This window comes from Electrona antarctica, assembly GCF_951216825.1.
Source record: "Electrona antarctica genome assembly, chromosome: 12".
NCBI classification, from domain to species: Eukaryota; Metazoa; Chordata; class Actinopteri; order Myctophiformes; family Myctophidae; genus Electrona; species Electrona antarctica.
In genome coordinates this window covers 11,593,107-11,737,285 of record NC_136793.1, presented here as the reverse complement: position 1 = coordinate 11,737,285, position 144,179 = coordinate 11,593,107, and the positions used below count along the sequence as shown (strand labels likewise).

Here is a 144,179-nt window from a genome sequence, read left to right as displayed (position 1 = left end):
TATAGGGACACTCTAACCCTAACCCTATACCTCCCGAGCCCACTGCCACCCCTATAGGGACACTCTAACCCTAACCCTATACCTCCCGAGCCCACTGCCACCCCTATAGGGACACTCTCACCACTGCCACCCCTATAGGGACACTCTAACCCTAACCCTATACCTCCCGAGCCCACTGCCACCCCTATAGGGACACTCCCTATACCTCCCGAGCCCACTGCCACCCCTATAGGGACACTCTAACCCTAACCCTATACCTCCCGAGCCCACTGCCACCCCTATAGGGACACTCTAACCCTAACCCTATACCTCCCGAGCCCACTGCCACCCCTATAGGGACCACTGCCACCCTTATAGGGACCACTGCCACCCCTATAGGGACCACTGCCACCCCTATAGGGACACTCTCACCCTAACCCTATACCTCCCGAGCCCACTGCCACCCCTATAGGGACACTCTCACCCTAACCCTATAGCTCCCGAGCCCACTGCCACTAGCCTGGCTAATAAGCCAGACTAATATCACACAACACTGTCGCGGTATATCAGTCTGGGCTGGCTCCACTTGGATTTCATTTCCCGGGGAACATTTTCTCTTTGACGCAATTGGTCAGAGCTACTGTCAGTCAAAAGTCTCAAGCATTGAACGTCACTGTACCAAAGCCCGCCTATATTGCATACCGTGTCCCGATTGGTCCGACCTGTTCTCTGCTGTAGGAAAGAGGCGTGCTACTGAGCCTCGCCAGACCGTAATCCGCTGGTAGGCAACTTTTTTTTGCCAACGGCTGATTCGGTCTGGTTTATTAACCAGGCTACACTGCCACCCCTATAGGGACACTCTAACCCTATACCTCCCGAGCCCACTGCCACCCCTATAGGGACACTCTAACCCTATACCTCCCGAGCCCACTGCCACCCCTATAGGGACACTCTAACCCTATACCTCCCGAGCCCACTGCCACCCCTATAGGGACACTCTAACCCTATACCTCCCGAGCCCACTGCCACCCCTATAGGGACACTCTAACCCTATACCTCCCGAGCCCACTGCCACCCCTATAGGGACACTCTAACCCTATACCTCCCGAGCCCACTGCCACCCCTATAGGGACACTCTAACCCTATACCTCCCGAGCCCACTGCCACCCCTATAGGGACACTCTAACCCTATACCTCCCGAGCCCACTGCCACCCCTATAGGGACACTCTCACCCTAACCCTATACCTCCCGAGCCCACTGCCACCCCTATAGGGACACTCTAACCCTAACCCTATACCTCCCGAGCCCACTGCCACCCCTATAGGGACACTCTAACCCTAACCCTATACCTCCCGAGCCCACTGCCACCCCTATAGGGACACTCTAACCCTAACCCTATACCTCCCGAGCCCACTGCCACCCCTATAGGGACACTCTCACCACTGCCACCCCTATAGGGACACTCTCACGGAGATTGTTGTTATCCCCGCCAGGCCTGAACCGCCGAGGGCGAGGGATGTTGTTTTTGGAATAAATTTGAATTTTATTTATTTATTTTTGAAAATTGAAAATGTTTTTTTTGGGGGGAAAAACTATTTGTGGGTGAAAACAAACAAACAAACTAACAAACACTATACATGACTATACAGTTGCACCCTGTCTACTACAACCATATGGACTCTGAGTCTGAATGTAATCGGATCCAGCCACTGGCCAGATAGTGAAAAGCATGCAGAATCAGATATGTCATTAGAGAGAAGCAAACGAGCTTCAGTGGGGGCGCGCTTTACAAAGGCTTTACATCGCACCCCATAGCCCTGCTGCCCTCTGGTTTGTCGTCAGCCCATTGGCATTTGGAAGGCACCATGTATGTGAGAGTGTTCTTTGTCCCCGGCCCGCCCGGGGTCTGTGAAGCACATATTTGTATATGTTGACTGGTAATTGGCTGGCGGCCTCGTATGGTGGGGTTAGAGGATACGGTTACTTGACCTTACTGTGCAGGGTAGGAGACCAACGCATCGACAACTCACCATTTTATGATGCTCATTGGTTGGGTTTTGCTTTGTAAAATAAATAAATAACCGATCTTCAAGCTTGTAGATTGGCTACTTTCAGTAATATAAGCGACACCACCAAGTATAAATCTGACTTTGTTCTATTTGTGTCTCTTGACGTGTAACTGGCCCACAGCAAACCAAACGTGCACTATAGTGAATCCAGCTGCTGTCCTTATTATTTCCTAGTCAAGGGTCAGAGGTTAACTAGGGTCTTTGTAAAGGCCATGAGCGGTGGAAAGTAACTAAGTACTGCACTAAAGTGAAATTTCTAGGTGCACTTCTAGGTGCACTTTTACTCAAATAAAATGTTGAATATAGGACTTTCACTTGTAACAGTATGTTTTCATTGTAGTATTGCTGCTTTTACTTAAAGGTTAACACAATTACTGGCCACATTAACACGATAATCAAGAGTTGTTTACCTCGGACAGACGCCGTTCTCGTGCAGTTATACAGGATGGCCAGTTCGCCAAATGTGGTCCACACATTTATTGAAGTTAGCAGTTTGCAGTTCTGAAAGACGTCCAGCTTTCCATCTGTAAACATAAAAAGGACAATCAAGGTTCCCAAACCGGCTCCTCAATTAATATTCGATTAACCTACATGAGCTAAGGTTAAGCTAAGGTAAGTCACTTATTGCGTCAGTTCCAATATTTATTTTTGGTTAATTGCTCAGCCCTAACTGAGCAACAGATCTTTCAACGTATGGCATTGCAAATACGTTTGATAATCGCTACTCTGCTCAATATTGTTTTGAAAATGCCGCAAATTGCATTGCAGTGAACGAGCGCAAATCACAACTTCCCCAGGGGGTGGGCGGAGTCACAGTTTGAGGCGCTGATTACGCGCAGTGGTGTCAGTGTATTGTGTCATGTCATGAGCTTTCAGTTCGGCTATTTTCAGCCAAGACATTTGGGGCTCTATATTTTCGTCCATGCTAAACCCCTTATCCCTAAACTCCTTTGCCTTTTTTACTAAATTTATAAACATTTTTTAATAGTTAAAATAGCCGATCTACAAGCTCACAGCGTGACGATGTAGATCGGCTAGTTGAACTATTCAAAAATGTTTTTCAAAATAGTGACAAAAGGCAAATAAGTTGAGTGATAAGGGGTTTAGCATGGACGGAAATAGAGCCCTTGGTGTAGAGGAGAAAAGGAGGAGGCCAAGTACAGACAGGGACAAATTAGCCATTGGGCCAGCGGGGCCGTGGCCCAGGGGCCCTTGGCTCTCAGGGGCCCTTGGCTCTCAGGGGCCCTTGGCTCTCAGGGGCCCTTCGGGGAAATTTGACCGTGAGGTACTAGGTTTGACGCCCTGAAAAGGGCTCCTGGGACCCTCCATTGGCTGTTGATTTTGTTAAATTTAGGTTAAAAAGATGATAAAAACACGGAAAAACACGAAAATGTCGTGCGCACGCGCGCTATGGGGGCCCTGCAAATATTACCGGCCCAGGGGCCCTCGTGGGGGTTAATCCGTCCCTGAGTACAGAGAGTGATTATAAGTATATCGTTCTAAGTGGTCAATTCCCTCAAACTTTCAGGGTCTCCCCACGCATACATTCACTGCAGGGGTTCCTATGATTCTTAAGTGAGATTTCTTATAGACTTAGAATGCATTATAAAAGTATTTCTCAACCGCGAGACATATGGCCAAAGCATTTCCAGGGGTCCCCAGCCAAAAATGTTGAAAACCTCTGCACTATAAGTCACAGACCCCCATTGTTTGTAATTGCTTTTAGATCTGTTATTTTTGAGTGGTGTAAACCACTCCTACAACTGGCTTTGTTATTTTACGTGTCTGTCTATCTGTTCGTACCAAAAAATGAGCATGGTTGCTATGGTCACCCAGTTCACAAGGGTGTGATTTCATTACGTCAGACATTACGTCAGATGGCCTGGGCCATGGCTCAGTGGTCCAGGCACCTTGGCTGGTAATCCAGTCTGGCAGTGTGCCGCGGGTTCGACTCCCGATCCCGACGGCCTTTACTGCATGTCTTCCCCCCCATCTCTCTCTACCCAGGGGGCAAAGGGGGTTGACCTGCATTTGTCATAACATACAAAGTTGTCCACCAGAAATAATATCTATGACCCCATAGGATCACAACCTATATGGACAACTCGGTCAATTTTGTTGCGAAAGTCCAATATGGCCGCCCCCAATATTAGCCCCTATTAGTTATAATGGGGGGTGAATAGGGCAATTTTTTAAACTGAGAGATATTTCCACAAAACTTCTCAGGTTGATCAATGATATGAATACGATTTATTTTTGTATTGCAAGTTTCCATGAAATCCAATATGGCCGCCACAATATTAGCACCAAGAAAATAGGTTTTGGCTCTAACCAGATGAGCTAGAAATGCAAACTTGGTGTCTATTTCATGGTTTCTGACCATGAGAGACTCACCCTTATTGTGCATATTTACAAGATGGTGGCTACCCGAAATAGTGCTTTACCATGATTTCTACCATGATTGTTGACTTTTTTGGCAAACACAAGCAATATTAATCCATTGGCTAAGATTCATGGCACAGAAGGAACATATTTTCTTGAGCTTGCATATTGTCAAAATGGCTGCAAACATGAAAAAGAAAATACATTACATTTCCTGTCAGATCCTATTACCCAGGGGAGCAAACCACTCCTTTTTTGGATACCTGCATTTGCCATAACATCAAAGGTTGTCCACCAGAAATATCTATGACTCAATAGAATCACAACCTATATGGACACACCGGTCAATTTCTTTGCTGGAAATCCAATATGGCCACCACAATATTAGCCCCCATTAGCCTATAATGCGGGTGAATAGGGCAACATTTTTAACTGAGGGATATTTCCACGAAACTTCACAGGTTGATCAATGATATGAATACCATAATGGTTTGTATTGGAAGTTTCCATGATATCCAATATGGCCAAAACAATACTAGCACCCAGAAAATAGGTTTGGCTATAAATTCTGAACCAGATGAGCTATAAATACAAACTCATGGTTTCTAACCACGAGAGATATATAAATATTTTAGCCATAATTTCCCTCTATTAAGTATTATTGTTTTGGGGTGTTTCTTTGCAGAAAGACATCCCTCTGGCTGTATTTTGGTTTTGTTCTACTGTTTCTGTTGGCATTTCCTCTGTTTATGTTGACAATCATCCCTGGCAGGGACGTGCATCGCCAAGCCGGACATCCCTTCACTGAGTATGGATGGTCTCTCAGTGATGGGAATTCAGTCCCCTGTCCATCTAGAGCCAGCCTGGCCTATGCCAGAAAATCTGTTCATGTGCCAGGGACTGGAGACAAGATGCAGCAGGAGCTTCATTCCATTCCTGACTGGGGATGCATCACCATTATCTTGGACTCTGGCTGGCATCCTGTCATGAAAGGACGCGATGAGATGTCCCTGGACAGCCAAACTTGCCAGGGATCTGCCACAGGCCCTCACGATTGACTGTGTGAAAGGCCTTGGTGAGGTTGACAAACACCATATAGAGACCCTTCTGCTCTCTGCACTTTTCTTGCAGCTGGCAAATGGAAAAGATCATGTTACAGGTACCTCTGCCTCCATGGAAACCACATTGGGATCCAGGGACAACATTCTCAGCATGGCTGATTAGCCGGTTGAGGATGATTCTTGCTAAGATCTTTCCTGTGATGTTCAGGACTCAGGAGGGCTATACCATGATGGTTATCGCAGTATGCCCTGTCCCCTTTACTCTTGTAAACATGCACTATGGATGCGTCCTTGAAGTCTTGAGGGACTTCCCCCTATCCAGATTACCTGGTACAGGTGCCATGCCTCCATTCTTGTAGATGTCTGTGGGCAACCCATCACCTCCTGGTGCCTTTCCAGAAGTGGTTTGTTGGAGTGCTTTCACTGTCTCTGCACTGGTGGGTCAGCCAGATCAGCTTTGATTGGCAGCTGGGGTATCGTGGCAATATCCTCTTCGGAAATTGAGGACTCTCTCAATCTAAGACCTCACTGAAGTGCTCTTCCCAGTGTGCAGAGGAGAGGAGCGGACTGGAGTTGAGCCAGTGGTTTTGGGCCCATAAAGAGCACACAGAATGATGCATGCATCTGAGACATTCCCAGTCGGGAATGGAGTGAAGCATCTTGTCTCCAGTCCCTGGCACATGAACAGATTTTCTGGCAGCTTTTGATACAGCTACATGATATTGTCTTGTTCATTGACATAGGCCAGGCTGGCTCTGTAGATGGACAGGGGACTGCATTCCCGTCACTGAGAGACCATCGAGACTCAGTGAAGGAAGGGATGTCCGGCTTGGCGATGCACGTCCCTGCCAGGGATGATTGTCAACATAAACAGAGGAAATGCCAACAAACGGTAGAACAAAACCAAAATACAGCCAGAGGGATGTCTTTCTGCAAAGAAACACCCCAGAACAATAATATCTTTCGTGGTTAGAAACCATGAGTTTGTATTTCTAGCTCATCTGGTTCAGAATTTAGAGCCAAACCATTACTATAGTGTGGTTGTTTCTGTCAACCACACTAATGAATAATTACTATAGTGTGGTTGTTTCTGTCAACCACACTAATGAATAATTACTATAGTCTGGTTGTCTCTGTCAACCACACTAATGAATAATTACTATAGTCTGGTTGTCTCTGTCAACCACACTAATGAAGGTGAAATGTGTGTTCAGAGGAGCGCATATCTCCACCAGGAAGGGTTGAACTCCATATTTGGACAAGTCTGATGTCATCAAGATGACGTCATTACTTGTAGGTCTGTACCAATATATAAGTGGTGGTGTGAGCAACGTGACTGCATTCTGTTACAGAACAACGGTTGAGAAGTATAGATTTCCCAGCCTTGTCTTTGTGTGTAAAATGTTGAGGTGGACTGTGAATCTGAACGGACCAGGAGGATATTATGCAGCAGTGACCGTCGGACACAAGGTGTACGCGATTGGAGGGTGGAACATTAATGTGAGCAACAGTGACCAGGTTGAAGTTCACGTCTTGAACACAGTATCTTTGCGCTGGCGGAAGTTGCCTCTGATGACACCTGGAAGAGAACCTCACCTTGAGGATCCCTCCATGCGTTATGGCCACACAGCTGTGCTGATTGAAGATATTGTCTACCTCTGGGGAGGGTTGACTAACCCAGGTTACTGCAATGTGCTTCATGCGTTTGATGTCGACGCCCACAGATGGTTCAAACCACAGGTTTCTGGGACTGTTCCAACGGAGAGGTACCACCACTCAGCCTGTGTCTTGGGGAAGGTCATGTATATTCATGGAGGAAGGAACCAGACTTACACGAATGACAACTACAAGTTGGACACCACCACAATGGTCTGGTCGTTAATTAACACCAGAGGAACTCCACCTCCTGCTTCATTGTGTCACACTGCCACCATCATTGGGACAAAGATGTTTGTATTTGGAGGCTCTAAGGGTCAGTACCACAACACCATCAGAGTATTTGACACAGAGACCAACCACTGTGTGAACACACCTTCTGCACAGCTTCTTCCAGAAGGACGAAGCGGTCATTCAGCCTGTACCTACAATGAAGAGCTGTACATATTTGGTGGCTGGAACGGTAACCTGTTAAATGATGTGTGGAAATTCAGTCCAGAGACCTTCTCCTGGAAGAAGGTTAAACCCAAGGGGAAAGGACCGTCTCCGACGTCAAGGAATTGCTGTTGCATGATGGGAGATCGTATCATCCTCTTTAGAGGAGGAAACAAATCCACTGACCTGTATGTGTTAGACTTCAGTCCCAGCCTCAAGACATTATGTAAGCTAGCAGTTATTCAGTACGGTCTGGAGCAGTCGGACCTCACACATGACATCAGGTGGGAACTGGCAGCCATGACTACCAACAGCAACAACTGGAACAAATAACGTATTTTCTGGGTGCTAGTATTGTGGTGGCCATATTGGATATCATGGAAACTTCCAATACAAAAAATTATGGTATTCATATCATTGATCAACCTGTGAAGTTTTGTTGCCCTATTCACCCGCATTATAGGCTAATGGGGGCTAATGTTGTGGTGGCCATATAGGATTTCCAGCAAAGAAATTGACCGGTGTGTCCACATAGGTTGTGATTCTATTGGGTCATAGATATTTCTGGTGGACAACCTTTGATGTTATGGCAAATGCAGGTATCCAAAAAAGGAGTGGTTTGCCCCCCTGGGTAATAGGATCTGACAGGAAATGTAATGTCTTTTCTTTTTCATTTTTGCAGCCATTTTGACAATATACAAGCTCAAGAAAATATGTTCCTTCTGTGCCATGAATCTTAGCCAATGGATTAATATTGCTTGTGTTTGCCAAAACAGTCAACAATCATGGTAGAAATCATGGTAAAGCACTATTTCGGGTAGCCACCATCTTGTAAATATGCACAATAAGGGTCCAGACACACATGAAAATAGGTATTCCATTGAGTCTCTCATGGTCAGAAACCATGAAATAGACACCAAGTTTGCATTTCTAGCTTATCTGGTTAGAGCCAAAACCTATTTTGTTGGTGCTAATAATGTGGCGGCCATATTGTGGTGGCCATATTGGATTTCATGGAAACTTGCATTACAAAAAATGTCCGTATTCATATCATTGATCAACCTGAGAAGTTTCGTGGAAATATCAATCAGTTTAAATTGTTGCCCTATTCACCCCCCATTATAACTAATAGGGGCTAATATTGGGGGCGGCCATATTGGACTTTCGCAACAAAATTGACCGAGTTGTCCATATAGGTTGTGATCCTATGGGGTCATAGATATTATTTCTGGTGGACAACTTTGTATGTTATGACAAATGCAGGTTTCCTAAAAAAAGGGTGGTTTGCCCCCTGGGTACTCCCCATTTCCTGTCAGTCTACTGTCTGTCCCTCCATGAAAAAAAATATAAAATAAAGGCGAAAGCCACAAAAAAAACATTTTAAAGACATTACGTCAGACCACAGCTGATCAGTCTATATAAGACCTTACACCACTCAGTTCACACGGGTGTGATTTTTTAATGTAAAATAGGGCTCAAGTAGTTAATGGTCAATAAAAAAATTGCAAGTCATGGTTATTTAAAAAGTACTGTACATGCCCCATAGACATGTGTTATGATGAGTGGGCGAGCTACCTGTAGCAACATGGCCGCCATGTGGTGACGTCACTCTCCATTGGCCAGCAGCGCGGGCAAGCCATCTAGCCTTTCTTATATATATATATACACTGTACATCCATGTGCTCATATACCTGCCAGCACAAACAGATGGTTGCCAGGCTCTCCCTGCTTGGTGACGTAGTCTCCCTGCTGGTAGGTCCTCTCGTACATGCACTCCACCATGTCTTTGATCTGCTGCAGCTCCAGCCTCTTCAGGTACTGGTTCTTGTTCAGGGCGTCCGTCAGCAGCCTCTTCACACTGTCACGCACGCACACGCGTGCACGCGTGCACGCACACGCACACACACACGAATGACAACATTAGCACTCTGCATGAGAGGGTATCAGATTATAGATACAGTAGGTGTAGCAGAGTGCCTATAAATGACCTAAAAAAAGTGAGTGGCTCACGAACATTCGGTGAAAATACAAAATACTACAAGCTAAAGTGAGGGTATTGGATGCCAGCTTGTACATCTGCTATTTTTGAACAATCCTGAAAGTTTTTTGAATCATTTTGAATAAAGAAACAAACAAAAACGGATACAGAAACAGATACAGTTGGAGGCCATCGATATTGTCCTTTTCTTTTTGCTGAGGTTTGCGTGATCTGCGCAAAAGGACAGTTAACCCATTTTGGGCGGGAACCCCTTTTGGTGTTTTAAACATTATGTTATAATTTAGCTATTGAAAAATAGCAGATCTACAAGCTCATAGCGCGCCACCGAGTGGCGCGCTACGAGCTTGTAGGTCTGCTATTTTTGAAAAATCGTGAAAATATTTATTTCAGAAAACTGGAGGATTTAGAAGGATTTTTAAAAATTTTGAGGTCAGGCCTAAATGGGTCAAATGATAAGGGACAATATCGGTGGCACCCGACTGTACATATCAATGTGGGTGTCCTGGGCACGACAGCGTTGGATAACTACTGATTTAGAAGGCCTTTTGTGGAATCCCGTCTCTCACCTTGCGTCCTTGGGTACGCGTGCCTCCTCAAAGGAGAACCTGGGCAGGCAGCTGGAGTCGTAGGTCCTGGAGCTGGGCTCAGCCGACACGCCTGCCTTGGCCCCTTTCCTGCTGTTGAGGGTCTCCTTGACCGGACCGCCGAGGTTGGAGCCGTTCCTGACGATACCTTTCAGCGAGGGAGGCCGCACTGCCGCCGCCGCCGCCGCCGCTGCCTGGCCCGGTTCAAACCCCACCGCTGGGGCTGAGGGGTAGGGCTATCACCATCATGACATTTTACTTGACCAGTACTTGTCATATATGAATAAGTCGCGAGAGGGGGGGGGGGGGGGGGGTTGTATTGAACATAGCAACACAATTTAAACATTACATTTCTGTTTGGTATTTTAGGCTTTACAACCAGAAATTGCACACGACAGATATGAAAAATACATATCTTCGATATACAAAGAGAAATTACTGACAATAACTGGTACCAAAATAAAGAATGTAGGCCTACTATGGAGACAATAGGCCATTTAATAATGTTATAATTAAACATAATAATACAATATTAGTAAGTATGAAAAGGAAAATGATGCTGACAATCATGCAAATGCAAAATTGCGATTATATTTCCAATAACTAGGATGACAGGCTCCAGACCTACCGGTGGTGGTGGTGGTGGGGCCATGGTGGCCTGGCTCTTCAGCTGCTCCTGCAGCGCGTTGAGCTGGAGGCACTTGACCTGCAGCTCCTCGCTGAGCTCGGCCAGTGTCCGCGTCTGCCTGGCCAGCTGCTCCTGGAGACCCTTGATCTGGCGCTCCTTGGTGCGGAGCTCCTCGTCCCTCCTCCTGCCCTCCCTCTCCGTCTCCTCCAGTCTGGCTCTCAGGACGCCCAGGGGGGACGACGGCCGCGGGGGGCTCTTCTTGGGTCCGGCGGCTTGGTGTTGGGACGGCTCTTTGAGGGCCCTCCCGTTGGACGCGGCGCCGCCCTCCGCTCGTTTTAAACACTTGGACTTGACGGAGCCGTTCCCGTTCCCCATCTTGTCAACGTCGGGACCCCTGGCGGGGGGGAGAAAGGGCAGAGATTCTTCTCTTTTTTTCCTACGTCGTCGTTTACAGCAGGCGTTCCCAAACGCATCTCTCTGGCTCCCCGGGAGGACGTACTACTGACATGTGGCTCCTCGCCGGTCAATGTCACAGCTGTTTGAGAAACCCCTTGGTGTTTGATTTCAGACTAAAAAGGCTGACATGTCAATGAGGAACACTGGGAGAGAGAGAGAGAGAGAGAGAGAGAGAGAGAGAGAGAGAGAGAGAGAGAGAGAGGAGATTGAGTATGTAATGGTCTATGATTGTGTCTTGTCCATTTATTATTCAGAAGGCAGGAAGTATTGGGTTACATGAACAGTTACTTGTGCGAAATTGGAAGCAGTGCGCAAGTTAAACTCTCAATCTGAAATGTGTTGTGGGGGGGGGGGGGGGGGGGGTGAGAAGAAAAAATCAGTTTTATGTTAATCTAATTTTAAAGTATAGGCTACTGGCAACAGCACACGTTATTTAATTAAGGTGTGAATCATAGAAAAAAAAGTGACTCCCTATATAGTATGGCATGGTGTGTATGAGAAAAAATGTCAAAGGAACAATGCAGTCTTTGTTTGGGGACCACACCGCCAACTCACATACATACAGAAGACACCATTCATGAGATTCCTGTTGTGACAAAAGTGGAGGCTCAACTCGCCCATTATCCAATTCATTCATTTTATCAATTTTAAAAAGTGTGCAAAATGGAACCAAATGGGCATGTATAAGGGTCCATCCATTTGGTTCCATTTCGGACACAGAGTTCAAATTAGCTCAGGATTTGTACAGGGTATCATGATCACACAAATTGGTTAAACGAGAGTACTTTGTTACTTACAAGGTCTTCTTGGTCCGAGGATGGAAATAACGTCAACTCTGTGCGTCGGAGCATCAACGCGCGGCAGCACTGCAGCACCGTCTGGACGCGCTGCCTGCAGAAGACCACACACGCACTCCCCCGTCGGCAGTGGCAGGGCTCGACCCGCCATACGTGTTGTATTCCACTGGGATGCACCGACTATAACTGACTGCACTGCCTAAACAACAATGACCTTCCTTGGCCACTGGTCACACACTGTATACTGTGTGTATATACACACTACACAGAGACAAAGATGAAGATTTGTCAGTTTGCGGAGCTGCCTTTTACAGAGTGTTTATCATATATTGTTTAACAATTATGATTGTGGTTATGAGTATGATGTATATTTTGATAGTTTATGCCTCTCAACATATGTCATAATTGTACACAACACTTGCAGGGTGCAGGTCTCATGCCTGAGTGGAGAGTTCATCTGGGGCAAGTCACTAAAACACTTTAAGTTTGCAACAGCTGTGAGTTCATCCTGTCATATAGTACGGACAGTGACTTTTACCACTCAGGAATCCTTTTACAGATCAAGGACCCCTGTGGTAATTGCTGAGCCCTGTGGTAACTTGTTGACTGAGAGGCAACAGAGCCTTAAGGGCCAAAACACACACACACACACACACACACACACACACACACACACACACACACACACACACACACACACACACACACACACAAAGGAACAAGGTGACACCCACATGTTAGAAATGTATAAGATGGGACAGGGAATCAGTCAGGACTGAGAGAGTAAGTAAGAGACAGCAGAGAGATACAAGGGGGGAACCTAGGCGCGCTGCTTGGGACGAAGGCCTCAATATGCTGTAACTATGGAACGATGATATCTGTAACCTGTCTGTAAAACTGACCAATAAATGGAAAGAAGGATATGTGCATGCTTGGATCTCCTATTCATTTCAACAGCAACTTCAACAAAGGAATTAGGTAATCTCCACAGAACCCTGTAGAAAAGTGACATCAGTATGATTATTAATAATAACATCAAAGAAAATGCAGGTGTCATTTTGTTGTTGTGATGTGTTAATGCTTTAATGTTTTGTGTGTAAAGCACTTTGAATTGCCTTACTATATGGCTTACTATTTTAAAAGTCCTACACAGTCCATGGGTGGACAGGGGACCAAACTTGGCAATGGCACAAACATATAGTCAATGGCACAAACATATAGTCAATGGCACAAACATATAGTCAATGACACAAACATATAGTCAATGACACAAACATATAGTCAATGACACAAACATATAGTCAATGACACAAACATATAGTCAATGACACAAACATATAGTCAATGACACAAACATATAGTGCCAAAACGGCCTGGCCAATCAGCAGCAGCTATCCCGCCTCTAGCTGCTGCTGATTGGCCAGGCCGTTTTGTGGCCGGGCATCAAGTCTGCCTGAGAGTTCCCAGATGGGAGCAGGAGGGGGGAACCCAGTGTACTCTCTGCTGCCCCATCTGGCGGAGTCAGGTTACATAGAAATGCCAGTATACCAAGATGTACAGGCATGTACAGGTGCTGCAGTATGAAGTAGCAATGTAATTCTGGGGGGCCGTGGATGAAAAGGTTATTTATAATAATGAATTGCATTTTATAGCGTTTTTTTTCCCCAAGTGCTCAAAGCGCTTTACAATGGTTCATTCATTCATACATTGGGAGGTGAAGCGGCAAACAGTCGACGCCAGCATCCTCACTTCCCACATTCACACACCAATGGTGGCAAGCTCACACCGACCAACTCATTGGAGGCAATGTAGGGTTCAGTGTCTTGCCCAAGGACACTTCAACATGTGGACAGGAGGACCCACGATTCGAACCGCCGACCCAGGGATCATTGGACGACCTGCTCTACCTCCTGAGCCACAGCCACACGACAAGGGTGACCTGAGCCAAAGATGTTTGAGAACCACTGCCCAAGAGGCCTCAAGGGACCACGCAGGTTTCTCCAATCTGCTACTAACTTGGCACAAACACTGGTCAGGAATCTGGCGTGGTTAGCCCCTCTCGGGACCCCCGGTTGAGCTCTTTTCATCGTCCACCCGGAGGGTCCCTCTCCAGTTCGTGAGCACCCAATAGGACGCAGCTGTACATACGATCCGTTCAGGCCGTGCTGCGCTCAGCTTAAGTGGTCGTGAGATGTTTCAAAGAAGCATATATCTGCTATAGGAGACAACGGAAAACGCCAGAGAATTTTCATTTGGCGCAGAAGCCGTTAAGTATGACCGTTTTGGCAGCTCTGAAATTCTCTCTTCCTTCCTTCCCGACTTCCTTATTGACATCCCGAGAGCCACCGAGAGTGGCTACCTGCGCGTCCTTACGTTCCTGCCTCTGATCTGCTCTGTCTCAGCTAGCCAGCCACGGTGCTGGAGGCGGTACAATGGGGTGTCAATAAGGAAGTCAGGAAGGAAGGAAGAGATAATTTCAGAGCTGCCAAAACGGTCAAACAAAGTCACACACACACACACACACACACACACACACACACACACACACACACACACACACACACACACACACACACACACACTCATCAGCCCTGATGAAGACCGTATAGGTCGAAACATATCGGTTCAATAAAGTTTTCCTCCTTTTAACATTAAGTGTGCCCGGATCTCCTCTTTGTTCTATATCGATGTGTTATCCCGATTGATCCCAGGAGCACCTTTTTACTATTTTTACATTTTTTATACCTGCACACCTCCTGAGCACCTGGTTGCTTCCTTGCCTCTGCTAAGCATTACACTTGTTTACAAGAGGGTCCACCATGTTCATTTCATCAAAGATCTTGTAGCCTATATCAGCTGTTCGCTGTGCGCAATACTGTTGCGCTTTGAAGTATGAATGTCTCCTAGGGTGCACCTCACTAGCCAACTCACAAGAGGAGGTTGAATGAACTGAAACCAGCGCTCCCTAAAACAACAGGTTTGGAGATCTGTTGGGATTTGATTACATGAAACAGTCACCCGTGCAGTGGCGTGCACCCATGAGTCCTAAAGTTTGTAAACATTTAATTGGTCTATATAGTTAAAGGAGCATTCAGATTTTGGTGATTTGGAAAAAACCCTGGTCCGCCCCGGTAACAAGATGTGCACATGCACACGCTCTACAGTGGGGGAAGTACAACAGACCAACAGCACGTGCACCAAGGCCCCCCCCCCACTCGATCATGATTGGAGGAAGGCCCTTCTCATCCTGATTGGATGAAAGCTTTGCCACCCAAAGCCCAAACCAAAACTAGGGTTTTTTGACCCCAGGGGCTCACTGGGGACAGGGAGGAACTCCTTATATGGTCAGCACACTTTATAGTAGGGAGGATTATCCAAAAAATAAGTAAAAATAAGTGATATTTGAATTAAGTGAAATCACAGAATATACCTTTAATAATGTATTGTATTTTGGCTGTTGACCGATTTACCCTATTGTCCATTCCATTCTTATAATATAAACAAACATGACTAAATGAAGTCAATATTAATGAAGGTAAATTGTACCTGAGTGTCCCACATGTTCCACTTGCAGGATGCCTGCATCACTGCATGTCCTCTGAGGAAAAACGACTTTTATATTGCTATTTGCCAGAAATTACAATTCATGACATATGCAGGTGTTGTATCATTCTCTGACTGACTCACTGACTCCCCTACACGTGAACGCGCATGAATGCAAGCATGCTTTTTCTTTCTTTTTTCAGTTCCGCCAGCAGTTGGCGCCAGATAACCTATTTTATATCTATTTTATACCTCTGCGTGTGCGTAAGACTTTAGGCAGGCAGGCAGGCAGACAGGCAGGCAGGCAGGCAGGCAGGCATGCCTGCAGGCAGGCAGGCAGGCAGGCAGGCAGGCAGGCAGGCAGATAGATAGATGGTTGTCATAATTGTACCCCCTCCCAATCAGAGTGTAGAGTAGGACTCAGTAGGAGAGTAGCGACTGAGGTACCACGGTGCATATCACATAGCCAGGAGGGACAGTCGATCGTCATTGGCTGGCTGGTTGCCGAGCAACCTCTGGATTTAGCAGATAGTTTTCTGGCCTTTTTGATTGATTGATTTGTATGATGATTGATTTCATAGTATGCATATGGATACATTTCAAACGAAAGTTTTGGGGAAAAAATCCTGTTCGCAAAAACTACTAACTAAAGTTACTATAGTTACTGGATGGATGGTGGTCACTGGTTGGTCAACGCAACAGCGTGGCTTCACATAAAACAGTGATTATAACCTTTTTAATTTTACTATTGATCTTTCTTTTATGTGAGTAATAATGCATTAGGCCACGGACCCTCATTTGATGATATAGGCCTATTGTATCCATAGGACCCCAAACTAAGAACATATTATTGTTAGACATTAATTCCTATCTGTGTAACCGGGAAACTCTAAAATAGCCTGTACATTCTCTACTTGACTTGTGCAGTATTTATTTGTACATGCATAGTTAAATTAACTCATTTAGCTGCATGGGGACCCCAGACCCCAAGTTAACCTATTCTGGGCGGGAACCCCTTTTGGTGTTTTAAGCATTATGTTATGCTTTAGCTGTTGAAAAATAGCAGATCTAAAAGCTTGTAGGTCTGCCATTTTTGAAAAATCGTGAAAATGTGGCGCAAATCTTTGAATATATATTCTTTCAGAGCGAACGTTTTTAACTCAAATCTTTGCTTCTGCAGGGGGTCCCTGTAACAACATATTTAGAGATGGGGGTCCACAGCCAAATACAGATAATTCTGGGGGTCCTTGACATGGAAAAAGGTTGAGCACCACTGACATAGAAACATAGGATTTTCAGAAAACTGTCATGATTTAGAAGACATTTGTAGAATTGTCAAACCACTGTAGACATAGAAAATGGTCCACAGATAGACAACCAACTAGCCAATCGCTGCTTGGCTGTATCATACCTGCCTGACATCAGTGTCACAGGCTCCACCTTGAGGACTGGATGTTCAACACACCTGTCTGAGATGTTAAGAGTTACTTTATATGGCTGACATAATCACCCTTTCTTTTTCGGTTTCTTTTAACAGAAGTATGTCTCTCTTGCCAAGGACAAGGTCATCATTCATTGCATAGAAGAGATCAAGCTCTCCATACCGTCCAGGTGAGTGAAGAACCACATCTCATTTTATTGCTTGTGTTTTCAGGCCTGAAGTAAAACAAGTATAAACAAAGGGAAACAAACTTAGGAAATATGCAAGTATATCCTACATAGTACAGTTAGGTAGGTTGACATACAATTGAGTACGTTGGACCTATTTTCTTTGTTTTTAAATAAACAGTGTTTTCAGTGTATGCCAGGATTTCAGAGGTCACTATAGAGGCAATATAATTTTCCGTCTTCAGATAGTGTCTCTCTTGGTTTCTCTCCTCTGTGTGCATACAGTATGTAAGTTTATGGGTTTCTCAGCTCTTTCTGGGTCAGTGTGTCAAAATAAAAGTTAAGAGGCATATAATAGCAATGGATTAAACTTGTCTAACGTTAGACAAGTTTTATCTAATCATGGACGTACGAACATGATTGTGCTCACCTCTAACCTCTAAGCTAACCATTAACCGTCATGACTTTCTTAAACCCTATATAGCTCATTGACCAGGGTCCTCCAGGGGTCTCTAGTTGGCCCCCTCCTTTTTTCCCCTCTACACCAAGGGTCTTCATTCAACAGGGGCTCCCCGGGGCGAGCATAAGAATGAGTGCAATGCAAAATACATATTTTAGATTTACCACCTACTGTATATGTCTTAGCCCATATGTGGGAAACACATACAGAGACTGTCTGTGTCACTTGTTTTCCCTCCACAACAATTGTTTCAGGTAGCAACACCGAGCATAACACCTCATTAACACCAGTGGTGGAAGAAGTACTCAGATTTTGAAAGTAGCTATACCACAATATAGAAAAATACTCTGTTGGTTGCACAACAAATAATTACTTTGGTATACAAGTATTGGCATCAAAATATACTTAAAGTACCAACGGTAAAAGTAGGCCTACTCAATATCCAGGATGTCCCATTTCACAAGTTTTTGTCAAAACCGTTTATAAATAGCCTATAGTGTATATATTGTAATAACCAAATCAGCAAAGTAAATTGTAACTTCAAATAGTTTTAGTGGAAGATAAAGTAACTTTATCTTCCACTTCCACTACAATTATTTTACACTACAACTCGGAGACAGATTGTAGCCTACTTTATGTTTCTGAGTTGTAGTGTATAAGTGTAGTATAGAAGTAGCCTACCTAAAGAAAAGTAAAGCATTGAGTAAATGTACTTAGTTACTTTCCACCACTAACACATAATAGGCCTACCAACATTGTCACTTCCTTTTTCCCATTGCATATTACAGCATAGCTTTGTACAAGGATGAGAAGTACAAGGATGAGAAGCTCTAGGATGAGAAGAGACCTTGGTGTGAAACTGTTGTTGTGGCTTCTCTTCACAGCTCTAGGATGAGAAGAGACCTTGGTGTGAAACTGTTGTTGTGGCTTCTCTTCACAGCTCTAGGATGCCATTGTGAGTTGAAGTTTCAAGCAATTTATTCGCATTGTGGCCATTTTTTGTGACATAAACATAACATAGCATTTTTATCTGACACAAAATATCCACCATGTGAATATGGTTGGGCTAATTTTAAAATAAGTTGGCCACGCACGCACGCACGCACGCACGCACGCACGCACGCACGCACGCACGCACGCACGCACGCACGCACGCACGCACGCACGCACGCACACACACACACACACACACACACACACACACACACACACACACACACACACACACACACACACACACACACACACACACACACACACACACACACACACACACACACACACACACACACACACACACACACACACACACACACACACACACACACACACACACACACACACACACACACACACACACACACACACACACACACTCTCTCTCTTTAGTTTTCAAAGTGGGAAGGTTTTAGGGCTAATGCTTATTATTATTGGTGTGATTGGCAGGTGTATCTTCCCCGGAGAAACCAGTTCTCATTTGCCGGTCCCCTGACAAGGAGACTTTTACCTGCTGGTGGGAACCAGGCTCTGATGGGGGACTCCCCACCACACATCGCCTCTTCTACCAGAGAGATGAGTGAGGATGAAATTACCAAAAGTGCTTGATCCGTATAAATCAATGTATTCCTTTTGCTCTGCCATCTGATAAGTTGCAATCCAGCAGAAGTCAAAGTGAAACAAATTGTCAGTGGGAGACTGGGAGCTGTGAAGTTGAGAAATACTGACAGATTTGTATTCATACTCAGTCAACTGATCACACACACACACACACACACACACACACACACACACACACACACACACACACACACACACACACACACACACACACACACACACACACACACACACACACACACACACACACACACACACACACACACACACACACACACACACACACACAAAATAACTGAGCAGTTACAATGCCGACCTTGTGGTATACAAGCACACAAACACCCCGGTCAGCCTTTCTTTCGCCCGTATCAGTGTCGCTAAAGGTCTTGTTTTGTATATATTGCACAGTTTGGATGGAATACACGAGTGCCCAGATTACCAGTCGGCAGGGAGGAACTCGTGTTTCTTCAACAAGGGTCACACCAAGATATGGGTCAACTACAACCTGACGGTGGTGGCATCCAACGCCCTGGGGAGCGCCACCTCCGACCCGCTGGACCTGCTGGACGTCACATACATTGGTGAGCTGCTGCTCCTGCAGATCAGCAATCTGTAGATCAGTGCTTCTCCGCAGTGTTGATTTCGACAGCAGATTTTGATTTAGTTTAGTCTTTTGGAGAAGAAAAATCATTTGGTTTTAGTCAGGTCACCCCCATAGACGATTTGTGTTATTAAATGTTTTAAAACATATATTCAAATGTTGTCAATTAATTAATTTAATAAATAGAAATGTAGCATTTATGTAATTCATGGTTATTTATGATTTGTATGCTATATTAAACGGGACCCGCTGGAACTCCCTCAAGGGCACGAGGGATGACTGAGCATGCTAAATCTGAAATAAATGTAAATAAAGGTGACCTCATTTACCTCCCAAGTACACCCTGCATGTCTTAAAGCTTGCATCTGGTCAAGTTTAGTTTTAAGGTTTGGTGTGGTTTAATTAATTAATTAAATTAAAGGCGGTGTAAGCGATGTGTTTCTCTGTTAAAAAGAAAAGTTTAAGCTCTATATTCTGATAGTAAACATTGCTATTGTGTGTGTGTGTGTGTGTGTGTGTGTGTGTGTGCGCGTGCACGTGTGTGTGTGTGAGTGAGTGTTGGGTGGGCAACTTCATTTAAAATGAGACCAACCATATTCACATGGTGGCCTTTGGCTTTTTGTGTGCACACAGTGCAGCCCAGTGCTCCTGAGAATGTGACAATGATTGTGGAAGAGGAGAGCGGGGAAGGCCCACGTCTGCTGATCAAATGGGAGCCCCCTCGTGACACGGACCCCCGCTCTGGGTGGGTGACCATTATCTATGAGCTACGGGCCCAACGAGAGGATGACAAGGAGTGGGAGGTGCGTGAAACGCAATTAAAGAATGACCTCAGCCAATGGATCTCAAAGTAGGGTCCGGGGGTCCACAGGGGTCCTTGGGGGGTGCCCTCAAGTGAGGAACTGTTTAATTCCACTATTACATTATTTCGCTGGCTAGAAAAACCAAACATTAAATGTCCATAGACTTGGCTGCTATTCTGTTTGTTTAAAGTGCTCTAAACAAACGTCCATATTTAGCTGCCATATGACGTAACTCCGAAAGCCAGAAGACAACACAAATGGTCTCTTATACAGAATGTTTTCTGCAGCCCAAAACATCATTTTGTGTTTCCTTGACATGAAAATGTTTGAGAACCACATTGATCATCATCAGAACAACCACACCTCTTGCCAGATAGAAAGTGTATATTGTCTGCCATTTGATGCAGGTCTGGTATGTAAATACAATTCTGGATAAGCTGAATGAAGCCTGATTTATACTTATGTGGCATTTAAAAAATAGCCAATCTGCAAGCTTGTAGATTGGCTATTACTTGGAGGGAATTAAGGGAAACATCATTGTACGACAGTATATTAAGTATTAACCACTTGAGGAAAGAATGTTGAACGTCTGCCAAATCTTTTTGAAATGAGCAGATCTCCAAGCTAAAACGTTGGATCTATTAAATGTTTGCCTATAATAACATGCCCAAAATAGCTGAATGTTTTGTTCGTCTTTAGGAGTACACGTCAGGCAGGCAGACACATTTCAGTGTCTACAGCGTCCACCCCGGGTATGTGTACATGGTGCAGGTGCGCTGTAAACTAGACCACGGCTACTGGAGTGAGTGGAGTTTCACCACCTACACAGCAGTCCCTGAAGGTAAGCCTTACTCCTGTTGATCTTTGGTAGAACCTTGGGTTAATTTAAACTAAACTGCACGAGGAAGCTCGCTATGAAGATTGCGTCTTCTGACGTGATCACAGAAGCATTCTAATACACTCACAGGCAATCCATTGGCTGGGTCTGAGACTAAGGTGCACCTTGACCACCCCCCCAGGTAAAGGTGATAAAGGTGCCAATAAACCAATTAGTCTCCACTTCTGTGTAACTTCTCATGAAGATCACATGCATTGCTACAAAGTCTTGACTTCAGTGTGTTTGAGTTTACTAGGACAGGAGCGAATTCTGGTTCCACAAACTGCACCACTGGTGAGTTCCTGACTTTGAGGTTAAGAATTTCCTTGCACTATAAAATTCTATTCTGATAATCGGACGGCCAGCAAACGGCCCTGATTAAAAATCTAGCGAAAGCTACACTATATTCTAGTGACAGCTAAGCTAGCTACTAGCTACAGCTACGCTGGCTACTAGTTGGACGGCCAGCACACGGCCCTGACTAGCCACAAGCCTGCTAAAGCTAAGCTAATAACAACTTAGCTTGGTTCCTGCAAAAGGACGCCCGGTGCTAGCTATTGTTAGCATCCCGCTAAGCTACCCTCCCCTCGTACTACTCCTGCTAACGGCCTGCAGAACGCTAAAGCAGTGATGTCGGGGAAGAGCAGAAACCAACGTCGCAAGGCTAATGATAAGCCCGCGGTGCTGCAGAAGCACTGTGAGACATGCTCCAACTGGATGGCCGGCGAGGACAAACACGAGGACTGTGTCCGTTGTTTGGGCCTGCAGCACGCTTTCGACGCCGTTCATAACCCGGGTGCCTGCTCCCTGTGTGACGGCGTCGACGCACGCATCATAACCCGCAGGCTAGTGCGTGCTAAGCAGTTCTTCGACGGAGCCATCCGACAACCAGAACCGGCAGACGACCGAGAGGTGGCCGATCAATTGGCGGAGGAGAGACGGGACGCATTGGACCCCGCTCGTTACTCTGAGGGTGATTATGCCGACCTACCGTCTACTTCCCGCGCGAAGCGGGCGGTTAAGAAAGCCAAACAAGCAGCTAGGAAAGCTCTGGCTGACGAGGTTACGGCTCCAGCGGCTGCCGAAATCCCGCACTCCCCGCCTCGCCAACGTACGAGGCGCACAGATCGTCCTTCCCCTGTCGAGCAACACGCCGGCGATGAAGAACAGTCCTCGGAGGGAGACCGGAGCCAGAGCTCCAGCGGTAGCTCCTCTTCTTCCTACTCTGAGGGCTCTTCTGAGAGTGAGTCAGAATCGGAGTCTGAGGGACGCCTCAGAGCCACTCTCATCGCAGGAATGCCGCCTCAGACGGCGGCCCGGACTGAGCCCAAGCCCCGGGCTGGGACTGAGGCTCTGGCTACAACAGCTCCGGATGAAACCGAGCCACAGAGCACGGCGGTGCCTGACACGGCACCCCAGACCGATGCTCAGAACCGAGCCCCTGCTCGGTCCCGAGTCGTCCTCGAGATGGACAAGTCAGAGCTGATTGATGTCTTCAAGAAGGCTACTGAACGCAGCGGTCTAACGTGGCCAGCTGAAGCTACTCCAGCGGCGGCTGCGACGGACACGGCCTGGGATGATTTCGGTAAGGATCCGGACGCTCCCCGAGCCAAACAGATCCTACCCTTGGCTAAGGGTTTCACGGGGGCGCTCGGTGAATCCTGGGAGCACCCCTACACCCACTCCTTCCTACCCACACATAAGAAAGAGCTTGATTGTGTCGCCATGAAGAAAGTGGGTCTGGAATCTCTGCCCGAGATGGACAGATTCCTGGCTTCTCATCTCCTACATGTCCCCGAAGTCGCCCCACCAAAGGAGCCGAAATTCGCTCTCACACAGGAAAACGACATGTCCACAATGGTGAAGAAGGCATACGCGACGCTTACGGGCTCCGTGAAAGCCATCAACGCCATCACACTACTCCAGGGCTCTGTCTCCCACATTTTCAAAACATCAGGAGAGGCATTGAATCTGGAGCAGCTCTACGAGCTACGGAGGCTCCATAAAGAGGCGCTCGCGCTGACAAGGTACAACACGGAGATGACGGGAAAGGCAATGGCTACTCTAGTAGTACTAGAACGGGCTAGATGGCTAAACCACTCCGAAACCAAAGAGAGAGCCTCTCTCCTGGACCAACCCATCCTGCAAGACAATCTTTTCTCTGGCACGGTGGCCGATCTCACGGCCAGACACGAAGATAGAGAGAAAAAGAAGCAGGCGGCGCAGGCTTTCATGCCGACGGAGAAAAAGCCTCCGCCAGGTAACAAAAGAAATAGATCCTCGTATGGCCGCTCTATGAACCGGAGGGACAACGAGAGGGAGCGCGGCTCCAGGCCTCCTTTCAAGGCTCCAGCGGCTGCCAGAGCCCCCTCTGCTTCGGGAGGCCAGTACCAACACCAACACCGACAACAGTCACAGCAGGATCGCAAGAAGGACAACGGGCCTCACGGCCAGCCTCCTTCCGCGGCGGCGGGACGGAAGCGTCAACGCCACGTGCACAACAACAACAAGCAGCAGCGTAAATGACACTGCGCCGAGCCTCGGGGAGACGTTGATGGAATCCGTCTCCCTCCGCCCCCACGTTCTGGGAAGAGCTTACGCTGGCGGCGTAGTAGCCTCGGGCTTTACGCCACTAGCGCAGAGAGCACCGGACAGAATGAGCGTTGTTGCACCGATTTTTGCGAAAAAAATGTCGTTGCATACTGTACCTCCCCTGTCCCCCTCCCTGATTCAAATAAAAATGTTGTGTGGAACAAAATGTTTGAATCCTTGCCAGAACACACAGGGTATGAGCCCACTGCCACGCAGGTCAATGAAACGACCCGCGGCAGTCGGACGAAACGCAGATATTTTGACAGCGCATCAGAGCGCTGCAAAAAGGCACAAGCACCATGCCAGTTTGATGGCCCCGTCGCTAGGGGGCGCCGTTTTACCACGGCTGAACATGGTGCCAGTGTTAACCAAGGTAACACAATGCCTGCCGCGGGAGGCACCCACTCTAACTCAAAAAAGAGTAGGGCTGACAATAAATCCTCTGACGCGGTGCGTTTCAAAATGGATAGAGTGCGGCGCACACACCTGGGTGGTGGACACCGTGAGGAAAGGCTACAAGCTGCAGTTCTCCGCAGAACCACCCACATTCGAGAAGATAATATTCTCTCAGGCAAGCGGACAGGCAGCCGTCATTTTGCGAAACGAAATAATTTCCCTGCTGGCCAAGAATGCCATTCAGGAAGTACCTCCAGATCAGAGCCTAAACGGTTTCTACAGTCGGTATTTTCTGGTAAAGAAAAAAGGGGGGGGGATGCGTCCTATTCTGGACCTCCGAGCCCTCAACCGATATCTGAAGGATTTTCGTTTCAAGATGCTGACAAATGCGGCACTGTTACGCATGATACGCAAAGGGGATTGGTTCACGTCAGTGGACCTCAAGGACGCCTATTTTCATGTCCCGATTTACCCGCCGCACAGGAAGTTCCTGCGGTTCGGGTTCGGAGGACGGGTTTACGAATACCTAGTTCTCCCTTTCGGGATGTCCTTGAGCCCCCGAGTGTTTGTGAAGTGTACTCAAGCGGCCATAGCCCCTTTGAGACAACGGGGAGTTCGCATAGCGAGCTATATCGACGACTGGCTCCTGCTTGCGCAGTCGGAAAGCGAGGCACGACTCCACACCAGCTGGGTAGTGAGTCACCTGCAGTCTCTGGGTTTCAGTCTGAACTACGAAAAGAGCGTGCTCATACCAGCGAGGTCAACAGACTTCATAGGTTTAACACTGAACTCTGTCTCCCTCACGGCTCGGCTGTCACAGGACAGAATGACTTCCGTTCTGAAGTGCGCGAGCTCGTTCCAGGTGGGACGCAGGGTCCCTTTTCGTACGTGCCAGAAAATGGCGGGACTCATGGCTTCTGCTATAACCGTGTTACGGTTAGGCAGACTGTACATGAGACCTTTTCAGAGGTGGATGCTCTCACTCAGGGTGCCCAACGATCGCCGTCATCGCCTGGTTACAGTCCAAACGGAGTGTATATCGGCGCTGCATCCATGGAGAGACAGGTCATTTCTTTCCGAAGGGGTGTCCATGGGTCTGGTCGTGTCGAGGAAGATCATCACTACGGATGCCAGTATGACTGGGTGGGGCGCCACCCACGAGGGCAGAACTGCCAGGGGAGTGTGGGGCGACGAACTGAGGACCGCCCACATCAACTATCTAGAGCTGATGGCAGTATGGTTAGCCGTACGACACTTCGAACCCCTCATCAAGGATTGTCACGTCCTGGTCAGGACGGACAATACGACGACCATGTGCTACGTCAACAAGCAAGGGGGACTACGATCCCGCCTGCTGCATGCGCTAGCACAAGACCTGACTCTGTGGTGCGACACACATTTGAGGTCAATCAGAGCCTCCCACGTCCCGGGGATACTGAACAGGGGAGCGGATCTTCTGTCCAGAGGGAGGTGCCACTATGCGGACTGGTCCCTACACGACGCGGTGGCAGCTCAGCTCTGGGACAGGTTCGGCCGACCACAAGTGGACCTGTTCGCCTCGGGGGAGAACGCGAAATGCCCGGAGTTCTTCTCCATAGCGGGACAGGAGTCTCTGGGCCTAGACGCGCTAGCGCACGTCTGGCCCGGAAGTCTGCTGTACGCGTTCCCTCCCATTTCCCTGATATCTCCAGTCCTGGAGAGAGTGAGAACCCAGGGCCTAGCGGTAATACTGATAGCTCCAGGGTGGGGCTCTTGGAGGTCGGAGATATCACCTCTCCTCTACGACCATCCGTGGCAGCTCCCGCTGCGCAGGGATCTGCTGACGCAAGCGAAGGGGGAAATCTTCCATCCACGGCCGGAAGACCTGGATCTATGGGCTTGGCCCGTGAGAGGATGAACCTTGACGCGGAAGGCCTGCCGCAGAGTGTCATCAACACTATACAGAGTGCGAGAGCTCGGTCAACCAGGGAGGCCTACGACGGGAGGTGGCGTGCGTTTGAGAAATGGTGTCTACAGACGCAGGCGGTGCCTTTTCAGGCATCTGTGAAAGTGATTCTGTCTTTCCTTCAGAGTCTGATGGACAAGGGCCTGTCTTACAACTCCCTGAAGGTCTACCTGGCGGCTATTTCGGCCTGCCATGTTGGATTCGGGAATGGCACTGTCTGGGTGCACCCTCTAGTGCGTCGGTATATGGCCGGTGCGATGCGCCTCCTCCAGGTACCGAAGTCTATGGTTCCTTCGTGGGACCTCGCGCTGGTTTTGGACTCCTTGTCTCGACCGCCATTCGAGCCGTTGGCGTCAGTGGGGCTGCAGTTTTTGTCGTTGAAAACGGCGCTACTGCTGGCGTTGGTGACTGCTAAACGGGTCGGTGACATTCACGCTTTTTCAGTAAGCGAGGAGTGCACACGTTTTTCCGTGGACAGGACGAGGGTGGTCATTACGACCAACCCGGCTTTTGTGCCTAAGAACCAGTTGACCACCTGTATACCGGTGGACCTGGTGGAATTCTGTCCTCCTCCTTTTTCCTCGGCAGAGGATGAGAGGAGGCATACTCTGTGCCCTGTACGGGTTTTACGAACTTACATGGACAGGACGGCGGCACACAGGAAGACAACTCAGTTGTTTGTGTCCTGGGCCCCCAAGACCTTGGGGAAGGCAGTATCCAAGGTGAGGATCTCACAATGGATAGTGGAAGCCATAGAACGATCTTACTCGGCCAGGGGTTTGCAGCCTCCCATAAGGGTGAAGGCGCACTCCACGAGGGGTATGGCGACGTCCTGGGCTCTCTCCAGGGGAGTGTCTATCCAGGAGGTGTGTACGGCTGCGAGCTGGGCATCCTCCTCGACGTTTGCCAATTTTTACAGATTGGATGTGACGGCTGCGCCAGTGGCGCATGCTGTCCTCAGCGTGGCTTCAAAGTAAGGTTTGGATCTATCGGGCCTCTGAGTGGAGTGGCCCTGGGTCCGAGGTTCCTTCCTTTTTCCGCCGGCTTTTTGAGCCGGGTGGTTTTTCGCTCCCGTCACCCTACAGGCAGAGGTCGGGACCCGTGAGTCTAGACTTTGTGGTGGCAAGAAGGGAGTGTATCGGGTCTTCATAGCGAGCTTCCTCGTGCAGTTTAGTTTAAATTAACTATAGGTTACGAAGGTAACCCTGGTTAATTAAATAAACAAGCGAGGAAGCTCGCCAAAACGCCCTTCTTGTAGGCAATGCCTCATGAGAAGGTTCCACATGTTTGAAGTGGAGACTAATTGGTTTATTGGCACCTTTATCACCTTTACCTGGGGGGGTGGTCAAGGTGCACCTTAGTCTCAGACCCAGCCAATGGATTGCCTGTGAGTGTATTAGAATGCTTCTGTGATCACGTCAGAAGACGCAATCTTCATAGCGAGCTTCCTCGCTTGTTTATTTAATTAACCAGGGTTACCTTCGTAACCTATAGTTATACCTGGCCATATATTGTATATCATTATCGTCGTATCTGTTCCTTATGTGCTCTCGCCACTCTGATATAGAGAAACTAGTGATTCTATTCACATTTCACTCTCACTGTATGGTGAAACAGGTTTCATCAAATATTTGGACGAACGGAATTGTCAAGTTGTGAACTTGGAAGTGAAGCGTGTGTGTGCACATTCCAAATATGTAAGTCTACTATGGAGCTCTAAAACAAGCGTATGCTCCTTCTTTCTTATTGATGTTTGCCTTGACGTCCTAACCTGACTCCGCGGAGTGGTTATTGACGTCCAGCACCTGGCCTAAATACGGGCGAAAGATGTGCACACAATCCTCTCTGTGAATACATTCCAAAGTATATACAACTCATGGTCTCAGCTTTAAGTCCCTCTTCGGAGTAAAACAAGCAGATATTACATTGTTCTGATAAGATTTCATTATCATTATTATTATCATATTAGGCCTATTATTATTATTATTATTAAAATATTTTTCAGACACTGTCAAGGAGAGCCCAGAGAGGATTTTGCTGTCCATTTTTACATGTGTACTTTTGGCAGTGGCATGTACCTTGGTCATGAAGAGGAAGTGGTATGTACAGTATAAAAACATAATTCCGCTGTTTATCAAAAGCAAAAGTTTGGAGAAGAACGTCACTTGTGACTTTCCATTTCAGTGTGAAGCAATGTCTTCTGCCGCCTATCCCTGGTCCAAAGATAAAAGGATTTGATGCTGACCATCTGAAGGTAACGTCACATTACTATTTCTTGCAGATCAGAAAGGGGGAAAAAAGGGTTTCCCTGATATCAACAGTGAAGTAATTCTATATATTCTTTTCAGAGAGGACACTCAGAAGATGTTCTCAGTGCCTTGATCACCAACCAGATTTTCCCTCCTATGGTGGCCTGTATGGACCAGAATGAAGAGCATCTAATCGTGTTGGACAGCGAAGACAGAGGTCCGGGTTCCCACGAGAACCAGGAGATACGGAGAAGCCTGATCACTCCCAACTTGTACTCTGTCTCCGACGCCCACGGTCATATGCCAACCACTGTCCAGAGCAACATGGAAAAGGCTGTGGAGCAAAATGAGGCACACGTTCCAAAAAGCAACAAATGGCCGCCTGGGAAAACCTTGTCTGCATTAGAGCAACTGAAGCTATTCACGCCACAGACGTCAGCCAGTGAACGGTACACAGAGACCCTGTCAAATCATGGCAGTAACAGCATTGCCTGCGTTGCTGAGACAATTGTGGGCCCTTTTGCAGACAATGGTTACGTGGACGTTCGGACGAATGAGGAAAGCGGGAGACAGGAAGACTATAGTAGAGTCAGTGGAGTGAACAGTGACAATGCACTGTTCCTCCAGAGAGACCCTGCACCGCTCAACATCGCATGTAAAGAGAAATGCCACCACGCAGGCGGCGTCAATCTGATGCAGTGCAGTAGGCCTCCTTTGACTGTCAGTTCAAAAGAGGGAGTGTGCATTGGAGTAGATAATGGCTATGTGGAAACTATTCCCCAGTTGCCTACAATGTAACATAATATGTCTTTGTGAAATAGCCTCCGCAACACATTTTTCTTTTTGTTTATCAAAAACTTATATATAAAAACTTGTAACTTTTCATTTGACATTATGGAACAAAGCATGTTTGGTCACATCCTGATGCATGTAGTGGACATGTCCCAGTCAACAATCAGAAGCAAACTGTAGATTATTTGGAAGTAGAGAATGTAAAACCCCCTTACTGAGAGCAGCCAATACACTTGGGAACCAAATGGGACCAGAGTGGAATGTTCAGATATGACAATGTTTGAACTTTTTGGTAAGGTCTGGCATGGGCATATTTGACATAAAAATCTATAATAAAACAAGGGAAATTCCACCATTCCACCACCATGCTTGCTGCAGTTCTGCCTGTGTGCATAGTAGACACTAGAGCAGCCCTTACACGGCCTGGGGGCCAAATACGGCCCTTTGGCTGACCTGTGAAAGGTTACTTGATAATTAGAAAATAAAACGGCATTTCTAATTTTACCGTATGCGTGGACTAAAACGGTATTGCTTTTATTTTGAAGCCTGCTTATTCATGTACACGCAATCTGTTTCCTGCATGCCGTGAATTGTGTGTGATTGACAACCAAGCTGTTTCCTTAGTTGCCACCCCCCTCCAGGAATGCTCCGCTCATGCCAAAAAAAGAAAGGTGGATGCCGAATGCAGAGGTTTCAACAAAATATGGAAGTATTTTTTTCCCTGAAGTCAGAGGTAGTAATAATAACACACTTACCAGCTTGTCAAAACAATGCCATTTACTGCTTTTTATATAGAAATAAAAAAATCAGACCCATCTGAAGTGAGTGGTGCAACAGTGACACTTGATAACGATCACGCTACAGTGTCACACAAATGCATCAAAAGTAGCAGATCCACATTCCACAAGCTCTGCATTTTCAACTGGTGGAACTGCTACTTTTGCTATTTTTGAATTTGAATGCTGTCAAGTATGTCATGAGAGCAGGACATAGTGACTTTTGTCTCTTATTGTTGACTTGTTGATGTCCTAATGTATGTGTACAACCAATTGTCTTTACATCATTTTTTGTATAATGCTTTTAGAATGTAATTGAAATGATGGAAAAGTTATTTGGGGTCCTTAATTATGCCTTTAAATGATGTCAGCAAATTGATGATCATCACAAGCTGTACCTCTTTTCTAATCAGACTCTGTCTATAGAGCGTCGCCCCCTACCGAGGGCCCAGGAAATGATTCTCCGTTCATTTTCCTCATATACTTTTCAAAATGTATTTATTTAAAGACCTTTTAGGCGTCGTACAAAGCCAACTGAAACACCATTTTTGGGCAAAAAAAATAATTAGAAAGAAGAAGAAAAACGGCAGGTTACAACACTTACAACACAAGTTTGCCCGTTATCTCTCATATCATGGCACCGCATCAATACAGCATGATATTCTGTACAAAATCTCATCCAACAATAACAAAATGTTTTATGTTTAGGGTCTGAGAGGATAATCAATCTCATAAGATTTTGCCGAATAAATTAACCTTAATATGGAAAGGGTTGAAAACCACTTCTATTGACCATCATGCAGACTGCGTCCATCTTGCTAGCAAGGTGATGACTAGGTGAAATGTCTCATTGACAGCCCATTCATCCAAACAGAAAAATCTGATTGTATTAAACAATGTTAAACTCAGCTGTACGAAAAGCTTGAATTATCCACTTTCAATCTGCAAAGTACTTCCTGTCAAGAAATCTCCTTGTAGGTGATTTTTTCCTAAGTGTTGGAGTTTGGAAGTGCTTGTCGAAGTCACTGAACGGCCCTGCGTACCACCTGTTTCAAATTGGCTCTTAATGCAGGAGGCAGCAGGACGTTGCTTTACTGATAACGAGCGCTTCCAAACTATGACACTCATCTGCAAGGAATTTCTAGCTCATGAAATGTCTACGGTGGACTTTTATGAAACAAACATTTTGCAGATAGAAAGAGGATAATTCAATCTTTTCGTACAGCTGCAATGTTGGTGATTTTAATGTTGTTTAATACAATCAGATAGGCCTTTTCTGTTTTGGATGTATGGGCTGTCAATGGCAAATTTCACCTAGTTACCAGTTACCACCTTGCTGGCAAGATGGACGCAGTCTGCATATGGTCAATTGAGTGTTTGTTCGGTTACAGGGGTCTTCCTGTCTCTCTAGCTCTTTTTCAGGTAGGTGACAGAATTTCAGCCAATCAGGAGACAGTACCCATTTATAAGCTTAGTTATTGAGGGTCGCTAGCCCCTCCTATGCATAGTTTTGTGTGTATGTGTGTATGAGCACGGAATGCGTTTGTAGCACGGAATGTGATGATTTGATTGGCTGATGTCTGATGATAAGAGCGTCCCTCACTTCACACGAGTATGATTTTTTTGAGTGGTGCAAACCACTCCAACAACTGGCTTTGTACCCGTGTCCCGTGTACCCGTGTTTGTTCGTACCAAAAAAACGAGCATGGTTACTATGGTCACTGACATTACGTCAGACCACAGCTGATCAGGCTATATAAGACCTTGCACCACTCAGTTCACACGCGTGTGATTTTTTATATTTTGGCTGCTCATTTCTTTGTGTCATCACTTCCAATATTTACTTGTTTAATCAATGTTTAAATTGGTATCCCGACCTGAAAATACTCATCATGGAGTCTCTCAGCATGCTTACCTGAAGTTGACTTCATGAAACCAGCGCACCTGCAGAGTGCACACCTGTTTGCCAATGTAATTTAAAATGTTGCCGGTGAGGGTGCTCTGTAGACCTAGCTCTGTAGATCTATGTAGAGATGTCTGTGTGGTAAGTGGCTGGATGGAAAACAGCTCAGTGGCAACGTCTTCCGAGCCTGCAAACGCTACTAGGTCCTGTGGTGGGTGAGAAGATATTTTTTTGATTAGTTTTGTTTTTGATTTTGACTTTATTAGTGTGGAATGTAAACAGCTTGAGGTACAATAAGACATTTGAAGCTAAAAGGATAGCACAAAAAAGTCCTGGCGACTTGTTTCCATCGTGGTCCTATGTATTCAATTCATCAACATGGCATACAAAATTAACGCAATGATACATGTCAAACATCAACAAATACAAAGGAGATGGGAGATTGACCTCCCCTTGTGGTCTCCTTTTCAGGACAATTTTGAAAGAAACCAATCTTACACATCCTTTATGGATGTTGTCAGGGCATGCAACATTTTGGTAATTGCGTAACTTTAAATAATTATAAATAGGGATTGCCCCAAATGTGTGTATACCTTACCGCTCCAAGTCCAGATTTTAAAAGGAAGTCAACTAGCTTATTAGAAGTTAGTTCGACTAATTAAAATGTTATTACAATGTTTCGATCCCTTCCAGAAGTATCCAAAGGGATCGGAACATTGTTAAAATAAGGTTTTTTACTGCGGAGTGAAAAGTTGCAAGCCCTTCCTTTTAAAACTTACAAAAAACCAAAAACTTCTACGGTTGATCCGAAACCGATGTGCGTGAACTTTATTAGAAACAGACTACACAACATACCTGGAATGGTTGAGAGCGAAGAAATTTCCTCTTTTTCGTACTCCCATCTGGGTATTTCAGCACGAAATAGTGGCCGTTCTTAGGCTCCGTAAGGGATTCCAACTTCCGTCTTCTCTCAGCTACAATCTAGAACAGCATGAAGGGTCAAATATGACATGGTTCTCAAAGTGGGGTCCCCAAATTATTTTTGCATCAAAAGTAACTAAGACTGAGCTTATATAGATCTGCTGTTTTCACAATATTCAGTCTCGGTCACTCACAACTCAATGGAAACAAAGTCTGGGTCACTCACAACTCAATGGAAACAAAGTCTGGGTCACTCACAACTCAATGGAAACAAAGTCTGGGTCACTCACAACTCAATAGAAACAAAGTCTGGGTCACTCACAACTCAATGGAAACAAAGTCTCGGTCACTCACAACTCAATGGAAACAAAGTCTGGGTCACTCACAACTCAATGGAAACAAAGTCTGGGTCACTCACAACTCAATGGAAACAAAGTCTGGGTCACTCACAACTCAATGGAAACAAACGTTCAGACTCACCTCTCTTCTCCGTTCCTCGTGCGCCAGCATCTGACTTCGCCTCATCTCCTATAATGATTTAGAAATGTCCATAATGTTTAACACTGTAAAATATCATTAATTAAATATAAATCATTTATCAGCATGACTATGTACAGTGGTTTCCAAACCTTTTTGGCACTGGCTATGCAAAAATAGCAGATCACAAGCTCAGCTTGTGATCTGCTATTTTTGAAAAAAACACTCAAAAACACTTACAGTGCTAGCATTTATTGACAAATTATGATATAATTCACACTAGCATTTTTCCCTGTTCAGCTCTTTTTTTATTTTTATAATTTTTATCCCACGATTTTGTAACCCATTTTGCCGTGCCGCCCCGCCTCCCAGCGGATCTTGGATGGTTAGAGCGGCGCGATTGTATACACAGTCAATGCAAGACGAGAATTGCGCGAACGGGCGCGACCTGATGCGGCACGAACGGGACGAACCGAGGCGAATATATATTCAGGTCCAATTCCTCATGGGGGCCGAGATCCCTGGTCCAATTCCTCATGGGGGCCCATGGACCCCCGGCCCCCACAGACTCTACGTCACTGCCTTCATGCATGAGTGTCCAAGTCACTCCTTTACACCTGACAGGGGGGAGTTTCCCTGGTTGGACGTAGCGTGTGGAAGAAACACGGTTAAGCTCTTATTTTGAAGAGCCAAAAATCTAGACCGGATGTTGTGAACTTAAGTTGGGGTGTGTGACGAATCGATGCTGTATCGTTCCATGTTTGCCGCGGGTGCTGCTTTAACATGATGTAGAAGGATCTCATCATCAGCTCTGGGCCGTGGAATAAACCTTGTTTTGACCAAAAATGCCATCTGGGACAAGGAATAGGAGATACAGACGATTGAAAGAAACAGATAGAATGGGTGATTATCAATGATGGGAGATTAATCGGCAAACACATCGGTATCAGCCGATTTTAGTTGTTTTTAGATTAATCAGCATCGGTTCGATTAATCAATTAGACCGATTAATTAATCGTATAAACAAGCCCAAAGTAACAGCTTGAACAGATCTACAAGCTCACAATATTAAATATAAAAGGTATTTAAGTTAAATCTGACTTGCCTAAGCCTGCAGTGTTATATGTATTTTTCAGAATGGACAAAATTATTATCATTTTTCAATACAGAATGAGATCATATCGACATCGGTAATATCGGTTGTCGGACATAACAGCAATTAATTATATCGGATATCGATATCAGCCAAAATGTCTCATCGGCACATCCCTACTCACGGCCACGATGATTTTAATGCCGCGATCCTGTGTTATTGACAGCACCAGCTAGCAACCAGATGCTAATGTGAGTAGCATTATGACTTGATGGATCGGAAGCGCTATAAAAGCGCAATTGCCATGAATCTACGGCAATGGCGTTGAGGGTTTTATTAAATAATGAGCTTTAATTGACGTAGATCTAGGCTAATGGCGGCAAGTGAGTTAACGAGTTACACAAGTATGTTTTCATTGTTTAATTCACATTTTAAATACGTTTTAAGACTTACAGGGTTTCCATCAGACAGAGTGTGGTAGGTGACGTGTTCGGATTACGTCACCGGTCGGAAGAACACTAGTCGGACTGGCTTGCTAATAGTAAGAGAAATCTATGAAAATCTGGGAACTAAATCGTTACCAAGAAATTTCTTCACCAATGTGTTTCTAAAGGTGTCTAATAACATGTACTAAAAAGTTGGAAATTCAACTCCCGTGGGAAATTGAGTTATTAGCATAATATGTGACCATACCCATAACATCCTATATAAGGCAAAAAAGTACAAATTTCATCATTCTTTAAGTAGCATGTGACATATGAAACTAGGGGGTTTTCATGATTCTGAATCCATTCCAAGCATTAGTTTTGCACAAAAAACACTCCTTGGGAGGAAAACGACCTCACAAACGTGATGAGGTCAGCACATTTGGTCAAGTGGATATGGCCTAATTTAGCCCAAGGAGTGTTTTTTGTGCAAAACTAATGCTTGGAATGGATTCAGAATCATGAAAACCCCCTAGTTTCATATGTTACATGCTACTTAAAGAATGATGAAATTTGTACTTTTTTGCCTTATATAGGATGTTAAGGGTATGGTCACATATTATGCTAATAACTCAATTTCCCACAGGAGTTGAATTTCAAACTTTTAGTATATGTTATTAGACACCTTTAGAAACACATTGGTGAAGAAATTTCTTGGTAACGATTTAGTTCCCAGATTGGTCAAATACCTGATAAAATGCCCTTACTATTAAGGCTTCTGGAAAATTGAGACCCAAAGCATTCCAATGGCGGTGCGCAATGGGTGGCTCTGTCCTACGCTCTTTGCTATTGATCGGTAGTTTGGATTATTTTTCAACGTGACAACAAAGGAACGATGATGCTGGCAGGGTGGTTCTTCAAAAGGTTCGTGAAAAACTAGGCAGTCAAATGGGGATTGCGATGTTTTTATCCCACAGTCAAACTGTCTTAATCTTGAAAGTGTGAGAAGTGTGAAAGTGTGAGAACTACTGACTACTTTTGTAGAATCGGCCTTAGTTCTAAATGGGTTAACACAGAGTTCCATCCATCTTCTTTCAAACCTCCTCATGTGGGGTTATTAATTATTACCTTGATAGACAGGCTGATCACAGTGTCTTTGGCTGTTGGCAGAGCAGAGGTAAGCACCAGTGTTTGGCTTGTTACTAAAAAAAAAAAAAAAAGTAAAAGAAAATGAATATATTACTTGTTAATTGTTACTCTTTTCTAAAGTAATTGCGACCGATTATGAAAACCTGACAAACCTGTCAGTCCGTCACGCCACCATATATGGCCTAACCCTAACCCAAAGGTGGGCAAGAAATCAATCAATAATAATTATGCAAAAGAATCTGACCAGCCTGAAGTGAGTGGTGCTATACTGTACTCATGCTGTAGTACTGTACTGTACTGTACTGTACTGTACTGTACTGTACTGTACTGTACTGTACTGTACTGTACTGTACTGTACTGTACTGTACTGTACTGTACTGTACAAGCCCTCCTCCCTGGCTGTGTGTGTGTGTGTGTGTGTGTGTGTGTGCGACGCTGCTCAGCGCTGCCATCCAGTGGTATTAGCTACGTAGGTGTTTCAGCTTTTCATGCTCATACGGACTTTAACCAAATCAATAATGACCCAGCTCCACCAGAGGCACCAGAGACTTTAACCAAATCAATAATGACCCAGCTCCACCAGAGGCACCAGAGACTTTAACCAAATCAATAATGACCCAGCTCCACCAGAGGCACCAGAGACTTTAACCAAATCAATAATGACCCAGCTCCACCAGAGGCACCAGAGACTTTAACCAAATCAATAATGACCCAGCTCCACCAGAGGCACCAGAGACTTTAACCAAATCAATAATGACCCAGCTCCACCAGAGGCACCAGAGACTTTAACCAAATCAATAATGACCCAGCTCCACCAGAGGCACCAGAGACTTTAACCAAATCAATAATGACCCAGCTCCACCAGAGGCACCAGAGACTTTAACCAAATCAATAATGACCCAGCTCCACCAGAGGCACCAGAGACTTTAACCAAATCAATAATGACCCAGCTCCACCAGAGGCACCAGAGACTTTAACCAAATCAATAATGACCCAGCTCCACCAGAGGCACCAGAGACTTTAACCAAATCAATAATGACCCAGCTCCACCAGAGGCACCAGAGACTTTAACCAAATCAATAATGACCCAGCTCCACCAGAGGCACCAGAGACTTTAACCAAATCAATAATGACCAAGCTCCACCAGAGGCACCAGAGACTTTAACCAAATCAATAATGACCAAGCTCCACCAGAGGCACATTGGAGATGATCAATAATGACCAAGCTCCACCAGAGGCACATTGGAGATGATCAATAATGACCAAGCTCCACCAGAGGCACATTGGAGATGATCAATAATGACCAAGCTCCACCAGAGGCACATTGGAGATGATCAGGCAGGGTATTTAGTTCATGGCACATGAAACATAGAGAAGGAACAGCTATCCACTGTAAACCATATATTTACAGAAGAAGCAATACCATGATTAATCCTGAGGGTGTCGTTGTTGACTGACTCTCAAGGACAGGATGCATTCTGAGCCCCATGCACTGAAACAAAACACCTCTGGTCTCCGACCCCTCAAAAAAGTATTTGCTATTGTTAAATATTTTCGATTAATTAATAATTTCTAAGAGAAGAATGGATAGTTGCTTGCAGCCCTACTCACGGTTGAGGCCTTGTTGAGGCTGGTTGAAGGCAGCTTCACTGACGGGTTCACTGACAACTGATGACTCGGACTTGATGACTCGGACTGGGTTCCCTTCTTCTGAAGACACACCAAACGTCCATTTGTACACCTGGTTTTGGGGTGCAACATTAATCCATTTAAAAGGTAGCAGGTAAGTGATAATGTTTTTTGTTGTTGTTAAAAGTTTAAAGCATTATATATTGTGATAGTAGTCATTGCATAGTCAGTGTTTTATGGAGCCCACGATTGTGCAACCCATTTTTTCACCCAGTGGGGGGGGGGCAGACTCATGCTTCTTTCTATGCATGAGGAGTTCAAGGCTCAAGCTGCTTCTTTTCACCTGACAGGGGGGAATTTCCCCGGCCGGACGTAGTCGACTAGTCGTAGTGCGTGGAAGGAACACGTTATTCTGACCAGTTCCTTTCCCCTCCATCAGGCGCCCCGGATGGCCAGGGGGAGGTAGTTTACAGACCAAGATTACTGCATGTTTTTTGTGAGGGTACCTATCCTAGGGGACACGGGGAGAACATGCAAACTCCACACAGAAAGAATACGAGACTGCTCGCCCCTTTACCAACTCGCCCCGGGCGTACAGCCAGCAGAACAGCGCGGCCTGGTATTCCTAAAGTAATCTAAGTAAATTATGTTTAAACGGTTAAACCTAACCTTATTCCTAACCTCAACCTCAGTAAAACGATGCCTAAACCTAACCCTATTCCTAAACTTAACCCCAGTAAAACTATGCCTAGCCCTAGACTTATTTCTAACCTTATTCTCAGTAAAACAAAATAAAGAATACAAGAACCGCCGCACCGAGCTGTGGGCGAGATGACCTGGTACCCACAGAAAGGCCCTTTCGCCAACCCCGCCTCGGGTATGGGCTTTTTATGGACTTTTATGGAGAGCCTAATTATAAATTCCTAATTAAAAATAATCGATAGAATAATGGCTATGAAGATCATGGATATTTGCAGCTCCTACTAACCTGGTTCAACTGGTGGTCCAGTCTGTCTCGGTCGTATTCCTGGGCCCTCTCCGCGTACAACCCCTCTTCAAACGTCTTCAGGGTAGATTTGATGCACCTGACAGCAAATTTAGATTCAGTTTTAGTTGTCTTTTGAATAAAAATGTATGTAGTTTTAGTCAGATTTTAGCCATCTGAAAAGTTTTTGTTTTAGTCGACTAAATGTCTAGTTGATTTAGACAACAAAAATGTATTTGTGACGTAATGGCTGATTTTACACTCGGTTGCATGCTGAAAATACCTGACAAGAGTGCAACACCCGAGCACAACCAGACTGTTCTGGATCTCTTATCCACTAGTTTTTTATTTCTTGACAAAATAGTCAATATATTTTGTCTTAGTTTTAGTCATCATACCGGTAGCTTAGTTTTTATTTCGTTTTTGTCAGTGAAAAAAAGGTAGTCGACAAAAGTTTTCAAACTCGAGTTTTAGTCTGCGAAATGAACACTGGTACCTGTCGATAGTGGTGAAATCGTCTCCGAGCTTTTGCATCATCAGAGCTTCCTGGTTCACGATATCTCTGCTGACATCCTCTTTTTGGCGCAACAGCTCCTCGACGACGAGGCGCATCAGGTCCAGCGAGCTCTTATCCAGCGCGTCGCACCTAGGGATGGGACGATAATCCTTATTATTGTTTGTCGACTCCAGGATGAATTAGCTTCACCCCTTTTTCACCCCAATTTAGTCGTTGTGCCAATTGATTCCTCCCCACACGCTTGCTATGTCGTCACTGCTGTTATATCTTACTGAGATACAACAGCATATAGGTAGCTTTTGTTGAGCTGCGAATTCAGTACCACTTAAACCCTCTATAGTATTTTTTTATCGTATAGTCTATACGATAAAAAACAGACCTGTGAAGAGCGCATTTCATACGCCCTTATTTCACTCTGAATGAATCGACCGAAAACACATGAATCGATTCACCAAAAATAGCCTCCCCCGAACATGGATGCTGGTGGGTTCAAGTGATTAAACAAAGTTTTAAGCATATTTTGATTATGGCGATGATATCGTTAATCGCAATTATAATAATAATTATAATTTTCATATAATTTCATATAATTTTCCCATCCATAGGACTCGCACCATTTCTTGTTGAAGTCTTTGTTGTACGAGCCGATGGTGGGCGCCACCTGGATGCGGAGATCCAGGGGGATGACGCCGTTACGGCAGTATTCGTCCAGGACGTTGGCGTGGAGCAGCAGCCGGATCTGTGTCTGTTGGAGCTGAGTCAGCTTCATCATCTCCTCTTCCAAAATATAAGACATGACAACATGAAACGTCAAGCGCAGCGTGATGAAAGTGATAACAAAACAATGAATAGATGTATGTTGGTTTAATGTATATTGTCGCTGTCACTGTATACAGTAGCCTATATTCATCACATACCTTTCAGAATTGCTCCAGAGGTCTCTGTGGCTGAAGAGGATAATTGTTTTAGATTAGATCAGAAGTGCATGCTTTTCTAATATTGTTAGTGGACGTTACTGTTAGTTCAAGCATTGCTTTATGATTGTTGCATATCGTTGCTGTCGTGCAGTAAACCCCTTCTCTCCATATTCTAACTTTGTGTGTGTTTTGGTAAATGAACACCCTACTACCTACTACCTACTTGATCATACTGCGTCACACCCTACTACCTACTACCTACTTGATCATACTGCGTCACACAGAAGCATCAAAAGTAGCAGATCCACAAGCTCGAAACGCGGTGCGAACTGCAAAGCGTCGTGCTTTGAGCTAGTAGATCTGCTACTTTTGGAAAAAGAATTGTGAAAACAAAACAATAGCCCTCCCGAACTTAAATTCATGTATCTGTATGTGTAGTGTATATGCAGTTCAAGACAACGTCTCGGTTGTTTATACTCACTATAGTTGTGGTTTATACTCACTATACCAGGTCCTTGTGGAGATCCCACAATGATCTGGTAGTATGTAAAAAATAGTGGGGACGGCGTTTGGAAGGATCCGTTTCTTGCCACACTTGTATTCAAAACAGTCTTTTTCAAAGTGCCGTTCGCACAGCCTGGAGTGTTGCGTTGGTGTCCAGTTGATACGCCGGACATTAGTGACCCACTGTTGCAGTCTGTCCTTGTCACGAAATGGAAAACTGTGAAGATTAGAAGAAGTGGTTACTGTTATGATATTAGCCCATGCACAGTACATCTTAGTCTATGTACTTGAACCTGAGATACAGTGTACTTGATATGTATTGTGTACTGCCTGTACTGTAGCATACTTTATAGATAGGTTACGAGAGACATCTCGGTGGCAGAAAGGTCAGCCTTGCTGCAGTAGGCACGTTCTTCTGTCTCATATCTTATTGTCACGTCATTGTGATCCAGCACTATATATGTTCCTATTTGTGTAATAAACTTTGTGAACCTTAGCGTGATACTGTCTCGTGTCCGCTAATTTGTTCTCCCGGGCCCGCCGCCGCAGTCGCCGTACCAAAGGAATATTCAACTGGATTGTCACACACCACCCAGCCTGCACACACCTGTCTGTCAGAACCAGATGAGGGTCCAGTACTTACTGATTACAACAGTTACAATATACAATTTAGGCATTTAGCATTAATACAGACCGCCTTATAGTAAGTAGGTAAATACGAGGTAATACATCAAATGCACAGAAATAGCAATGGGTTAGTCAATAGTAATGGGTTAGTCAAGTGGGTTTGGTGTCTCTTACACTGAGTCAAACTGTGCTTGAAATGTAAAAGGTAGAGAATCACTGTATTTAGCATACAAGTCCTTACCCGTTCAAATATATGAACACCAAATGATGTACAGTGTCAGTCATAGTATTGATGTACGTATTTGAGGTGTAATCAGTCTGGTGTCAGAGGCACCTGCTTTCGAAGAAGACCGCAAAAGAACAAGCTCGATAGATAGATAGATAGATAGATAGATAGATAGATAGATATGAATATTTCCTAAATTACCCACGCCAAAACTGTTCCTGTGTGAGCACTGTGTCAAAGTGTAACAGAGTTTAGTGGGTTCCACTTGCTCCATCAGTAATGACATTTCTTATTGGTTAGTGGGCGGCACCTCCTTGAATAACACTGGTGTCCACGTTTAGAGTGGTGTCAGTCTAACATGAGACATGCCCATGGTAAGATGTGTCCTTAGTCTAACATGAGACATGCCCATGGTAAGATGTGTCCTTAGTCTAACATGAGACATGCCCATGGTAAGATGTGTTCCTCAGTCTAACATGAGACATGCCCATGGTAAGATGTGTTCCTCAGTCTAACATGAGACATGCCCATGGTAAGAGGTGTTCCTCAGTCTAACATGAGACATGCCCATGGTAAGAGGTGTTCCTCAGTCTAACATGAGACATGCCCCCATGTTAAGATGTGTCCTCAGTCTAACATGAGACATGCCCCATGGTAAGATGTGTTCCTCAGCACACTATATTTTCAACAAGTGTCTATGTTTACTGTGATGAATACTGGTTATTCTAAACATGCTAAATGTACCAACATGAAGTGGTGATGTTTTGTACATGTTTTCTTGCACAGACAGAAGCTGACCGTCTGTGTATTTTACCAGGTACATTGTGTTGTTATTGCCTTGAAATCTATCGTATGTTTATTGATTTATGGTGTCAGTCTGACATGAGACATGCCCATGACGTGCTGAGGATAGGGTGTGTTACACAGACAGAAGCTGACCAGATACGTCTGTGTATTTTACCAGAAAACTGTCAACAAAGAGATAAGTCGTCTGGAACTTCATTATTCCACAACACAACGCAGATCAAACATTACAAAAGCACCTCTAGTGCTTATATACACTGCTAACAAAATACCATTGATATTGCACCACTGTAATGCATTTGCATTGATTGAATACTTAATTAACAGTTTGCAAAAAAGCACAAAGTACAGTTCAATACAAGCTTAAAGTTTGCTAATGCTAAGAGGATTTAGTAGACGTTATGGCCAAACGGTATATGACAGAAGATGCAGTTGGATGTAAAGTAGCCTAATTAAATATTTTCAACATTATGGCCCCCTTTGGAAAAGCAATGTTTACTTTGGACACGCCATGCCATGCCACCATGCAGGGTATAGGCCTATTTGTGTTGCAGTATTATAACTAGCTTAAAGAATAGACTCAGGGTATATGCACACATGCATAAGTGAGTGGCAAAGTATAGTGAGTTGTTGTTTAATGTCGTTGAATGCAATCAGATTATAGGACTTTTTCTGTTCTGATATATGGGCTCAGGGCTGTCAACTTCCGTGTATGATGATGTCAAACTTCCCTGTTCTGACAAGTGACCGAGTTGTAGTCATTTTATAATAAGGTTATATCTTATAAGGTTGTAAAAAACATGCTAATATAATATTAATAACTCACTCTCTCTCTCACTCTCACTCTCTCTCTCTCTCTCTCACACACACACACACGCACGCACACACACACACACACACACACACACACACACACACACACACACACACACACACACACACACACACACACACACACACACACACTTTCCTTACCTCTTTAGCCCTGACTGGCTGGGACATTTGATAGCAACACATTTCGGCATGATGATGATGATGATGACCGCTCTCACTTTACACTCTAATCTAGACTACACGCGCACGCTGTTTTGCTCATGCACGAGTCGACACATCCTCTCTCTCTCTCTCTCTCTCTCTCTCTCTTCACGGATATTAGTAGATATACCGCCACCTACTGTACCGGAGTCAGTGTATGCCGGACAAGTTTTGGACTCGGAGTTATGGGGGTCCGTGGCCCTAATGGGACTAAACTGGGGGAGTGGGGGTTATATTGTTTCACAACCTGACACTCATGCTTTCTAAGGTGTGATTATCAACATCTTAATACTGTCCAATAATTTGATAGGGAGGGGGGTTAAATTATGACAGGCAGTTTCTGCTGTCAAAATATGACCCCCCCCCCCCCCCCCCCACCCAGTCAAAAACTGTCCACTGTCCACTCTTTAGATATGGAGCAAATGAAATGAAATGAAATGATTACTATATTTACCCAGGGTATCTGGGCTAAGCTCAAGAACTTGTTTCCAGCCAGGCTGGCCCTGCTCATAGAACATTTCATCGTAGTGGTTCAATGCCTTGTTCAAGGGCACTTCAGCGGTGGTAATTTTAACGTGTCGGACCGCTGATTCGAACTGGCGACCTTCCGGTATTAAGCCCGCTCCGCAATCCATTCGACCACCGCTGCCACCAGCAGAGTAATATAGTAATAGAGTGGCAATGGAATGCGGAAGTGCTCATTCTATCTCAATGGGATAGTTCCAGGCATAGCCCATAGCATTTGAAATGAAATGAAATGAAATCTATATTTACCCAGGGTATCTGGGCTAAGCTCAAGAACTTGTTTCCAGCCAGGCCCTGCTCATAGAACACATTTCATCGTAGTGGTTCAATGCCTTGTTCAAGGGCACTTCAGCGGTGGTAATTTTAACGTGTCGGACGGCTGATTCGAACTAGGAACCTTCCGGTATCAAGACCGCGCCGCTATCCGTTCGGCCTATAGCCATTGGAACTATAGCCCATAGGCACCCGCTTTGCGGCGAGATCAAAGCGTGTCGCTACTCTCCTACTGAGTCCTAGCCCAATCTCAATTGCCTCCCTCATAGCCCTGAGCCCTGAACCCTCATTGACTTTAGTGACGTCAGCTGTAAGTGCTTGAGGGTGAGAGGCTGCAAGGGCTCCAAATTGTTGTGAAAGGAATGGGACAGCACTTAGATAGAGAAGATATGAGTCCGCCATTCATGACACTTTGCATCACTTTATATATACCTTATTCACAGACAGTGCCTAGGCCTACTGTACATGCTTGGCCTATTTATGTCTATCATGTCTATTTTAGTATTTAAGCTGATTTTATTATTATTCATATATAATAATATTCATTATAAATTGCATTCCCATATTATTTTACTTTGCTCATTAGTCATTTCTCATCATGTTTCCCTTATTATTATTCTTGTTATTAAATATATAGCCTATCCTTCCATTCCGTCTCCCTTTGAGAACAGTGAGAAAGCACTATTGTGTTTGTTGACATTCTAACCGCGATACATAACTAATTTGCATACTTAAATGATTGACGTTCGGAGGATCACCTGGTAACGCTATGAACTGTGGGTAATTTCTTTGCCAAAGTCAGCATCGATGCTGACTTTGGCAAAGGGTGCATAAATGGGCGGGGCTGAGCCCTCACTGACTTACCGATTTCAAATGGGACATCCCTCAAGCCCTTGCAGACTTCACATGAACGCAGCTAAATCAGTGAGGGCTCATTGAGTCAGCAAGGGAGTGGATTGGGATTGGGCCTATGTCTATAGTGGTTTGACCTGAGGACAATTCTACAAATGTCTTCTAAATCATGACAGTTTTCTGAAAATCCTATGTTTCTATGTCAGTGGTGCTCAACCTTTTTCCATGTCAAGGACCCCCAGAATTATCTGTATTTGGCTGACCCCCATCTCTAAATATGTTGTTACAGGGACCCCCTGCAGAAGCAAAGATTTGAGTTAAAAACGTTCGCTCTGAAAGAATATATATTCATTATAAGATTTGCGCCCCATTTTCACGATTTTTCAAAAATAGCAGACCTACAAGTTCATTAGCGCGGCACTTGGTGCTATGAGCTTTTAGATGTGCTATTTTTCAAGAATACCGGACATCTCACCCCGGTGAGTTGTCTTCACTTTTTGACATGTCGGGGTGAGTTGTCTGTACTTTCCGCTGGGGCGAGTTGGGCGAAAAGTGAAGACATCACCCCGGAAAGTGAAGACATCTCACCCCGGTGAGATGTCTTCACTTTCCGGGGTGAGCTGTCCGTACTTTCTGACATTGCGGGGTGAGTTGTCTGTACTTTCCGTGGCACCCATTACAGTAGGCATAATTCAATTTCGGATCTAACTATCGGTTCCTACAGACGTGCGCAGTCACGGCTAATTATTTATTTATTTAACAGTAAAATCCGGTGAAACACTTGTAAGGAGTAGAGCGTCTCTCTCTCTCTCTCTCTCTCTCTCTCTATGAAGCATTGAGGGGGGGGGTCGTTTGTGGATAATGTTTGCGCTTCAAAGGCAGAGTCTCACGGCTGTACAAAGTTGCTAATTAGACGCACAACGGACGCATGATCAATCAATCACAGTTCTAATAGGCCTATACTGACTGAATTACATCTGAATAGCAAAGCAATATCGATGATGATCTGGCTACTGCTAGTTACATTAGCATGTGAGAAAAGTGACAGCCATCTGGAGTAACCAAATTGAGAGGGGTTCAGTTCACATTTCTTCAGAAGTTTGCACACACACACACACACACACACACACACACACACACACACACACACACACACACACACACACACACACACAAGCCTTGAATTCATGGTGATCTTTTTGTTTAAAGACATTTTCAACAATTTAAGATCTCCATTTTGGCAGGAATATGCTTGGAAGATGGAAACAATGTTGCACATTCATCTAATCATATGGGTAGGCTACAAATACAAACAATAATGTTTGTATTTGTAAGGTTTATTATGCATTTGACCTTGACATACTTAAAGGCGAATTCGACATTTTACTGTGTCATAAATATATTTACATCTGTAGCCTGTATTGTAAATGGGACAGCACACTGCACACTGCACTGCACACAGCACAACTTCTATCTTCTCTTCTCTTTCTCTTTCTTCTATCACTGAAACAGTGTTTTTGTAGATATGACAACTTTTTAGTGTTTTTGTAGCAAACTGATGTTTTTAGATATGACAACTTTTTACTATATTTTTTAGTTTACATTTTTTCTATACTTAACTTTTTTCTATATTTTTTTGTACAAACTGATGTTTCTAAACTTTTGATGTTTACCTTTTTTCTATATTGTTTGTACAAACTGCTGTTTGAACTTTGTTTACAATGTTTCTATATTTAAATAAACTACATTACATTTGACCGTACATTTGACTCTCTCTTGTGAAATATTCAGTAAAGTATAGCTCAAAGGCTACATATTCAGTACTCACCCCTAAACGTGAAGACATCTCACCCCGAAAGTGGCCAAAAGTGAAGACATCTCACCCCGGAAAGTGAAGACATCTCACCCCTGGAAAAGCAGGGGTGAGATGTCTTCACGTTTAGGGGTGAGTTGTCAGGACAACTCACCAAAAGTGGCAAAAGGGGTGAGTTGTCTTGTTACCTTTTTCAACAGCTAAAGCATAACATAATGCTTAAAACACCAAAAGGGGTTCCCGCCCAGAATGGGTTAACTTGGGGTCTGGGGTCCCCATGCAGCTAAATGAGTTAATTTAACTATGCATGTACAAATAAATACTGCACAAGTCAAGTAGAGAATGTACAGGCTATTTTAGAGTTTCCCGGTTACACAGATAGGAATTAATGTCTAACAATAATATGTTCTTAGTTTGGGGTCCTATGGATACAATAGGCCTATATCATCAAATGAGGGTCCGTGGCCTAATGCATTATTACTCACATAAAAGAAAGATCAATAGTAAAATTAAAAAGGTTATAATCACTGTTTTATGTGAAGCCACGCTGTTGCGTTGACCAACCAGTGACCACCATCCATCCCGGGCTAAACTATAGTAACTTTAGTTAGTAGTTTTTGCGAACGGGATTTTTTCCCCAAAACTTTCGTTTGAAATGTACCCATATGCATACTATTAAATCAATCATCATACAAATCAATCAATCAAAAAGGCCAGAAAACTATCAGCTAAATCCAGAGGTTGCTCGGCAACCAGCCAGCCAATGACGATCGACTGTCCCTCCTGGCTATGTGATATGCACCGTGGTACCTGCACGTCCCACTGGTGAGCGTCGAAGCTATGCGCAGAAACGGCTGCTGCTGGTGAAAAATAACTGATCTACACGCTGACAACCCTTCGAAGTGCGACGCGGTGTTAGCTAGTAGATCAGGTTTTTTTTTCACCAGCCGAAACAACTCGTGTGGGCGTGTTGTCATTATTTCTTTTTCAGGAAGTAAATGAATGTGTTTGTACTTGAAGTATGGTTGTTTTTAGTACCGGTCAGTTTATTGATGATGGTGGTCAGTGAACGATAGATTAAAGCCGAGATGACGGACTCGTGCGACCGCTCTGCGAACCTCAGCCTCCTGAAGGAGCCCGTTCTGCGGAGGCTCTGTGAAATCCTGGACCAAACTACTACCGACAAAGGATGGCGTAAACTCGGAGAGATAGTGGGCGGTGATAGACGCTTTAGAGTCAGGTAAAACTTTTACTTAATATATGTTTAACTTATTGTATTTATTCGTTTTTTTTCTTCCCTTTTTTGTAGCACGGCATGACCTGTCGTTTTAGACTTACAGTTAAATAAAGATGTGTAGGGTGCTGTAAGCATAGAGTGTGTATTCCAGGAGGCAGGTTTACAGGTAAGGGAGGAAAAAAGTTTAGAATGTTTTCCTGGCCTGGATGGCATAAGTGAATGACAACTAAAGAAAAGGCAACTCAAACAACATAATAGAGAGCTACAGCCTCTCTCGATTCCCCATGTCATTGCTCACGCAACTGAACTGGTCCTGGACCGGTGGACCCTTTATATACAGTATATAGTCTACAGACTCCACCCGTAAGTAATCAACAAACCCCAATGTACTAGCAATCCACGCAAGATGTTCCCCAATATGTAATCAGCTCTTCAGGCACCACCACAACCCACTACACGCTGACACTACAGGCTTATCCCCCAATAACAGCTGTGCAGATAAACACAAGCATTTGATTCCATGTCACAGCGGAATGTGCACCTTCTGTGGGACTGAGAATCTATGTCACAAGCATACAATACAACATAAATACAATGCATGTGTATTGTTGAACATCATAAATACAATGAACAGGGGCGGAGCTACCGAGGGGGGAGGGGGGGGGGTGGTTTGATTGATTGATTGAAGAATTTATTAACAGTTTGCAGAATTACAGTACATTTCAAGGTCCATTTCATGGTCTCGTCAGGTTCGGCGAGGCCCGGTCGTGCGGTCGTCCACCCCCCGGCCCGGCCCAAAGTAGTTCCGCCTGTGACAATGAATGTGTATTGTTGAACACTAGAAGACAATTAGACTGTCAGAGGCTGCTATGTCACAGTCACAGCAGGGGCCTAAAACCCTGTCTAAAACGTAAATTGTCGTTTAATTATGATGTAATTGAATTTCACCCAACTGTTTTACATCTATAAACCAGTGATGTGACAATAAAGTTGTTGGATGTGGTGTTGTGGTTCTGTCGAGATGTAATGGAGATCTCTAAAGCAGTGATTCTCAAAGGGGAAGTCCTGGGGCCCCCCCCCATTAAAAAATGTGTTAATACGGCATCACTGTTGTAACCACTTTATCCATTTATAATGTATATGTTGATAGCAATGTTCAAGCCTGAGCCTGTACACCTGATATTTTTGAAAATCTTTGAAAAATATAAAAAAACATTTTTGAATAATTTAGATTTTATTTTCAAACAGAAATGTTCTCTTCTGGGGGTCCATGGCACAAAACAATTTAAGATGGGGGGCCCGCGGCCAAATACATATCAAATACATATCAATTCTGAAGTTGTTGAATCTCTCCTCGTAGTTCAGACGACATGGAGATGTGCTCTCTGAAGGTGTTGGACATGGAGGGCAGTCCCAGCCGTGCGCTGCTCAGACTCCTGGGAGAGCGGGGGTGTACCATGGGTCACCTGCTGGACTACATGCAAACCATTGGCAACTCGGAGGCAATCCAGTGCCTCAAACCGCCAGGTGAATTAGAAGAACCCTAGTACTATCTCACACTTTTTTTTAATTGTCTGCTCTGTACTGTCAACCACATTAGGGGGATCTCACAGAGTTTTGATTTGGCATTGATTTGTATTACAATGTTGTAGCCTAATGCAATGTTTAATGTATGTGTATTATCATTTTTTTAAAGGGCTTCTCTTGCAATAATATGCATGGGTTAAAGTCCTCAGTCGCCACGACTGATATCAGATCAATCATTTGGATTCCATAGAAGCCAGCATGTCTTCTATGGAAGTATGTTGCACAGCCTAGTATCTACTGTCTTGTAGATAGGCTGTTTGTGTTTTCTGTTATTATTTTAAAATAAAATGGTAAATTGTGCATTTATATAGCACCTTTATCCAAGGCGCTTTACATAGATTTGTGCATTACATTCACCCATTCACACACACACACACACACACACTGATGCCGGAGGAAACCATGCAAGGCACCAACCTGCACATCGGGAGCAATTAGGGGTTTAGAGTCTTGCTCAGGAACACTTTGACACTAACTCTGGGGGAGCCTGGGATTGAACATCCGGTCACTCTACCCCTGAGCCCCTTTGATTTGGCAATATTTTAAGAATTTGTCGTGGTCAAACTAGCTTTTTCCAAAATCTCTGATATTTCATACGTATATAAAAAAAGCAAAGGTTAAAGCCTCAATTGATTTCCACTGCCAGTTTTTCTCTCCTACAAATGGAGTCAATTTATCATGTCTCTCCTAATGAAGTTGAAAATAAAGTCGATTCCATGGAGCAGTGCCATGTAGGCCAGGGGTTCTCAACGTTTTTGGCCGGGGACCCCGGGAAATGCTTTGGCAATGTCTCGGGACCCCCGCCCCGCCCCCTCCCGACCCCCAATATAAATTGACTGCTACAATAACCTTAAACCATTTTGGGCGGGAACCCCTTTTGGTGTTTTAAGCATTGTTATAATTTAGCTATTGAAAAATAGCAGATCTACAAGCTCATAGCGCGCCACCGAGTGGCGCGCTACGAGCTTGTAGGTCTGCTATTTTTGAAAAATCGTTTTTTTTTTTTTTTTTGAAAATAATTTGGGGACCCCCTAAAATAATTTGGCGACCCCCCCGAGGGGTCGCGACCCACGGGTTGAGAACCCCTGATGTAGGCCATGTGTAGCCTATGAGTGCTGCGGTGTGAAGCTGTGCTTAATGGTACATCGCAGCTGTGCTTAATGGTACATCGCAGCTGTGCTTAATGGTACATCGCAGCTGTGCTTAATGGTACATCGCAGCTGTGCTTAATGGTACATCGCAGCTGTGCTTAATGGTACATTGCAGCTGTGCTTAATGGTACATCGCAGCTGTGCTTAATGGTACATCGCAGCTATGGCCGTGCCCAGGGCACCCCTCTGTGGATTCGTCTATAGCATTAGTCCGCGATTGATTGATTCATTGATTGAATACTTTATTAGCAGGCTTGTGAACAGTACAGGTAGTTGCTAAAACGACAACACATGTGAACACACAGGTCTTCAGATCCTCGTTCAGCCCCAGTCTGTGTCTCTCATCTCTGGCCACAAGCTTCGCCTTAGCTGCTACGCTGTTGGAAAGACCCCTGTACAATATCAGTGGTTCAAGACTAAAGAGGAGGTACGCTAAACATTAATATCCTCAGTGTTAATGTATGTATTCATAAACATTTGTACACTCTCAGATATACTTACCCAGTACCCAGTGCACATTATTCTATTCTATTTACTAGTGTCTCTAGTAGTGCATTTTGATGAGTTGGAATAGGTTGGAAATATTTGCAGTCGTCAAGTATTGAAATATGACATGAGCAGTAATATACTGCAGAAGACAATCTCAAGTTTGGGTGTTCATGTTGGGCATTTTCATATGTTTCTGCTCAGCTTCACGTAAAATGTGACAACCTCTGTTTGCACTGCCATTTAATAATAACAATGTAATTGGTATTTCAGGTACCCAACAGCTTCGCCCCAGACCTGATGATTAGTCCTGTCCGACTGCAGGATGCAGGCCATTACATCTGCAGGGTCAACTGTGGCGATGCTTTTGAGTTCAGCCAGTGGGCTCAGGTGGACGTCCTGGACACTGCCACGTGTCATGGTGAGTTCAGCCAGTGGGCTCAGATGGACGTCCTGGACACTGCCACGTGTCATGGTGAGTTCAGCCAGTGGGCTCAGGTGGACGTCCTGGACACTGCCACGTGTCATGGTGAGTTCAGCCAGTGGGCTCAGGTGGACGTCCTGGACACTGCCACGTGTCATGGTGAGTTCAGCCAGTGGGCTCAGGTGGACGTCCTGGACACTGCCACGTGTCATGGTGAGTTCAGCCAGTGGGCTCAGGTGGACGTCCTGGACACTGCCACGTGTCATGGTGAGTTCAGCCAGTGGGCTCAGGTGGACGTCCTGGACACTGCCACGTGTCATGGTGAGTTCAGCCAGTGGGCTCAGGTGGACGTCCTGGACACTGCCACGTGTCATGGTGAGTTCAGCCAGTGGGCTCATGTGGACGTCCTGGACACTGCCACGTGTCATGGTGAGTTCAGCCAGTGGGCTCAGGTGGACGTCCTGGACACTGCCACGTGTCATGGTGAGTTCAGCCAGGGGGCTCAGGTGGACGTCCTGGACACTGCCACGTGTCATGGTGAGTTCAGCCAGTGGGCTCAGGTGGACGTCCTGGACACTGCCACGTGTCATGGTGAGTTCAGCCAGTGGGCTCAGGTGGACGTCCTGGACACTGCCACGTGTCATGGTGAGTTCAGCCAGTGGGCTCAGGTGGACGTCCTGGACACTGCCACGTGTCATGGTGAGTTCAGCCAGTGGGCTCAGGTGGACGTCCTGGACACTGCCACGTGTCATGGTGAGTTCAGCCAGTGGGCTCAGGTGGACGTCCTGGACACTGCCACGTGTCATGGTGAGCGACGACACTCTCAGTGCGTGCAACGGTGTCCTTCGCTTGACCACTTTCAACCTTTTTTGGGAATGTCACTATAGGCAGAAATGTTTAAAAATGTTCATACATTTTGAACAAATAGTGAAAATAGCTCATCTACAAGCTCTTCGTAAAACGAAGTATAAAACTCGGTTGTGACTTGCGAGTTGAGGAAGCAGTATATTGTGTAATTACCTCTTTATACCTAGTAGGATGGAGTCTAATACAGGGGTTCTCAACGTTTTTGGCCGGGGACCCCCGGAAATGCTTTGGCAATGTCTCGGGACCCCCTCCCCGCCCCCTCCCGACCCCCAATATAAATTGACTGCTACAATAACCTTAATAATAGAGACAATACACCATAAATAAATACTGAAACCAGATATAATCATTAGGGAAGGTGTATGCATGTACTATGTGTACTATATGTAAACTCTTCATTTCCACTTTCCAGCCATTCAGTTGCAAAAAAAAATAATAATAATAATTTGGGGACCCCCCCAAAATAATTTGGCCTCCCAGCAATAGTACTGGGAATTCCCAATAATATTAGTACAAATTTGTTTTTTGTTTTTGATCAAGAAATGTATATCTTTGTTTTCCAGGTGATGACAAGAACATAAGCTTCAACAACATAAAAGATCCTCTGTGTTAATTTCTCCCTCTGTAACGCCAAGAGTGTACAAATGTTAGGGTCCATTTGGTTTGAGTTGTATACTCTCTCTCTTACGGGCATGAAACTGTACTCTGATTTTGTAGTTTGTTTTCCGTTTCAGGTTAAAACGGTATTGACAATACTGTAGAATTGCTGCAGCTGTGTGGCTTACTAGCCTGCCATATCTTTACAGTTTTTGGATTCCAGAGATGTGGGTCAAGGCATATAACAGATGTGATTCTTCTTCCTTGTCACCCAGGTCAGAGCTACCATTCCCTGGAAGGCAGACTGAGGGTGGTGGTCCAACCCCAGGCCCAGCGTCAGTTGCTGGGAGACACTTTACAGCTGGAGTGTGGAGCTGTAGGGAAGCCCATCCCTTGCTACCAGTGGCACAGGAACGGAGTCCCCCTCCCCAACGCCTCTAAGAGGAAACTGACGGTGAGGGGAGGACCGCCACTGCCACCAATTCATGTCATTGTTCGGACATAATATTGTATTGTACACATATAAATATAGACACTAAAACTAATCCATCCCTAAAACTAAAACCAAAACGAACTAAAAACTAAACAGAGATCAAACGACAAACTGAAAAACAAATCATAAAGCCAGCTTCATACTGACAATAGCAGGCCTAACAAGCTTGTAGGTCTGCTATTTTTGGGGTCCTGCGACGGAGCATAAATTAGGCTTATCTCTGGCCTGACTGGAGGGAATGTGGCATTTCCACAGATCCCGTTTGTGATGCAGGACCACCAGGGGAGGTACCGCTGTGAGATCAGCAGTAACACTGAGAGAATGTGGAGCAGTGAAGTGGACGTTTTGATAGGTATGTTATGTTATATGTTTTATGTTTTATGTTTTATGTTGTGTTGTGTTGTGTTGTGTTGTGTTGTGTTGTGTTGTGTTGTGTTGTGTTGTGTTTTATGTTATGTTATGCACTGTACAATCCTGTGTGTTAATAGGTCCGTAAAGACTGCAGGCATTTTTTCCATGTGATTAATTGATTAATTTTCTAGAAAATATAGTGTTGTGCAGTGAAAATTGCCGCTTTACAAGCTCACTATGGGTCGAATCGCAATGCATTGTGATCTTGAAGAATTTATAACATGCCCGGAATTGGGAGGCCAAATGTAAACAAATGTTCAGTTCAAAACTTACACTATGTACTGTAACTTTTCTTTTTAGCAAAAAAAAAAAAAAGTATCTTGTTCTACACAATTTCCATCATTTCCAGTCCCAGTAAACAGCAATGTAAATGTGTTACAGTTGGAGGCCATCGATATTGTCCTTTTCTTTTTGCTGAGGTTTGCGTGATCTGCGCAAAAGGACAGTTAACCCATTTTGGGCGGGAACCCCTTTTGGTGTTTTAAACATTGTTATAATTTAGCTATTGAAAAATAGCAGATCTACAAGCTCATAGCGCGCCACCGAGTGGCGCGCTACGAGCTTGTAGGTCTGCTATTTTTGAAAAATCGTGAAAATATTTATTTCAGAAAACTGGAGGATTTAGAAGGATTTTTTAAAATTTTGAGGTCAGGCCTAAATGGGTCAAATGATAACGGACAATATCGGTGGCACCCAACTGTAGCTTAGCAAATCAAATCAACAAAACAAAACGGATAATTGAATTTCTTCTTGACCGTAAGGACCAAGGATATCTGTCCAGGTTTCAGGAGCAATGGAGTGCTCTGAAGGTAGAGTGGAAAAAGCTTGGCACTTGGCTCAAACTTTGAGACAACTATTGGAAATGGTTAAACTTTGCTGCATGAAAAGATCAAAGGGGTGTTAAAGGGATAGTTCAGAATTTAAACTTAAGTTGTATGAAATACTTGCCATTAATATAGTGGTTGCAACTGTATTAATTGCCCGAGTCCCATGGTGGGAGTTCTGCTCTGGTTTTGGTCAATATTAAGTAGTTCCGATCATTTTGTGGGGGGCACTGGGGGCCACGCAGTAAAAGTAAATGAATCCACAAAACGAACGTAATTTGTATTGTTGACCTATTTCTAAAATATTAGCACGACTTTCGTTCAACTTTGACCCCTCTATCACATGGAACTATTTTTTGGGCGTAGTGATATGGACACAAAAAACATAGTTCTGTGTGATAGAGGGGTAAAAAAAGAACGGAAGTTGCACTAATATTTTAGAAATAGGTCAACAATACAAATTACATTAGTTTTGTGGATTAATTTACTTTTACTGCGTGGCCCCCAGTGCCCCCCACAAAATGACTGGAACTACTTGATATTTCACCAAAACCAGAGCAGCACTCCCACCACAGGACTCGGGCAATCAATTAATACAGTTGCAACCACTATATTAATGGCAAGTATTTCATACAACTTAAGTTCAAAAAATCTGAACTATCCCTTTAAGGCAATGGTTGCTATAGTGTGTTTATTCAATAACGGGTGTCTCCCTGTCTCTCCAGCACTTTAGTAAACAGAAATCTTTGATAAATGTCAAAAGTCAGGATACCAATTTTATACAACCGGGAGACAGAACTCATAGGATAGACTACACTAGACTTGAGAATAAACAAGTAAAATTGAAAAAATATTAAATACAAAAAAATCAGCAGACAAAACTGGAACTCTATACAGTTGAAGCAGTTAATGATCTCTGTGGGGTTCTTTTTCCTGACTGGATTTCCAAACTGGTATCCCAAACTGAAAATGTATTTTGTGTTTTCTGAAGAGCTGAGGAGATGAGGAAACACTGTTACTGAACAAAGAAAGACTCAGCAATGATTACTGTCAGAATATAGAGCTTTAACCTTTAAAACATATCACTTATGCTCAGTTTAATAACTGTAATCACTTAGAATCCGTCTTGGTAATTCAACACACTACAGTGTTAACTTTGTAGTTGCATGTGGGTCAATGTCCTTCATAATACTAACTAGAACACAGTGCTCAGATGGTGGGCTCTCCTTGTTTTGCATGAGTGATTGATTTCACTGGGTTTCAATGCCATTTAAAGGAATTGCATTCTGTCTTTCATTTTGAGTTTTTATTTTCTGCAGATCTGAAGTGGGCCTTAGCTCTAACTACCTACTACTCACTTAATCACACATCCACAGAGTTGATTTCTAACAACCTACTCACTTAAGCACTCATCCACAGATGTTATTTCTAACAGAGAAAGAAGTTGTAGTAGTAGTAGTTGTTGTAGTACTCTGTTATGAAAATCAAACGACTACACTCAAGACATGTAGCTGACTTCTGTTTCTGTTTCCATAGATGACATTTATGCCTTTGGAGCAAGTAAGTAGCAGTTTAATCATTGAAGGTTTTGTCATAATATTTCCTTTCCAAAGATCAAGGCATGTTGTGTTTCCATTTTGTTCCATTTTCTCTTATTGTATTCTTAGGTGGCAATGAATTCTTCATAAATAACACACCTGAACAGCTTCATGGTGAGTGCTTTGTGCCAGATATCTTTTGTCAGCCTGGGAGTGGATAATGTCCCGGTCAGAATATTGCTGACCCCTACTGGTTGGTTTGGGGATGGTGTAGCTGTAGACCACTGTAGCTCCAAGCCTCCAACCTGGACTTAACCTCTTTCAACCTGCCGTCCCCAAAACAATTCGAACATTCTCAAAAATATTAAAAATAGTGGATCTATAAGCTCATTTGTTGCCATACAACGTGTTGTGAAGTTATAGATCAGCCATTCAAGTTATTTGTCTCAACCTGGTCACTGTTTTTGTTCTAAGACCTATTCTGATATAATGTCTTTGTGCGTAAATAGCTTTCTTTTAATTTCTAACAGTAGAGGGGCACAATCAGGTGATAGAGCTGTCACATGGGAACTGAAAGGTATCCAGTTCAATCCCCAGCTCCTCCTTGCTTTGTGTGTTGAAGTATCCCTGAGCAAAAGACACTGCTGAACGCATAACAGCTCTAGCCTGGCTAATAAGCCAGACTCAAATCACACAAGTCGTGTGGTATTTGAGTCTGGATATGCTGTGTATGGATCTTGTTTCCCCGGGTGGCGGGTTCAAACATTTTCTCTTTGACGCAATTGGTCAGAGCTACTGTCAGTCAAAGGTCTCAAGCATTGAACGTCACTGTACCAAATCCCGCCCATATTGCATACCGTGTCCCGATTGGCCACACCAAGAGGTGTAGGAAATGGGCGTACAATTGAGCCTCTCCAGACCGTAATCCGCCGGCAGGCAATTCTTTTTTGCCAACGGCTGATTCGGTCTGGCTTATTAGCCAGGCTATAAAAGCTCCCCCCCAAGTGCTAGCCTGGCATGGCCAGACTAATACCACTCCGTAGATATTAGTGTGGAACCTGCATTTCCAAGGGGTGGATTTCTAAAATGCCTCTGGTGATGAACCCGGCCAAACATTTGCATTGATTGGTGCCCCACAACTTCGGGGGCAGATTCGTCCGATTTCCAGGCTACCCAAGTGCCTCCTGGGGCTGGCTAGCAAATACAGAAAAAGTTATTTCCCCACAGGGATCAACTACTACAACAAATACCACATTTTTCTCTCTCTCCCATGTCCTGTGTTAGCGGCTGACAAAGTGGCACTGCTGATAGGCAATCTGTCCTACCAGAACCACCCCCAGCTCAAAGCTCCCATGGTGGACGTGTACGACCTCACCAACCTCCTGCGGCAGCTCAACTTCAAGGTCGTGTCGCTGCTGGACCTCACCGAGTCAGAGATGAGGAACGCCGTGGATGAATTTCTGCTGCTGCTCCACAAGGGAGTGTATGGTATGAAACATGTATTTACCCGTTTGGAAGCATTTTGCAGAAACTCAAAGCAACTTATTGTACAATGAGAGAAGACAAAAAACACGTGGTGAGAGAGAGAGAAGGGGGGAAGTTAAGGGGGGGGGGGGGGGGATTGGGTATGTCATATCTCCGAATGGGTATGGACTAGTGTAATTAATTGTTGTAATGTATGCCTAGGGTTGCTGTACTACGCTGGCCATGGGTATGAAAACTATGGCAACAGCTTCATGGTGCCAGTAGACGCACCAAACCCATACCGCTCTGCCAACTGCCTGTGTGTGCAGAGCATCCTCAAACTGATGCAGGAGAAGGAGACGGGCCTCAATGTCTTCCTCCTGGACATGTGCAGGAAGAGGTGCGTGGAAAAAAACAGCCTGGAAGGTGGTTTCACATCCTTTATTTCTGTTACTTCGTTGTATAATGTTTCTTTACATTTATTTCAGGAACATTCACGATGAAACCACTCCAAACATTGTATTGAGGGTCACGGCTAACATTGTCTTCGGATACGCTACGTAAGTTTATCTTCACCATAAATACCACATACAGTTGGAGGCCATCGATATTGTCCTTTTCTTTTTGCTGAGGTTTGCGTGATCTGCGCAAAAGGACAGTTAACCCATTTTGGGCGGGAACCCCTTTTGGTGTTTTAAACATTATGTTATAATTTAGCTATTGAAAAATAGCAGATCTACAAGCTCATAGCGCGCCACCGAGTGGCGCGCTACGAGCTTGTAGGTCTGCTATTTTTTTTAAATCGTGAAAATATTTATTTCAAAAAACTGGAGGATTTAGAAGGATTTTTTAAAGTTTTGAGGTCAGGCCTAAATGGGTCAAATGATAAGGGACAATATCGGTGGCACCCAACTGTAGCTATTATTCTGGTACTTCGGTGTGGAAGATTTCTTTCCAAACAGATTCCAATGTCACAGCAAAAAAAAAAGGCTCCGATTGGTCACCCACAACTTTGGGGTGAGCGAAATGTAATTCAAACCGAGTGCCAGACCAATCTCCCCAGGGATTTATTTTTCCTGTGGCAGATTCGTCTGGTTTCCAGGCTAAGTGCTCGAACTACAAGTTCAAAGATCAGCGTTTTTCTTTTTGCTACATTTGAACATTTTGATCAATCTTTGAAAGGGTGAGAGTGGCTAAAGCACAAGTAAAGCTTTGTTTTGTCATGTATATAATTCTCTCTGTCGCTACACAGTTGCCAAGACGCTGAAGCGTTCGAGCTGAGCTCCAGTGGGTTTACCAACGGCGTCTTTGTCAAGTTTTTGAAGAAACGTCTTCTGGATGATGAGAAGATCACAGTGGTGCTGGACAGAGTAGCTGAGGGTAAGATTACACTAGAGACTACATTATCTAACACGTACCGGTACATACCAACACTGTGCTATTGTTGGATTATTGGATATCACTTCCACCAAAGATATGTCATTTCCACCTCAGATATATAAGTGGTATAGTCATTTCTACCGTGACAATGCTTCAAAAGTGAATCATCGGGTCACTTCGTGCCATGCGGCGAGCTTGTACATCTGCTTTGTGAGTGTGAGAACTACTGATTTAAAAGGCATTTGAAGATTTGGCCTCAGGTGTTATTTGGTTAAGAAAACCATGTGCACTGCACAGTCGTTCATCACGTTGCTTTGAGTCGTTCATCACGTTGCTTTGAATTACGTTAACCTTCTGTTGAGTCCAGATATGGGTCAGTTCGACGCCACCAAGGGGAAGCAGGCCCTGGAGATCCGCAGCAGCCTATCGGAGAGGAGAGCTCTGACCGATCCCGTTCTGCCTGGCGACAGCGCTGACATGACCCTGGCACACAGCCGCCAGTGGGCTAAAGTCCACGGTGAGATGCATGCGTGCTAACTCGCTATCTGTGTGGATGTTATTACTTCATAAACTTAAAGCATGAAACCAACTTGGCGATTACTATTCTACGAGTGTTTCTCAGTAGGTATGTATAGAATGTAGAAAATGGAAAAATAATATTCTTAATGATAAAACATTGGCAGCCAATACTACAGTATAAACCGTGACTAGTACAACTGGTAAGGTCCATTCACACCAAGCACGATAACTATAACGGTATCTATAAATATGTCGACAATGATAGTGCTGAACGATATCGTTTGGATCTTCTTCAGAGCGATTTTTATGAACAAAATCCATAGTTTTTTAACAGATGTGGAAGATATTATGAATAGTTCACAGTACACTACCTGGTAGGCTAGTTGACAATACCTCAGGTAGTCTACTGGCCTACAACTATCTCTTGCCTCGTATAATTAATAATCAGAGTCAGATTATAGCCATTATCCATACAGAATAGTCCTAATAATCCATAGCCTATTGCAGGGGTTCTCAACGTTTTTGGCCGGGGACCCCCGGAAATGCTTTGGCAATGTCTCGGGACCCCCGCCCCGACCCCTCCCGACCCCCAATATAAATTGACTGCTACAATAACCTTAAACCATTTTGGGCGGGAACCCCATTTGGTGTTTTAAGCATTGTTATAATTTAGCTATTGAAAAATAGAAGATCTACAAGCTCATAGTGCGCCACCGAGTGGCGCGCTACAAGCTTGTAGGTCTGCTATTTTTGAAAAATCGTGACAATAAAATTAATAAAAAAACTTTTTTTCTTTTTTCTTTTTTTGAAAATAATTTGGGGACCCCAAAAATAATTTGGCGACCCCCCGAGGGGTCGCGACCCACGGGTTGAGAACCCCTGGCCTATTGCATGTGTCTTTCACCACCGCTGTCACGGCACGTAGGATGAGATCTCTCTGCTCCAACGCAGCTGCAGATTGCCCAGCATGTTTGTGACATTGTGTACAGTGAGGAAGCTTGCATAATTATGGTCATAGTTATGTTCTAGTTATCATACTTGCTTGGTATGAGCTGCACTTTATTCAATAGAAAGCAATAGCTTACTTGATTTGCATTATGCCATTATTTTGAACATCTTGATTGCAAAACTGGACTTAACAAAACGTTATGGCCATAGATTAAAATAAATCTGCTCTGAAGGCACCAATAGCAACTATATTTCTTATGTTATATTCTTCAAAAGGTGGGTTATTCATTCAATCATTCATAGCATCATATGCTAGCTATGGATTACTTGCAGTTTTCTAAACATGTTGTAGTCTGGTAAAGGCAATAATTGGATTCCGAAATCTGGTTAAGGGGTTACTGAAGCCAAGAAGGTTTGCATGGGATCTTGTAGATCTGATATTTTCGGTTCTTAGTTGTTTTTTTTTAAGATGAAAGATTATTTGAAGTGGTCACATTAGCAATACGATACATGTTCTGAAGCACCTTCCATAAACTTGAATGGTCTCAGAAATGTAATAAAAGCAATCATTTTAAAGCCTCAATCGGTGTAATATAGAACAGCTGGTAGCAACATATAGGTTTAAAATGATATCAATGATAAAAGCATCATTACATTTTCAGTGATATTTTACTTTTGCTTTATTCCATGAGATTTGAGAACTAACTGATCAGTCAGAGGGATTTGGAGTGTTGCGTTTTTTTTTAACCCAGGTATTGTTGTCTGTCTTGTCTGTTGTCCCAGAGCTCCCTGAGACCATGCGTCTGAACTTTGACTGTGGAGCTCAGATCAAGTTGGGTTTCGCAGCCGAGTTCTCCAACGTGTTGGTGATCTACACACACATCGTGAAGAAGCCCGACGACATGTCCTTCTGCCAGGCTCACGTCACCGACTTCTCCCTGGTCAGACACTCCCCCCTCGGACGGGTTTACAGCAGTGTTTCATTTAACAATGAGTGCTTTAGTTTAGTGCACAGTGCGCTAGAGCACTGTCCCAAACAGTGGGTCCTCTTAGTTTTCGTTTCCTAAATTTGGTTTTAATTATTATTTCAAAACATTTTCTAAAAATATTCCCAAAAAAGCTACTTTTCATGAATTAATAAGAAAATCCAAAGATTTTTTTATTTTATTTCATGACAAAATTAAAAATGATGCCTCCAAAATTAGAACAAGTTTTTAAGAATTAGTGAAAATAGCTGATCTATACGCTCACTTGTTGTGAGCTTGTAGATCTTCCATGTTCACTAGTTTGGGTCCCAGGTGAATATCTAATTTCTGTTTGGGAACCCCTGCACTAGAGTACTCTGCACTGCCCCCGTATTAGAATAATAGCTCAGAAAGTAATCAACAGTTGCAGCCCTAATAATGCTCATCACTGACCAAGCACATTCCAAACACAGTCTGAATACTTGTACATTGAATTTAAGCACTAACAGCCACCCTTCCTTTCTCCAGGACCTTGATGTGGATCCTAAAGAGATGAACAGACAGACTCCAGAGGAGACGGGCATCTACCTCCTGTCCAGCAACCTGCCCCAGCACTGCCTCTACACCAGGCTGAGCTCCCTACAGAAGCTCCGGGTACAAAACATGCTATTATTATCACCTAGTGACACTATACTAATGCTGGGCTCACAGCCTCACACACCACAGCAAGGGTTCCCAATCTTTTCAGTATTTGCCCCCCCCCCAAAAAAAGAAATAATCATATTTTAACTGGGAACTCCCCCCACCCTGACAAGCATTTGGAAACGGAGGCATTACATTTAGTTTGACTCGGTTCCACAGATAAATATTGTGAAAATAGCCGAACTACAAGCTCACAACGCCTCGCGGAGCTTGTAGATCGGCTATTTTCACAATGTTTGCCTCTTCCTTACGAGAGGCGTGCGGCTGAGCGAAACGGCTACAGTCATTCAGTGACAGAGAGGACAATGTCTGCCTCAGCTGAATAGTCAAGGTCCAGGTATATGTTGTATAAAATAATGGTTTATGTGGTTAAAGTGACACAGCTGTGTTCCAGGTCTTAATGGGTTTAATGTCCTCGCTGCAGGAGGAGCTTGTCTTCACCGTGTGCCTCCAGGGTGCCTTCGCAGCCCTAGGAGACGAGACTGTGCACTGGACCAGGAGCGTCGACATCGGCAAGCCGCTGGTCGCCCGGCTGGACCTGCACCGAGCCATGCGCTGCAACAGCTGCCTGCAGACCTGCCCGATGCCCCACAGCCCGTCCCACAGCCCCTGCCACAGCCCCGGGTCCGAACGCCACCTCCATCACCATCATCAACAGCAGCAGCTAGCCCATGGCCGTTTGTCCCCCCACTGCCCCAGTCCCTATCTGGAGGTTTACGAGCCGCTACATGGGGCTATGGGGGGCGGCGGGGTTTACCGCCATCGGGACAACCTCAGTGCCAGTCGGGCCTCCGGTGATGCGGCGGGGGCAGCGGTGGCGGGCTCCCCGGGTGGGCCCAGCATCCCCATCGAGACCACGGAGGACATCAACGAGCTGCAGGCCGTGTTCATCAGCAGTCTGCAGCTTCAGCAGCGCCACTGAGAGGAGACGGACCGCTGCGGTGAAATGGATCCAATAACACTGAGGATTTTACTGTGTAAAGCTCCTTTCGGACGGAGAGCGGGCAACGCAGGCGTTGGATCAACGACAGGTCTGCTCCAGGTCGGCTCATGAGGGGCGTGGGACGCCCGTGGGCTTGTGCACGCAGTGAGCACGCGCGCAAAGATTTCACGGGACTGCGCCCACAAAAATCCGCTTGCGTAATCGCCCCTCAACTTCTCCGCATGTCCATACTAAACGCACACCTCTCATTGAAAATGAATTACTAGGCGCGTCAGTCGCTCCCCGAGTCCCCATATGAAAGGACCTTAAGATGGTGAGGAGAGGAACGTCGTCACTAAAGTGCAGAGAACACTTGTGTTGTGCTGTGTGTGTGTGTGTGTGCGCACAGTAAAGTCCCGAGTGTTCATTTAACTCTTGAGAGTGCACCGACATAACGGTTACATATGGATTGGCCTGAAAGTAACCCAAGCTTTTCATGGACTAGAGGGGCGGATTCAAACTAGTGCTAGAAACCGACGCCGGCTCCCCATTGGTTCACCAACCAACCAATGTGCCCTCCTCCCCTCCACTCCCCGGGAGAACACAGCGGAGAGCGACGCCCCTCTGCACGGTTATTGGTTAGCGAAATACACTGTTCACTCCCACCTCCTATATGCCACATTTCCTGGTTACTTCGCCCAGGCTTTTTGTTTTCTTTTTTTAACCGATCGCTGAGGCTACATTTGGTTCAAATTCTGGTTCTCAAACATTTCATAGGGACCCCCATAAGAGAAGACTTCTCAGAGTATTTTACTCAAATGTAACCTTTTTAATACTCAGACTGAGTTACAGATTGATATGGTAAATTAACACTGAGGATTTATTTTCTTTACTGTGTAGGAAATATGTTCTATGGGGCAGGACTTTCTTGTATTATATATTATTTTTGTCTTCATTTTTAAGATGTATATTGGAGAGTTTTTAAGATGTATATTGTTGATAGAGATAATTATAGATTCTACTCACTTTAGAATTAAATTGCTATTATGGCCACAAGGGGGAGCTGTAATCAAAGACTTACTGTTACTAGGGTATGTGCAACACTGAAATGATTAAAGAAGCAGGCAGTTACAAAATCCAGTTTCATTCTGTACTTTTACACAGGTTTGATCGAAAAGTATTTTTTTAATGAGCACATGTCATAGTTAATTCTGTGTTGTCTATTAACTGGATGACACTAGTTATTGGCCGCCGACCCCCATCTGAAAATATGTTCTAGGGACGACCCCCCCCCAGAAGCAAAGAACGTTCGCTCTGAAAGAATATATTTTTTTCAATATCCAAAGCATAACATAAGGGGTTCCCGTCCTGAATGGGTTAGCAATACACTGAATCTTCGCCAAACATATCTGATCTATAAGCTCACAACATGTAACAAAAGATCTAGAGACGAATGTCCCCCCCCCCATAACCAAATTACAATAACAGTAGAGTAAAATATCAATGAGAAACAAATTACATTAACGTCGGTTGAAATGACTTGTTAAAAACAAACAAAAAAACAACGGCTAAATTACTTGTCTTCCTTCACAAGTCAATTTCTTGGTCTCTTTTAGAGACCAGAGTCCAAACTTCCTCTGAAACATTTCTTGCTCCTCCTCAGATGATGGAGATGATGTTTTCTGCCCATGGTGGTCGTCCTGCATGTGGGTGGGTCAGTGCGGGGTCACCATCCATGGTGGTCGTCCTGCATGTGGGTGGGTCAGTGCGGGGTCACCATCCATGGTGGTCGTCCTGCATGTGGGTGGGTCAGTGCGGGGTCACCATCCATGGTGGTCGTCCTGCATGTGGGTGGGTCAGTGCGGGGTCACCATCCTAGTGGTCGTCCTGCATGTGGGTGGGTCAGTGCGGGGTCACCATCCATGGTGGTCGTCCTGCATGTGGGTGGGTCAGTGCGGGGTCACCATCCTAGTGGTCGTCCTGCATGTGGGTGGGTCAGTGTTCTGCCCATGGTGGTCGTCCTGCATGTGGGTGGGTCAGTGCGGGGTCACCATGGTGGTCGTCCTGCATGTGGGTGGGTCAGTGCGGGGTCATGTGGGTGGGTCAGTGCGGGGTCATGTGGGTGGGTCAGTGCGGGGTCATGTGGGTGGGTCAGTGCGGGTTCATGTGGGTGGGTCAGTGCGGGGTCATGTGGGTGGGTCAGTGCGGGGTCATGTGGGTGGGTCAGTGCGGGGTCATGTGGGTGGGTCAGTGCGGGTTCATGTGGGTGGGTCAGTGCGGGGTCATGTGGGTGGGTCAGTGCGGGGTCATGTGGGTGGGTCAGTGCGGGGTCATGTGGGTGGGTCAGTGCGGGGTCACCATCCTAGTGGTCGTCCTGCATGTGGGTGGGTCAGTGCGGGGTCACCATCCATGGTGGTCGTCCTGCATGTGGGTGGGTCAGTGCGGGGTCACCATCCTAGTGGTCGTCCTGCATGTGGGTGGGTCAGTGCGGGGTCACCATCCTAGTGGTCGTCCTTCATGTGGGTGGGTCAGTGCGGGGTCATGTGGGTGGGTCAGTGCGGGGTCATGTGGGTGGGTCAGTGCGGGGTCACCATCCTAGAAGAGTAGGGGTGTAACGATACATTTTAACAGCGATTCGATACGTATCACAATACATGGTTGACGATACGATACATGGATGATAGTGGTTAATTATGGCGATACGATACGATTCAATGATTTGAAATCGATACAGTAACTATTTAGCAAATACATTAAATGTGTGTGAAACTTGTGGATAGTGCAGGTTTTTTTTAAGGGAAAGATTATTTGTATCCAAGATTATTATGGATACAAATGAGTAAACAGTGATTATCTGGCAAATAGATGGACATTGTATTTGAACACATATGGACAAACCCACACCTTGACATGAACACAGAGAATACACAAATTTTTCGATAGACCAATTGTAGCTATATGGAATGGAAAGGTAATTAAACCCATCTTCTTTTTTCTTCTTAAAATGGCTAAATACAATGCACAAGTACTTAGTATTGATTCAATTAATTATTTCCATTGCAAAACAATTTGATACCGATTATTTCCATTGCCAATCTCTGGTCTGGATATACGCTCGGAGAGAGTGCTGTGCTGCGGCTCCTGTTGTCGGGGGCAGTTTTTCTGGTTTGATACTCCCAGTAGTGGTAGTAGTTCTGCAAGACTGACTATGGAAGTTTGGGACATCAAGCTAACAATGAGGACATCATCACAGCCAGCTGTGAACTATTCAAGTTCATGTTCCATGGGAAATCGCACGAAAGTTTTGGGAACTGGAGATTTGACATCTTCAGCAATAAGGCCGCTACTGGGAGTATCAAACCAGAAAAACTGCCCCCGACAACAGGAGCCGCAGCACAGCACTCTCTCCGAGCTTATATCCAGACCAGAGATTGGCAGCTTCCATTCATACTCCAGTACATACTGGAGAATGGATGGAAGCTTGGTGACAAAGGCTATGAGTCTGTACCGTCAATAGACCCCATCACACCAAACAATCTTCTGAAGTCAGTCAGTTGCAAATGTGAGGGGGATTGTATCGTACATACTCAGGTGCTGCTGTAAAAAGCAAGGAGTGAAGTGCATTTCAGCTTGTGGCAAATCACTAACTGCCATGGCAAACAACGAGCCAGATGGCAAGAGCAGTGAGGGTGATGCCAGGAAGTTGGAAGAGTATAGAGATAGTTGTATGTTTATTCATATTTGTATTTATTGTTTACAAAAGCATTTTAAGGTGTGACAATGAAGTCTTTCTTATTCTGAAAAGAATAAATCAGTTAAAGATTGTTCTTTTGTCCATCTACTTCTCTTTCAACAGTTAGTTTCAATTAAGATGCATTTGTGATATATTAACACTCTGATTGCTCGGGGTTATTTAATCCATTAAATCATAGCGCCCAGCAATTTATAGCAGCGGAGCACTTATTACCGACGGCCCGGATGTTATCCCGGATGTGGATGTAGCAGCTGGATGTAGCCAAAACACTCTAGAACCGATCTACAACAACGGGAGGTATGATTACATCTAACGCGACTAGCGACGGGACCGCGGTGGGCCGTCTAACACAGGATCTTTTCTTAGAATTGGACGGGATGATTTAGATCACCCCCCCCCCCCCCCCCCCCCCCCCCAAGTTTCCCAAGGGAGTTGGCTTGGAACAAAATATTCCGTGATAGTAGACACCTTTATGAACACATCTGTGAAGAAAGCTAGTGGTAAGCATTTATTTCCCCAGATTTTCCACAACTTAAGCTAATTTTCCTTAACTATAATGTTACTGCTGCTGAATTAGTTACTGAGAGAAAACACTAATGTTACTGCTGTTGAATTAGTTACTGAGAGAAAACACTAATGTCCACCTGGTCCCACGTTACAAACAGAGACTCCAAGCAAGCAAACCTGAAGTGAAAGACATTCTAAAGTGGAGTGAGGAGTCACTTGACTGTCTTAAAGGATGTTTTGATTGCACTCTACTATGGGACATGTTTAATGACACATGTGCTGATCTTGATGAACTTAACTCTGTTGTAACGCAATACATACAGTTTTGTATAAATAGCGTTATACCATCCAAACGGATCAAAGTGTTTCCAAATGATAAACCATGGATGAATAAGGAAATGAAAGAAGCATTATATAGGAAAAAACGTGCTTTTGAACAAGGGGACCTAATTCAAGTGAAACTAATTCAGAAAGAGATCAAACGGATAACTAGTGAATGTAAACATAACTACAAACTTAAAATCGAGAGGCAAATGAGGGATACAAATGTACGTCAAGCTTGGAAGGGGCTGTATACAATGGTAGGAATAAAGGAAAAGAAAGAGGTTATCAACACTAGTGATGATATGTCTTTTGCCAATGAGCTAAATACCTTTTATGGCACATTTGATACTTCTGATTTTTCCACTGAACTCAATCTGTTAAGGGAACAATTCAGCAGTAGTGAGTCAATTACTATTACAGAGGAGGAGGTGCGTAGAACACTCAAAAGAATTAACCCACGCAAAGCACCGGGTCCCGATGGGATAAGGGGTTATGTGCTTAAGGAGTGTAGGGAGCAGCTCAGCCCTGTACTGAGACACATGTTCCAGGTATCGCTATAGATACACACTATATTCCAAAAGCGTGGAAGACCTCACTTATAGTTCCAGTGCCGAAAATGTCTAATCCCAAAGTCCTTAACGACTATCGGCCAGTTGCCTTGACAACATTATTAATAAAAAGCTTGGAGCGCATTATCTTAAATAACCTCCTTAATAACATGAAATGGACCCCTTGCAATTTGCATATAGAAAGGGGAGGGGCACTGATGATGCTCTTCTTCTTATGCTTAATAAGATCTACTACCATCTAGATAAACCTCAAAATAAATGACTTCTCCTCTGTATTTAACACAATGAGACCTCATATTCTGATGAGGAAACTTTTTGACATGGGTGTTAACACCAATATCATCAGGTGGGTGGAGTCATTGACATGGGTGTTAACACCAATATCATCAGGTGGGTGGAGTCATTCCTGACTGAGCGGGTACAATATGTCAAGGTGAATAAAGCAATATCTCTCCCCATTACGACCAACACGGGGGCTCCGCAAGGGAGCGTGATTTCACCGGTATTGTTCACGCTGTACACAAGCGACTGTAGGAGTGAGTCAGACAACACCTGTATTGTTAAATTTGCAGACGACACAGCTATTGTTGGTCTGATTGAGGATGATGAGATAAGCTATCGAAGAACAGTGGACGAGTTTGCCGGTTGGTGCAGGAGTAACTTCCTCCAGCTGAATATCAAAAAAACTAAGGAGGTCATATTTGACCTTAGGACTGGTGCTCATGCACACCAGGAAGTCATTGGTGGGGATGGGGTAGTGATTGTGGAGGAATACAAGTACTTGGGTACAACGATTGATTCCAAGCTGACATGGAATTCTAACACTCATTCCATCTATAAGAAAGGTCAGCAGAGGCTGCATTTTATGCGCAGACAGACAGTATAATGTGGAAAAAAATGTTATGGCACTTTTTCATCGATCCTTTGTGGAGAGTGCATTGACATTTTGTTTTGTCTCATGGTATGGCTCATTATCATTGGTTAATAAGAACAAACTCCATAAAATCATCAACGTGTCCAGCAAAATAGCTGGGGTACGATTTGAGAGTATGACCTCAATGTATGAGACCCGGGTACTCAGGAAGGGGAAAGCTATTACTAGGGACAATACACACCCGTTACACAGCCAATACCATCTCTTACCATCAGGGCGACGGTACATGGTACCTTCCCTGCAGGCTAGGGCCTCAAGATCGTTTGTTCCCCTAAGTATAGGACTTATGAACAAGCAGGCCCCATCTCAGTTCCGTGCATAAAGTGTGATGTGATGCCTCTTGGAACTATGACTGGTGGCCTTCTGTTGGCATTGTTTCTTTATTGTCTATGTACTCTTTGTTTGCATATGTTTTATGTATATCCTGATGACTGCTGTGCACAAAACAAATTTCCGAAAGGACGAATAAAGTATCTATCTATCTACTGCTGCTGAATTAGTTACATTTTCGCTAGGGAACAGACTGTATCAAATAAGTGATTGGCTGTCGTAAACGATACAGAGCCACCTTCGCCAGGAATGTTGTTTATTTTTAAATTCATGGTTGAATGAACGAATGAATGGATTAATTAATTAATTGTTTATTGAAAACATGTTTGCAGGCATTTAGGCCTATGTTTATGATAAAATAGGTTATTATTTAGGCTTAATGATTATCAATAAATGATGTGTATACAATGAGATCTTTTTGTTTTGTCAAGGTGATGCAAGATCATCCAAGATGCCTAAACCTACATTACTAAACCTGAAAACATATGCACGTGAAATAACAGTAAGACGCCTGCATGCACTGGTCATATATGGAGCGTGGCTTGAGTGTACAGGGTTTGATGAGGTCAGATCAACATATGGAATGTCAGAACAGGTCAGGTCCGTATATGGAGATCTAAGGGTTGCAGCGGTGGCATTGTGTTGAGTGTACAGGGTTTGATGAGGGCACAGGGCCTTCATTTTCAGGCCTGTTGAGAACTCTAGTTTTCGCCGGCTGCCGGGCGCGGCTGCACAAATAACTTTGGGGCAGTCCCATCTAGAGTTTAAATGGATAGGTAGGCCTATCTCCATATATGGGCTTAATTGCAACAGCAGGTCACATTTACTATGATATGGTCCCTGATTTACTATCATCCCTGATGATGTTCCCTGATGATGTCACAAGGCATGGGCACAATATATGGGGATTTTACTATCATCCCTGATGATGTCATAGTGATGTCACGAGACCTGGGCCCAATATATTGTGCCCAGGATTGTTAATGACGATTGTGAGTCACAGATTGTGAGTGAAAAAGGGCAAGGTTTCATAGTTAATTGCAACTTTGGTCGCAACTATTGCAATTTGTCTCGAGATTGCGTCCCAAAACGCACTTTATAGTTTTGGGACGCATACACCAACAACCTCTGCGTCCACGGGATGCACTACTGTACTCAGCATACACAGTAAAATAATCCACGTGAAAAGAAAATCGCAGGAAAAACAATGCGGTAAAACAATAATCTACGGACACGATCATTTTGCATGCCCGCATCCGACCTCATCCTATGTTATAAAAAATAAAATCCACGTAGGAATCGTTGTAGAACCACTAGTCTGTAACAACACTGTCAACACAGCACGCTGGGCGCCGCCATGTTGCTCTACTTGGCTCTGACCGGGGAGCGGAGCGCAGCCTCTAGACTAGAGCTGTTTAGAGACAGAGAGTGACGACAACGGAGTGATCAGTGACGCATGCAGCCCCACGAATAAGCAGTGAACGGAGATGTCGCAACTCTCTCAACCAAATGGTGCTGCCTCCGACAGAAATATTTAGGGGAACATGTTTTAGCGTGACAAGCAGACCCGATTCAATGGGAAACACACATTGTGTAATAACACACGCCGATATTTTGACTAAGTACAGTCAATCATTGCAACTGCAAACAACTTTTGGTTGGTATATTAAGCTATGTTAAATCCACTGTTGCCCACTATTAGTATTTCTTACTGAGTTGTGCTTGCTAATACTATAGCCTACATTAAAAATATACTGTATAGGCCTATTTGATATTTTTATATTTTTTTTTTATCAAATCAAATAAAAAATGTTTTATTATTATTTTTGAGTGGTGCAACCACTCCCTTACGGAGCTGTGTGTGGGTGGCCGGCTGGGTGTCTGGGTATGAGCACGAAAACAGCATGGTTGTTTTTCACCACTTTTTCACCACTCACTTCACACAGGTGTGATTTTTTTGGGACTCATAAGAATTTTTTGGGACTCATTTGAATGACCACCTGTGCATCCCGGGACCCATTACATTGAAAACCTATTTACATCACTGGTACAGTACGGTACAATACCGTATGGTACAGTACAGTACATTATGATACAGTACAGTATCGCAGAAGCCTTTATGACCCAAAGTCATTAAGTACCAGCCGCTCCTCCAGACCATCATTAAACTAGGCCAGTGGTTCCCAAAGTGGGGTCCGGGGACCCCCAGGGGTACCTGAGGGAGTTTCAGGGGGTCCCCAGCTAAATGATAGTTTGGAACCAAATGGACCATTATGGGTCTGTAACTCAGAAAGTATACAAATGGAACCAAATGGGGTCCATTTGTACACTCTGAGTTAAAATAACATTGATTTTACAATATAAATTGGGGGTCCCAGGGATAGAAATGCCATTAAATGGGGGTCCGTAGCCTAATGCATGTCAAACTCGGGGTCCTTGAAATGAAACGGGTTGAGAATCGCATGCCAGACAGCCGTAAAAAAACATGGGCTGATTAGTGTCAATTTGCGGGTCCTTGACATGAAAAAGTTTGGGAACCACTGAACTAGGCTATAGGTGCAATCTACTTGTGTTTATCTTCGGCAGCCTAGGACACGTACAGTTTGGTTGTAAGAGGCTTCTACTTGTGTTTATCTTCGGCAGCCTAGGACACGTACACAGTTTGGTTGTAAGAGGCTTCTACTTGTGTTTATCTTCGGCAGCCTAGGACACGTACACAGTTTGGTTGTAAGAGGCTTCTACTTGTGTTTATCTTCGGCAGCCTAGGACACGTACACAGTTTGGTTGTAAGAGGCTTCTACTTGTGTTTATCTTCGGCAGCCTAGGACACGTACACAGTTTGGTTGTAAGAGGCTTCTACTTGTGTTTATCTTCGGCAGCCTAGGACACGTACACAGTTTGGTTGTAAGAGGCTTCTACTTGTGTTTATCTTCGGCAGCCTAGGACACGTACACAGTTTGGTTGTAAGAGGCTTCTACTTGTGTTTATCTTCGGCAGCCTAGGACACGTACACAGTTTGGTTGTAAGAGGCTTCTACTTGTGTTTATCTTCGGCAGCCTAGGACACGTACACAGTTTGGTTGTAAGAGGCTTCTACTTGTGTTTATCTTCGGCAGCCTAGGACACGTACACAGTTTGGTTGCAAGAGGCTTCCAACAACTTGGGATGCCAAAAAAAGCAGCCAAACGGCTTGCGAAATTCTGTGCAATCTCTTCCACTATCGGTAGCCGCCAAATATGGTGAAGACGCTGTTACTTGTACCCCTGAAGGGTGTGTGGGTATAATGTCCGGGATTTGCTGATTGCACTCTGTACAGTACAGCACCTTGTAAATATTCGTGTCCTTGTATTGTATCTCTTATGTGGACATAAATAAATGATTAAAATGTGCGCTCGCGTGCGCAGTGGAAAGGGGAGTGGCCTAAAATGTAATTAATGAAATGTTGCGCAATATGCCTATCTCACAGCATTTCCCCGCCCTTTTTTTACGCCCCCTTTTAGAGCTAGTGGTGTTATTTTTTTTTCGGTCCAAAGGCTTCCATGTTAAGAGGTATTTTCACAAGCCACAAACTACCGTTTTGTAAAGGTAAGGTTTATTCTACTTATTTGAGTTGTTATACCATTGTGTTTTCTTCATATTATTATCGGTCTTTGACATTTTAACATTAGGAAATGTACTTAGATTCTCCAGAGAAAAAAAGTGTAAATGCCTAATGTTAATGACACCACTATCTACCGGAAGTGGGCGTGGAAAGCGGGCTGTGAGATAGGCCTATAACAGTAATTATGACAGTTTTGCGGATGCAACATAGTGCGTTATGTCTGGACAGGCATGCAGTAGGTATTGTGCATGGAGAGGAGTGGGGTGAAATCAACCCTTAGCATCTTCTGACAGACATATGGTCAAAGCTTCCCCAACCCCTCCCCTACTGGGCAGGGTTTTTCCTTTTCTTTTACATGACTTCTTGGGCGTGTTATAATGAAGTAGACTCTAGAAAAGGATTCAAGCAGCTGGACAACAACGTTGGTCATTGGATGTTTAGTTGTTGTTAAACAACAACGTTGGTCATTGGAGCTTTAGTTGTTGTTAAACAACAACAACAACGTTGGTCATTGGATGCATAGATATATATAAACTCTAGATAGGATCACCCGCGCTGTTGGCCAATGGAGAGCGACGTCGTTACGTGGCGACCATCTTACCTCGGGGCCACATTACATTGTGTCTATGGGGCATGTACTCTTAAATGACCATAACTTGCACAATTTTCAACCGATTTTCAAACGGTTTTGTTTGTTATAAAATGTCAGAGACGTCCACATACTTATATGCTTTTATACGACGTTCATATAAAAAAAATCACACCCGTGTGAACTGAGTGGTGCAACTCCGTTTGGGGGTCCCTGGTGGGTCCCCAGAACTTCCAGACCCACAGGAACACGCCCAGAGTGGGTTGAGAAATGACAGTTACCACTCCTATAAATGTTTGACTTTTCTCCTATTTTCTACAGACTTTTTGTTCATGTATATTGTATTTGGTAAGGGTAGGCATACAGTAATTTGGTCATAATTATTTATAACTATTGTTACATTAACTGATGACAAATAAAACATTGAAAATGAAGATTGTCATGAAGTCATCCACAGCATTCAACATCATTTTATTTTACAAATGATGCCCCACAGCAGGGCTACAAGAGATCACGCTCTACCGCGAGTCACTTTCTTCAACGCTAGTTGCTGTTGTACTGCGTATATTATAACCTATAACCACCCAATGTAGCGCAAATAGACTGCATTAAATGGCAATAGCATTAGCAAACTATTTTAGCACTTGCTTGGCGATCCGCTTCAGCACCGCCTGTCATGCATGCCGGGGAGGTGGGTGCGGGGGAGCGTAACAGCAACTGGCATTGATGAAGAAAGTGACTCACTGCTCTACCCCCCTCTCTCTGACATGTTGCTATCTACCCTCCTTTACAATGTTTTGTTGCTAAGCCACTGTACATGAAAATGGATATTCACAAATGTATTGTAAATGAAAACATAACGATTGGCATCTGTCCATCTATTCTTCCCCTGGAACATATTGGAAACAAAGTGACAGAATGAAACTATTGAAATTATTAAGCTGCATTCAAAATATAAACCATATAACAGAAGAACCTCAGTACTTAAAGTACAATGGTAACAATCAAACAACCTTAACCATTTTAAATGTATTTTCAAAACTGGACTGCCATGGTTTAAGACATTACAAGGCCCCTCCTGGCTCCAAGAATGTCTTCTTTCTTCTGTTTTCTGTCTTTGACGTGCTTCACTCTTCTGTCATCCCTTAGAAAATAGGACACAGTAAACCATGTATTAAACACAAGCTGTGGTTGAATGATGATATTCTTTCCTATTCTGAGGCAATGGCACCAATACGATCAATGTCATTTGCAGTCTGAGGTGTACTACTCGCAGTAGAGCACCACTCCACTAGTTGTTTGAGCTGCATGCGTACCCGTGACACGAGTGTGTGTATCGATCAAAAACAACCATTCGCACCTCTTCCCAAAGATGCAGTGTCAACAGTGCCCCCGGCTGGATGCTAACAATGGTTTAACAGTGGCTGATGGATTCATCAACTACATTTACAGAGGGGATGTCTGCTAAGTATATGCATATGACAACACTGACTGAAGTATCCCTATTATGCAAGTAAATAGAACGTGTGTGTGTGTGTGTGTGTATATATATATATATATATATATATATAGTGCTGCACTAGTTTAAAAATCACACCTGTGTGAACTGAGTGGTGCAAGGTCTTATATAGCCTGATCATCTGTGGTCTGACGTAATGTCAGTGACCATAGTAACCATGCTCATTCTTTTGGGCCCCACGTACAGGTACACACAAACACGGATACAAACAAAGCTGGTTGTTGGAGTGGTTTGCACCACTCAAAAGAAATTAAGCAGATAAGCGTCCTGAATCACAGCCATGTTGACAACGTTTGTAATAAACCAACCCGTTTGTAAATCCGTCAAGATTTGAGCGAGTTATGACTGTTTCTGTTTGAGCTGCCATTGAACATACTGTACTGTAGCCCCGAAGTAAGATGGCTGCCGGGTGAACGACGTCAGAAACTCCGCCTTGAGCCATCTAGAGTTTATATATATCTATGATTGGATGTATATTTTTAGTGAGGGGAAAGGTCATGGAAAGATGCAAGTTGGAATGTCATCATGTCAATGTGACTGTGGAGCATGATTTATTATGGGAATCTTTTTGCAAGTATGAAGTCGGCGACGAGCATTAGCAGGTGCGCGATTTGATTCTGTGAGGGAGAGAGTGTGATTGGATTGTGTTTACAGTACAGTGTGCTGCTGTCAATAGACTTAAACCTAAATAAAAACGGACCACTATCCCTTTTTTGGGACCACCCCAGCAGCAGCAGCAGAAGAAGACTATGACAGTGAGTCAGTGACGAGTTTGCCTCGGAAACCCAGACGTTTTTATTTAGTGATGATTCGACTTTTTATTGAGCCCCGGGCCTGCAGTCCCGGCTCTGACCAGTAGGGCCGAGCACTTCAATGTTGGAGAGCCTCACTGAGGGCTTGGATCACAGAGGCTGCCGGCTAGCCTACAGTGAGGCGGAGGGGGCAGGGCCGTCCGTGTCTGTCTGTCTGTCTGTCTGTCTGTCTAGGCTTGAATCATGCATATTTTGTCCCCATGCATAGGATGGCTTCAATGAGCAACCTGGACGTCACGTGTCCAGCCTGTGGCCTCACTCAGTCATTTTCATTCAGTCAACTATGCCAGGGGTTCTCAACCCGTGGGTCGCGACCCCCCGGGGGGTCGTCAAATTATTTTGGGGGGTCCCCAAATTATTTTCAAAAAAAAAAAAACATTATTTTTTTTTGCAACTGAATGGCTGGAAAAGAGAAATGAAGAGTTTACATAGTACACATAGTACATGCATAAACTTTCCTTAATGATTATCTGGTTTCAGTATTTATTCATGATGTATTTTCACTATTATTATGGTTATTGTAGCGGTCAATTTGTATTGGGGGTGGGGAGGGGGGCGGGGCGGGGGTCACGAGACATGGCCAAAGCATTTCTGGGGGTCCCCGGCCAAAAACGTTGAGAACCCCTTAACTATGCTATGATAGAATATATATATGACATATTCATTCATTCAGAAACTCCAAATTTGGGCAAGATCTCGGGCCAATCAGAGCCCCGTTTGAGGCCGGTCTCGCCACGCGAAAAAATAAAATCAAACTCGTGTGGCGTGAGGAGTGCTCTTATCCTCATACATCTACATTCAGTGCTCAGCCAATCAAATCACTATGTGGTATACACACAAAGCTGGGCATAAGAGCCCCTAAAAATATCTTTCAGTCGAGAAAGGAACGGAGCTACTACTGGCAGTAGAAAAGGAGTGCAGGAAGATCGGCCTCAAGCTCAATGCCAAGAAAACAAAGATAATGACAGTCAACACCGAGGACAAAACCATTGCCACTGCAGACGGGACGGTGCTCGAGCAAGTCGAGGACTTCAAGTACCTCGGGGTCTGGACTGCCTCAACTGAACAGGATCTGAAGGTTCGGAGAGCACTTGCCTGGAAAGCCTTGCACGGGATGAGGAGAGTGTGGAAATCAGACATGGGAGAAGACCTTAAGAGGCGGCTGTTCATAGCTACTGTGGAGTCAGTACTGCTGTATGGGGCCGAGACATGGACCCTCACAGTACAACAGGAAAAAGCCCTGGATGGAGTCTACACAAGAATGCTACGAATGACACTAGGTGTCACATAGACGGACCGCATCAGAAATGTGGACCTCTATGGGGACCTACCACGCGTCACGGACAAAGTCAGAGAAAGAAGGATGAGGCTGGCAGGGCACTGTGTCAGGCACCCAGAACTTGAGGCAAGTTAATTGACCCTATGGGAGCCAACCCAGGGGAAAGAAGCATACCACCTATGTAGACGTGCTGCGGTGCGACAGCTTGGCTGACAACACTGCAGAGCTCAAGAACCTGATGTTGGATAGGAATTTGTGGAGGGCAGCGATCCAGGAATCCCGAGTTGGTGTTGGCTAGACCTCACTCTCGCAGCAACTATATGGACTTGTTTATCTGTAAAGTTGCTTTAAAATATTGGTAGTCCTTGACATGGAAATGTTTGAGTTCCACTGCTCTAAAACAACATTGGACAACGAAGTTTGACAGTTTGACTATAGTTGATTATTTTAGACAATTTTTCTGAATTTCTGACTTTGATCTGGCCTATTAACATTTTCAAGAAATGTGGCAACCCTGCCCATATATGGTCATATCGGCCGCCGATATATCGGTGTACCGATTATCGGTCGGTCTCCACCTCTGATGTACTCATTCCTGATCTTAGGCTATCCATCCTTGTTACTCCCAGAGAGAACCTAAAAATTTTAGTCTCTGCTACCTCCAGCTCTGTTTTCTGTCTTCCTCAGTGCGACCTGTCTCTAAATAATACAACATAGCTGGTCACCACCATCTTGTACACCTTCTCTTTCATTCTTGCTGATAACGGTAATCACACATCACACCTGACACTTTTCTCCAGCCGAGTCCAACCTGCAAGTGCTGATCCTTGATTGGGGGTGGCTGTGGCTCAGGAGGTAGAGCAGGTCGTCCAATGATCCCTGAGTCTGCGGTTCGAATCCCGGCTCCTCCTCCTGTCCACATGTCGAAGTGTCATTGGGCAAGACACTGAACCCTACATTGCCTGCAATGAGTTGGTCGGTGTGAGCTTTCCACCATTGGTGTGTGAATGTGGGAAGTGAGGACGCTGGTGTCGACTGTTCGCCGCTTCATCTCCCAAATGAATGAATGAATGAATCATTGTAAAACCCTTTGAGCACTTGGAAAAGCGGTCTAAAAATGCAATTCATTATGCCGAACCTATTCTGATTCTGGGATTGGTTAGTCATGGTTGCCAGTTCCCACCTGATGTTATGAGGGAGTCCCCGCCACACCACAGCAAACTTGATAACTGCCAGCTTACATAATGTCTTCAGACTAGGATTTAAGTCCAAGATTGACGCGTTCAGGAACGATAAGGAGTATCCTCCACAGAGGACGATGCAATCTCCCACCATGTGACAGGACCATACACCCGGGCCCGGGCCATTCCCCTTGGGCTTGACTGTCTTCAAGGAGAAGGTCTCTGGATTGAATTTCAGCAACTGATAACTGAATGAATTCTTGCATGACTGCTTCTTGGATCTTGGATTCAGGGATCTGCCAAAGGGAACACCAAATATGTACAGCTGTCCATCGTAGGCAAATTATGAATAATTCCTGCATGGTTCTGGAAGGAGTAGTGCAGAAGAAGGCTTGCTCAGCCAGCGGTTGGTCTCTGTATCGAACACTCTGATGCTGTTGCAATCATTCCAATGCCTTATCCTAAAGCTCTGGTCACCACGTGCACACACAAATATCTTTGTCCCGATGACGGTGGCACAGAAGAGCTTCAAAGAACAAGCAGGCCGCGCACTGCCTCCAGTGTTAATCAAAGACCAGACCATGGTGGTGGTGTCCAACTTGTAGATGTCATTACTCTTTCGGGGCCATGTAATCAGTCCTCCATAGATAAACATGACCTTCCCCAAGACACATGCCAAGTGCTGGTTCTTCGCCTCCGGTTCGGTCCCAGAAGTCAGAGGCCTGAACCCCGTGTGAGTGTCAACGTCAAATGCATAAAGCACATAGTTCCATTCAGGTATGCCCTTGTCACATCCACCCCAGATGTAGCATACACGTTCTATGAGCACGGCTGTGTGTTCGTAGAGAAACTCAGGAACCTCACTTCTTCCGGGAGTCAACAGGGGCAACTTCCTCCAGCACAAAGACACTGTGTTGAAGACGTGAACTTCAATCCTAACATTTTGGATGCTATCGTAGCATGTGAACGAGTACACCTCGTGTTCCACTGCGACTATGGTGCGGTAGATTTGTCCTTTTCGTACTCGTACGCAATGAAACTCTGAAATCCAAGTAAACATGTCTCACGTAACAGCATAAATTAAAGCTTATGGAAGTCTTGTCATTCAACGACAATGCATGGTTTTCCGTGCACACCACCAGTTTATAAGTTCAACGTTACAAACATCACGTGAACATCGACCCAATCCCGATGCCGATTGGCTGGGTGGGTCAATCATAGAGGCTGATCTCCCTAATATGGCAAACTGATCGCCATAGCAACCTCACACCGTTGCAAATTCATTCAAAAAGTTAAAAAAAAGTAAGCATACAACATCTTTTTAAAACATGACATTTTCCTCTCCAAAGTACTCCTACAACACCATCTGAAAGGTTGACTCTCTTTTTTGCAAGTAGAAATATATCCAGGTCTTGCAGGGTTATAGGGTGAAGAAAAATAAAAATCACACCCCTGTGAACTGAGTGGTGTAAGGTCTTATATAGACTGATGGTCTGACGTAATGTCTGACGTAATGACATCACACCCGTGTGAACTGGGTGACCATAGCAACCATGCTATTTTTTTTTGGTAAGGACAGACAGACAGACAGACAGACACGTAAACTAACAAAGCCAGTTGTAGGAGTGGTTTACACCACTCAAAATCAAAATATATATACGTGTATATATATATATATATATATATATATATATATATATATACATAATCCCGTGCACACTTATTTATTCTTGTATTTGTCCTTTTTCTCTGGCACATGCACAACACTTTGTGTCCACCATGTGGCACTGGCATCTGGGTATGTTTGACTGTGTCCTAACCGGGGGTCCCTGTCTTTCATTGTCCCTGCAGATGACCTGAGATCGTGTGCAAGGTGTCCAAAAAGAAGAAAGACAAACATTAAAAGCTGTATGTAGGATGGGCTAGCGCTCCTCAAAAAAGTTAGATCTACAATTCTACACTGTCAAATGCTGCTATAGAGAGTAAGCACATGATTTTCCCATCAGGACACGCCCCCTCATCTAGACTGAGTGGCAAAACATTGATCAGCATGGAGTGTTGGAGTTTAGAAGCGCTCGTTGGAAATCACTCAACCGTCCTGCTGTTTCTAAATGTCACATAATGCAGGAGGCAGCAAAATGTTGTGTTATTGAAAACAAGCACTTCCAAACAAAAAAGAATCAAATGCAGGGCATTTTTTGACAGAAAGTAGCTCATAACGTTTCTATGGTGGATTTTTATGAAACAAAAACTTTTATGAAACAAATGTTGGTCAGTTTAACATTGTTTAATGCAATCAGACAGGACTTTTTTGTTTGGATGAATGGGCAGTCAAGGCCAGAAAGTAGGTTTTTGCCACTCAGTGGGCGTTCCCGCATAACTTCAAGGTACGATGATGGCACGCGCATACCCTCTATTGTAGTGGCGTATAAGTAACAAAAATCACACCCGTGTGAAGTGAGGGGTGCTCTTATCATCGTACATCATGACGACGTAAAGGTCTGAGGTTTGAGCTTTCCACCCAAGGTATGCGGTACGACAAGATCGCCACCTAGTCGACCTAGTCGTGATTGGCTGCTTCTAGCCAATGGGACAGCAAGCAACGGCAAAGCTACCTCTGGCCAATGGGAAGGGGAGGAGCAAATATCCCTGGTAGCCAGTGGCCACGCAGGCTGCAGACAGACGGTGCAGATCAACGCAGCAGAGAAGCATGATCACAGTCACGGTGTGACAGGGAAGGAAGAGCTTACCCAACATGGCGCATACTACAAGTTATTTGACACCAAACACGGCTGAAACAGCGCAGCGCAACAAAACACATGTCATTGAAACCCGCTGTAACGGCGAGCCGTTTATTACTTGCGCAAGCAGAGCGCGCAAGTAATATTTTTCATCCAGTGCTTCGATACGTATGTCGCCGTTTGATGCGTATGCGCCGTGCCAGCATATGACGTAATGGCTACTTGTGCTAGATATGGCAGTGGTGTCAGATTACATACATGTATACATAGGGGCATTACCTTTAATCCTCCCGACACTAAAACATATGGTCATTACGTCACCATCGAAAACCAATTACACCCTGGCATTGGGTCCTTTAATCCACATCTTTATTACGTCATCATTGAGAGCTAATTATACCCCGACGTCATATGCTGCTACGATACATACGCATCAAACGTATGTATTGATGCGTATTTCTCGAAAACTTGATAAAGTATCTACCCTCTTCGACTTCTTCTATTATGACACTAGGAGAATTAAATGATGACCTGTATAGCGAGAAAGATGGAAGTATATCTGTTATGATTTATTTTTCTTTTTTTTTTCGCTCTGCTTGCGCACTTGTAGGCCTACTTGTGTGCAACAAGCAAGTAGGCACTCGACAGAGTGCAGTTCTAGTTATTGTTATTTCTGGTGTTGTTATTTTATGGTTATGGTTCGTTAAATGCGGCCAGTGCTGAGAAATAACTGTCTACTAGGGCATTAACCAAAAAATCGATTATTCGGGTAGTCGACTAGCAAACGGTAGTCGACACTGTAAATCAAAAATCGAGTAATCGCTAATATTATTTTTGATATATTTTCTTTTCTACAGCAGACATGCAGCTGTGAGCTCTGTTGTTTTGTATAGTTCTCCAACTAATCCATTCCTGGCTGATTGTTTTCATATCATATACAAGCCTACTGTACGTGGGTTTTGCCGTCACTGTCACTCGTATAGGTGCGGTGGGCACTGGCAGCATTCAAGACAGATTTTCTTTGGGAAAAGCATGCCCCATAGGCTCATATGCTCAATGGGGACAACTACAGTGTGTAAATACTTTTACTATTGGTGCGTTTATTACTGTAGTTTGTTCAACAAGTTAGATTGGAGACGTCTCGTCCTGTCGTCCGGTACAGTAAAGTATAGCAGGAGTCCCTCCTCAGTTCTGCCCAATATTATGCAGTTTGGGGACAGTAGAACTTGCCATGATTTCATGATTATTTTTCTTATTCATCTTTCTTGATGCTTATCCAACAAAAGTGCAGGCGTGCAGCATTATAAAAAACAAACAGCTATGCCGCGCCATCATATAGTTATAATAGTCGCGATGGAGTGAAGGCTGTTGATCATCTGATTCATAGCCTGCTAGCTTGTAGCTCCTTCTAAAGCTATGGACCAGAGCTAATCATAACCATTATAAAGACCAAATGAACTGTGGTTGTAACTGTAACTGAACATTTAGGGTTGTATGAATTGAATGAAAAAGATATCGCACTGTCCTCTCTCCTCCCCGCTCCAGTCTCCACTGAACACTGAACAACGTAACATGCTATGCTGCGCCGTAGAAAGGTCTTGCGCATCAAAAATAGCAGATCTAGAAGCTCACAACGCGTCCAGTCATTGTGGACTTGCAACTTTGACGTGACTTGTAACAGCTGATGTGAATTTCGGCCAATTAGAGTGGCAGCCACACAGCCAGCCTGCATTCAGAGTAAGAGTGGCGACACTAGCGTTGACTCCCATTGTAACAATGGAATGCGGAAGTGCTCATTCTATCTCAATGTTAGGCACCCGCTTTGCGGAGAGATCAAAGTGTGTCGCCACTCTCTGACTATTCCACTCGGCCTGCATTCACCGGCCCCCGTTTTGCAGTTAATCCTTCACTCGCTGGCCGTTTCAGAACACAGTGTTTTAATGCTTGATTGGATGGAAAAAAATATCATATTTTACCACCGAATAATCGACTATAAACCGATTTTGATGGTAGTCGAGTCGACTATCAAAAATCACCTACTGTCTACTGCACACAGCCAGCACCATTCACCAGGACCGCCCAGCATACAACTGCAAAGTGCTACTGAAGATCAGCAAGGTCATTATAAGGAATGGTGACCGGTCCTTGGAGGCGTATGCTATACTAGACGATGGATCAGAAAGGACTATCCTTCTTCATGCAGCAGCAAAGAAGTTAGGCCTTAAAAGCAAGCCGGAGAAGTTGGCCCTCCGGACAGTCAGACAGGAACTACAGACGCTCCACAGGGCAGCTGTATCTTTTACCATATCCCCTGTTGCTGAGCCGAGGAAGAGGTATACTAATTAAGAATGCATTCTCAGCAGAGCAGCTAGGGCTGGCCGAGCACACCCATCCTGTCAGTGCATTACAGCAGAAGTACAGACACCTAGCCGGGTTGCCTCTCCCACTGCTGACCAGAGTTCACCCAGTGCTGCTAATTGGTGCTGACTGCACACACCTCATCACCCCCATAGAGCCTGTTCGGTGGGGGCCGCCTGGTGGACCAGCCGCTCTGAGGACGCGCCTTGGATAAACCAGTGTCCAAATCCAGTCGCCTCCTGGCACTCATCAAGGTAGGACTCATCAAGGTAGGTGGTCTTCTCCGCCGCAGCAGTTACCTCTCTTCCGACATAATTCACCCTATCATCCTTGACCCTCAGCATCCGCTCACCAGGCTGATCATACAGGATTATGATAACAAGCTACATCATCCTGGGCCAGAGAGGGTGTTTGCAGAAATCAGAAGAAGATATTGGGTGCTACACGGGCGTGAGGCAGTGTGTCGCCACCAAAGGAAGTGTGCTGAGTGCAGAAAATGGAGGGCATCCAGATCCACCCAGAATGGCCCCCAGCAAAATATTTTAACGCAATTAACGCATGCACCGTCTTGACCCGCAGCGTTATCCCATAACATTTGTGAATGTCAGTCTCTTGACAGATCACTTCGTACAACACTGTCCCAGATTTCCATAGTGTCTTCTAGGCGAAAAACCAGCTAAAACCCTAAACAGGCCTTAACACTTTAATTGCCCGGAACTATTTAATCCATTACATTCATGCGCCCAGTCGATTTATAAACACGGACGCCTTTTCCGGACGGACCGGCCAGAAGTTCATGATGTGTAGCAGCTAACAATAGCCACACCACTCTAGAATCGCTCGACAACAACGGGAGACAAGAATAAATCTATCGAGACTAGCGACTGGATCGCGGAGCGCTGTCTAACACAGGATATTTTTTCAGAAAAAGACGGGATGATTTAGATCGCGATTTATGAACGTTTTAAGATTTTCGTTTTCATCAGCTAAACAGAGGAGGGAGTTTTTTGATGACGTCTCAGTCTTGCGCGTCACCGAGGAGAGCCCAGCAGGCGCGCCTGGGCTATACAGCCAGGCGATCTGTTCTCGTATCAATAAACTTCGTCTTTAGGACAATACTTCGTCCTGAGCGTCGGGCGTTACTAATAAAAAGGACAAAGAACTTCGTCCTGGGCGATTAATCTGTTAATATGTAGCGGATAAAACACCAATCTGTCCCAACTCTGACAGCAAATTAAACGCAATCACAGATCGCACTCTGATGCGTGCAGCTCAGAGTCACAACTCTATGATGATGTGCACGCTGCTCGCGCTGATCCAAGACACAGAAGTAGAACATGTCATGTCCCAACCTAAAAACACTGAGGTAAACTTGATGTTGTTTGATTAAACACAACATGCCACGCTGCCACCAAAATCTAACTTCCCATACATATTTTTGCGTCGAGAAGCGCTGTGTAACGTCGCCTCGGCCAACAAAACACAGCTGTCAAGTGAAGCCTGACTTGTGCTTCGTTGTACGATGTGTTGCATGCTGAAAATAGTTTATGTGCAAACTCACAACGCGTCGCATCCGGGGCGTGTTGTGAGCTTGCAGATCGGCAGATTTGCAGGTACAACTTTTGACTTCACAATAAAAGCATTTCAGCTTTCAAAAGTTGAAAAGAGCTATTATTACAGTATCAGCATATATGGGCAATTTCAAAAAGCACATATATGACGAGACAGAAGCAAAGTGGAAAAGGATTAGGCCTACTGATTTGGTGGCATTTCACATTGCAAAAGGGTGCAAGAAGAGTGTTAAATTGGCTTTTTTTCCCCTCCAAAATGTAAATAAAATAAATAAGGAATTAATTTGTATAATGGTGATGGATAGACATATTGTAAAAGTTGTCACTTTATTAATCCCAAAGGGATTTTATAATTTGTTTTTGTTTGCATTTATTTTTGTAAAAACATATTTGAAGAATTTATTTTAATAAATAAATAAATAATATGGGCTGTCAAATGATCACATATATATATATATGTGCGCGTCCGTGTGCACGTCACGTGAACGTCGGACTCATAAGGCGTCATTGGCAATGAGGTACGGGAAAGGCGTCAAAAGGCGTCATGTGGCATTGAATGAGTAACCTTGAGATTTCAGAGAAGCAGGTCACTAAAATTCCATGCCATATTGATGTGGTGATCAAAACAACAATTCTTCTACATTCTCTTATTGTGTAGACTTCTTGCAAATTAATTAACTAATTGCCTGTCTCCAGGCACAAATCAGCAGGGGGCCATACTTTTTTCCAAAGGGGGCACTTCATTTTTCAACCCCCCCCCCCCCCCCCCCCCCCCCCCATGTATAACAAATTGTCGCCTATTAACAAAGTGATGCTTGAAAAAGGCTACAAGTATGCTACTATAAGCAGCACCAACAACAAACAAAGAAATACAAATATGTTGAGCATTATAATGTCTTCTGCATGCATATATTACCTTGTATTTCTATTAACTATTCAATTCATTTGAACATGTATATATTTACAATAATCATGGAGAATTTATAGATTTAACATTTGTAAAACATTAAAATATTGGTAGGGTAGGGTACTACTGGCCAATCTGGACTGGAGGCGCACAAAATCCAATCTGGGGGGGCAATGCCCCCCAGTGCCCCCCTGTAGAGACGGCACTGCTGGCGAGTGGGAGCCCCGGGTTCAATCCCCGCTTCCGCGCAATGCTACACATGCAACGCCTCCGTCACCACCAGCTATGGGATATTTACAACCACCCTCCATTTACCTTCGTTAAGAGCAGGATGTTCAGCAGCATTTACAGTCCGATCCAAGGTCTTTTCCAAGGTCCAAATCTTCGTCAGGGTACCAGTGATTGTGGACCTAGCGGCACACAAATAATTAAATTAAATTAGAATTCAAACTCAGCAGGCACATTGGCGGGGACTCAAGGGAGTGGGGTGTGTGAGTGTTCTGTTATGTGGTTGTCCAGAACGACCAATGAAACTTATATGTCCATATGGGGGATGCCAATATACAGGCATATATCAACCAGCAAGACGCCCTGAGGGCAATAAGCGACCTAGGATGCGTGCATGCGCTGGCACTTTGGCATGGGGGTCAGATCAACATATGGAATGAATTCTGTACTGGCCATATATGGAGCCAAGCGTGTCTTGAGTGTACAGGGTTTGATGAGGTGAGATCAACATATGGAATGTCAGAACAGGTCAACTCCATATATGGAGATCTAAGGGTGGCAATGGGGGCAGTGTCTTGTGTACAGGGTTTGATGAGGTCAGATCAACATATGGAATGAATTCTGTATTGGCCATATATGGAGTGTGTCATGAGGTGTGGCGACGGACAGACTGACATGTTTGCAGGTTTTCACAGTAAACTGTGATCTTAGGGTCGCAATAACAAAACTCTAGGAAATTACTTTAATTACTTAAATCAAATTCCATACCTTGATGATGGTCACACCGCTTCGGATGTGAGCCACATTGATATCCCCGCCGCATGTGGCTGGGTTCGCGGCGATGCCCGCCTGCACAGCATTTGTCACCAGCTGTATTAGAGCTTTCCTGTCCTGTAATGTAAAAAGTACAAGACTTACTATAAAACAGTCGTGCAACATAAACTGAAGCATTCAAAATATTACTGTCAATTAAATATCATCCTATGATAAATTACATGGTATCGGATTGGCATGAGACTGACACACTCGCTGTCGATATCCATACCAGCAATTTCGACATTATTGGCAGCGCTTCCAATACTGGTATCAATATCAGAACAACTCTACCAATGGTTGATGGTTATTGACTTCAGTACCCACCTGCAGCTGACCGATCCTGTAGCCTACACCAGGACCCATGCAATTCTTAAATACAGCCTCTGCTGCTTCCGAGCCAGACCCTGAGAACACACACACACACACACACACACACACACACACACACACACACACACACACACACACACACACACACACACACACACACACACACACACACACACACACACACACACACACACACACACACACACACACACACACACACACACACACACACACACACACACATTTTGGAAAAACTTTGACCATATTCATGTTGCACCAGATCTAAGGGACACATATTTAGTAAAGGCACAGTCAATTATCATATTGTATTTTAATAATGTATTGGAATATCTTTCCTCTCCCAAAATGTGTCACTACCGAAACAGACTTTTACCTTCGAATAAAGATACTTATTTTAATCTATTTTTCAATTCCCCCCTGTACAGACCATTTTTAAGAATTTAGGTAGGTGCTTCAACAATTAAATACATTTCAATTGAAATTTTAACAAAAAAAAATATGTTGAATAAACGCAATATTATTTGTAAAATGAAAAAGTAAAAAGTTGATTATATTGATTTCAGAATTATTGGTAGTTGACATTACACATACACCTAACAATCATTAAAATGTTATCCCACGATTTTATAACTCATTTTCCCCAGTGTCAATTATCTAATCCTGGGCGCAACACTTCCTCTGCCAACCTGGGGGGGCAGCCGACTGACCACATGCTTCCTTCTATGCATGAGGAGACCAAGCTGCTTCTTTTCACCTGACAGGGGAGAGTTTCCTCCATCAGGCGCCCCGGCTGGCCAGGGGGAGGTAGCATTGTTTTATATAAGGTTTTTTAATTTAAAAAAAAAAATCTACAAAATCAATGTCATTATTTCAACTTCTCTATAAAAGAAATCAAATGGGGGTATTAAAAAAATATATATTTAGGAAAGTGACAACAATCATTTAAGTACTTTTTTCATGATAGGAAGTAACATATAAAGGATGGTTTTTTTATATATTTAATTTTATATTATCTCAATGAATGTATTGTGATTAATTAGACCATACTATGACCTTACTACAGTGAAAATTCTGAACACTAAATAGTTTTTTATTGTGGGACTGCAATTTGAACCAATTCGGCCCATATATATATATATATTAAAGGGGAATTTCTCACTAGCTGTTTTTTTTACAAAATTATGATGATATATATTGACCAAAAAATGTATATAAATAAAATAAAGATATTGGGCGCTGGTCCTTTAAGAAAGCGTAGGCGGGGTCTAACATCAGCACACGGAGAACAGGAAGAGTTGCAGCAACATCATTATTGAAAGATAACGCCCGACAGGATGATTAAACACTGAGGCGGAAGCCAAGCCATATATCATCCCTTGTGCTCATGTGTGTTACCCCCGGTGATGTAGTCTTTATCTGTCACGATTTCAGATTTGGAGATGAGGTACAGATGAGGTGTCTTTTCTTGAGCATCATTGAGTTCCACTCCACCCATGATCACTCTAAATTTCTTCTCCCTGTAGGGGCGGGCGGGCGGGCGGGCACGCGCACACACACACACACACACACACACACACACACACACACACACACACACACACACACACACACACACACACACACACACACACACACACACACACACACACACACACACACACACACACACACACACACACACACACACACACACACACACACACACACACACACACACACACACACACACACACACACACACACACACACACACACACACACACACACACACACACACACACACACACACACACACACACACACACACAATAATTTCATTGAAAGCTGTCGTTTATGAATATTAAAGTATAATCAGTGTGTTTATAATCAGTGTGTGCCTCTGCCTCGGCTCACGGCTTCACGTTACGCCATTCAGAGTATGGGATTTATGCCATTCAGACTATGGGTTTTATTTTTCTCTAAGTCTCCCATTGGCTTAGAGGCACCCTAGAGACGAGGCAGCCAATCATGAAAAAGTGTCCACTACGGTCACTACTAGAGGTAGTAGTTCATTTTAAAAAACCACACCCGTGTGACGCGAGGGGCGCTCAAATCATCATACATCATCATCAAGAATGGTGGTCTTTTATTGGCCAAGGGTGCCAGTGATCTTGACAATCCACGGCTTACTCACTTGTTGCACTCCCTATTCATTATGGCTTTAATTCTTGTATGAATCAGATCAGCAACAGCCACCAGTGTAGTTGGCCTTTTTTTGTGATCATTCATTCGTTCCGCCATGAAATCCTTTAGCTCCCTCATTACGCGTATCTCTCCTGTAGCTGCAAAACTGGATGTTACAGGAAAAAAAAAACATGATCAGGAAGAAACTTCAGGAAGAAACTTTGGATTACTTCAGTAACCTCAGTTGTACAAATAGACTTGAAGAAGAGAGTCATATGGGGTTCCAGCCAGAACCAGAACTGCATACACTCCTTTAACACCCCGAGCGGCAAGAACAGAGTTCTCCGTCCTATCAAATAGTAACGCTCAGCGCTCAGGATGGAGATTAATAAAAGGACAGATCAAAACCGATCGCCTCGCTCCACAGGCTGGGAGTGTTGGTTGCACAACATTCGATGTAATTTCCGGTTGGAACGTCATCGAAAATGTTCCCCCCCATTTTAGCGGATGAGATGGAAACATTTTAAACATGAATAACTTGATCTAAATCATTCCATCCAATTCTAAGAAAAGATTATGTTTTGGTGGCCCACCGTGGTCCAGTCGCTAGTCGCGTTAGAATTTATCATGTCTACCGTTGTTGTCGATCGCCTTGGCAGTGTTTTGGCTACATGTTGCTACTTCAGCTACTTCCCAAAATGGCGCCTGTGGGCTGCTAAATGTGCTCCTTCGCTGCAATTCGATGGGCGCTCTGATTTAATGGTCATTAATACCCCCGTGCGATCGGTGTGTTAACCAAGGAGCCGTCCGCTAGGCTGCTCTGGGACGAGTCCAACAGCACCTAAGGCTGGTTTCCATCAATCCCCCCCCCCCCCCCCCCAAAAAAAGGAGCAGCGTCTGGGAGCCGTCCTCCTATAACCAGGGAACCGACAGCTTGGCTGCCCTGGAACAAGCACAATAGCAGCCCAGATTCCTAGTCTGCTCGCTATTAATCCCCAGTAAAGGAGCAGCTCCCGAGACCTCAGTCCGGGAGCCACCCTCCTGTAACTACAGAGCCGACAGCTAAGCTGCCTTAGTTCGCTCCGATGAGGCCCGAAGGCAAGCCATCTCAAAGGGCCCAGGGAATGCTTGTGTGACAAGAGCACCGCTTACTAAGTCTAGGGCGCTGCTGCACCCAGGACCACCTGAGTCAGGTCCCTAGGTGCCACGTCGAGGTTGTAATACACAGCGAAGGTTGAGGTAGACGCCCAACTCGCTGCTGCACACACATCCTGGATCAGAAACACCTCGTGCCAAGGCCCAGGTTGCGGACATACCCTTTGTGGAGTGAGCTTTCACAAGCCATTGTGTGAAAGCCTCATCTTCGTAATGGGTTCACCCTTCCCTCGGGAGGCCCTTGAACGAAGAGCTGACCTCCCTGTCTGAAGGGAGCAGTCCTGACTATGTACTGCCTAGGGATGCCTGCAACGGTTATTTCCCAGCCAGGAAGCCGATAGCATTATCCGGTTAACCCGGTTAACTCTCTGAGCGGCCAAGATCTCCACCCAATCAAATAATTACACTCATCGCCCAGGACGGAGATTAATCAAAAGATGGAACATTACGCGTTTGATAACATAGCGCACCAGTCTACAGCCTGGGAGTGTCTATTGAGCAACATTCAATGTTATTTCCGGTTGGGACGTCATCCAAAGTGCTCCCCCTCCATTTTAATGGATGGGATAAAAAATCTTAAAGTGAATAACTCTTAATCTAAATCAATGATTCCAATTCTAACAAAAGATTGTGTTTTTGACAGCCCATCACAGTCCCATCGCTAGGCGCGTTAGAAGTAATCGTACCTCCGTTGGTTGCATGTTTTGGCTACATGCTATTATATCTAGCACTATCCAAGATGGCGCCGTGCCACCTTGAAATGGGCTCTGAAGCTGAAAATCGCTGGGTGCACTGAATTAATGGTTCCAAATGACGCTGGGCATTAAAGGGAAACTTCACCCTTTATGCCAAAAAATATATGTTAATTACGTTTAGAAGATTTAGAACACTTTCCTGGGGGTCTTTGTGTGTAATATGTGGTTTCAGATATTTTAGATTTTAGCAGTGAGCCCAGTGTCTCTGATGGTCCTCGGAGACCGTAAGCGATATAGTTACAAAACTTGGAGGGATAATTCGTAATACTTACTAAAATTAATTAACTTATAATTATATCGGTCGGCCTCATGGTGGCGCTATAACAGCCCACTTTACGTTTTGGCATTTTTGTATTTTTGCCCTGGATTCCTTGGGCCATGACGCATCTCCCCATATAGGCCACGCCCATTTGCGTCAGGATAGATTTTCCGCCATTTTGAATTTTCTTCAAAACACACTTTAATTTTCGGATTCTACAGATTCTGTCCGAATCTCACAGAAATCGGTACACATGATCTCTGGACCTATCGGACCGCGTTTACATTTTTTTCAGATTTTTTTTGTCCGTATCGTTCGGCCTTAATCGTCGTCCGAAGTTAGCGGGAGGGGCCTATTTTACAAAAGATGCCTAAAATCACGAACGGAATGTCCAATCCATCCCAAATTTGAATCAGATGTCGCGGGTGGTTTTATCAACCAAAAGCCAAAAGCGATTCCATTTTCATCCATAGGGGGCGCCGCAAATGCGAAAAATTTAACCGTTTCTTGCAGAAAAATGCTTTTTGGGGGGATAAATCCCCTCCGAATTACTTACGCATGATCGCAGGGGTGACGCAACATTGTAATTTGCTGGCAATATCAATGGGAGGGGCATATGTAAGCCACTGCGGCAACCACACTTTGCAATTTTTTAAAATTGCGACCTTTCTAGTTAACGTTTGTAGACAAATGGTATGCATTTATGTATGCTCCTTTTAAAAGACAAACAAAATAGCAACATTTAATAATATAAATAAATTGTTGTAGGCTTAATCATCAATAAACAAAGCAATGCGATCTCCACGCATCTGTGCGTCTATCTAGTACATGGGGTCCGCTGAGTACAAAACATAAATAAATACGCTGTCGTGTTCAGTCCAGATCTGAGCAAAGCCATTGGCCGCTTGGGCTAAGCTTTTTTTTTCTTTTTTATTAAGGAAGATCAACATGCATGTCAACGTGTTGTTTGTTGACTTTTCGGAGACGGGAAAGCCCAGGTGGCAGGCGGATATAGTCGCCAGGTCAACATTTACAGAGGATAGACCTAGACCCCTGACCTAGAATTCCTGCAGGTAGATCAAAACCTGGGCTAAGGACTGAAACGGGATAGCCTCTTATGGCCTGGTCAATCAACAGCCAAGCATTGTACCTGCGTCTGGTGGAGACCGCCCTGGTGCTCAAAATGGTCTCGACCACGTTCTGCAGGCAGGCCAGTCACCCCAGGGGGGTCTTGCCCTTCACGGGCAAGACCCAGAGGTCTAGGTCCTGGGGGCGCGGGTGAAATATTTTGCCATCTGCCTGTGTCAATAGGTCTCTTGACACAGGCATTTGTAGAGGAGAGGGGCGATGTCCTATCTCCAAGATATCGAGGAAGGGGCTATTAGGAGTAGCTCCAAACACAGGGTCCCCTGAGGGACGGTTCGATCTTCCACAGAGCGAGGAAGACCACCTGCAGTTCCAAGTAATTGATGTGGGCAGTGTCCTTCAGAACTCTGCTCCCCACTCCCGTGGCCGCCCTGCCCTTGGTGGCGGCGCCTTCGGCTGTCCCGGTGTGCACCTGGAGCAGGACGGCGAGGGCTACGGGGTGTCCAACTAGTAAAATGGTAAATGGTGCATTTATATAGCGCCTTTATCCAAGGCGCTTTACATAGATTGTGCATTACATTCACACACACATTCATACACCGAAACCATGCAAGGCACCAACCAGCACATCAGGAGCAATTAGGTGTTCAGTGTCTTGCTCAAGGACACTTCGACACTAACTCTGGGGGAGCCCGGGTTCTAACTGGCAACCTTGCGGTTACCATCCGGTTACTCTACCCCTGAGCCACCGCCGCCCCCCAGCTAGCTGCTAGATAGCACACAGTCCAAAGACCTGAGTTTAAGCCAGCGAACTACAGGCTCCTGGAGTGTGGCACTTGGCCAGGGGGATATGTGTGTCGCCGTGTCGTAGGATACGATGCTTCTGGGGCTGAGCATGCCAATGGCCTCGCTCGGTCCCTCCCCGAAATCGCTGCGTCGGTCGTCGATCAGGTGGCACCTGGGTGACGAATGCAGAGGAAGGAGCGTAATGGTGCCTCTTCGCAGTGGTGCTGCAAGTTGCAGGCACATGCTCGAGGAAAGAGCCAAAGCAGCCGGCGGTTAAGGCTGTGTTTCCGGCAGCGTAGCAGTCAGCTCAGACTGGCTATCTGAAGTCAAGGCTTACTAGTCGGCGTGGGCCCCTGAAAACATCCTATTATGAACCAGAAGGCTAGGATGGTGTCGGCAATCAAAAGAGGTTGCTACTCCCGACCTCGTGATACATTAGCTTTAGCTAAAGAGCCTAACGTTACAATCACGGGGGTCCCTGTAGTTGCCCGTAGGCAGGTAGCGCAGCGCCCACTCAGTCCACCGACGCCGCTGTTGCCCGTGGCAAACGCCGGCTGTGGGCTCCGGGAAGGCCGCTGGTAGGAAGCCGGGGGCTCACGTAGTGTAGAGTGGCTGATCGTTGACTCCGGAAAAGGTCCGAAGACTCAGTGTCAGCGTAAATTAGGCTTCCAGGGCCGTAGGGGCAGTAGAATAAAATAGCCTCAAGTTGTTCTACTGATGCCATGCTAGTCTGAGAAGCGGACTCAGAGCTATATGATCAGCACCAGCGGGGGGCTCCGAAAAGGCCGCAGAAGGCTCCCGTAGTGTGGAGCGGCTGATCGGTGACGCCTACGAGGGTCCAGAGACGTGATGTCGACGTGAAAGAGGCTTCCAGAATTGCAGTAGGCCGCGCTGTGAAGAGGCGATAGGCTCCGTCCTGTCCTCCCGATGCTGCGGTGGCTTGGCTGGCAGGACTAGGGAGGGGCTAACTCAGCTAAGGCAGCAGGCTGGTAGAGAGGTTCTTGAGTAGCATGTAGGGATGCTAGGTCATTGACGAGCGGCTGGAGACGTAGCGGTGGTAAGATGGTCGGCTGTTGCGGAAAACCGCAGGCCTAGCTAGGGGCTAGGGCTGAGTGAGGAAGGTTGCAGGGCATTAAGAGAAAACTGCAGGCCTAGCTAGGGGCTAGGGCTGAGTGAGGAAGGTTGAAGGATGCTGCGGGACGTGTAGATAACGGCTAGTAACACAGCCGAGAACGGTCAAGGTCTAAGGCGGAGGGCCAGCGTGGAAGGGAGAGGGCTGAGCGGCTACTCAAACTAACGCGGCAGCGTAACAGCGGAGCCAGCTAAGCAACAAGGAGCTAACAACAGGCTAGGCTAGTTGGAACTCGTCCATTTCTCGGGAAAGTGTTTTCGTCAGCCGGTGGTGATCATCTTTGCAAATCAAGCGGCAGAAAATAGAGGAATGGCTGCCGGCGCGGACCACCCTGGTTTTAAGCAGGGTGGGAGGGGTCCACAGCGTCACCTGAGCGAAGGCTCCACGGTCCAATTAAAATGTATTGTGAGTGTATGCAGAGTTCTGCTGTATTGCGCCACCTAGTGGCTGGAACCCCACATGACTCTCTTCGAGAGATATTTACAGTAGTATAACCAAAAATACACAGGGAAGACATATTTGATTATAACCACACCTGGGGGTCAATTTGAGTAATGATAACTCCAGACACATACAAAACAGACACTCCATATTTAAGTAGTTCCAGTCATTTGGTGGGGATCTGTGGAGCACTCCTTAAAAATGAACCCCTCTGTCACATATAACTATTTTTGTGTCCAGTATCACTACGCCAGCAGCAGCACAACACTTTTTCCATGTGACAGAGGGGTCAACGGAAGTTGAGCTATATGGTAGAAATAGGTCAACAATACAAATGACACTAGTTTTGTGGATTCATTTATTTGTAATGAGTGCCCCCCCCCCCCCCCCCCCAGAACTACTTAATATTTACCAAAACCACTAATGGAAAGTATTTCCAAGAGCTTTAAGTCCAAACAAATCCTTTAACTTTTTTGCTGTGTCAAACATGTACATATTGCTTGGATAAGGCGGTAGTTATGTAAAACAGATTATGTATAGTGGACTAAAGCACTTACCAAATTTCTCTGTAGACCACACGGACCTTGAACAACTTCATGGTCGTGTAGCTGATCACGCCATCAGAACTAGTAGACTTGCCGTCCGCACCGAGAAATACTTCATCCTGCCGAGGAAAAGGATAGTCATTAGAGAAATGATCAAATTGTCCTGTCATTTTCAACCTAGGGGTCCCCAAATTATTAATTAGAGGCGGCAGTGGCTCAGGATGTAGAGCGGACGTCTTGGAATACGGAGGTTACAGATTTGCTCCCGTGTCAAATGTGGGCCCTATTTTGCGTGCCTGGTTAAGTACAAAATAAGAGCACGAGAGTGCCAGCAGATATGGGAGATTTTACTCTGAAAGGTCCCCCCCAAAACCGGTAGGCATAATGTTCCATTCTTACCTCGCGATGGTCATGCTAAAGTCTCTCTAGAAGCGTTAATATTCCAAACGAGAGGCTTGTTGAAGTCAGAAATGAAGACGTATGCCCATCTGGTCAAAACCATGGAGAGTTCTCTAGATTAGGAAATGTGAGGCATTCTTTCTGAGCTGTAAGGAAGTGAACGGCATCGCGCATGCGTGAACAGCAAGGAGTATGGTGCAGGAGAGGCCAACCAAAAGAAAAAAAAAATATTTTTTATTTTTTGTTTGCTATTATTAAAACATCTCTAAGTGGTGTGTATACACATCCAAGGGAACCCAAGGTTGGATTAGAAATGACGTTTGTACACGTCCAACGGTCTGAATGTGTTAATGACGTCACATGCACAAATTGCACATCACATGCATGTGCATGCATGTGCACATAGCCACTCAGCTCGTGCTAGTTGAAATACTGTATTCAATAGATGATGGAAAACCAGCTATTCTAATGTATTTATTAATTATTAATTATATTTCTTATTATTTAGTTGCTTTGTAAATTTGTTGTATTTTATTTTATTTACCTTAAGGTCCTTGCAGACTGGACGTTTTTGGACACATAGGCGGTGGGTATGCATATTCACGCGGTCGGCAATAAAATAATTAATGATATCAAACGAGATCCATCCATCCATCCAATGATCTCAAACGATATCCGATCGCAGTAATTCTTTTTGAGTGGTGCAACCACTCCAAGGAACAGCAATGTCCGTGTTCATGTGTTCATGTGTCTGTGGGCCCTATTAAGCAAGTGGAATCTAATTACATATAATTTTACAGTTTTTAAGACGTGGGGGCGGGTGCAATGTCATATTACAATTATGGGCCAGGTGAGAAGCGCTTTCGACACCCCGTGGTGTGAGCAAAACGGCCTTGAATTAGTCATGGGAGTGTTTCAGGGAGTTTTTAGGCTTACCCAATGAACATGTCCGTACTATTCTCTTTACGACACCAGCTGATGTCCTCATGGAATGCGCCCTTTTCGGCAAGTGGTATTACATTTCTGCAGACTGGCACCATAGACATGACATGACTTTGTCACATTTGGGTTAATTATTCATATTGCACTGCATGCTGTCACCTTTATGCATCAAAAGAACAGATCCACAAGCTGTCACAGCCATGATGTGCATAGCTTGTAGGCCTATGTCTCTATTTTGTTAAGTAACTTGCAGTTTTCATTGGAAAGTCATTACAGCGGCGCAGCCATATGCTAAGGGAGGGAGATATACGCACATCATCACTTCATTTGTTTCTGTTCTAAGCATGAAAAACAGCTGTAAAAATCTTTATTCTAGTTCATTTGATTCATAAATGAATAACTAAGCCTTTGAAATGGCACCTACCTATACCTTTCAGATCGGAATGGAACTGCGAGTAGATACGCAGCATTGGCTGGCAAATTGGCAATCCATGCGTAATGTTCCCAGAATCGTCTAACCCCCGAACATACAAGTTCGTTTGATATTGTTTAATTCGATAAAAATAGAACCATGTACCATACAGCGAATGAAAGCAAGATTCCTAAGGAATATGGTGATTTTTACATTTTAAAAAACGGTTGAGAAATGAGAGAACCATGAGTGTTTATAATATCAAATATTATAAGAATAATATGAAAGACAAACGGGCTGTGAAGAGCTCAGCTCACCATCCCGACAAGGAGGAAATATAGCCTATAGTGCATGCACGTATATGCACTGACTGTTGCACACACGCTCTTTATTTGTTTCTATTGAAAAACACCAGTAAAATAACGTTTATTTTATTTTATTTCATTCGAGTCACGACGAAGGAATGAGTTGAAATGCCATACGTGCGCCATGCGTATTGCTGCGTCTTCGCTCGTAGCATTTTATTGAAGAAGAATTGAGTCGGGTGTGATACAGCATATGAAAGCTAACTTCCCAGTGATTATGGAGATGTTTTAATTTTTTTAAAAGGTTGAGAAATGAGCGATATATGACCCTTTACAATCTCAACGTTTGAACGTTTGAGTCAGAAAGCTCGTCTCCTGCTGTTGCCATGTCTCATAGAAACAAGTAAATAGGTCTATAAACATACTCCCTAAAGAATCGCATATAACAGGGGTCTGCAACCTATTTTAAATGAAGTGCCATGTTTTTATTTTCTAGATAGTGAGTCTGCCATATCAAGATTCATTTTAATGACACCACATTAAAATTTCCAGCATATTTTGATTGTCCACAAATAAATAATGAATAAAGTTCTTCCTTCTTTTTACATATTTTCGTGCACATTGTTATAATGATCATTATAAATATATATCCCCCTGCAGTCAGAGTTCATTGTTTTAATGAATGAATGTGATGCATTGTGAGCTGGTAGATCTGCTATTTTCAAAAGTAATCTTTGAAAAAAGTGACAATTGTGGAATATTTTTGATAAATGTTATTGAAACATTTAAAAACACAAATCTGTCATGGGGGTCACTGGCTTAGTTGGGCAAATGCATTCATCTGGGGGTCCTTGACATGGGAATGTCGCTGTGTGAGGATCACTGGTTTAAACAACATTAGGAGAAAAGCCCAAATAAGCACTTTAGAAACAAGAAAAGCAACCACAACTACTAATATTTACAAGCAACTTTGCAGAAAAAGAAGCCGCTTATAATAAACAGAAAACAGACATGGCAACACTCCAGCAGCACTCCAGAGCCGCTCAAGTGTAAAATCAAACAGTGCTTTTTGCTTTTAAGACGTGGTCAGACCCAGGCGGAATCGGTATGCGCTGAGTGTTTTTAGGTCAAGGGGCTTAATAGCAATTAGCGCAAAGCGAAAATAATTAACATATGGACACTCCCCCAATGCTAAATTATGCAGGAACGTGGTATTCCATATGAGTGAGCGCTCACCACGGCTTCCATAATACGAAAAGGCGCAGAGCGAGGGCGAAATCTGTATTACCGCATGGGTTTTTCGTCTTGCTTAATAGGGCCCTATGTGTCTATGTCACTATGAGTAGCAGTAGGGGCGCTGTTGTGCCATAGTGTTGCACTGTTGAGAGAAGAATTTGGAACGATACAATTTGGAACGATACAGAGAAGAAATTGGAACGATACAAACTGGAACGATACAGAGAAGAAATTGGAACGATACAATTTGGAACGATACAGAGAAGAAATTGGAACGATACAATTTGGAACGATACAGAGAACCAATAGAGGGGAGTTGCACCACTCAGTTCACACGGGTGTGATTTTTTTTTCTTGGCCAGCGATCATAGACCTGTTTCACGCATACGAACTACCGTTCACTCCCTTGTTTACGGCCTGACTAAAGTATTTCTTTACTCTAAATCTACGGCGCTCTCCATGGTTTTGACCAAAACGCTGATGTTCTGTACTCATTTCTGACTTCAGCAAGCATCTGGTTTGGAATATAAACGCTTCTAGAGAGAGTTTAGATATGACTGGCTATATAAATGCAGTTAATTGACCATTATTTTAGGGGGGGTCCCCAGATTATTAGCAAGATTGTAAACAAGATCCCAGAAGAGAATAGGACCCCAAATAGGTCCTGTTGGTTAATTACTGTACTATGTGCTACTGAATGTGATATTTACTACAGAATGCACATGTAATGTAATATGCTCAATTTATTGAGATGATTTTATATTTCTGCCAAGCTCATCTGATATGTTTAAATACATTTGAATAGATCGTTCATTAGGCACTGCCCCAAATTTTACATAAAATCTCAAATCCTTCTCTCAAACCACTCGGGTGACCAGGGACGTGCACACATAGACATCAAAGGGGGCTTCAGCCCTTGCCCTTTTACCCATCTGTAAAACAACCCTCTCCAGACCACGAATGCAGCATTTACTATGGTGGAAGAAATGCAAATGCCACTCCTTTCCATGCCATGACTGAAGGCAGCATTCAGGATCATTTATGTTATTTTTATGTGTTTTCTGAACACAGGATTTTGCATTGAACAAATTTGTTTAGAAATCCATGTCGTACACCGCATCTCCACTAGCTAAAGAGTGCTGGGTTGCACCCCGAAAATATCTGATCTACAAGCTTGAGCTTGTAGATCTGCTATTTTTGTCCAAAAGTGCCCTCTTACGAGATTTTAGCCCCTGTCCCTCTTAACACTCTCTGCAGGTGACAAGCTCAGCCGCTCATCAGATACATGGTTATCTCTCAGAAGAAGTCCCCCTCCACAGAACCGAGAACCCTCATGGACAGTGGTTTTCAACCCGTTTCAAGTCAAGGCCCATTATTTATTGGGTATTTGAGCCACGGACCACCACTTGATGAGATTTAGCCTCTCAGACCCAAAACTTCCAACAAAAAATAATATTTTGTTGTCGTTGGACAAGATGTTATCCACAATTCCATGCTGTATTGATGTTGGTGGTACCATTAGGAGAGATAACAGGCAAACGTTGAATTGTGTAGACTTCTTGTAAATTAACTCTTTTTTCCCCAAGTCCGTATATATACGCGTTCAGACTTTTTAAAGTGAACGCGTATGCTGGCCCCTGGAACTGGGGTTTATGCTAACAGCTAGCGGTAAAGATAGAGTTAAGTAATGCAGATGTTTAACAATAGGCCTAATGTAACTCTTGAGAGCTTGACATTAAACCAAATGGACCCGTATGGGTCCATTTGGTTTCATTTTACGCTGAAAGCAGAGCAGCCACTGTTCATTAAAAAATAACCTCCCGCTTTTCCTCAATGAGTAGACAAGGCTGGCATTGGTTGTTGTAGGCCTAGATCTGTCTGCACTGATTTGTTCTGAATGCGTTTTGTCGTAGCTAGTTATCCTACAGAGAAAATGCATTGACTTGAATGCACTTTTTGTTGTATGCAAAGAGAAAATAATATCTTTACAATCTTTCAGCAGCATTCAAAAGGGCTGAATTAAATGTTGACTATTATTTACCGCAAGTTAAGTTTTTCCATGATTTTGTAATAATAAGTGAAAACATACGGCCAAAACAGCAAAGGTACAATAATAATAATAACAATAATAACAACAACAACAACAATAACAACAATAATAACAATATATTATGTACCATTTTGGAAAATAAACTTGAATTATAAAAAAATAAAATAATAATAATAATAATAATATTTGGACTTTCAGCATCCAATTTTCGGCCAACTGTTTCCTATTTCTGGTATTCGGTTTCGGCCATGAATTTTCCATTTGGTGCATCCCTAGGGGAAAGGAATATACATATACTTTACCTTGGTGCGAATTCCACAAGTTGTGGTGCAGGTAGTGTAACTTAAACTGGATTGATCTGCATCTGGATCTCACACACACACACACACACACACACACACACACACACACACACACACACACACACACACACACACACACACACACACACACACACACACACACACACACACACACACACACACACACACACACACACACACACACACACACACACACACACACACACACACACACACACACACACACACACACACACACACACACACACACACACACACACCACATAACTCCAATGTTTTTTTTTCTTCATAAATCAATACTATTGATTGAAGACCCTTTACAGCTGTGTGTTAGTTAGAACAATATTGAACAAATGAAAAGTATATAAAAGTGCTTCGTAAAACAAAAACCTCTTAAGTCCATTGCTCAAACTCTCTGCTAAAGCAGCTAACACCACCACCTCTCCCCCTCTCAAACTGTCTGCTAAAGAAGCTAACAGCACCACCTCTCCCCCTCTCAAACTGTTGTACGCATGTTTCATGATAAATGCATTTTATATATGTGATGTATTCCCATGTGTTTGTGTTCTTGCTTAATGTAAATCGCTCTGGATTAAGAGCGTCTGCTAAATGCCTAAATTGTAAATTGTAATTAGTGTGGTTGCCCTAAAGGGCAACCAGACTATTGTAATTGTGGGCTCGCAACAGCGAGCACACACTAGTTATTGCCAGTTTATATTTATTCCTACATTTATTCCTATTCTTTATTCCGCCACTTTCTTCGTACTCCTACTACTTTCACACACTTTATGCTAGAAATTTAGTTCAAACTTCAAACTGTTCAGCTCTTTGCAGTTATGTGTGCTTGCATTTAGATTTTTACAATTGTTTATACTTTAACTTTTTAACTTTTTTTTTACATTCTTTATAATGAGAGTCGATGGGAGAAACGTCCCATTTTTCACAGTTGACTTTTTTGTGCTCTTATTACTCTGTCATACTTTCACTTTGAAACTCCATTCAAACTTTAAAATGTTCATCATCAATCTTTGAATTCTCATTGGTGAAAAAGTTGTTTTGAAAAAGTTTATACTTTTTAAAATATTTAACTTTATTTATCAAATGTTTCTCTCATAGACAATGTATGGGATTTTATCTCTAAATCAACCTCACTTTTGCAGCCTCATTACTCTGGCATACTTTGTCGTAGAAACGTGATTCAAACTTTAGCTAGCTCACACGACTGTGGACTTTGTCGTGGTTCGAACCGTATTCGAATATGTTACACGGTTTTTCCGAAATCGCAGTTCAATCGCAGGCCGTATCGGCTAATTAGTGCGCCCTTAGAGTGCGGGGCCTCCTTGAGTAGAGTGTGGAAACTGAAATGCTTCCCTCTGAAATCTACCAAACAAATTGTCATCCTGGCCAAAATATTCACTTTACACGGATGTGCTTTGGTCATTTTGTAGCCACACATGTCCTCTTTCACACAATGTAACCACCAAAGCACAGATACATACAGAATGTCAACTACGGCCTTTTAAGTGACACAAATACAGTCAAGCTGCCCATTGACCTCCATTGTATAATTCTTACGAGGAAAGTATCGTGAAGACAATTCTTAACTCGCTCTTATAACCACATTTTCGATCGTACCAACACCACAATCGTACATGTTGTACCTCGATGTCTCAGGCCACTCACAGTGAAACAAAATTTGCATTCGACTTTTACTTTTTGCGATAGAGCAATTTGTTCGGGCATAGGCACGCACGCACGCACGCACGCACACACACAAAAACCCTGTCTTTTGCTTGCAGCATGCTACAGTCTTGCAATTTGCTCCATGGGCTTAGACCACCAATAGGAGCACGCTGTACTTAATTAATTGCTTAAGCCCCGCCCTTCTGTCTTCCCATTGGCTGGCCTTTACACAGCTCTAACTTTTGTTTGCAGCATGATACAGTCCTGAAAATTTGTTTATGGACTTACACCACCAATATGAACACTCTAATATAAACATAAAAAGTATATTTGTTTTAAACTTTTTTTTTTATATACTTTTTTTTTTATACTTTTTTTTTTAACTTTTTTTTTTTAAACTTTTTTTTTTATACTTTAACTTTTTTTTTTTAAACTTAAAAAAAAAATTAAAACTTAAAAATTAAAACTTAAAAATTAAAACTTAAAAATTAAAACTTAAAAATTAAAACTTAAAAATTAAAACTTAAAAAAAATAAACTTAAAACAAAAACTTAAAAACTTTTAAAAACACACACCCACTTTCTGAAAGAAAAGCAGCTTTGAAATAATTTTAGCTTGCTTTATTTTTTCAGCTTCTAGTGTCCTAATGACGTGGCAAGATACATACCTTCACTTCCAATCTGTGATCTTGCAGACATCTCTGCCTTCTTAAAGACAACAAACAGAGAGATGAGGTGTCATTATGTCTCTGCCTTCTTAAAGACAACAAACAGAGATGAGGTGTCATTATGTCTCTGCCTTCTTAAAGACAACAAACAGAGAGATGAGGTGTCATTATGTCTCTGCCTTCTTAAAGACAACAAACAGAGAGATGAGATGTCATTATGTCTCTGCCTTCTTAAAGACAACAAACAGAGAGATGTGGTGTCATTATGTCTCTGCCTTCTTAAATACAACAGAGAGATGAGATGTCATTATGTCTCTGCCTTCTTAAAGACAACAACAGAGATGATGTGTCATTATGTCTCTGCCTTCTTAAAGACAACAAACAGAGAGATGTGGTGTCATTATGTCTCTGCCTTCTTAAAGACAACAAACAGAGAGATGAGGTGTCATTATGTCTCTGCCTTCTTAAAGAAAACAAACAGAGAGATGAGGTGTCATTATGTCTCTGCCTTCTTAAAGACAACAAACAGAGAGATGAGGTGTCATTATGTCTCTGCCTTCTTAAAGACAACAAACAGAGAGATGAGATGTCATTATGTCTCTGCCTTCTTAAAGACAACAAACAGAGATGAGGTGTCATTATGTCTCTGCCTTCTTAAAGACAACAAACAGAGAGATGAGGTGTCATTATGTCTCTGCCTTCTTATAGACAACAAACAGAGAGATGAGGTGTCATTATAATTGTAGATCTGCGTATGTAGATTGAGGATGCTATGAAGTAGTGAACATGATGTATATCTGCTTAACATGAAAGTTTCATTCTATCTCACCAAATGTCCGCTTGGCGACCAAGTGACCCGACTAGTAGGACTTTAGTTGTACCATGTTACTGTATGTCTAATCAGTTTTCTGTATTATCTATTGAGACACAGCGTACAGTATTACTTGAGTGATTTCCAAGAGGTCAAGTAAATGGAGTGTAAAGAAAATGAAAGTGTTGTAAAGTAGTGGTTTTCAACCAGTGGTCCTTGAGGGGGTTCCAGGTGGTCCCCAGCCAACCAAATGGACCTTTATACATATTTAACTCTAGATGGGGACATATGAGGTTATTGCCAACAGAAATGATTATATTCTGACCTGGGGTGAGCTCTGGATGGACCTCAGAGGGTGTTCCTGATGAAGCCCAATGGACTGACATGCAGAGCACAGGTCATAGTCAGGACACACTGTACACTTATACCTGGTCCCCACAACATCTCCCTCACAGCCGTCACACACCACGCCAGCGTGCACGAAGGAAGGATCTGGCAAACAAAACAAGAGAAATGTATCCGTATGAATGAATAAACTATTATTAAATAGAGTTTAAAACTAGAAGAAGTTCTCCTCAGAGCACAGGTCTCTGCCAAGCCGTAGTTAAAGACCTTATGGTGGCGCTACACCAGGACAATGTGATACAGAGCAAAAAAAGAAGGAAAAAGCAATAACATAAAATAACATCATAATATCGCAGAACATAAAACAACACTGGAGAAAAAAGGCAGGGAATCAGGCAGAAAAGTGAGTACATGGAAAAAAAACACAGATGTTTTAAAATTCAACTAAAAGCAAGAGTGAAGCAATAGTTTTTTGGGCTGTGCTAATGGAGGTTCTTCTGTGGCCTACCGAGGGAGGTTCTAGTGTGGCCTACTGAGGGAGGTTCTAGTGTGGCCTACTGAGGGAGGTTCTAGTGTGGCCTGAGGGAGGTTCTAGTGTGGCCTGAGGGAGGTTCTAGTGTGGCCTACTGAGGGAGGTTCTTCTGTGGCCTACTGATGGAGGTGCTAGTGTGGCCTACTGGGGGAGGTTCTAGTGTCTTCTACTGGGGGAGGTTCTAGTGTGGCCTACTGAGGGAGGTTCTAGTGTGGCCTACTGAGGGAGGTTCTAGTGTGTTCTACTGGGGGAGGTTCTAGTGTGTTCTACTGGGGGAGGTTCTAGTGTGGCCTACTGGGGGAGGTTCTAGTGTGTTCTACTGGGGGAGGTTCTAGTGTGGCCTACTGAGGGAGGTTCTAGTGTGGCCTACTGAGGGAGGTTCTAGTGTGGCCTACTGAGGGAGGTTCTAGTGTGGCCTACTGAGGGAGGTAGTGCTGGGTGCCTGCCATGCAATGGCAGAAACACAGGTTGAAATCTAAAACGCATACTTAATCGTAATAATAATAATCACCAATACGCGAAACTTCGACGTCTATGGCCGGCCGCACGGTTTACCAAAGCCCCGCAATATATACATCAAAACGTGCGGCTCGGCCGGGAATGGTGTGCTTGTGCTTTTCTTTCCGATTCGCGTTACCGTGCCGACGTAATTCGCAATAAACGACGCGAAAAATGCCCCATTCAAAGTCGATGGGGAGACGCGGGTAAAAACAGAAAACGACACGTTACTTTTATTGCTCTGGCATACTGGTACGTAGAAACACGATTTAAACGTCAAACAGCACACGAGGCCATCGACTTTGTAGGTCTGCTATTTGTGCACACAGAGTCACAGACACATGCATGCATGCACACGCACACACGTGCACGCACACGCACGTGCACGCACGCACACACACACACACACAAAAACCCTGTCTTTTGCTTGCAGCATGCTACAGTCTTGCAATTTGCTCCATGGGCTTAGACCACCAATAGGAGCACGCTGTACTTAATGAATTGCTTAAGCCCCGCCCTTCTGTCTTCCCATTGGCTGGCCTTTACACAGCTCTAACTTTTGTTTGCAGCATGATACAGTCCTGAAAATGTGTTTATGGACTTACACCACCAATAGGAACACTCTAATATAAACTTAAAAAATATATATTTTTTAAACTTTTTTTTTTTAACTTTTTTTTTTTTATACTTTTTTTTTAAACTTTTCTTTTTTTTTAAACTTAAAAAAGAAAACTTAAAAGAAAAAAAAAACTTTAAAAAAATAACTTAAATTTCTTTTTTAAAGAAAAACTTTAAAAAAACTTAAATACTTAAAAAAACTTAAAAAAATTAACTTAAAAAAAAATTAAAACTAAAACTTAAAAAAACTTTTAAAAACACAAAAATGAAAGAAAAATCTTAGACCATTGTCAATAATCATTGTGTTTATGCTTTTAAAGATAGGCCTATATGCTATTTGACCCTTTTTTTTTTACATGTAAAAGTATGCTATTTAATACAATTTCTGCTCATTAATGCTTTCATATCCATTGATGTTGTATTTTTTTCTTTTTACCTTTTCCTAATGAATCAAGAATACATTGTAAAACATTATTCATACATTACAAATCATTAGTAGACACAGTTATAACTTTACTTACTTTATTCTGCCACTTTTTGGGCATCATACTACTTCCACATACTTTATGCTAGAAATGTAGTTCAAACTTCAACATGTTCCGCTTTATGCAGTTATTTATGCTTATATTATTATTATTTTTTACAATTTTCTATACTTTTTAACTTTTTGTACTTTTTTCCAGTGTTCAGACTTGGTGGGTGGTCCCACAGACACAGCTATAACTTTATACATTGCGTTTTTAGCGAGCCCACGCAGTTTCTACAGGAACTGCTTTCTAGTTGTAACACTTTATTATTATTTACACGGGAATCGTGTGCTTGCTCATTGCTAAGAGAAATATTGTATAGTTTAATTGATATTAATTTATTAGTGAATTAAATTTCCCCATTGACATGAATGGGAAAATGCGGAAAATCACGTTCAAGTATTTTTTCCTTGGAGACCGTAAGGGCTATAGTTACAAAACTTGGAGGGATAATTCGTAATACTTACTAAAATTAATTAACTTATAATTATATCGGTCGGCCTCATGGTGGCGCTATAACAGCCCACTTTACGTTTTGGCTTATAACTCTTGAATCGTAGGTCAAAATTCCTTTCTCCCTGTATTCCTTGGGCCATGACGCATCTTCCCATATAGGCCACGCCCATTTGCGTCATGATAGATTTTCCGCCATTTTGAATTTTCTCCAAAACACACTTTTTGCTCCTCCTCCTACAGATTTTGTCCAAATCTCACACAAATTGGTACACATGATCTCTGGACCTTTCCGATGAAGACACCACAGGCGGAATTTTGATAGTGCGTATCGTTCGGCCGTAATCGGCTTCCGAAGTTAGTGGGATGGGCCTATTTTACAAAAAATGCCTAAAATCCCGAACGAAATGTCCGATCCATCCCAAATTTGAATCACATGTCGCGGGTGGTTAAATCAACCAAGTACCAAAAGTAATTCCATTTTCATCCATAGGGGGCGCCGCAAATGCGAGAAATGTAACCGTTTGTCGCAAAAACATGATTTTTGGGGGATAAATCCCCTCCGAATTACTTACGCATGATCGCAGGGGTGACGCGACATTGTAATTGGCTGGCAATATCAGTGGGAGGGGCATATGTGAGCCACTGCGGCAACCACACTTTGCAATTTTTTTAAATTGCGACCTTTCTAGTTGTCATCGTTCCTGAACAGGAAGAGGAAACTAGGGATCAGCAATATAACTTCTCCAAATACTAACCGTGTGTGTGTGGTGTGGTGTGGTGTGGTGTGGTGTGTGTGTGTGTGTGTGTGCGTGTGCGTGTGCGTACCTAGAGGTCAAAGAGGTCGAGGGGTTAGAGCAGTGGTGAGGGACCGTGTCGAGAGACCCATGAACACGTTTACAAATTAGGCATTTAGTGATTCACAGTAACTCAAATGCAGACTCTGCCAACAGCGACTTACACTCAAATATGCCCATTCAACTAGCACCTGGCGAGGGTAAAATCCCAACCAATATCTTGAAGGAGAAAGATTGGGATGTCAAGACATTTCCATGTCTTCACCCAGATGGCAAATATGGCTTACATGATAAGCAAATTCCTATTACTATGCAAAAATACTTTCAACAACGACTACTAAATGTTGATAGGCGCTTTGCAACCAATGCAAGCTATGCTTTTGCTGCTTTTGCTTGTAATGAAAAACATCAGCTTCAGAGGAAAGAAAACCCAAACGAGTACTGGACAGCTCAAATATACCATACCATATATACCAGTGCTTGTTCCATTGATAAAAACATCTGACGTTCGCCTGACGCCCAGTGTTGTCCCTGAACCGTTCAAAGAACGATCGTTCACGAAAACGAATGGGGTGCAAATAAGCCCTTCAGACTTGGATGGTCAGAGTGGCACGATTACATACAAAGTCAATGCAAAGACGAGAATTGCGCAAACGGGCGCGGCGCCCCCACAAATTAACTAATCTTTCTCAGCTGTACAATTTCACTGGAGCGCAGCGTGCATATCTAACTGCATGATGATCAGTCATCTACGCAGACAGCCGACTCCCGACCCAAACACTGAGTGAGGAGGTAAACTTGTTGTTTGATTAAACATAATGTGCCACGAAAAATAGCTTCCAAAGCTTGTTATTTTTGCATCGAGGAGGTAGCCTATGTGTCCATACATGATGATCGGCCAACAAAATACATCTCCCTCCCAGTGAGTGAAGCACTGATGCCTGATTTATTCTTCATCGTAAGTGTTCCGTGCTGAAAATAGCTGATCTACAAGCTCACAACATGTCACGTCCGCGACGCGTTGTGAGCTTGTAGATCAGCTATTTTCAGCACACGGCGATATGCAGGCTCTGATAACATTCAGAAACTTTTGCCTATACAATAAAAGCATGCAGCTTTCACAAGTTGGCCCACGAAGACAAGGAAAAGGATTAAGAATTCGGTGGCATTTGACATTGCAAAAGATTTTTTCCAAAATGATAATAAGGAATTACTTTGGATAATGGTAATGGAGATATTGTAAAAAATGTCACTGTATTAATCCCAAAGGTTTGGACTGCATTTAATTTTCAACACAAAACCTTAAACTGACTTTCTGTGTGTGGAATATAAGTATTGCCTTTATTGACTGAGTGACTTTGTGTTGGGTTGAAACCATTTACACTTGAAGTATAACCAGGTAGGTTGCTGTTTTTAACAGTGACCTTTGTAGGGGTTTTATGATTCAAACCTTTAATGGTGGAAACCACTACATAAATAAATGGCGCCCGATGTGGGGGCATGATAAGGTCATGTATTAATACCACACTATACAAAGAAGAAAATGGTGCTACCTAATTTGTGGTGGCACTACCAAATTAAAAGGTAGGTGGCACCAGTGCTACCTGTGAAAAAGTTAGTCTGGAGCACTGATTAGCCGATAAAAAAAAATGCCATCCTCAGAGAACAAATTATGACTGTCAAAAATACTTTTTTGACAAACAGACAAGCTGGAGAATGTGAAATCTATTACAAACTATTCCTAACTTTCTTACACCTCACACACTCTAATATATCAACCACTTACATTCCTATGGGATTTCCACAAAACAGAGCACGATTTTTGAGACAAATCCAAGAGAACACTACCCAGGACTTTGATGACGTTGTTGAAGTTGAAGGAAAGGGTGGCAAATTTTACATTGAAAAGGAATCCATTTTGGACAGGTACACAAGACGACATCCAGCAGTTAACAACTTAACATATGTACAGTTCGCACAAAGATATATACCATGGAAATCTGAACCAGATAACTATGACATCAAACAAGACATACATAGAGACAGCGACACCACTGATGATATGATTCACTCCATATCTACCATAAACACACTTCCAAAGTACATCCCCCTAGCCACATCAAATCCAACACAATGCAAGTACGTACATGAAGCTCAGATCCAAAAGAGTTATACGAATACATAAATTCAAACAAATTGACGACCCCCATGAATTGTATTACTCACAACTACAGCTTTTCCACCCATTTCTCAATGAACAAGATCTCTTCCCCAATGACTTCACCAAGTGTAAGGACTTATACATGCAACATGAAACAGCAATTCATGCGGTCAAACGAAAAATCCTTCCCCATATGAACACAGTAATAGAAGCCACAGAACGAGCTGAACACGTCATCTCAAATATCGGTGATGAACTTGATGGTAATAATGTCCTCGACAATGAAGAAACAATGCAATATCCAGAACAACAACATCCAGATATGGCTGTCAAAAGACCCTTTCGGACTATTTAATGACAACCCTGACTTGACATCTGTAGACAAAACATTTAGATGGATTGACCTTCAGCCTGACAATGAACTGTACAGTACTCCAAAATATTCACTTTCGTCACAGATCAAAGAGCTGTCTTAGACAAGGCCCTTACATTTGCTAGGCAATACCAAAGAGCAAGAAAACAACATGCAAACCCTTGGCCCACGCCTCCTCTGCTCATAGTTAATGGAGGGGCCGGCTCAGGTAAAATTCACGTCATTGATGTCCTCTCACAAATGTTAGAAAAAACATTCCGAACCAGTGGAGATGATCCAAGCTTTCACAGGAAACGCTGCAGCAATTATCAAAGGCCAAACCATTCATTCAGCTTTCCAATTGCCTTTCGGCAATGACTTAATGTCAATGAAGGACCAAACCCGAGACACAAGACGATCACAACTGAATAACTTACGTGTAATTATTATTGACGAAATCAGCCTAGTCAAATCAGATATGCTCTACCAAATCCATTTTAGACTTTCCAAAGAAATCTTTCAAAAAACGTACCCTTTTAATAAGGGAAAATTAGCAAAATGTGTGGCAAATCTGCAAAGAAAAATGCTTACCACTAGCTCTCTTCACAATGTGTTCATAAAGGTGTCTACTATCACAGAAAAATTTGTTCCAACCCAACTCCCTTGGGAAACTTTGTGACAGCTGCTGAAAGTTGGGGTGCCATTAACATCCAAAAATGTCCAAATTTCATTATACTTTAAGTAGCATGTGACGTGTCAAACTAGGGGGTTTTCATGATTCTGAATCCATTGCAAGCATTAGTTTTGCACAAAAATCACTCCTTCGCCTAAATATGGCCATAGCCGTCATCACAAATGTGATGAGGTCAGCACATTTGGGCACATTTGGGCAAGTGGCTATGGCCGAATTTAGCCCAAGGAGTGTTTTCGTGCAAAACTAATGCTTGGAATGGATTCAGCATCATGAAAACCCCCTAGTTTGACATGTCACATGCTACTTAAAGCATAACTGAAATTTTGGGAATTTTGCCTTATATTGGATGTTTATGGTACCCCAACTTTCAGCAGCTGTCACAAGGTTTCCCAAGGGAGTTGGGTTGGAACAAATGTATATGTGATTGTATACACCTTTATGAACACATTTGTGAAGAAAGCTAGTGGTAAGCATTTGTTTTGCAGATTTGCCACACATTTTGCTAATTTTCTCTAACTATTTGGCGTGTTGCATGTATTTTTAGAGACATTCTTCAAATTAAACCTCCTCTCGGTACGTTCATATTTGACTCTCCCTCAAATGAAGAATCCAAAATGCTACATGCAATTGACCCCCTCTGGACAAAATTTGAAGCCATATCTTTAAAAACAAACCACAGACAAGGTGAGGACAGACAATACGCCGACTTACTCAATAGAATCCGGATAAGCAAACACACCAACATGGATCTAACACTTTTGGAAAGCTGCATATATCCCAGAAACAGCCCTGATTTGCCAGAAAATGCCCTTTTGATTACAGGGACCAACAAAGTTGTCAATACAGTCAATACTACTGCATTGAACAAACTTCAAGGAACATTAATTGAATTGAAGGCTAAAGTCACTAGCCCCACTAGAGGAGAATGTATTCCACCAATAGAACATTCAGGCATGATAAAAAATACACCATTACAATATTGCTTACAACTCAAAACTAACGCCCAAGTCATGCTAACATTGATATACAAGACAACCTCACTAATGGCACCCTTGGAGAAGTTATTGGCTTTGAATACAATTCACTCAACGAAATATGTTATGGTACAATTTAATAATCAAGACTCTGGCAAACAGAGAAGAAAAAACCTCAACTTCGACAGACGCCACTGCCATCGCTTTAGTAGAATTTCAATTCAGCTTGCGCAAAGGAAGCGCCACTGCCATCAATTTCCCACTTAGACTAGCATGGGCTACAACTGCCCACAAAATTCAAGGCCACACAGTTAAAAAGCCAAACCCACTGATCCTTGACTTTCAAGATTGGCTTCAGCCTGCAATGCTATATGTTATGCTGTCACGTGTACAATGCATGTCACAGTTATTCATACTAGAAGCTCTACCAACAAATCCAAAACGTTTTAAGCCATGGCAATCTGCTCTTACAGAACTTAATAGACTCGAACACATTGACATCAGCCAACCTAAACCTACGTCATCTTCCACTATCCAAATCATGTCCTTGAATGTACGCTCACTACTAGGGATGCCGCCGATTAATCGATTTTCCGATTAATCGTCGGAGTCTCCAAAATCGATTTTAATATTTCATAATCGAAAATCGGGGGAAAAAATTATATATCGAACATGTACCTTCATCAGAGTGGAGAATATAAGTATAAATCAAGTTGAGCAAAGCCATTCTTCTCTGCCCCTCTCTCTAACAGACACAGTTAACGATCGCTTGTTAAGTGCCTGCCAGACAGACAATCAGATGAAATGAAGGCAGTTGTAGAGTAGTGTGTAGACTAGTGAACTGAACGTTTTCTGTTTATATCAAGTACTTCATACCAGCCCCTTATGAAACTACTTCTCCCCAAATCCAAATGGATTTCATTTTCCATCCTGAATGGCAGTAACTAGCATATAATGAGAACTGAGAAGATCTCCACAAAGGTTTACTCATCAAAACTGATTATAAAACTGTAACCATCAAAGCATGCACCCAACATATAATGGTTATGTGACCATGGCATGTGCATAATATAAAATCTTATATACAACAACTCCACATTCCAGATTCCACAGACTGACATACAATAAACAATAAACACAAATATTTCAATAACGCAGGTCGTGGAAAAGGCATCGCTACCTACTATCCTCCAAACTTTGCCCTGTTAAATCAAGCTACAGACAACACATTCCAAATAACCTCCATTTCCTCTAATGGCTTGATAGTCACCAATGTATATAGAGCAACACAGTCATGAACAATTCTTACACACATTAACCAACTTCATCCAACACAATTCGAAATCACACATTCTAATGGGCGATCTTAATTTCTGCCAAAAACAAAACCCACACCATCCACTAAAACAATTATTAGAAGAATAAAACTTCCACCCAGCCATAGAGCCCCCTACAGCCACACACATGGACGGCAGATGTCTTGATCAAATTTACATTTGATTGACTCCACACGTTGCCTGCACAAACACCTCAGTACACACTTGCTTTTACTCTGATCATGAACCAATTTCCATTACACTCACACTACAATCATTTATACATTTTCCACTCTACTCCACTCTACTCAATGGCCACTACTCCACCTCAACACACACACGTCATCACGCAGCACGTTTTCGTTTTCAGGAAGTAATTCAAAAATATATTTTCATGGACTTATATAAAAACATTTTCTTTGGCATCCATTGTAGGTATTAGGTATGCCCATATGATGACCACGGACATGGTCTAAAAGTGTGCAAAACCTATTTTTCATTTCACTACACCTTTAAAGCACAGCTTTTACTTTTAAATTCCTTGTTATTCATGTCCACACTGTATTGCTTTACTGCTATTATTTTAATGTCTTATGCCTCGCTTTTTTCCCTCCATTGCTCTGTAAAGCACTTTGACCTGCATTTCATGTCATGAAAGGTGCTATACAAATAAACTTTTATAATTATTATTATTATTACTGTCTTGTTTACTGCAAAATGTTATTACTCCACTCTTTCAATAAAAATGTACCATCTGTAAGCTTGTCCCTTTAGTGGATGTACATCCTCTATGTGACTCAATAAACATAGTATAGAATAATATACAATAATCATCATAATCCGATATCTTCCTGGGATAAATAAAGGCAGACAAAATTCGAATGAAAACAAATATCTCCCCGTTTTACCGCTCCTCCACTCCTCTCCTCTCACCTCTGAGTTCACCTTCCTTACCTTCCTCTTTCTCCTTCCCAGGCACTCGTCCCTGTGCCGTCTCCAGGCTGGTGCCCAGGTCAATCTCCTCCCGGGGTGTGGTCACGATATCTGGAAGACACGGACATTTGTTTTCATTTTTTTGAGGGGCATGCTCTATATACAGGTTTAATGTTTGTGTTTAGTTCAATGTTTGTTTAAAAAACACACCCGTGTGAACTGAGTGGTGCAAGGTCTTATATAGCCTGATCAGCTGTGGTCTGACGTAATGTCAGTGACCATAGTAACCATGCTCATTTATTTGGGTCCCACGTACAGGTACACACGTACAGGTACACACATACATAGACACATAGATACAGACAAAGCTGGTTGTTGGAGTGGTTTGCACCACTCAAAAATATCTATAAAAAATACCTCTTATCTTATTGTCTTACAAAAATATTGATATGTACCCAGTGCAGTTATCGACAGAGGTAGTAGTTGTTTGCATCAGTAATTGTGTAGTTTTCGAAAGGACATCACATAAGTGAAGTGTCTTTTCTCCTAGAAGCCAATAAGGACAACCAAATGAACCTATAACAGTCCATTTGGACAGTCTCAGAGTTTGTTCTAGGGTCCTTTGGTTCCATTTTGTACTAGGCTACACTCACACTTACATAGTCACCTGGACAGATCCTGTTGTTGTTTACACACAAATTACGCTCAAATTCCGAATAAATAATGGACTTGATATGAAAATGGTTGAAAACCACTGGACTAGAATCTATGAGAGAACATGTTCATCAACTACCTTTTTTTCCACCCAGGAAAGCTAAAAAACAAAAAAACAAAAACAAAACTAAGCTATTATGAGTAGCATCTTGTTTCAACATTTCAGCATGATCAATGATCAACAGTAAATAATTAAATTGTTTCAGCCATAGGCGGCGGGAGGATTTTACCTTTAGATAGGCTAGAATTGCGTGGGACGACGACGACGCAGATTTATTTATTTATTTCCCCCAGATGATCTAACAATGTCATGATTTGACTAATTTATTACCAATCTTGTACACACATTATGAGACTGAAGTCTCATAATCACTTTAGGAGATTGCGTGCTGTAATCGTTTGCTTGTAGTTTCCGTTTCACCGGTTTCACCTCGCTCAAGAAGGGGGCCGCCAGCCATGATGTTGTTTGTGTTAGTGTTCGTGTTGTTACTGTGACTGCACGCACACACTGTGGGCACGTTTGGAAATAGCGCACTGAGTGCACTGTGCAATACAAACTAATAGGCGAGTGTGCTCCGGTGCGGTATTTCCGAACGCGCCCACACCCACCACCAGTGGATACGTTCCATTTCCAAATCCTCGAGGCGTGTATTTTAGAACATAATCATTACAACGCAGTTGAATGCACGCATAACCATAATATGTCTATTTTCAAAACCTATTTTTAAAGTTGAAAGGTTTAATATTATAATAAAGCTCGGGTCCTGCACGGGCATTTCGGGTATTCTGCATTTCAGATGCCCGGAACGAGGCCCGCAGCTTTGAAATGGAACCGACCCGTTCCCCGACGGCATGTCAATATTTTGCACCCGAACCGGCTCGGTTCTCGGTTCGGATCTCGGGTATTCGGGTCCGGGTGGACCCGTGCTGCCCTCTAATGAAGAGCTTTATGAAAAACTGAATAAATAATCACCAATAGAATAAAAAATAAATAAAATAATGCACAAAGCGCATAAAATTGAGTGTCAAATAAAAAAATGGTTCACCCTCATCTTGACCTATTATGACACTGTCAGGCTTGTCTGTTGAATCTGTGGATGGGGTGGAAAGTTTATATGTTCCATGTTCCATCTTCCATCTGCACGATGGAGTCACATTCTTCTTCTTGCTCTTCTGCTTTTCTGGGATGGAATATGTAAAAAATAAGTACAAAGTAAAAATGAATATGATCATGTAAAACCATAACTGAAATGAAATAAATAAATATGAAATGAACATTTTGTTTTGTCCACATTGTCTGTCTGTGTAATATCCATTAAACGGTAGAGAAACAATGGTAAGACAATAATAAACGTATACTGTACTGTAGCACTTATCAAAACTAAGTTATGCTTATACTTTATAAAAAAAACGAATAATCAGCAACAGAATAAAAAACAAGCCATTAAGTGTATAAAATGCAGTGTCAAATAAAAACATAAGGGAATTAAATAAAATGAATAATTGAGATAAAATACTCACCATTATACCTTTATTACGTATTATTATTATTATTTATGGGCATAAACAGTTGAAAGGTACCGTCAGGTCTGACAATGATGTACTGTGTATGTTCAAATCTTGCACATTGCATTATTTATTTTTGTGTGTGCCCATTCTTCCTGTATCCATGCACTAATGGTAATGGAGATATTGTAAAAAATGTCACTGTATTAATCCCAAAGGTTTGGACTGCATTTAATTTTCAACACAAAACCTTAAACTGACTTTCTGTGTGTGGAATATAAGTATTGCCTTTATTGACTGAGTGACTTTGTGTTGGGTTGAAACCATTTACACTTATATTTACAAGTATAACCAGGTAGGTTGCTGTTTTTAACACAGTGACCTTTGTAGGGGTTTTATGATTCAAACCTTTAATGGTGGAAACCACTACATAAATAAATGGCGCCCGATGTGGGGGCATGATAAGGTCATGTATTAATACCACACTATACAAAGAAGAAAATGGTGCTACCTAATTTGTGGTGGCACTACCAAATTAAAAGGTAGGTGGCACCAGTGCTACCTGTGAAAAAGTTAGTCTGGAGCACTGATTAGCCGATAAAAAAAAATGCCATCCTCAGAGAACAAATTATGACTGTCAAAAATACTTTTTTGACAAACAGACAAGCTGGAGAATGTGAAATCTATTACAAACTATTCCTAACTTTCTTACACCTCACACACTCTAATATATCAACCACTTACATTCCTATGGGATTTCCACAAAACAGAGCACGATTTTTGAGACAAATCCAAGAGAACACTACCCAGGACTTTGATGACGTTGTTGAAGTTGAAGGAAAGGGTGGCAAATTTTACATTGAAAAGGAATCCATTTTGGACAGGTACACAAGACGACATCCAGCAGTTAACAACTTAACATATGTACAGTTCGCACAAAGATATATACCATGGAAATCTGAACCAGATAACTATGACATCAAACAAGACATACATAGAGACAGCGACACCACTGATGATATGATTCACTCCATATCTACCATAAACACACTTCCAAAGTACATCCCCCTAGCCACATCAAATCCAACACAATGCAAGTACGTACATGAAGCTCAGATCCAAAAGAGTTATACGAATACATAAATTCAAACAAATTGACGACCCCCATGAATTGTATTACTCACAACTACAGCTTTTCCACCCATTTCTCAATGAACAAGATCTCTTCCCCAATGACTTCACCAAGTGTAAGGACTTATACATGCAACATGAAACAGCAATTCATGCGGTCAAACGAAAAATCCTTCCCCATATGAACACAGTAATAGAAGCCACAGAACGAGCTGAACACGTCATCTCAAATATCGGTGATGAACTTGATGGTAATAATGTCCTCGACAATGAAGAAACAATGCAATATCCAGAACAACAACATCCAGATATGGCTGTCAAAAGACCCTTTCGGACTATTTAATGACAACCCTGACTTGACATCTGTAGACAAAACATTTAGATGGATTGACCTTCAGCCTGACAATGAACTGTACAGTACTCCAAAATATTCACTTTCGACACAGATCAAAGAGCTGTCTTAGACAAGGCCCTTACATTTGCTAGGCAATACCAAAGAGCAAGAAAACAACATGCAAACCCTTGGCCCACGCCTCCTCTGCTCATAGTTAATGGAGGGGCCGGCTCAGGTAAAATTCACGTCATTGATGTCCTCTCACAAATGTTAGAAAAAACATTCCGAACCAGTGGAGATGATCCAAGCTTTCACAGGAAACGCTGCAGCAATTATCAAAGGCCAAACCATTCATTCAGCTTTCCAATTGCCTTTCGGCAATGACTTAATGTCAATGAAGGACCAAACCCGAGACACAAGACGATCACAACTGAATAACTTACGTGTAATTATTATTGACGAAATCAGCCTAGTCAAATCAGATATGCTCTACCAAATCCATTTTAGACTTTCCAAAGAAATCTTTCAAAAAACGTACCCTTTTAATAAGGGAAAATTAGCAAAATGTGTGGCAAATCTGCAAAGAAAAATGCTTACCACTAGCTCTCTTCACAATGTGTTCATAAAGGTGTCTACTATCACAGAAAAATTTGTTCCAACCCAACTCCCTTGGGAAACTTTGTGACAGCTGCTGAAAGTTGGGGTACCATTAACATCCAAAAATGTCCAAATTTCATTATACTTTAAGTAGCATGTGACGTGTCAAACTAGGGGGTTTTCATGATTCTGAATCCATTGCAAGCATTAGTTTTGCACAAAAATCACTCCTTCGCCTAAATATGGCCATAGCCGTCATCACAAATGTGATGAGGTCAGCACATTTGGGCACATTTGGGCAAGTGGCTATGGCCGAATTTAGCCCAAGGAGTGTTTTCGTGCAAAACTAATGCTTGGAATGGATTCAGCATCATGAAAACCCCCTAGTTTGACATGTCACATGCTACTTAAAGCATAACTGAAATTTTGGGAATTTTGCCTTATATTGGATGTTTATGGTACCCCAACTTTCAGCAGCTGTCACAAGGTTTCCCAAGGGAGTTGGGTTGGAACAAATGTATATGTGATTGTATACACCTTTATGAACACATTTGTGAAGAAAGCTAGTGGTAAGCATTTGTTTTGCAGATTTGCCACACATTTTGCTAATTTTCTCTAACTATTTGGCGGTGTTGCATGTATTTTTAGAGACATTCTTCAAATTAAACCTCCTCTCGGTACGTTCATATTTGACTCTCCCTCAAATGAAGAATCCAAAATGCTACATGCAATTGACCCCCTCTGGACAAAATTTGAAGCCATATCTTTAAAAACAAACCACAGACAAGGTGAGGACAGACAATACGCCGACTTACTCAATAGAATCCGGATAAGCAAACACACCAACATGGATCTAACACTTTTGGAAAGCTGCATATATCCCAGAAACAGCCCTGATTTGCCAGAAAATGCCCTTTTGATTACAGGGACCAACAAAGTTGTCAATACAGTCAATACTACTGCATTGAACAAACTTCAAGGAACATTAATTGAATTGAAGGCTAAAGTCACTAGCCCCACTAGAGGAGAATGTATTCCACCAATAGAACATTCAGGCATGATAAAAAATACACCATTACAATATTGCTTACAACTCAAAACTAACGCCCAAGTCATGCTAACATTGATATACAAGACAACCTCACTAATGGCACCCTTGGAGAAGTTATTGGCTTTGAATACAATTCACTCAACGAAATATGTTATGGTACAATTTAATAATCAAGACTCTGGCAAACAGAGAAGAAAAAACCTCAACTTCGACAGACGCCACTGCCATCGCTTTAGTAGAATTTCAATTCAGCTTGCGCAAAGGAAGCGCCACTGCCATCAATTTCCCACTTAGACTAGCATGGGCTACAACTGCCCACAAAATTCAAGGCCACACAGTTAAAAAGCCAAACCCACTGATCCTTGACTTTCAAGATTGGCTTCAGCCTGCAATGCTATATGTTATGCTGTCACGTGTACAATGCATGTCACAGTTATTCATACTAGAAGCTCTACCAACAAATCCAAAACGTTTTAAGCCATGGCAATCTGCTCTTACAGAACTTAATAGACTCGAACACATTGACATCAGCCAACCTAAACCTACGTCATCTTCCACTATCCAAATCATGTCCTTGAATGTACGCTCACTACTAGGGATGCCGCCGATTAATCGATTTTCCGATTAATCGTCGGAGTCTCCAAAATCGAAATATCGAACATGTACCTTCATCAGAGTGGAGAATATAAGTATAAATCAAGTTGAGCAAAGCCACTCTTCTCTGCCCCTCTCTCTAACAGACACAGTTAACGATCGCTTGTTAAGTGCCTGCCAGACAGACAATCAGATGAAATGAAGGCAGTTGTAGAGTAGTGTGTAGACTAGTGAACTGAACGTTTTCTGTTTATATCAAGTACTTCATACCAGCCCCTTATGAAACTACTTCTCCCCAAATCCAAATGGATTTCATTTTCCATCCTGAATGGCAGTAACTAGCATATAATGAGAACTGAGAAGATCTCCACAAAGGTTTACTCATCAAAACTGATTATAAAACTGTAACCATCAAAGCATGCACTCAACATATAATGGTTATGTGACCATGGCATGTGCATAATATAAAATCTTATATACAACAACTCCACATTCCAGATTCCACAGACTGTTATACAATAAACAATAAACACAAATATTTCAATAACGCAGGTCGTGGAAAAGGCATCGCTACCTACTATCCTCCAAACTTTGCCCTGTTAAATCAAGCTACAGACAACACATTCCAAATAACCTCCATTTCCTCTAATGGCTTGATAGTCACCAATGTATATAGAGCAACACAGTCATGAACAATTCTTACACACATTAACCAACTTCATCCAACACAATTCGAAATCACACATTCTAATGGGCGATCTTAATTTCTGCCAAAAACAAAACCCACACCATCCACTAAAACAATTATTAGAAGAATAAAACTTCCACCCAGCCATAGAGCCCCCTACAGCCACACACATGGACGGCAGATGTCTTGATCAAATTTACATTTGATTGACTCCACACGTTGCCTGCACAAACACCTCAGTACACACTTGCTTTTACTCTGATCATGAACCAATTTCCATTACACTCACACTACAATCATTTATACATTTTCCACTCTACTCCACTCTACTCAATGGCCACTACTCCACCTCAACACACACACGTCATCACGCAGCACGTTTTCGTTTTCAGGAAGTAATTCAAAAATATATTTTCATGGACTTATATAAAAACATTTTCTTTGGCATCCATTGTAGGTATTAGGTATGCCCATATGATGACCACGGACATGGTCTAAAAGTGTGCAAAACCTATTTTTCATTTCACTACACCTTTAAAGCACAGCTTTTACTTTTAAATTCCTTGTTATTCATGTCCACACTGTATTGCTTTACTGCTATTATTTTAATGTCTTATGCCTCGCTTTTTTCCCTCCATTGCTCTGTAAAGCACTTTGACCTGCATTTCATGTCATGAAAGGTGCTATACAAATAAACTTTTATAATTATTATTATTATTACTGTCTTGTTTACTGCAAAATGTTATTACTCCACTCTTTCAATAAAAATGTACCATCTGTAAGCTTGTCCCTTTAGTGGATGTACATCCTCTATGTGACTCAATAAACATAGTATAGAATAATATACAATAATCATCATAATCCGATATCTTCCTGGGATAAATAAAGGCAGACAAAATTCGAATGAAAACAAATATCTCCCCGTTTTACCGCTCCTCCACTCCTCTCCTCTCACCTCTGAGTTCACCTTCCTTACCTTCCTCTTTCTCCTTCCCAGGCACTCGTCCCTGTGCCGTCTCCAGGCTGGTGCCCAGGTCAATCTCCTCCCGGGGTGTGGTCACGATATCTGGAAGACACGGACATTTGTTTTCATTTTTTTGAGGGGCATGCTCTATATACAGGTTTAATGTTTGTGTTTAGTTCAATGTTTGTTTAAAAAACACACCCGTGTGAACTGAGTGGTGCAAGGTCTTATATAGCCTGATCAGCTGTGGTCTGACGTAATGTCAGTGACCATAGTAACCATGCTCATTTATTTGGGTCCCACGTACAGGTACACACGTACAGGTACACACATACATAGACACATAGATACAGACAAAGCTGGTTGTTGGAGTGGTTTGCACCACTCAAAAATATCTATAAAAAATACCTCTTATCTTATTGTCTTACAAAAATATTGATATGTACCCAGTGCAGTTATCGACAGAGGTAGTAGTTGTTTGCATCAGTAATTGTGTAGTTTTCGAAAGGACATCACATAAGTGAAGTGTCTTTTCTCCTAGAAGCCAATAAGGACAACCAAATGAACCTATAACAGTCCATTTGGACAGTCTCAGAGTTTGTTCTAGGGTCCTTTGGTTCCATTTTGTACTAGGCTACACTCACACTTACATAGTCACCTGGACAGATCCTGTTGTTGTTTACACACAAATTACGCTCAAATTCCGAATAAATAATGGACTTGATATGAAAATGGTTGAAAACCACTGGACTAGAATCTATGAGAGAACATGTTCATCAACTACCTTTTTTTCCACCCAGGAAAGCTAAAAAACAAAAAAACAAAAACAAAACTAAGCTATTATGAGTAGCATCTTGTTTCAACATTTCAGCATGATCAATGATCAACAGTAAATAATTAAATTGTTTCAGCCATAGGCGGCGGGAGGATTTTACCTTTAGATAGGCTAGAATTGCGTGGGACGACGACGACGCAGATTTATTTATTTATTTCCCCCAGATGATCTAACAATGTCATGATTTGACTAATTTATTACCAATCTTGTACACACATTATGAGACTGAAGTCTCATAATCACTTTAGGAGATTGCGTGCTGTAATCGTTTGCTTGTAGTTTCCGTTTCACCGGTTTCACCTCGCTCAAGAAGGGGGCCGCCAGCCATGATGTTGTTTGTGTTAGTGTTCGTGTTGTTACTGTGACTGCACGCACACACTGTGGGCACGTTTGGAAATAGCGCACTGAGTGCACTGTGCAATACAAACTAATAGGCGAGTGTGCTCCGGTGCGGTATTTCCGAACGCGCCCACACCCACCACCAGTGGATACGTTCCATTTCCAAATCCTCGAGGCGTGTATTTTAGAACATAATCATTACAACGCAGTTGAATGCACGCATAACCATAATATGTCTATTTTCAAAACCTATTTTTAAAGTTGAAAGGTTTAATATTATAATAAAGCTCGGGTCCTGCACGGGCATTTCGGGTATTCTGCATTTCAGATGCCCGGAACGAGGCCCGCAGCTTTGAAATGGAACCGACCCGTTCCCCGACGGCATGTCAATATTTTGCACCCGAACCGGCTCGGTTCTCGGTTCGGATCTCGGGTATTCGGGTCCGGGTGGACCCGTGCTGCCCTCTAATGAAGAGCTTTATGAAAAACTGAATAAATAATCACCAATAGAATAAAAAATAAATAAAATAATGCACAAAGCGCATAAAATTGAGTGTCAAATAAAAAAATGGTTCACCCTCATCTTGACCTATTATGACACTGTCAGGCTTGTCTGTTGAATCTGTGGATGGGGTGGAAAGTTTATATGTTCCATGTTCCATCTTCCATCTGCACGATGGAGTCACATTCTTCTTCTTGCTCTTCTGCTTTTCTGGGATGGAATATGTAAAAAATAAGTACAAAGTAAAAATGAATATGATCATGTAAAACCATAACTGAAATGAAATAAATAAATATGAAATGAACATTTTGTTTTGTCCACATTGTCTGTCTGTGTAATATCCATTAAACGGTAGAGAAACAATGGTAAGACAATAATAAACGTATACTGTACTGTAGCACTTATCAAAACTAAGTTATGCTTATACTTTATAAAAAAAACGAATAATCAGCAACAGAATAAAAAACAAGCCATTAAGTGTATAAAATGCAGTGTCAAATAAAAACATAAGGGAATTAAATAAAATGAATAATTGAGATAAAATACTCACCATTATACCTTTATTACGTATTATTATTATTATTTATGGGCATAAACAGTTGAAAGGTACCGTCAGGTCTGACAATGATGTACTGTGTATGTTCAAATCTTGCACATTGCATTATTTATTTTTGTGTGTGCCCATTCTTCCTGTATCCATGCACTAATGGTAATGGAGATATTGTAAAAAATGTCACTGTATTAATCCCAAAGGTTTGGACTGCATTTAATTTTCAACACAAAACCTTAAACTGACTTTCTGTGTGTGGAATATAAGTATTGCCTTTATTGACTGAGTGACTTTGTGTTGGGTTGAAACCATTTACACTTGAAGTATAACCAGGTAGGTTGCTGTTTTTAACACAGTGACCTTTGTAGGGGTTTTATGATTCAAACCTTTAATGGTGGAAACCACTACATAAATAAATGGCGCCCGATGTGGGGGCATGATAAGGTCATGTATTAATACCACACTATACAAAGAAGAAAATGGTGCTACCTAATTTGTGGTGGCACTACCAAATTAAAAGGTAGGTGGCACCAGTGCTACCTGTGAAAAAGTTAGTCTGGAGCACTGATTAGCCGATAAAAAAAAATGCCATCCTCAGAGAACAAATTATGACTGTCAAAAATACTTTTTTGACAAACAGACAAGCTGGAGAATGTGAAATCTATTACAAACTATTCCTAACTTTCTTACACCTCACACACTCTAATATATCAACCACTTACATTCCTATGGGATTTCCACAAAACAGAGCACGATTTTTGAGACAAATCCAAGAGAACACTACCCAGGACTTTGATGACGTTGTTGAAGTTGAAGGAAAGGGTGGCAAATTTTACATTGAAAAGGAATCCATTTTGGACAGGTACACAAGACGACATCCAGCAGTTAACAACTTAACATATGTACAGTTCGCACAAAGATATATACCATGGAAATCTGAACCAGATAACTATGACATCAAACAAGACATACATAGAGACAGCGACACCACTGATGATATGATTCACTCCATATCTACCATAAACACACTTCCAAAGTACATCCCCCTAGCCACATCAAATCCAACACAATGCAAGTACGTACATGAAGCTCAGATCCAAAAGAGTTATACGAATACATAAATTCAAACAAATTGACGACCCCCATGAATTGTATTACTCACAACTACAGCTTTTCCACCCATTTCTCAATGAACAAGATCTCTTCCCCAATGACTTCACCAAGTGTAAGGACTTATACATGCAACATGAAACAGCAATTCATGCGGTCAAACGAAAAATCCTTCCCCATATGAACACAGTAATAGAAGCCACAGAACGAGCTGAACACGTCATCTCAAATATCGGTGATGAACTTGATGGTAATAATGTCCTCGACAATGAAGAAACAATGCAATATCCAGAACAACAACATCCAGATATGGCTGTCAAAAGACCCTTTCGGACTATTTAATGACAACCCTGACTTGACATCTGTAGACAAAACATTTAGATGGATTGACCTTCAGCCTGACAATGAACTGTACAGTACTCCAAAATATTCACTTTCGACACAGATCAAAGAGCTGTCTTAGACAAGGCCCTTACATTTGCTAGGCAATACCAAAGAGCAAGAAAACAACATGCAAACCCTTGGCCCACGCCTCCTCTGCTCATAGTTAATGGAGGGGCCGGCTCAGGTAAAATTCACGTCATTGATGTCCTCTCACAAATGTTAGAAAAAACATTCCGAACCAGTGGAGATGATCCAAGCTTTCACAGGAAACGCTGCAGCAATTATCAAAGGCCAAACCATTCATTCAGCTTTCCAATTGCCTTTCGGCAATGACTTAATGTCAATGAAGGACCAAACCCGAGACACAAGACGATCACAACTGAATAACTTACGTGTAATTATTATTGACGAAATCAGCCTAGTCAAATCAGATATGCTCTACCAAATCCATTTTAGACTTTCCAAAGAAATCTTTCAAAAAACGTACCCTTTTAATAAGGGAAAATTAGCAAAATGTGTGGCAAATCTGCAAAGAAAAATGCTTACCACTAGCTCTCTTCACAATGTGTTCATAAAGGTGTCTACTATCACAGAAAAATTTGTTCCAACCCAACTCCCTTGGGAAACTTTGTGACAGCTGCTGAAAGTTGGGGTACCATTAACATCCAAAAATGTCCAAATTTCATTATACTTTAAGTAGCATGTGACGTGTCAAACTAGGGGGTTTTCATGATTCTGAATCCATTGCAAGCATTAGTTTTGCACAAAAATCACTCCTTCGCCTAAATATGGCCATAGCCGTCATCACAAATGTGATGAGGTCAGCACATTTGGGCACATTTGGGCAAGTGGCTATGGCCGAATTTAGCCCAAGGAGTGTTTTCGTGCAAAACTAATGCTTGGAATGGATTCAGCATCATGAAAACCCCCTAGTTTGACATGTCACATGCTACTTAAAGCATAACTGAAATTTTGGGAATTTTGCCTTATATTGGATGTTTATGGTACCCCAACTTTCAGCAGCTGTCACAAGGTTTCCCAAGGGAGTTGGGTTGGAACAAATGTATATGTGATTGTATACACCTTTATGAACACATTTGTGAAGAAAGCTAGTGGTAAGCATTTGTTTTGCAGATTTGCCACACATTTTGCTAATTTTCTCTAACTATTTGGCGGTGTTGCATGTATTTTTAGAGACATTCTTCAAATTAAACCTCCTCTCGGTACGTTCATATTTGACTCTCCCTCAAATGAAGAATCCAAAATGCTACATGCAATTGACCCCCTCTGGACAAAATTTGAAGCCATATCTTTAAAAACAAACCACAGACAAGGTGAGGACAGACAATACGCCGACTTACTCAATAGAATCCGGATAAGCAAACACACCAACATGGATCTAACACTTTTGGAAAGCTGCATATATCCCAGAAACAGCCCTGATTTGCCAGAAAATGCCCTTTTGATTACAGGGACCAACAAAGTTGTCAATACAGTCAATACTACTGCATTGAACAAACTTCAAGGAACATTAATTGAATTGAAGGCTAAAGTCACTAGCCCCACTAGAGGAGAATGTATTCCACCAATAGAACATTCAGGCATGATAAAAAATACACCATTACAATATTGCTTACAACTCAAAACTAACGCCCAAGTCATGCTAACATTGATATACAAGACAACCTCACTAATGGCACCCTTGGAGAAGTTATTGGCTTTGAATACAATTCACTCAACGAAATATGTTATGGTACAATTTAATAATCAAGACTCTGGCAAACAGAGAAGAAAAAACCTCAACTTCGACAGACGCCACTGCCATCGCTTTAGTAGAATTTCAATTCAGCTTGCGCAAAGGAAGCGCCACTGCCATCAATTTCCCACTTAGACTAGCATGGGCTACAACTGCCCACAAAATTCAAGGCCACACAGTTAAAAAGCCAAACCCACTGATCCTTGACTTTCAAGATTGGCTTCAGCCTGCAATGCTATATGTTATGCTGTCACGTGTACAATGCATGTCACAGTTATTCATACTAGAAGCTCTACCAACAAATCCAAAACGTTTTAAGCCATGGCAATCTGCTCTTACAGAACTTAATAGACTCGAACACATCAGCCAACCTAAACCTACGTCATCTTCCACTATCCAAATAATGTCCTTGAATGTACGCTCACTACTAGGGATGCCGCCGATTAATCGATTTTCCGATTAATCGTCGGAGTCTCCAAAATCGATTTTAATATTTCATAATCGAAAATCGGGGGAAAAAATTATATATCGAACATGTACCTTCATCAGAGTGGAGAATATAAGTATAAATCAAGTTGAGCAAAGCCACTCTTCTCTGCCCCTCTCTCTAACAGACACAGTTAACGATCGCTTGTTAAGTGCCTGCCAGACAGACAATCAGATGAAATGAAGGCAGTTGTAGAGTAGTGTGTAGACTAGTGAACTGAACGTTTTCTGTTTATATCAAGTACTTCATACCAGCCCCTTATGAAACTACTTCTCCCCAAATCCAAATGGATTTCATTTTCCATCCTGAATGGCAGTAACTAGCATATAATGAGAACTGAGAAGATCTCCACAAAGGTTTACTCATCAAAACTGATTATAAAACTGTAACCATCAAAGCATGCACTCAACATATAATGGTTATGTGACCATGGCATGTGCATAATATAAAATCTTATATACAACAACTCCACATTCCAGATTCCACAGACTGTTATACAATAAACAATAAACACAAATATTTCAATAACGCAGGTCGTGGAAAAGGCATCGCTACCTACTATCCTCCAAACTTTGCCCTGTTAAATCAAGCTACAGAGAACACATTCCAAATAACCTCCATTTCCTCTAATGGCTTGATAGTCACCAATGTATATAGAGCAACACAGTCATGAACAATTCTTACACACATTAACCAACTTCATCCAACACAATTCGAAATCACACATTCTAATGGGCGATCTTAATTTCTGCCAAAAACAAAACCCACACCATCCACTAAAACAATTATTAGAAGAATAAAACTTCCACCCAGCCATAGAGCCCCCTACAGCCACACACATGGACGGCAGATGTCTTGATCAAATTTACATTTGATTGACTCCACACGTTGCCTGCACAAACACCTCAGTACACACTTGCTTTTACTCTGATCATGAACCAATTTCCATTACACTCACACTACAATCATTTATACATTTTCCACTCTACTCCACTCTACTCAATGGCCACTACTCCACCTCAACACACACACGTCATCACGCAGCACGTTTTCAGGAAGTAATTCAAAAATATATTTTCATGGACTTATATAAAAACATTTTCTTTGGCATCCATTGTAGGTATTAGGTATGCCCATATGATGACCACGGACATGGTCTAAAAGTGTGCAAAACCTATTTTTCATTTCACTACACCTTTAAAGCACAGCTTTTACTTTTAAATTCCTTGTTATTCATGTCCACACTGTATTGCTTTACTGCTATTATTTTAATGTCTTATGCCTCGCTTTTTTCCCTCCATTGCTCTGTAAAGCACTTTGACCTGCATTTCATGTCATGAAAGGTGCTATACAAATAAACTTTTATAATTATTATTATTATTACTGTCTTGTTTACTGCAAAATGTTATTACTCCACTCTTTCAATAAAAATGTACCATCTGTAAGCTTGTCCCTTTAGTGGATGTACATCCTCTATGTGACTCAATAAACATAGTATAGAATAATATACAATAATCATCATAATCCGATATCTTCCTGGGATAAATAAAGGCAGACAAAATTCGAATGAAAACAAATATCTCCCCGTTTTACCGCTCCTCCACTCCTCTCCTCTCACCTCTGAGTTCACCTTCCTTACCTTCCTCTTTCTCCTTCCCAGGCACTCGTCCCTGTGCCGTCTCCAGGCTGGTGCCCAGGTCAATCTCCTCCCGGGGTGTGGTCACGATATCTGGAAGACACGGACATTTGTTTAATGTTTAATGTTTGTGTTTAGTTCAATGTTTGTTTAAAAAACACACCCGTGTGAACTGAGTGGTGCAAGGTCTTATATAGCCTGATCAGCTGTGGTCTGACGTAATGTCAGTGACCATAGTAACCATGCTCATTTATTTGGGTCCCACGTACAGGTACACACGTACAGGTACACACATACATAGACACATAGATACAGACAAAGCTGGTTGTTGGAGTGGTTTGCACCACTCAAAAATATCTATAAAAAATACCTCTTATCTTATTGTCTTACAAAAATATTGATATGTACCCAGTGCAGTTATCGACAGAGGTAGTAGTTGTTTGCATCAGTAATTGTGTAGTTTTCGAAAGGACATCACATTAGTGAAGTGTCTTTTCTCCTAGAAGCCAATAAGGACAACCAAATGAACCTATAACAGTCCATTTGGACAGTCTCAGAGTTTGTTCTAGGGTCCTTTGGTTCCATTTTGTACTAGGCTACACTCACACTTACATAGTCACCTGGACAGATCCTGTTGTTGTTTACACACAAATTACGCTCAAATTCCGAATAAATAATGGACTTGATATGAAAATGGTTGAAAACCACTGGACTAGAATCTATGAGAGAACATGTTCATCAACTACCTTTTTTTCCACCCAGGAAAGCTAAAAAACAAAAAAACAAAAACAAAACTAAGCTATTATGAGTAGCATCTTGTTTCAACATTTCAGCATGATCAATGATCAACAGTAAATAATTAAATTGTTTCAGCCATAGGCGGCGGGAGGATTTTACCTTTAGATAGGCTAGAATTGCGTGGGACGACGACGACGCAGATTTATTTATTTATTTCCCCCAGATGATCTAACAATGTCATGATTTGACTAATTTATTACCAATCTTGTACACACATTATGAGACTGAAGTCTCATAATCACTTTAGGAGATTGCGTGCTGTAATCGTTTGCTTGTAGTTTCCGTTTCACCGGTTTCACCTCGCTCAAGAAGTGGAACCGACCCGTTCCCCGACGGCATGTCAATATTTTGCACCCGAACCGGCTCGGTTCTCGGTTCGGATCTCGGGTATTCGGGTCCGGGTGGACCCGTGCTGCCCTCTAATGAAGAGCTTTATGAAAAACTGAATAAATAATCACCAATAGAATAAAAAATAAATAAAATAATGCACAAAGCGCATAAAATTGAGTGTCAAATAAAAAAATGGTTCACCCTCATCTTGACCTATTATGACACTGTCAGGCTTGTCTGTTGAATCTGTGGATGGGGTGGAAAGTTTATATGTTCCATCTTCCATCTTCCATCTGCACGATGGAGTCACATTCTTCTTCTTGCTCTTCTGCTTTTCTGGGATGGAATATGTAAAAAATAAGTACAAAGTAAAAATTAATATGATCATGTAAAACCATAACTGAAATGAAATAAATAAATATGAAATGAACATTTTGTTTTGTCCACATTGTCTGTCTGTGTAATATCCATTAAACGGTAGAGAAACAATGGTAAGACAATAATAAACGTATACTGTACTGTAGCACTCACCATTATACCTTTATTACGTATTATTATTATTATTTATGGGCATAAACAGTTGAAAGGTACCGTTAGGTCTGACAATGATGTACTGTGTATGTTCAAATCTTGCACATTGCATTATTTATTTTTGTGTGTGCCCATTCTTCCTGTATCCATGCACTAATGGTAATGGAGATATTGTAAAAAATGTCACTGTATTAATCCCAAAGGTTTGGACTGCATTTAATTTTCAACACAAAACCTTAAACTGACTTTCTGTGTGTGGAATATAAGTATTGCCTTTATTGACTGAGTGACTTTGTGTTGGGTTGAAACCATTTACACTTGAAGTATAACCAGGTAGGTTGCTGTTTTTAACACAGTGACCTTTGTAGGGGTTTTATGATTCAAACCTTTAATGGTGGAAACCACTACATAAATAAATGGCGCCCGATGTGGGGGCATGATAAGGTCATGTATTAATACCACACTATACAAACATCAGCCAACCTAAACCTACGTCATCTTCCACTATCCAAATCATGTCCTTGAATGTACGCTCACTACTAGGGATGCCGCCGATTAATCGATTTTCCGATTAATCGTCGGAGTCTCCAAAATCGAAAATTTTCCATCCTGAATGGCAGTAACTAGCATATAATGAGAACTGAGAAGATCTCCACAAAGGTTTACTCATCAAAACTGATTATAAAACTGTAACCATCAAAGCATGCACTCAACATATAATGGTTATGTGACCATGGCATGTGCATAATATAAAATCTTATATACAACAACTCCACATTCCAGATTCCACAGACTGTTATACAATAAACAATAAACACAAATATTTCAATAACGCAGGTCGTGGAAAAGGCATCGCTACCTACTATCCTCCAAACTTTGCCCTGTTAAATCAAGCTACAGACAACACATTCCAAATAACCTCCATTTCCTCTAATGGCTTGATAGTCACCAATGTATATAGAGCAACACAGTCATGAACAATTCTTACACACATTAACCAACTTCATCCAACACAATTCGAAATCACACATTCTAATGGGCGATCTTAATTTCTGCCAAAAACAAAACCCACACCATCCACTAAAACAATTATTAGAAGAATAAAACTTCCACCCAGCCATAGAGCCCCCTACAGCCACACACATGGACGGCAGATGTCTTGATCAAATTTACATTTGATTGACTCCACACGTTGCCTGCACAAACACCTCAGTACACACTTGCTTTTACTCTGATCATGAACCAATTTCCATTACACTCACACTACAATAATTTATACATTTTCCACTCTACTCCACTCTACTCAATGGCCACTACTCCACCTCAACACACACACGTCATCACGCAGCACGTTTTCAGGAAGTAATTCAAAAATATATTTTCATGGACTTATATAAAAACATTTTCTTTGGCATCCATTGTAGGTATTAGGTATGCCCATATGATGACCACGGACATGGTCTAAAAGTGTGCAAAACCTATTTTTCATTTCACTACACCTTTAAAGCACAGCTTTTACTTTTAAATTCCTTGTTATTCATGTCCACACTGTATTGCTTTACTGCTATTATTTTAATGTCTTATGCCTCGCTTTTTTCCCTCCATTGCTCTGTAAAGCACTTTGACCTGCATTTCATGTCATGAAAGGTGCTATACAAATAAACTTTTATAATTATTATTATTATTACTGTCTTGTTTACTGCAAAATGTTATTACTCCACTCTTTCAATAAAAATGTACCATCTGTAAGCTTGTCCCTTTAGTGGATGTACATCCTCTATGTGACTCAATAAACATAGTATAGAATAATATACAATAATCATCATAATCCGATATCTTCCTGGGATAAATAAAGGCAGACAAAATTCGAATGAAAACAAATATCTCCCCGTTTTACCGCTCCTCTCCTCTCACCTCTGAGTTCACCTTCCTTACCTTCCTCTTTCTCCTTCCCAGGCACTCGTCCCTGTGCCGTCTCCAGGCTGGTGCCCAGGTCAATCTCCATATCTGGAAGACACGGACATTTGTTTTCATTTTTTTGAGGGGCATGCTCTATATACAGGTTTAATGTTTGTGTTTAGTTCAATGTTTGTTTAAAAAACACACCCGTGTGAACTGAGTGGTGCAAGGTCTTATATAGCCTGATCAGCTGTGGTCTGACGTAATGTCAGTGACCATAGTAACCATGCTCATTTATTTGGGTCCCACGTACAGGTACACACGTACAGGTACACACATACATAGACACATAGATACAGACAAAGCTGGTTGTTGGAGTGGTTTGCACCACTCAAAAATATCTATAAAAAATACCTCTTATCTTATTGTCTTACAAAAATATTGATATGTACCCAGTGCAGTTATCGACAGAGGTAGTAGTTGTTTGCATCAGTAATTGTGTAGTTTTCGAAAGGACATCACATTAGTGAAGTGTCTTTTCTCCTAGAAGCCAATAAGGACAACCAAATGAACCTATAACAGTCCATTTGGACAGTCTCAGAGTTTGTTCTAGGGTCCTTTGGTTGCAGCCTTGCAGGTGTGAAACAGTACACTTCAGTGGAGGCTGTCACAGGCGCCTGAGACTGATGAGTGCAGCCCCCTTCTAATAAAATACGCCAGGCTTGGCTAAATGGATTCTTATCTCCATGTTTTTCTCCGGATGCAACGTTAGCTGCAAAACTACAGCATAACTTAACAGCTGCGCACCCGACAAAGTGATATACTTCTCCAGCTGCGGTGCAGAACCGAAAAAAGTGATATGTACAGGATGGACTGTAGTAAACATTAAATACTTTCCCCACTCCTGTATAAACATCGGGACCACTGATTAAATACACTCATCCACTGCTCATTAATGGTAAAACAGTAGAACATGTTGACAGCTTCACATATCTTGGACTCACACTGGACAATACTTTGTTTGATCAACACATTACATCTATCCAGTCACGCTTTCAGCAACTCCCATGTAATCCGTAAATTAAGATCATTATCTGTTGCTCCTCAGATTCTTCTGCTATTATTGTACAAAAGCATTATTCAACCTGTTCTGTTCTGCATGTTTCTACACCATATTGTCCATGCCTAACAGGAACAAACTTTTCAGTATTGCTTAAAAGATCATCGGACTTCCTACACCCACTTTCTGATATGAACAATATAAGGTCATCACACGGCTAGCACTTTCGATATCAAATGACACTAATCATCCCCTATAACGCTTATTTAACCTCATGCCATCTGGACAAAGATACAGAACCTTGCCATGGAAAAGGTCCGTTTTAGTAGGAGCTTTCTCCCCTCAGCCATCGCGGCATTAAACAAACTTTGTTTTTTTTGTTTTATTGTCTTAGTGTTATGTGCTCCGTGTTGTTTTTGATGTGGGTGTTGAACAGATTGTGAAGACAAATATCCTTCGGTGCGAACGACGGATCGTTTTTAGTTCAAGTTCATAGCCTCTTCATCAAACTCAGAATCATGTCTTGACGCCATTTTCAAACAAACCGCATTGTCTGCTTCTAGCCACATAATCAGAAATCTGCGTGAGGCTCTTTTCTCGTCTACTTAATTTCCAAAAACAACTATTAGGCACGTTATAACGTTGTACTCCCGGCCACGAGCTACCCGGGTTGTTTCCATTGTTTAATACCAATTTGTAATACCTTTACTTACTTTTTCAGTGTGCGTTTGGCGAACCCAGAATGCGGAAGTGAATGAGGCCTTAGCGCGGGGTTTCCTCCTCCAGAAAGCAAGGGCTCCAGCAGAGCCATAGAGTAAGACAGAGTTGCGACATTCTTTATTTTCCCACTTCAATGTTTTATTTTGTTCGTCGGTTTATTTATGTAGCCTACTACAATACATTCCAAGTATACGACAATATATTAATATTAATATGACCTGTAATTATAATACAGGTCAGGATCATAACACATGAAGTCTGTCTAATCTATGGCTCTGCTCTGGGACGACAGTGTTTCTGGGGATGGTAATGTTGTCTCGGTGTTTCAGTATTTTATTTAGCCACTAGTTTTCATAACAGTCAGGTGGGTGTCGACTGTAGAGCTTTAGCTGAAGGCAGTTATTTTTGTAGTCTTTTTTTTGTTCTAGGTAATACCAACTTTGATTTTGGAGCCTGGAGGAGCAACATGAGTTGGGACCAGTTCTGGCATTCAACTTTACCCGTAAGTTCTTTTTTTGTGTATATATATATTTATAGCATGCCTTTGTTTACCGATCTCAACATGCACACACGTAACTTACTCGCTGACCGTTTCCATGACAAGTAGTAAAATAAATTGAGCAACATGGACAGCACAGGGAATTAGACCTACATCACAATGAAATGTCTGCTAAAATTACAAAAAAAAGCCTGTGGGCTTTTTTTTCTCCATTGTGGTCCTCGGGAATTAAAATATCTACACTTGAAAATAGCAGATGTACAATCTTACAACACACATTGCACCCGTGGTTAGTGTGCCTATAATTATGGCTTAATGTGACACATTTTAATAATGGCCCAAGTTGATCATGTTAGTTCTCATGGTTCTTTTATAAATACACAATTTAATTTGCATATACCATGTGTGAGGCTTTGTTATAGTGCAAAAAGCTGACGCCAGGTGACCCAGAAAACAAGACACAAGAAATGAAATGATTACTATATTTACCCAGGGTATCTGGGCTAAGCTCAAGAACTTGTTTCCAGCCAGGCCCTGCTCATAGAACACATTTCATCGTAGTGGTTCAATGCCTTGTTCAAGGGCACTTCAGCGGTGGTAATTTTAACGTGTCGGACCGCTGATTCGAACTGGCGACCTTCCGGTATCAAGACCGCTCCGCTATCCGTTCGGCCACCGCTGCCACTATACGAAACAGTCGTATATTTAAGGTGCACTAATTAAAGTGCATTGTACTGAGAGACTCATTTAAAATTGTAGCCAACTACGCCACCCTTGGATTAAAAGAGTCAAGGGAACTCTGACTCTTAAATTCAACAATAAAAGGACACTCAGGTTCGATATTAAAACCAGTTTAAAAACCATGGAAAGACTGAAACCCAAACGGAATTAAGGTGGGGGATTACAAAAGTAATTTTATTTGCCTTATACAGGGGGGCACGCTAAAATGGCCAATAGAAAATACAATGATAAAAACACCCTAAGCCTAAAACCCTAACGAATCCTATATAACTAACTAAACTAAAATCCTAACCAAAAACAAAACAACGAAACAATCAATCACAATTAAAATGTCCGGATAGTAATGTGCAAAGGAGCAATGTGCAATACGGCAAAGGGGAGGTTGTGCAGACAGTCAGGGAAGGGGTATAATCTTCTACGCCTCTTGTAGTCACTGAAACACACAATTAGATATACGCCAGTTCATCTGGTCCATAGCACTATTATGTTCACAGCTCGACAGAAATGTTCACGTTGGCAATACTGCGGTTGGATACTTACAGGCGACCTAGCTCTGGTCCATAGCCTACTGAAGCAGTAGAAGGATATGGACCAGAGCTACAGGCGACCCAGGATGTCACCTGGCTGGGCCCATCTGTCTTTGGCTTGCAGTATTGCAACCTCTCTGCCGCAGCGCCGCCTCGCCTCTGGCTCCTCACAACGGATCCTCCGTGCAGAGCTTCTTACTCTAAAAGTGCGTAGTGCCACCGCCTTCCCTACAACCTGCTCTCCGTCAGTTCATTACTTGTTCTTTGCACATCCAGCTCTCCTCCCGACCCGAAACCTCTCTCTACTCTACTGCTTTCTCTGTCGAGTGTCGTCTCTCCCTGTCGGCGGCGTTCTGTCCATAGACTGTAAAAAAAAAAAAATAGGTTCTGTCACAAACATTTGTGCGCCGCGCCTGTGTGTCGGGGGAACCTCCCCTGACTGAACTCGGCTCAGGATTGGCCGAGAGCTTCCATACTGTCCCAGCTGATCGCTACCTAGATTACACAGCCGCTGTCCATAATCATTAAACAGTCCTGGGTGCAGTGGCAGAAAATGATTAGTGCATAAACATCACACAAATAAATATAGAAAGTAAACAAAGAAGAACACATCGAATTGGGGGCGCAACTGGGTAGACAACTGGACACAAATGGACACTTATTAGCCCGCGGACCCCCCCATTTGAAGAGATACGCCGGGGACCCCCATAAGAGAAGATTTCTACGGCTCTAGTTTAATTTCAAGGACCCCCAGTTTGACAAGCATTGCCATTTGGCTACGGACGCACTTTTAATGCCATTTCTACCTGCAGGACTCCAATTGATAATGTAAAATCAATGTTCATTTAACTCTGAGAGCGTAGGCTACACATGACATGCTATAAAAGTATTTAACAGCAAAATCGCTTTCTTCTGCGTGCACTTACTCTTAAGTATAGTAAACAGGCGTTCAACAGTACTGTGGTCATTGGCAGTGTAATTATAGTGCCCTTAAGAAGTAATGGACCTTATGGACACTGACTGGCGAAAACGTCAGCTGAGCACGCATCAAATACCTTAATTCAGTAGAGCAGTGGTTTTCAACCTGTGGTCCGGGGACCACCAGTGGTCCTTTAGGGCAGGGGTTTCCAACGGATTGTGAACCAGGGACCACCACCCTGACTTAGAATCAACCTGGGGACCACTGTTGTGTTGTGTGGGGACATGGGCTAAGATTTGTGCTTTTGTAACACTTTTGCTGCTATGCATCCCATTCCCATGTGTATACATGATACATCCCACTGTTTCTCATTGACTACTAATACTTTCCTAATAATAATGACTCAACCAGACAATCTAGTGCACTAACCCCCCTCTTGAGATTGTAACTCCCTTTTTCTGTTTAATTTCTTGACCAACTTGTCAGTAAATTACTACATGGACAGTCATCATAGGTCACCAGGTCATTCAGTTCACGTTTCTCAACTCGTGGAAAGAAAAAAAAGAAAAAGAAATCAACAAATCCTACATTACTAAATGCATGGTCAGGGACCACATACAATACCTCACCGGACCACCAGTGGTCCACGGACCACCTGTTGAAAACCCCTGCTTCAGGGGGTTCCAGGTGGTCCCCTGCAGCTACATAATGGAGAGTTGGTAACCAAATGGACCCTTATAGGTCTTTAACTCTTGAGTGAGAGCATACATGTTACGCTCTTAAGAGTTAAAATATTGTTACATTTCTGCATTACTTAATTTACAAGAAGAAGTCTACACAATTAGGGAATGTAAAATAATTGTTATTTTGATCAACATTTGCCTGTTATCTCTCCTAATGGTACCAACTACAAAACAGCATGGAATTGTGGACAAAAAGTTATCCAACAATAAAATATTCTTTAGTTTTGTGTCTGAGAGGCTAAATGTCATCAAGTGTGGTCCGTGGCTCAAATGCTGAATAAGTAATGGGCCTTGATGTGAAAAGGGTTGAAAACCACTGCAGTAGAGTGTCAAATGTAGTAGTCCAATAATTAAATGGCAGAGGTTGGACAAAATGTATTTATTTTGTTTCTCAACTGATTCTGACAGGAAATTAGGTCTACTAGCCAGGATAAACAATCTACCCTAATATGCTCACTGCTAATACCCTAAATTTGCCTTAATCCAAGATGCCACCATTGACACCTAGCTATATAAGGGAACATTTTCTAAATGTCATTATGCTTTAAAGGGGAATACCACTAATTTTCAACATTTTACTATGTCATTAATATACCTTAGAGCTGTGTGGAAATAATAAAAAAGTCCCCCCATTCGGTGTTTCGTAGAACTGGAGGTCTGAAAAAAATCATTAACATGGTGAATCACATCTTGATGATGTCATCAATCTTTTTTTTTTTTTTATTCAGAAAATGAGTGGAATGCCCCTTAAGTATTGTGATGTGTGAGGGGTTATCATGATTCTGAATCCATTGCAAGCATTAGTTTTGCACGAAAAACACTCCTAAAAACGACCATAGCCGTCATCATCACAGATGTGATGAGGTCAGCACATTTGGCCACATTGGGCAAGTGGCTATGGCCACCCCCAGGTTGAGAACCCCTAGTCTATGACATAGCTCTGTTTACAAAATGCTGTACCCCCTCCAACTGTATATACTTTCCCCATTTTCAACTGTTTTTATTGTATTGTGACACTTGCTTTGGCAATGCTTTGACGGCTTGTATAGATTGTCTATTTTCGGTTATTATTTTAGAGCATTTGATGTGGTCAAACCAGCAATTAAGTTCCGAGGGGGGGAGTGTGTGTGTGTGTGTGTGTGTGTGTGTGTGTGTGTGTGTGTGTGTGTGTGTGTGTGTGTGTGTGTGTGTGTGTGTGTGTGTGTGTGTGTGTGTGTGTTTGTGTGTGTGTGTGTGTGTGTGCGCTGCTCTAGTGTGTGTGTGTGTGTGTGTGTGTGTGTGTGTGTGTGTGTGTACTGCTCTAGTGTGTGTGTGTGTGTGTGTGTGTGCTGCTCTAGTGTGTGTGTGTGTGTGTGTGTGTGTGTGTGTGTGTGTGTGTGTGTGTGTGTGTGTGTGTGCTGCTCTAGTGTGTGTGTGTGTGTGTGTGTGCTGCTCTAGTGTGTGTGTGTGTGTGTGTGTGTGTGTGTGTGTGTGTGTGTGTGTGTGTGTGTGTGTGTACTGCTCTAGTGTGTGTGTGTGTGTGTGTGTGTGTGTGCTGCTCTAGTGTGTGTGTGTGTGTGTGTGTGTGTGTGTGTGTGTGTGTGTGTGTGTATGTGTGTGTGTGTGTGTGTGTGTGTGTGTGTGTGTGTGTGTTCTAGTGTGTGTGCTGCTCTAGTGTGTGTGTGTTCTGTGTAATTTTGTATTCAAAGGTCGGTGAAATGATGAGCTACATTCACACACATAGAGGTATCAAGGTTGTTTTTATGTTATTTGATACGTTTACGATACAATTCACCCAAGTGCAATAAAATGAGTTAATTCCGTTGTATCATAATGAACTCTTGCTATAGATACAGCACTGTAATTACTTGTGTGCATTGTCTGCCTTTTTATAAAGAGCAGTGACTATACAAACATTATCTTACTGTACTACTACCTTCTTACTACAACATTTCCGTAATACTGTTGTTTTTTTTATCTTTCAGGAGACCATTGGAGCTTCTCAGGAGAGCAACAGTACAGAGCTAGCTCAGCCGATGGGGAGGATTGATCCCTGGTGCAAATGCAACGAGTTCAGTCTGCTCAGTCTGTCTTCTGATGTCCTCTGTCCCATACAGAGGACAATGTCTACACACCCCCGAGGCGATCGACAACAACGGGAGGTATGATTAATTCTAACGTGACTAGCGATGGGCCGTCAAAAACATAATCTTTGATTGAATTGGACGGAATGATTTGGATCAAGAGTTATTCACATTTTAAATTTTAGATTTTCAATCTCATCCACTAAAATGGGGTGGGGGGGGGGGGGTGGGGGACATTTTGGATGACGTCCCAACCGGAAATTACATTGAATGTTGCCCAACAGACGCTCCCAGCCTGTGGAGCGATGCGATCGGTTTTGATATTAATAAAGTTCCGTCCTTTTATTCATCTCCGTCCTGGGCGACTAGCGTTACTATTTGATAGGACGGAGAACTCTGTTTATGCCACTCGGGGTGTTAACAAACCCCACGACAACATGTGAAAAGGGTTGTTTTTAGTGTGGTAAGACAAACTAAAATCAAGTGTTTCAAATAGCTAGTAAATGAAGGTAACATTTGTCCAAGTTTTATACTCTGGGAAACTCTACAAGTGTCTAACAAGTAAAGTTTAGTGAAAATCCAAGCTTTCGTTTTCAATGTTGCAGTTGACCCTTTTCCAACCGCAAAAGTCAGGGACGTGCAGAGAGTGTTAGAAGGGCAGGGGCTGAAATCCCGTAAGAGGGCACTTTTGGACAAAAATAGCAGATCTACAAGCTCACAACGCGTCACGCTGCAATGTGTTGAGAGCTTGTAGAGCGACTATTTTCGGGGTGCAACCCAGCACTCTTTATCTACTGGAGATGCGGTGTAACGACATGGATTTCTAAACAAATTTGTTCAACGCAAAATGCTGCCTTCAAGTTCAGGAGACTTCGGAAAAAAAGCAATTCTCCTGAATGCTGCCTTCCGGTATATGGCAAGGAAAGGAGTGGCATTTGCATTTCTTTCACCATAGTAAATGCTGCATTCGTGGTCTGGAAAGGGCAGTTGTATTACAGACGGGCAAAAGGGCAGGGGCTGAAGCCCCCCTTTGATGTCTATGTGTGTCTTGTGATGATTTGAACAAGGTGGACCCTCTTGTAAACAAGTGTAATGCTTTATTGGGTCGTCCACTCACAGTTAACAGTCTTTGTATTGAGTTGTGCTTGAAATGTACTGTAATTCTGCAAACTGTTAATAAATATTTCAATCAATCAATCAATGCACGTCCCTGCCAAAAGTGAAATCATGTCTTCAAACCAAACCTAGAGATGATATTTGTACTTGTCTTCTGAGGCAACCAAGTATTTATTATTGACACAGTCAACAGGGGTAGTATGCAGTAGCTTAAAAAAAGGATATATTTGTACAAATGAAATACACTATGGATTATGTTTTGTGTCGTTTCCTCCTAGACAATGTGGAAAGTGGACGAGGATACGGTTAGCAGCAGTGCAGAACGTCTCCCCCTGCTGGCTGACCTGCTGAACTGTAGACATGCACACAAACATGCAGCTCTGCCAGGCTGAGGTAAGGCACAAATGGTGCACACACACACACACACACACACACACACACACACACACACACACACACACACACACACACACACATGTAATAATATAATTTGTTTAGAACCCTTTCTCTTGCAAGGATGAGGACATTTTTGTATTTTCTTTGTTGGTGCTGCTAGTAAGAGGTTCGGCATTGTCGGGGACCGTGACCGTAGTGCCTTTAAAACAACATGTTTCCTACAACAAGCTAAATCATTGTTCCTCCTCGGACTGAATAAGCTTTAGATGCCCAGGTAATAGAGCGTCGCAGTCCCGCCCCCTACCATGGACCAGGAAATGAAACCCAATGCATTTTTCCCATAGACATTTCTTAAAGTATTTATTTAAAGACGGTTACGCCGCGGACAAAGCCAACTCGAGTCGTGACAACTCATGACAACACAAACAATATTTTGGACCAAACAAATAATTACAAAGAAGAAAAACAACAACTTTCTAATTATTTGTCCGGCCCAAAAAATTGTGTTTGTTGTCATGATTTGTCACGACTCGAGTTGGCTTTGTCCGCGGCATAAACGTCTTTAAATAAATACTTTCTGAAATGTCTATGAGGAAAATGAACGGAGAATCATTTCCTGGTCCAGGGTAGGAGGCGGGACTGCGACGCTCTATACTTTTAAAAACCTGCCGTCATCCACTCTGCATTCCAGGTGGCTGTGAGTGGGAGGGGCGAGCGGATTCCGACAGATGTGGTTTTGCACATCGATAAACCTTTACGATGTCTGTCTGAAAGCCGAGCAGCCAGGTATGTCGCTCCCTGTTCACACTTGGCTTCAGTACCACCTTTCCCTGATTTCTGATTCCAAGTACAACTTTTGCCTACAACATTTTGCTTAGAAATGGCAAAGGAACCCATAGTGAACATATGGTTTCTGTGGTGGAGAAAAGCCTTATCTCCATATTTTAACTGTTTGTGTCTTTTCATAAATAAATGCCCTTTCATACTACAGTGTCTTACAAATGAATCAAAAGCAGCAAGAAAAGCTTGTAGATCTGCTCCTTTTGTTATTTGAATGTTATTTGAATTCTGAAAGGCAACAGTTTTGGAACATAACGTATGAGATGACAGAGATGATATGATGGTATGAATGAATGCTTAACTACCTTTTGAAGGTTATAATATTACAAAAAATGTACTGAAAGAGTTTCCTCCTTAGATTTATCATTAAGTGGCCATAGTCCGAGAGAGAGAGATAACATTTCGTGGAAAACGGCTACAAGTCGTTCAGTGACAGAGAGGACGATATCTGCCTCTGCTGAACAGTCAAAACAACCTATGGTGCAGACAGCTAGTCTGTATTGTCGATATGTGGCAAGAACATGAATGCCTACAGATCGGATCGGAACCATTGGTCCGTTGGCACCATAAGTTTAACAGGCTCGGTTGTTTGTGATAAATAGC

General features: G+C 43.0%; 5 protein-coding genes across 6 annotated transcripts in view; 2 read left to right on the top strand and 3 right to left on the bottom strand.

Annotated features, from left to right (window-relative positions):
- prkg2 (protein kinase cGMP-dependent 2) overlaps positions 1–11,169 on the bottom strand; it is a gene marked incomplete at both ends in the record, with an annotated part of 34,991 nt that extends 23,822 nt beyond the window's left edge. Inside the window, 4 exons of the mRNA XM_079516064.1 lie at positions 2,460–2,573; positions 9,275–9,441; positions 10,149–10,360; positions 10,831–11,169. Coding sequence (XP_079372190.1) covers positions 2,460–2,573; positions 9,275–9,441; positions 10,149–10,360; positions 10,831–11,169 — 832 coding nt within the window. The remainder of the gene's footprint in view (positions 1–2,459; positions 2,574–9,274; positions 9,442–10,148; positions 10,361–10,830) is intronic.
- A 7,262-nt stretch (positions 11,170–18,431) lies between these two features.
- Positions 18,432–29,947, top strand: prlrb (prolactin receptor b). Its single transcript, XM_079516178.1, has 8 exons — positions 18,432–18,613; positions 19,105–19,234; positions 19,684–19,856; positions 20,510–20,679; positions 21,379–21,520; positions 28,495–28,588; positions 28,674–28,743; positions 28,838–29,947. Exons 1-8 carry the CDS (start codon positions 18,550–18,552, stop codon positions 29,534–29,536), a joined length of 1,542 nt encoding a protein of 513 aa, XP_079372304.1. The 5' UTR covers positions 18,432–18,549; the 3' UTR covers positions 29,537–29,947.
- A 1,982-nt stretch (positions 29,948–31,929) lies between these two features.
- LOC306933806 (uncharacterized protein) lies at positions 31,930–43,597 on the bottom strand. Its single transcript, XM_079516129.1, has 11 exons — positions 43,459–43,597; positions 40,804–41,043; positions 40,323–40,352; positions 40,020–40,182; positions 39,385–39,534; positions 38,892–38,988; positions 37,886–38,015; positions 36,254–36,327; positions 33,611–33,658; positions 33,065–33,190; positions 31,930–32,415 (listed from the first exon to the last, which is right to left on the bottom strand). The coding sequence occupies exons 2-11, from the start codon at positions 40,997–40,999 to the stop codon at positions 32,218–32,220; spliced, it is 1,212 nt and encodes a 403-aa protein (XP_079372255.1). The 5' UTR covers positions 41,000–41,043; positions 43,459–43,597; the 3' UTR covers positions 31,930–32,217.
- Positions 43,598–47,824: 4,227 nt separating this feature from the next.
- malt1 (MALT paracaspase 1) lies at positions 47,825–64,632 on the top strand. Of its 2 annotated transcripts, XM_079515804.1 has the most exons (17): positions 47,825–48,221; positions 49,579–49,745; positions 51,262–51,383; positions 51,716–51,863; positions 53,606–53,784; positions 54,079–54,175; positions 54,996–55,043; positions 56,595–56,618; positions 56,726–56,770; positions 57,881–58,084; positions 58,283–58,460; positions 58,549–58,620; positions 59,313–59,440; positions 59,808–59,957; positions 61,691–61,848; positions 62,401–62,526; positions 62,999–64,632. In XM_079515804.1, exons 1-17 carry the CDS (start codon positions 48,070–48,072, stop codon positions 63,494–63,496), a joined length of 2,496 nt encoding a protein of 831 aa, XP_079371930.1. In that variant the 5' UTR covers positions 47,825–48,069; the 3' UTR covers positions 63,497–64,632. The 2 variants fall into 2 exon arrangements, with proteins under 2 accessions (XP_079371930.1, XP_079371931.1); XM_079515805.1 differs by lacking the exon at positions 54,996–55,043.
- Positions 64,633–74,404: 9,772 nt separating this feature from the next.
- LOC306933755 (uncharacterized protein) lies at positions 74,405–134,058 on the bottom strand (the record flags this gene model as incomplete). The annotated part of the gene is made up of 17 exons (XM_079516062.1): positions 74,405–75,247; positions 86,787–86,881; positions 87,468–87,590; positions 87,840–87,919; positions 89,262–89,383; positions 90,040–90,195; positions 96,201–96,307; positions 101,835–101,896; positions 104,206–104,245; positions 105,342–105,508; positions 115,238–115,327; positions 116,977–117,111; positions 122,808–122,897; positions 124,547–124,681; positions 130,398–130,487; positions 131,724–131,858; positions 133,989–134,058. The coding sequence occupies 16 exons, from the start codon at positions 134,056–134,058 to the stop codon at positions 86,807–86,809; spliced, it is 1,677 nt and encodes a 558-aa protein (XP_079372188.1). The 3' UTR covers positions 74,405–75,247; positions 86,787–86,806.
- Positions 134,059–144,179: the final 10,121 nt, after the last annotated feature.

What these genes read in the sequence shown, in the direction of transcription:
- prlrb (XM_079516178.1), top strand. Translation starts at nt 18,550, where the DNA reads ATGAGAAGAGACCTTGGTGTGAAACTGTTGTTGTGGCTTCTCTTCACA. An exon ending in CTCTTCTACCAGAGAGATGA is followed by an intron (nt 19,235 to 19,683) that starts GTGAGGATGAAA and finishes TATATTGCACAG; the next exon opens with TTTGGATGGAATACACGAGT. An exon ending in GCTGGACGTCACATACATTG is followed by an intron (nt 19,857 to 20,509) that starts GTGAGCTGCTGC and finishes GTGTGCACACAG; the next exon opens with TGCAGCCCAGTGCTCCTGAG.
- LOC306933806 (XM_079516129.1), bottom strand. Translation starts at nt 40,999, where the DNA reads ATGTCCGGCGTATCAACTGGACACCAACGCAACACTCCAGGCTGTGCG. An exon ending in AAAGACTTCAACAAGAAATG is followed by an intron (nt 39,535 to 40,019) that starts GTGCGAGTCCTA and finishes TCCCATCCCTAG; the next exon opens with GTGCGACGCGCTGGATAAGA. An exon ending in TGATCAGCCTGTCTATCAAG is followed by an intron (nt 33,659 to 36,253) that starts GTAATAATTAAT and finishes AAATCATTATAG; the next exon opens with GAGATGAGGCGAAGTCAGAT.
- malt1 (XM_079515804.1), top strand. Translation starts at nt 48,070, where the DNA reads ATGACGGACTCGTGCGACCGCTCTGCGAACCTCAGCCTCCTGAAGGAG. An exon ending in CATTTATGCCTTTGGAGCAA is followed by an intron (nt 56,619 to 56,725) that starts GTAAGTAGCAGT and finishes TTGTATTCTTAG; the next exon opens with GTGGCAATGAATTCTTCATA. An exon ending in CTGGACATGTGCAGGAAGAG is followed by an intron (nt 58,461 to 58,548) that starts GTGCGTGGAAAA and finishes CATTTATTTCAG; the next exon opens with GAACATTCACGATGAAACCA.